General features: G+C 39.3%; 3 protein-coding genes across 3 annotated transcripts; all 3 read right to left on the bottom strand.

Moving 5' to 3' along the window:
* Positions 1 to 17,444: 17,444 nt before the first annotated feature.
* On the bottom strand, positions 17,445 to 19,829 carry msx2b (muscle segment homeobox 2b). The gene is made up of 2 exons (XM_034139762.1): positions 19,336 to 19,829; positions 17,445 to 18,796 (listed from the first exon to the last, which is right to left on the bottom strand). Exons 1-2 carry the CDS (start codon positions 19,727 to 19,729, stop codon positions 18,345 to 18,347), a joined length of 846 nt encoding a protein of 281 aa, XP_033995653.1. The 5' UTR covers positions 19,730 to 19,829; the 3' UTR covers positions 17,445 to 18,344.
* Positions 19,830 to 74,172: 54,343 nt separating this feature from the next.
* Positions 74,173 to 105,226, bottom strand: nsg2 (neuronal vesicle trafficking associated 2). The gene is made up of 5 exons (XM_034140603.1): positions 105,023 to 105,226; positions 104,520 to 104,695; positions 95,842 to 95,952; positions 77,870 to 77,980; positions 74,173 to 75,751 (listed from the first exon to the last, which is right to left on the bottom strand). The coding sequence occupies exons 2-5, from the start codon at positions 104,646 to 104,648 to the stop codon at positions 75,554 to 75,556; spliced, it is 549 nt and encodes a 182-aa protein (XP_033996494.1). The 5' UTR covers positions 104,649 to 104,695; positions 105,023 to 105,226; the 3' UTR covers positions 74,173 to 75,553.
* Positions 105,227 to 110,602: 5,376 nt separating this feature from the next.
* Positions 110,603 to 136,926, bottom strand: cpeb4b (cytoplasmic polyadenylation element binding protein 4b). The gene is made up of 10 exons (XM_034139895.1): positions 136,481 to 136,926; positions 134,444 to 135,684; positions 124,702 to 124,792; positions 120,387 to 120,437; positions 115,971 to 116,141; positions 115,551 to 115,640; positions 114,980 to 115,098; positions 114,677 to 114,791; positions 113,469 to 113,650; positions 110,603 to 111,691 (listed from the first exon to the last, which is right to left on the bottom strand). Exons 2-10 carry the CDS (start codon positions 135,635 to 135,637, stop codon positions 111,464 to 111,466), a joined length of 2,241 nt encoding a protein of 746 aa, XP_033995786.1. The 5' UTR covers positions 135,638 to 135,684; positions 136,481 to 136,926; the 3' UTR covers positions 110,603 to 111,463.
* Positions 136,927 to 144,179: the final 7,253 nt, after the last annotated feature.

The following is a 144,179-nucleotide window of genomic DNA, read 5'->3' as shown; positions in this document are numbered from 1 at the left end:
ATTATCAGCTCTGCTAGAGGAGACAAATGCAAGTCTTTCATCTTTATTAGGTGATAAAAACAACTCGAGCTAAGACCCAGGCACCTTGAACAGTGTAAAGATTCACCTCAATTCTGATGGTCTTACTTCTATACTTCCGAAATGTGTATAACTTGTTAAGGTTGTGATTAGGGGGTGGTGTTGCTGGCCTGATCAGCACTGTGGGGGCAGAGACCATGAAGAGGCTGTAAAGGAGTCATCATTCAGCACTGGCTTACTGTAAAGTTCAGCTATATCCAGCGGAAATAATATACCTCTTCACAAAATGTGTGGGTGTAAAAATGGCATCCATTTTCATTTACTGTAGTTTAAAGTGTGATGGGATCAATAAAAGGCAATGGGAAAAGCTGCAGATCTAAGGAAACTGAGTGCTTTGTGTCTGTATTATTCCTCAAATAAAGCCGGGATGTGTAAACAGAATCATTTCCAGAGGCTATCCAGGTCATGGATTGGAAAACATTTTGTGATGGCGTTCTCTTTTAAACAGACCATTGTATGATAGTAATGCTCACAAACAAATGATCGTTATGTGTTCTGTTCCAGAGAAAGGATGTTTGATTAACTGTGAGCTAGGAGGATGGTCTGAGGAAAAACAAATGCTACTTTTTAATGACATTTTTCTCTTCAGTAAATTGAAGAATCCAAGCGCAATTCTCTCATGTCAAATTGCTTCTGACCTCCGCCGGAGCTGCTTAATACAGGGAGATAGACTTTACTCTCTGCACAGGGATGAAAACCTATTGATATAATACGCGCTGGAGTCATTTAAAGTGGCCATTTAATTAAATACCTCTCTTTTTCCAATTCTCTGGGTATCTTGTGAATCCAGGCAAACATTTGAAACCCAATCTTGGAGACTGAAATGTGTCATTATTTTCTTTCTTACATTCTTTGATCCAATATTCTTGTGAAATGGAAGAATTCAAACTTTCCCTCTGGAAAGTTAATACCAAGCCAGGAACTACTTTTGTTTTATTATTTGCCCTTTCTTTACTTGATTTTTTGTTAATCATGTAGTCTATTTAATTTTGAAAGATCATGAACAAATATAATTCACAATATCTTCAGGTGATGTTTTGAAAATTAGTGTTTTGTCCCAACTACATGTATAGTAAAACATACATGTGAAAAAATTAAAGTAGAAAATTGTCACATTTAAAAGCTTGAACCAGGAAATGCTTCATGTTTTTGCTCCAAAACTGAACTGATTAATCGATTATCAAAGTAGTTGCCATGTTATGTTATTTGTATCAACTATCACTCAATTGACCAATATTTGGATCTACTTCATTTTGGGAGTGGTTGAGATATTGTATAAAATAAAAATAAATGACATTTTCTTTTAATTTTAAAGATCAGCTTGTGTTGACACTTCTGTTGGTAACAAGATCTACAGGGTCTGACTTAAAGCACAGGTTTATGCAACATAGGAGAGGCTATGTGTTAGCTTGGTAGTCTTCTAAACAGGACACTCATCTAAATGTGACTTCATGAAACAAAATGCAACCCATCAAATCCTTTTGAATGCCTCTTATATCCCCACTGCAGACTGGGAAGAGGACCCTTCACATTTGTAGCTAGAATAGGATATCAAAGCACCACGCATTGATATATTTCATCTGAAGAGCGAGGGCAATTATAGCTAATTGCTAGTGAGGACAGCCTCACTAGTGAAAGGAGCATCATCTGGTAAAAACAAGTCATTAGGTATCAGATAATAGAAAGCCGAAAAGCTGAGATAAGAGAGACATAATGTAAGTGTAGGTACCAAAAAAAAAAATGCGCTTTAATATATTAAATATGCATCACTTTTGTTTTTAAAGCAGTATATATGTTAATTAAATTCCCACTTTAAGCTGCATTAACGTTTTGTTGACCTTCTAGAGGTGTAAATTACTGACATCAACAGAACCCTGACATAACATTGGCTTACTGGATATACTGGACTTGGAATTGGAAAAAATCCCATTGGAATTGTCTGCCTGGCCATCTGAATAGTGTCCAGATGGTGAGTTACAACAGCAGGGCAAACTCCAGCTTGGCTGTGGGACTTCAGTGTTTTATGTTGCCATACAAAATAACTTTCAATGATGTATCAAGTAATCTTTCCATCCAAACATTCAGTGGTCCTTGGCGCTAACATCCCACATACTGTACTGTCTTTGCTTGCCATCTTCACACTTTTTCTTTATTTTGCCCAAAACCATAAAAACCCATGACGAGATGGGAATCAATAATTTAGAAACACATTTGAGTGCAGCAGCTGTTGAAAACCAGAGCCGTCTTGATCTATCTTATCAGTCAAGATGTTCAGATCCCATATACAATTAGCATAATAAAGATTATGCACGTCTTTGATTTTTTAAAACATCTGTTGCATCACACAGAAATTAAGTTGGGTGCTTTATTTGCAGCAGAATAACACAAAGTTTGATATACAGTATGTAGGCCAAAAGTGTTGACCCCGGCCTACAGATTTACTAGCACACTAAACACATAAATGAAAAGTTAGGCTAGCTCATTTAAATGCAATTTGAAAAAGCAGGCCAAGCTCAAGAAATAAATCACCTTATAGGTTTATTGAAATAAATAACTCAGGAGGATATCTATCTCAGTTCTCCGCAATTAATCATAACAGAGAAAGGACACGGAAAAAAACAAAATGGTCTGCAACTGAAATCTAAATCTGCATAATACATTTGGAGACACTTATTTTGAAAGTCATTACTCATGATGCTCAAGGAGATAGAAATGGATAAAAAATGAGTTCTCGGAAGGTGACCTGTCCAAGTTCACTGCCAAACCCTTAATAATTTCAGACTAGTTTCTGAGACTAATAGCATTCCCCATATGTCTTAAAGTTATATTACAATTTCCCCAGCCTATGTGCCTGCCTCAGATGTGTCATTGTCTGGATGTAGAGCTCACACAATGAGCGGAGATAAAAAGCTCATTCTACTTCACACATCATTTCTACCTCATTAGCTCTGAACTCATCTATTAGCCGCAGAGCTGTATCAGCAGTCTCATGTACCTGCCGCAATCACTGAGAACTTCTGGATTTGCGTGCGTGTGTGTGATTGCAGGGTTTCACATCAGTCACACAGGCACCTTATATCTGGGGAAATCCAAATGTGTTGCATATTGTGTCAGTTTCAATGTGTTTGTCTGTGTTTGAAGAGAAAGGCAAAGCGAGGCAGGACTGTATGTGTTTAAAGTCTGATGGCATAATATGCAAATTAATCAAACAGAGTTTGGGTCTCTTCACTGGATTCGTTGTCCGTCTCTATTCATGAACTTAATGATTGGCATATGTCTGCAGCCTTCCAGTGTTCTCCATTTGCAATGACAATTAAAGAATAAATTATAATAACCTGCCTCAACTTCTAGCTTTTCCATTTTCTTATGAACAGAAGCAGGCAGTGACGTTATGAGTCCCACAGGTGGTTGTTCTAGTGGGTTCCAGGAAATTGAGTGGGTCCACAATAAATGTGCTTTATTGACAAATTGTAGTGTTAAACTCGTAGTTCATATTATATTGTTTTATTCCTATATGTTGACAATGTATACGAAAACTGAACAATACACAAAGTAAATGTGATATAATGAGTAAGTCAAATTAGTCCGAAATTATGTGAAAACTGTTATCACAAATATGAAACTGGACTAATACAGAGGTAAACCCCTGTGGAATGTTACTATGGTGATACAATTAAATAACGGTATATCTTGCTACAGCGGCATGATATGATGTTAGGGACTGAACCACCTCTCCCCCTTTACACCCCTGTCCAGCATAGTGAATGACAACTTTTCAAAATGCCACGCGCATGCAGCATGTGAAAATGGCCAAGGTGGTCTCTCAGTGTAATCCACATGTTTACATATCACGTGGTTGGGATGGAGCAGTGTAATGTGTGGCCGTAGTGAGAGTCTAGATGAGCGACAGAGAGAGCGTCACTGTGGATGCACTCAGAGCAGATCAGCTGCTGGCGATCGTTGCAGAGACCAAACAAGCCCTTAAGTGGTCTCATGTTATTGAATTTACAGTGTCACACACACACAAACACACTCATACACCCGAAATAAATCTGGCACCTCGTATTTTTTAGTGACTCATTGATGGTGAATTTAGTGGTTCAAAGACAGTATGCGTATCTAATTCACAGAGCAGCTATAATTAATAATGTTTATCATGTTAAAACAATGGGACAGTGTGAATAGGTTGATAGTAATGAACCGACAGTGAATCATCAACCAAATCTGCAGCTTTTTTGGCTTTACGCAGCTTTATCATCAATTTATACTCAATGTTTTGCAGTACTGCCTTATCTTTGCTTCTGTGGTTCAAACTCAATGCTCTCATAGAGTTGTTTTCAGCATCAGTAGCTGCTGTTTTCAGCAAAAACACGGTACAATACCTGCTCAGCAACAAACACAGTTAGCGACACAACCAGGAGAACATAGTCAAACATTTAACAGCTGTTTCTTTTATGGGTTGGTACTCCCAAAACAGATACAAAAGAGAGGGAATATTGGACTTAAATTCACCTGATGGCAAGAACCATGACTTTAATTTGTTCTGTAATTTTAGATGTGTACATGTAACTGCACAACTTTTTGCTAACAAGTTTGCCACATATATTTAAAAGGTGTTGATACATGTATGTTGTGTCACAGGTAGTACTACTCCCAACTAGTGGCCATTGAAAAACTATTACTGAATTAATTTAGTAGACATCTATAAGCACTGCTTTGCCACCCATTATTGCCTTGTCTGAAATAGCATTCAGTCAAGTTTTGTTTTGCACCCTGGTCATTTACTCATGGATAATTAGTTTTTCCTCTCAGTAGTTTTGTCATTTCTCTCCAGTGAGTGACTTCAGTCACTTTGGAGGGAGAGGCTTCTGGGAAAAGATGACAGAGAATAAAGAAGCCCTAGTTTAAGTAATGATCCTTTTCATTTGAATCCTTTTTGATTTAAATAAACATCTGCTTTGCCAGTGTCTGTTGCCAAGAGCAATAACACAACAGGGATTCAACGCTTAGTATAGCTAGTAAATAAAAGCCTTGGACCTCTAAGCATGCAGTGTTTGAGTAGGAGGAAGAAGTGATGTTTTTGTTATCTTCCATGCAGCTTTAACAGCAATTAAATGAAATAAACAGAACAAGATATTGTTATTTAGCCAAAGCCTTTACAGTATGCCAACCATTGCTAACAGTCAAAGAGCGCCACCTAGAGTTACTCAAACTTTACTGACTTAAAACTTAAGCAAAAACACTTTTGCTCACAGATATCATTGTTGAGTTGCCAAATTATATCTTGGAAATAGTTCTCCAGCAGTGACTGCTTATGATGATGACACATACACACAACTCTAACAGAGGCACAGTGCTGGGTGATTTACACCATATATTGCTCTCCACCTGTCTCTTTTCTTTCTTTGCCTCATAAAGATGAGGCATGTTCCCTTCAACCACTCTTTCACCTCTTTCACACCTCCTGTCTTGCCACTTTCTATTAGCATTCCCTGGTCAGGGGGCCGTATGAAAGTCAGGCACACACCTGCCACAGTCAACGTCCCGAGCCTGTCGCCTCACCGCAGCTCAGCTCGTTGCGCTCTAGCAGGCTCGATACTTGTTTACTGGGCTAGCTTCCTTTTTTGGATTGATGGATTACTGATTGGCTGTCTAGTTCTCCGCCCAGTTTGCCAGCTGGTTATGTAAATCCATGCTGGCTGGCTGAATAAGATGCCTCCAGGGCGAATGTCTCCCCCCGGCTTCTTCCTTTATCATCCTTTCTGTCCCTCTTCCTTCTCTTCTCAGCTCCCTCCTGCCCTCCCCAGCCGAAACTAAACAGCAGCTGCACCAGAGGTAGGAGTGTCAGAAAGTGCCACAACTGTGTTCCTGTCTGTTTTTAGGCAAGTTCCTAGAATAGAACAGCGTTCACAGCGTGTAGAGTGGAAACTAAACCCCAGAGGCTAGCCAGTTCACTGACATCCTCTATTCAGGAGCAGTAGTACTTAAGCAAACCACCACACACACACAAACACACACAAGCTCACTGAGTATTCAAACAAAAAGGAATGAAGATGTGCGTTTGCGTCCATAATTGAGGTACATTCACAGACTTAACATAAATATTCAAACACACACTGTCACACACTTGTATGCATACAGCAACAGATCACCCCAGATGAGATTTCACTCTTCTTCAATATTGAAGAAAACTACCTTTTGAATGATTTATTGATAGCAGCTATTTTAAACTGCAAAAGAAGTACACATTTCCCTACAACTGTTGTATTATTGAAAACCCGCAATAAACCTATTCAACCTAATAACCAAATCTTTCTTTCTTTTAGATTTGGTTGAGTTGGTTGAATAAATTAGGGGCATGTGTTAGTCATGGTCTTCGTGTCACCATGTGCCATCATCTTTTTTTGTAGAGTGGAGTCTGTTTTTGTGGCCTTTCAATTAAATTGAAGATAAATACTTTAGATAAAAACGTCAACCTGTTATTGCTCAAATTGCATAATGGATGCTATTTTAGGATGTAGGCCACCTTCTAAACATTTATCAAAACGTCTGATATATTGGCCTGGATGATTTATAAGCGTAGTTATAATATTAGTGGATGTGTCTTTGGAATGTTATGTGCAGCAGTTATATCTGTATGTGTGTGTCCAGGCATCCATACATGAATACATACTTTTTACCTCATGTTTATATATATTTCCATCCAAGATTCCTTATTCCTCTTTTGCACCAGTTGAGGGGGTGGGGTGGTTGGTGTAAGCTGTGCATACATCCTAGTATTTGACACCCTGCAAAGCAAACTGTTGTATTTATTTTGTGGAAAAGAAAACTGACAGCCAACCATATTAGTTTGCAGAAAATATCTGAGGTAATGGAGTTTGTCATGTAACATGTTAGCCAATGATGCTGTATGTCTACTGCACGCATCAAAATGTAAATGTAAACGTTAGCTGACATGTTTGTATTGCTCATATAATTCCTATCTGTGTTCAAATGGGTTATCTAGTACAGGTGCGATCATTTTTAACACCATATCCACCTCCTGATTTACAGTATATTGACCATTTTATATGGTTTTCCACTGGGAGGGGAGGAGGAGTACTGTAAGCCATGACATCCTCAAATAGGTGAAGGCATGCTGGCCCACATGAACAAGACCTCATAGACAGCAAAGATTACAGCACAGAAAACATGGGGGGAAGCCTGTTTTAAAGATGACAAATGGATAAACTCTAAAACTGTAAGAATGGCCTATATCTTTAGAAACCCCTAGGTGCTCTTCAGATGTTAACAGCTCTTGTCATGTTACATTGCCCTTCGAAAGGTCACACACAGCAAATTGCCCTTGCAATGGTACGAAAATGGCCAAACGGGCTTTGCTAGACTGACAAAGCGGGCAGCCACCACCCTCGGGTCATCTTGCTTCAATGTGACGCAGCAGTGGAGAGTTCTGCTGACTCTTAGGGATGCACAATGTGTGGGATGCTGAGTGACAGGCAGACCCTCCTGCTATATTTGCTACTCAGGCTCCAATGTGGGAGATCTTCCTATGTCATATGCATCCATCCACGCAAGGGCATCTGACCCTATGAGAAGAAATGCGGCTAATGAAATCCCCCAGGTTATTGCACAGATGTAAAAGCCCACAGAAAAGTACTGTAGTATGTGTTTTGCCTCTGTTTTCAGTGTCTTTGTATATCTCCCATAAAATGTTGCCTCTTACAGTAGGTCAATTATACAAATCTAGTAAACAGAGTGATTTAATGCTCCATGTATACCGTTTTTTTATCTCATAGTGATGAGTGTGAGCCATATCTGCAGTCCCTCATAGCTCGACAGAACTGTTGCCTCTTTTGACTCATGCTGTGGTTGCCCACACAGTTTACTCCCCAACACATTTTTCAGCAGCAGCAGAGAGCTCTTTTTTCAGCAAATAGTTCTTAATTATTTGGTTTGCTTTCACTTACCTTGTAGAGTCGTTTCCAGCAGCAGCTGGCAGTTGTTTTCAGGGAAAACTTCTAAAAACCAACCGTATTATACTTGATAAGCAGCAAAGAGCATAGACAGAGTTAGTGACAAGCTCTTGAACACAGTATTAGGTCTATGGTATGCCATGCTGCCCTCAAGTAACCTCAAAAACACATTTAAAGCCCAAATACAATTGTAGTGCTCTTGAATATCAGTTGATGCCATCAATACCCTCTCTATCATGTCACACTAGCAACACAGAGAAAAATAAACAAGACAAATGGGTCAATACATTTTGATCAATTCTTTCTTTTTTAGTTGGCCCGTCTGAGCGAGCCAAGCCACCAAAATGATTAAGTGTCTTCTTGATGGGCCGCTTGGAGCTTTATTCCTGTATCACAAGCTGTTATTACTACAAAACAACAAGCATGAGTAGGTGCCACAAGCCAGTCTACTCTGCACAAAGCAATCTTTCCTATCAAGGTAAAAAGCAAGACCAACTTTAAGTCATTTATCCAGAAGAGCGATGACCCTTGAGGAGATCCCATCCATCATATCCTCGGCCCCAGGAGCATTGATATTTGGGCGCACTTTCAGTATTTCATCTTTTTACCTCGCTTCATTAGTTTGTCCCACCCACCCACAGACACCCAACATACATCCCCACACTATGCTAATATTTCCTTAACAATAAAGCGCTTCATCAGTCCTCTCTACCTATACGTTTTCAGTTATTTTTCTACCTTTTATCCTTATTTTTTCCGGTCTTGGTGGTGTCACTTTATACTGAGCCACTCAATTCCTCATTCACAAAGAAAGAAAAGACCCAACGGCAGAAAAGGTTATCATGAAAAAAAAGTAATCATCATGTATCTTTTCTTGAAAAAATAGGATGGCTGGAAAGTCTAAAAGCAGGTTTTTGTTATGCTCAGATAAAATCTGTCAAGAATAACAGGTGTTTATTAGCATCATTCTCCTGTTAACTGTTACACATTTATTTCAAGTGCTTTGCACCAGCAGATGTTTTCTTGTTTTTGACAAAATAATTGCTCATCTGGAAACGTTCCCTTATTTAAAGGGGACCTATCATGCAAAATGCACTTTTGTACGTATTTTATACATGAATATGTGTCCCCGGTGTTCCAGGGAACTCACCAAGTGTCAGAAAACACAACCCTCTCTATTTTCCTCCATACCCAAATCTCTAAAAAAGGGGCTGCAACGGATCTGATAAAAACTGATCCAGATTTGAACACTGTCCTGACGTCAGGACAGTGGCGCTACGGCTATTGGGCCAACTCTCCACCTATCAGGGGAATGTGGGGTTGGGCCACGGCCGGCCATTGCTGCTCGAAAGTGCTGGAGACGTTGTAGTACATATGCCAGGCCTGTAAGTGGCGCTGTAGTCTGCCACAAAAGCAGCGAAGAAGACTTCCCGTGCATATGGTAACCATGGTTACCCTTCTGTTTATTCTCCGCTGTGGCTTTTTTTCTCCCTCCCCGAGGCAAGCGTTTGCTCCGCTGCTTTAATTCAATGCAATCCTTCCCCGTCGAGGCAAGCACTGTAATTCTCTCCGGTTAGTCCACCAGCAGATGACAAACACCCACCTCTCCGCCTCTTCCAAGGAACGAGGGGACCGCGCGGCAGAGTTTCAGTTTCAGTTTCTTTCGCCGGTCAAGATGTCCGTTAAAGTTTAAATCTTCCGGACAAAATTAGAAAAGTGCCGGTCACAGGTCTTCTTTGTTATTTATTGAGCTTTAAAACAAATGAATAACGACTCTATAGGCCTATAATAGTATAATAAAACCATAGACTGTATATATAAATAAAACACGGAGGACGGAGATCTTTTTTTCTCACCCTCTTGACTTGATCAGAGCACGGCTCCCCTCTCCTGCAGGGGGGCGTGGTCTCACAGAATCAGCCCCGTAGACAGCAAACAGCAAATAGAGCGAAATGAGGCATGGCTAAAATGCATGATCTGTTTGGTATTTTGAAAACAGAAACGTATAAATATACCTTTATATACTGTAGGTATGGCCCTACAATATATCATTTAAATATAGCATGATAGGTCCACTTTAAGCTCTAAGGAAGTCTGCGGAAATGTAGGTGATGGTAAAAGACGTTGTTATCAGTTTACTCCTGTGTATAAAGACTAAATATTCATTATTAGTCTATCTGCTTTCTCTGCTAGCTCGTCGTGTTTGTGTTACCATGCACAGCAATCTACATAACGCATAACGAGCAATCATTTATTTCCCAAAAGCCATTTCCAAATCTTTTTTCTGTATAATTCCACAAAACAGGTTTGAAGGTGATAAAATCCCCTATTGCTTTGCAGACTGGCAGTGCACACACAGCTAAAAATAAATACAGGCATGCGGTTACACAGGGACACAAGCTTAGAAAAGGCATGTATTGAAACACACTCGCTCTCTCGCTGGCATACACAGACACACACTATGTGATAAATTGGCACAATGTTGTCACCCCGGACAGAAAATTGGAACACACTCGTGCAATTTGTTCGACTTGTGGTGACATGAGTCAATAAACAAGTGTCCGTGTGTCCCTGCCACATGTTGATTAAACGTATTTGTGGTTCAGGAAACACATTAGATGGTGATTAAATGTGTCTATTATTAATAACAAAACATATTTAACCTCATATAGCTTTACCTCTTAAAGTGTTTGTTTGGATTTTTGAGGGAGGTATAAATGTAATGTAAAAGTCCTTCATGCAAAAATGGGTAGCTCGCCCACTTGTTGTGCTTCTAGCAATTAATGGTGATGGTTGGGTTTATTGATGCATAGTTATCAGGTATGGTGACAGCTGGCCTCAAATACAGTCACTTGTGCTGTCGGAAAGACACCCTTTAACATCTGAATGAGACACACAGCTTTCAAGTAACTCTATTGTAAACCCATCTGCGTCATTATATCATTTTCAACCACACACTGGGGGGCCAACATACTAACAAAAAGGCTGCCCTGGGCGTCATTATAATAACACTTAAGGACCTCTGCCTGAGTAGGGATGAGAAGCAGGGGAAAGCTAGAAAGTGTACGTCCAAAGTAGAGGATAGAGGATAATATTCAAGGACACTATCAATCACTCTTTGGGGATGACCCCTAATTCAATCTCAGGAACAAATGAGGGATAAGATCCTGAGGACTCCGTTACTGTGACTTAAGAAGAAAGTACAACATCATGAAATTCCATAATAAAATATCTCACTGACTTCAGAAACAGTAGTGATTTGAGGGAAGCCTTTCATTGTTATCGTTATCAATCAATCAAACTTTATTTATATAGCCCAATATCACAAATTTGACATTTGTCTCAGGGGACTTTACACTTTGTACAGAATATGAATACGAATACGACACCGCTTGTCCTTAGACACTCGCATCTGACAAGGAAACACTTCCAAAGAAACCCCACAGTTAATGGGGGGACATTTGAATAAACCTCAGGGAGAGGAACAGAGGAGGGATCCCTCTCCCAGGACGGACAGACGTGCAATAGATGTCGTGTGGAAATACCCATATCGTTTGTATCATAAGCACACAAAATCTTTTGCTCTTTCTTTATACATGGGTAGAACAGAACTGTGATATTAAAGGAGACATGTCATGCTTTTCCGGTTATTACCCGTCCCCTTGTGTGTTATGAAGGGTTTTATGCATGTAAACGGTGTGCAGAGTCAAAACCCTCAAAGTACACCCTATAGCGAGTAAAACTCTAACACAGAAAATACCTCCCCAAAACGCCTCGTTGGAGATACGTCATTGTCCATTTGATTCTTCCGGGTACGGCATGATGTCATGCCGTACCCGGAACGAAATGGACCAATCCGTGGAGCCGTTACGTTACGTCCGTGGAGCCGTTACGTTAAGCCCCCGCTGATTGGTCCAAATTGACCAATCCACGGACTTCCTCACACACACATCTGTGTGCAGGGAGCAGGCAGCTCAGCTGATTTCTCCTCCCTGGCTGCAGGCTGATAACAGACAGTTGGGATCGCGGCGAAATTCTCTCTGCAGACCCATTCTCACAGCGTTTATCAACCTTTTTCTTACTCAATATCAAGCCACACTTATTGTTTTTACTTCGGATGTGAGTTTGTGTGTGCTCAGGATGAGTTTGGCTGTGTTTCGCTATGTATCCTAAACAAGGAAACAACACCTCCACGGAGTTCAGCGCGATTCACAACGTCCCGACCAATCAGAGCACACTGTGCTCACAGGGAGGGTGGGGGCTGGAGCTTTTGGAGCTACAACGAGCCGTTAAAGGCAGAGAGTGAAATTCAGTGAATACACGTAGTTTACAGAGATGCTGTATGAGAAACCAATGTGAGTTTGGAAAAATGCACAATATAAATCTATTTTAGTATACCTCAACAATGGAATTATGATCAGTGGAAATGGCCATGACACCTCTCCTTTAAATCTCATGCATAGTATGAGCAGCTTTTTTTGTCGTACACACACACACATACACACACACACACACACACACACACACACCAACCTGTGCCCCCTCTAATGACCCCTTCTCGTCAGAAGCTGCCGTCCATGTGCATGATCGTTCCAAATGAGAAAAAGAGAGGGAGAAAGCCAGGGAGCAAAAGCATGAAATCATACAAGTGAATCTATGAATAGCGTTTATCCCACAGCTATGTTCTCACACATCATATGGCTTCAACAGCCTGCAAATCACATGGCCTCTAATCTGATTAAAAAGGGACCTGATGGAATGTATTCGACTACCACAAGGTTGCACTACTCCACATTTTGATTTAAGGCTATGTGTTTTATTTCATCTAGGAGGTTGTTTTGTGCATCGTGTGTGTGTGTGTGTGTGTGGTGGAAACATAAAGTGAGAGAAGGCACACTGCCGTGACATATCTGGCTTCCTCTCTCTGTCATTCTCTATCTCTGTGACATTAATTTGTAATGTAGCAATGGTGCTTAGTGTGTAATTGTGGTAGCACATATGGCAAACTCAATCTGTGACAACTCAACTCCCCTGTCTTCTCCAATAAAGAAGTGAAGGTTAAATTGTTGGAGAATGTCAGGATTACAAAGGTAGAATCACCCAAACTAATGCGCTCTCTCCCTGTCTTTCACACCTTAAAGATACTTAAGGATGCAAAAAGCATTGCCCTCAGCCTCCAACATGCACACACACCTTTCCTCAAACACGTGTATGGAGGCATTCTGCTGAGTAAACGGGTGTCAGAACAATATGGGGCTTTAAAAAGATGCTAGCGTGTTTTCCTCTCCATACGCAGCATCATTTGCAATTGTAATCTTAACCTCAACCCACTATTCACATAAATAACTCAAGATAAGCACACTCTTCAGTTCTGAGCAGCTAAGAGAAACCCAAAGGAGACAATCTACTGTTTTTTTGTTTTGTTGTTTTTTTAGGGGGGGGGGGGTGAACAGTGACAAGAAACATTTAATTCAGTCTTCTGAATCCATTTTTTATTTTTCTTGTTCTTCAAAGCAGTATGCTTCTTGGATGGTTTACACTGACTCAATAGTGCCGCCTACTGGATAAAAAGGGGTACTACATTATCACTGTTCATTTGAAACAAGCTTGAAACGTTCACATGTGTCTCAAACTTTTGACATTTCTGCTCACTTATTTTTCTCCAATGCATTTTCCTGTTTTTTGGTTAGACTTACTGTAACTGTATGAAATCTCGCAGCAGCTCGCCATAGTAATTGTGTTGTTTTTGTATTTTACACATCTCTCTTTATTCACCTATAATTATTTTGTTCACTTTACTATTGAGCAATATCTAAAATAGTCCCCCAAAATCTATGGACGTACTGGGATATTTACCGCATTCATTTTTTGTCATAGTTAACCTCCCACTGTTGATTCAGACTGCCACATCACTTTGAAAAATGCTCACTGTCTTCTGATATAAAAGCAAAAACTGAAAACATTTAGCAGATCCAATTAAGAGAGAAAATCTATCGATCAGAAAATAATATTCTATGTTGTAAAACATGTCAACCCCTTTTTTCTTAAAATTATGGAACATATTCTTGTCATGTAGATTTCTCTCTCCAAGGTTTTCAAAGAGAGTTTATGGTCTTCCCTCATGATGGATCATCTCAAACACAGCCATTTTAAATTGTATGTAAGGGCATTCATTTAAAACCAATAAAACCTAAAAATCATCAGTCTCTCAGCTTCCTCACCAACTGCATGAACGATTCCCAGAGAGGCCTCAGTGGTTTCAGATCAGCATGCATCACATTTGTATTAACGGCTTACTCATGACGTCAAAGGAACAGTGTAAGTTATATGGCCATTTAGCAGAGCTTTCAGAAGCTTCTTTGATGTTACAATAGCTAAGAGACTGCTTTAAGCATGACCGTGACGGAGAAGCATTTAAAACACTGTTAAAGTGAAGATCCTTCTTGGTTATGAGCAAATTAGTGTCCGTGTTAATGTTCTCTGCGTAAACAATGTTGAATATGTAATTTCTTAACATTTCTGTAGTGACTGCTCCTCAACAGTACAGTACAGTAAACACAAATACCCAGCACAAAGCTCAAATCTCCCAGATACAGACAAAATGCCTAAACTATTAACGTAAGTCTCATTTAATGTGAATATTTGGAGTTAGGGCATGTGCTTTTAGATCACATGCAATGATACAGAACTGTATCAAGGATCAAATTAAATAGTGTACATGTTAGTGTGTTTGTGTGATTTTGGCTGTATTTATGTATGCGTGTGTCTAGAGAGAGGCGTTTGACATCCTAGTCTTCCAATGGCCTGCTCCGGGCAGTTTCCCTTGCATCTGCTACTGTGTGACTCTCGAGGGGATATCGCCAAAGCACGCACACAGACACACACACACAAATACACACACACCACAACAACAGAATTCTTGTGCATCATGTCCTCGTCTGAACATGGAAACTCACAGGGGGTTCACTTTGTTTGTGGGAAGCGCTGCCCAACGCTTCATTAGTATCTGTACACAAGTCTAAAACAGAACAAATCAGCTGAAGCAGAGACTGAATTGCTTATTCAGTGTTTTGAGAAGAAAGTATATTAGGCTAGTGAGATAAACCATCTTATACACTTTCTTGACTCTCGTGGTGACTGTAACCGAGCTGTTATAATCATAAAGTTTGTGTTTGCAAAAGATGAAGAGAGCCTCACTTGAATTTTTCCTTGTGATGTTTTTATATACAGTCTATGGGGTTTTCTCCCGCAGCAGATTTGAGTATCAAATTCCAGTGGGCATATAAAAACCACTGTCCTGAAACGGACATACAGTAGTTTTGCTGGCACAATTATTCCTATTCCTATTTTCCTAATTTATAGTTGAGGCACTCCCTAAGGAGTCGTTGATGTCTACAGTAAATGTGAAAAATAATCAGGTTAAGGCATCAACACAGAAGCTGTAGTACAGACACTTCCCAATCAGGTTAGCAAAGCACCCAAAAAAAGGAGGAAAGCCCCTTAATGCCAAAACATTTTAATATGCGCAATTTGTCCCCAAAAGCAATAACTTACCTTCAGGCAGTGTCTAGGCTTATGCTTATGATGTGTGTTTAAAATTAATAAGAAAAAGGAGGATATGACATTACAGTCACTTCATCAATAATGGCGCCTTCATTTGTTTAACACAACATCAGGCCATGGGACAACATTTAATTTCTTGATGTCGATCAATGTGCTTTAGCCAAAGATGATGAATACAAAAGATTGTGGGATTCTCCACTGAATATAGTTTATATATAAATATACCAGGTACAACCAGATGAAAACATGTAATACATAGACCTTTATGCAGAACTATATAAATGTACATGTATTTCATATTTTGTAGCTGGTGTTCCTTTTTGGACCGGCATTTGAGCATAAATTGAGCAAAGAAAACGTAACCTTTTCTGCCATGAAAAGCTTCTCTTTCATAGTTCTTTTCATCATATTGTGTTTAATTTACCCAGAGTCTGTTATCAGCCTTAAAGCTCAAACCAATGTTACTCACAAGGCACTTCAAAGAACAACAAGGGCAAAAAGCAGGAAGGAAGGTTTGTCCCATGATGCTATATGAGAAACAGCCACCAGAGGAGGCAGGAGACAAGCCAAAGACTAATGGACATTGAGGAACTCAGTCACATGTTGTGTTTAAGTAACATACAAAACCACAAACATGCCCGATCACTGTCAGACGACCAGCAACCGACAATGACAAAAACAGATCCTCGCAGCGCCAGCGTCAACAGACAGACAGTTTACTGAATTATCCAGTGCTGAAATACAACACCCCTTCAATAAGTAGCACAAACTTGATGTTTCACAAGAGACTCGGAGCCGCTCCTGCCAATCTGCACTTCATTAGGCTGATTGCTTGTCTGTGTAAGCTACTCTCTTCGCCTGCCAGTTCCCTCTGCCTTGTTCTGATTAAAGGGGAACCTCATAAATACGCTGCTGCCTATAAACGATTTCCTCGTTACATCAAAGTCACACGGAAGTTGTAAGCTGCTCATATAATTGCAACAAAGTGCAGGCATCTTTTAGCAGCCTCACACGCCACCAAAGTCACCCTGCGGCTCCTCTCTGGAATATGGCTAATTCAAACCTTAGTCCACAGTGGTCAATAATATAAATGTAATGAGGCAGGAAGAACACAATGCTGATGAGGATTAGGGCAGTAATAAAATAGGTTTTTAGTTTGTAAGTAACCTGATATTATATAAGTTTTGTAAATCAACACTTCGGACACAGGCAAACTTAGTCTTATGGATTTTTTCCAGTTAAACGAACAGTAATTGTTGCTGCTAATTACTGGTGAGGTTGAGAAATATAATGATTTGACAAAAGGTACAATTACAGACAATAGTTTTGGGTTGTTAATCCCTAATTGCCAACACATTCACCTATTATAGAGATAAATGCTGTTGTGTGTTCTCACGCTCCTGTTGTGAAACTTGAATAACTCCATAATGGTCATAAATACAGAGTAAATGATTGCCAGAGAGATGACACATGGTATTTCTGTACAAACAAAACATCATTATAAAAGTATATCTACACCAAAGAAAAGCTTGACTGGTGTGGTAAATGAACGCTCAGTAGTTACGGAAACTATCTGTGAAATTTGCGTAGATAACGGCGATGCATTTATGATTTGTCAAACATTGCGTTGAACTGACCACTGTTATAAAGGATGGTTGGGCACAGGATTAAACCAAACAAAGAGAACAACTCTAGCTACAAATAGTTAAGTTCCCTGGTAAACTACTGAAATATGACAATTTTTGAAAGATCCTAAGCGACCGTAGCTGCACATGTCTACATATTGCTGCAACACGTACATTACAGTAAATGTCATTAATTTAAAGGAAACAGTCTTAAAAGCTTTAATTGTTTTGTTCATGTGAATAATAAACATTGGGGGAAAAATATAAATTGCATAGCACAATATATGCCCTTTCAAAGGGAAGAACAATATAAATACATTTTTGGTTAGAACCTTTACCATATTCTCACATATATACACACAACATGAGACATTCATACATTCCAGCTTAATTATAGAAAGAGAATATGTCCACGCTCTCTAAAAGGAAATGATGGAGTTTAGGATTGTTTTTTTATTGCTACAAGAGATGAGAAAAGTTAGTGTAAAGTTTGTATTGTGATCAATAATTATAGGTTTAAACCTTCCTGTCTTAGAAAGCTACCTGAATTAGTACGCTTTCCATGGAGCAGTTTTTCAAGGCAGACACTTTTATAGAATTGAAAGAGTGCTTCAGAGATATGTTTTATTTGGCCTGAGTTGCTGAAACACTCATCATTCACACAAGTGCGCAAATTGTCTTGATATTAAGGCTCTTTTCATCACAAGGCACTGTATCGAATGAAGAGAAAGGCTTGATTAAAAAGTTGTACTTGTATTTGTTGTACTTGTATTTTTGTGTGCAAGTCCTCACCCAGCTCAATTACGGCAGAAGTAAACAAGTGAAGAGTACAAACAGCCGGACAGCAACGCCCCTCTTCTTAAAGACAAGTCATGTAAACAGTCAGTCCAAAGGGGCCAGAGGACATCTAAAGTTTGCTTTTATCCTTGATGTAGGAAAAAATAGATTTCTTATTAGACTTGAAGTGCTCGGAAAGTGGATTCAAACACTCCTTATGCAGTAGATATATTATAAACATTGATTTTTAAAATGTCAGACGTCCTCTGTGTCCATTTTTGGGAATCCACTGAAACACATTTCACCATAGTCAGTTATATTTCCATTTTTATGATAAATGGTACATGCTGTAGCCCAGAGGAGAGGCGTACAGTCCTAAAGGTGAAATGGGCAGTAGGGGTCTGTGGTGATGGTGGTAGGCAGAGTACGACTGTCCATACAGTGACATGCCCAGCGATAGTGGTAACGTAAAGCCAGGGTGTAAACCTCCAGCAGCAGCGGCCGCCACTGCCACCGTCTTAGCGTCTGCAGCCATCTTGTATTTCTCCAGCTCGGCCTCCTGGAGCCTCTTGGCTTTTGCCCTGCGATTCTGAAACCAGATCTTCACCTGGGTCTCTGTCAGGGTCAAGGAGGACGAGAACTCGGCCCGCTCTGCGATGGAAAGGTACTGCTTCTGCCTGAACTTCCTCTCCAGGGCCAAGAGCTGAGATGTGGTGAAGGGAGTGCGAGGCTTTCGGTTGGTCTTGTGTTTCCTCAACGGGCAACCAGGGCCGCCAGGGCCTGCAAGAAAAAACAATAAAGAAAGGTTGAAAGTTGGATTTAGGGTTAGGGTTAGGATCTTTGTTGCATTTAGAAACCCTCTCTCTTTTTCCAGTCCGCCAGTCATTGGAAAATGCCAAACAACATCATCATAACAAAAAGTAGGCTTCATGGAAAATCTTATCCCTTCTCAAAGGCTACTTTTTTTGTAATATGCCACATATTATATGTTGCTATGAAAAGGCCCACTCCTATACACATTAATAGCACTTAAAATCTGAATGATATAGAGCAACTTTTTTGTTTTCTTTAGGCCTTTATTTAAAGAAAATGGTCTAACAAGAGATCTATTTACAGCACATCAGTCTGTTGAGAATTAGAGAGCCTATCAGTGAACTGCAAACAATGCTGAGACATAATGAACTGTATCCTCTTCACCCAATCTGCCGAATATGGGCTATTGCTTCAAGGTAACTCTGATTTAGCAAGCTGTATGTTGGCTTTTTGTCTAACACATCTATTAAAATCCTCCAAGTTTCATAGTGCAAGTCAAAACTCACGAGGCTGTGTGGAAAACGCGCCGTTAGTGACCCAGGGCGTGCAGTCCTCTGACTCGGATGCCTCGGACTTAACCGGCGACGAAGGTACAGCTGTTAAGCTTTTACGGCTTCCTCCGGGAGAACTACACGTCTCTCGACACAGAAACAGGGAATTTAGACCTGTAGGAGACACCGCCACCGAGCCTCCCTCCGGTTTACAGCGGATGGACTCCCCGCTGCGAGTGTTCGTCTTCATGCCGGACATCAGCGCCTCCACGCTGAACGGATGGTGCCGGCGCACCACCGGAGAGGTCTTCTCCTCCTTCCCCTCCGCACGGTTACTGTCCTCCTCGGAAGAGCTGCACCCCAATTCGTTAAAGGTATCCTGAGAAGCCATCTCTCCTCCAGGGTTCATCCGAAAAACAGGTGGCGAAACAGTCGAAGTGAGGCCAGGTGAGAGCCGCTCCGGAGCGTGCTATGTTGTGGAGCTGTCAAGTACTTTGTGGGAGTAAGTAGACGCATCACGTTGACACGGATCAACTTTGACCAATCAGTGCAGCCCGAAATGTTTATGAGTGAGCAGATGCTGCCTTCGTGGACTGTGGGAAATTGAAACCTCTTGGTTTGTTTTGAGAATTGAACACACTTTTATACTAAAGGATGCCTTATTTTAAAAATATGCCACATATGTTGTGGTTGAAGTTGAACCACACATTAACTACCAATTCTGTGTCATTTAGGATAACTGGTTCATTTGAATTTATATATTAATTATTGAATCAATGATTTATGAATAGACGTAGCCTATTGTTATTCTAGCTAGCTACATTCAGTGAGCTGTACCAACTCCAAGATTAAAATAATATTTACAAAATACAAAAACCTACATTTCTGAAGGTTTAGAGGAGTAGTCGACTTTAAAGCAGCCCCTAAAGCCCCATGAAAAAAGAACATATTTAATTCCATCTTTGTTTAATATATTTTAAAACCAAATTCAACTTTGAAAATGATATATTACAATTACTTTTGTCCTCCTATCAGATGATCAGTATAATTTAAGTAAACATGTCCAGATGGGTGTCTTAAATACAGCTTGAGATCTGCAGCTTCATTTTGTTTGTTTAAAATCAAGATTGCTTTGAAAACTTGATGAGAACTTTCACCCTCTTTGGTTTAAAAAGTGAATAAAGGTAGCTGCAAGAAAACAATAGATGTGCCACAGTATTATGACAAGTTAATCCTCTGTAATGGATTAGCTTTAACTGTAACCTGATGAGACTGCATGTGTATCGACACAGTCCCCATGTGCTTAATTATAGAGAATTAAACCCGGGATGGAAAATTGATCTGTTTTTCTTCTGTATCTGTCAGTGTGATTTTTTTTACTGTTCCCTTTATTGGGACTTTCCATTGAGACTCCCAATATTGCTGTGTCATGTTCTATAAATAAGTCACACTCAAGTAACAATGTTAATAAGATCACTTAATTACAGATTTGTTTTTTAAAGTCCAGCTGGTCTCTGAGGTGTGACTAGATAGACAATCTAGACGTGACATCCCCATGTTGCTGATACATTCGTGTTTTTGTCCTATGATTCAGTCCCATTCTCTACTCACATTAGACATGAAGTTGCTCATTGTGATCCTCATGAAGAAGCTCATTGTGATATTTTCATGAACAATTTCACGTTATGTCAGATGAAAGTGCCCTGACTCCTGATTGAGACTGTTACGCTTGTTCCAGCAGATTATCTGAATAAACGGTCCTTTGATGACGGTTGAAATATTTGTAGCTGAAAGGATGTTTCTCTTATCTTAAGATTTTTCCCATGGTCATGCCTGTGTTAGTACTTATACTGTATCTGCCGCCTAATTGCTCATATGTAACACCCGTGCAATTTTTTACATCACAAGGCGTGATCCCTTCTTATATTCCTCAAATATCTCAGTGGTGAGAAAGGAGAATATATGTTTTTGTGTGTGTCCTTCTCGCAAAGCCTTAAGTGCAGAACTATTTCAGCCTCCCACAAGTTGATTTCCAGATAGTTTTCCTTAAAACTCACTGTTTTCAATGCACCCATTCTTTAAAGGACACCCTGCAAACATTTTCCGACATTCCCTCGATGTATACATACAGTGAACACTTCTACTTTTTTCCCAGCATATTTTACATGTAGCCAGCAGGCGTTAGCAGCTTGTGTGTGGAGCAGAGCTCAGTTCCCAGGAGGCCGCCACTGCTGCCTTAATAAAGTGGGGTTATTTCACAGACAATCAGAGGTTTGTGAAGGCGCCAGTGAGCGGCCAGATGAAAGGACTGACTCCTCAGGGGAGAAACTGTTGCCTTTTTTTCAGCTCTGTTCAGGATCCCCACCTCCATCCTCCTCCTCCCCCCCCCTCCACCCCTCTCTCTCTTTCTCTCTGGCTGTGCCCGCACGCCCTGCAGGCACCTTGTCAGTCATTATCCACAAAACTTGTTTGTTGCCGACTGTCATTGGCGTGTTTCCTCCTTTCCACCCTTATCCTTTTTGCACTGTTTTTATGTTTCCTTAGGCAACTTAGTCATTTATTTCTATCTATTTCATCTAACTCTTTCTTTCTTTCTTATTTTCTTTTTTTTGTTTGTTTGTTTGTTTGTTTCTCTCTGAATGTCTTTTTTCTTTCTTTCGTACATGCTTTCTTTCTGTGTTGGTTCCAAGAGTCAATAGAAACATATCTTCTAATATCTAAGATATTATTTGAAAGGTTAGCAAAGGATACACAGCACATGAAAGTAAGTTCTACTAAGAGATAAGATATTCTTGGCATGTGTTCTAATTTATCTTTCAAACCTGTTTCAAGAGGTATCAATCGAAGCAGAAACTGCTTTCGCACATTTAATTATCTTATTTGTCTAACCCATCTGGCACCAACACATGCTGCTGCCTGTACTGACAACACCTCAATGTCATGGCCAGCTTAATTCATATTCAATCTGAGGTGATGTTGTCTGATGTGCACTTTGAACGTGGGAATGCGTGAGTCCTGACATAAATAAACCGCAGATCTAAGACAAAAAAGATTTAGTGAAAAGGAGGAAGGAAGGAAGGAAGGAGGAGGAGGAGAAATGAGAGAGGTGCTCTCCTGGGTGTAGCAAAATTACCCACACATCCCACTTCCTTTTTTCCATGATATCATTTAAGCCTGATAATAGCTAAAGCAATTTGTCTGAGCATGTTTGTGTGTGTGTACAGTGTGGATGTCCGTACAGTACAGTATGTGCGTGTGTATGTGTGTGTGTGACAGAGCAGTCTGTGAAGCCTCTGGTTGTGTGGGTCGGGCACACCTCAGAGCATTGTAATTACAGCAGCCGCTTTGAAGTGGTGGAATGTTTGGTTTGGATAATCAGCAGTCTGTGCCGCACTCACACACTATTTACATTCCCATTAAAACACTCATTCATGCCATCATACCAGCAAATGTTACCATCAAACTCATACCTACTGGGTACAACTTTGGGGAAGTACCATGATAGAATGTAAAGAGTAGAGTACCTTTAGAGCATGTAAATATGTGTCATCCTACCAATATTGTTGTAAGTTCCTCTTGAAGTTCTTCTGCTTTTATTTCCTTCTTCTAATTCTCTTCCTAAGTTTAGAACCTCACTTTCACTGTATAATGATGTTAACAAGAATATATTTCCAATATCATTATAAAGTATATCTGTATATCTGTTTTTTTATTGTATAATCTAATATTAAACAATACAAATGTGGCTGAATGTGCTGCACTCTTTCACTGTTATACTATAAGTTGTATAACATTTTCACAAATGTGAAATCAACTTATTTCACTTTAAAAAATATGAGCTTGGACTATACCATTTGTTACGAATCATGACTTTACCGACATTACATAAACCATTATATTAAACTTGCGTACACACCCATGCATATTACTATTCACAGAATGCAGTTACATTCTTCTCATTGAGACTTGTCAAACTAATGGGACATGTTGTAAATAAGTATGTGACACATTCACACAAGCAGACTCAATGTTATCAAATAGTTTTTACTCACATAAATGATCTAAGTGCTGTCACAAAATCCAACCCTCTCTCTCTCTCACTCTCTGAGCTTCCCAAGCCCTCCGCCTGTAATGCACCTAAATGACTACCTTGAATGCTACAATGGCGCCAGGGCCAATTAGCTCTTAACACTGGAGACAGATCTATTCAGGAGCCAGAGAATGAGGCCTCCTGTAACGTGAAAGATTGATGCCCACTTTGCTAATGACAAGAGAAGCAGGCAATCTCTTGCTCGACTTGCCCTGGGCCGTGTTACAGGAGAGTCAGCTGATGACTGTAAGCCTGCATGGGGTCAGGGTTGAATGTTGGGATGTCGAGACATATACAGATACATGCACATTCCTATAAAAATGTTTGTTAACATATAGCATTGACTGATGATGATGACAGATATTTTGTACTATAAGTCATCCCTTGTAATATATTTATCCTAAGCGACTTTCCTACACTTTCGATACCGTAGAGATGCCTTCGAGAGCAATTTGCGGTTAGGTGTCTTGCCCAGAGACACGTTGACATGCAGGAGCTAGGCATCAAACCCCTGACCCAAGTCAACGCTTACTTACACCCCTGAGCCAGATCCTCCCAGTTGCAATTCAGTTAGAAAAGGAGCTTTATGTTTGAGTAACAAGATTTTGAAACAATATCAGGATTTGTTAAAACAGTCAAAATCCCTGTATCACAAGATTCAATTTTAATTCAATTCATGGGGTCACAATTTTGATTCAAAACTGATTCTCATTTCAAAACAATTAGTGGCATGTTCTCGAAGAATCTGAGACGATAAGAATCTTGAGAAATTAGCTTTGTGCCCAAAGGAGTGTATCGGCTTGTGTCTCTTCACCACAGTGTTAGTGTTCCTTTTTAAGGTGATAATTGCTTGGGTAATCGCCAACTGCAATTATACTTTTGGAACTTTGATGAAGTATGTACTTACCCACTAATGTCGGTTCATAGCTTCACCTCGCCATAACCCATAATTATGAAGCCTTCCTGTCAATTCATGACTGAAGTGTTATACCTCGGAGGGGTTTGGAAAGTTGGGCGCATCTTAGCGACCTCTTAACCTTCCTTGTACCCAATAAAATTGTGCATTCTTTAAGTATGCAGGTAGGCTCTTAAATCATGTGCCTATTTAAAATATGACAACTATCAGTAAATAAAAGGGTTATTCCAGTGTTATTTAAATATAACACTTGATGTGGAAAATAAGTACGATATACATTACAACGTTTTCTCTAAGGACTGGCGATCACAGCAACCTATCCTGATTTTTAAAAGTCTTCTACACCACGCAAGTATTTTTGCAGCCTACTTTGCATTCAGGCTTTGTAAATTAACCATGGACCGCGATCCTGATGAGAGAAAAGGAGCATCATCAGACTTCTATGACTCATTGTGCATCACAGGCCTCATGACTTCAGTTTCCGTGTCAGACTCTCAGCCTCAGCGGAGAGCGAGCGAGACTAGCCAGGGGCCATCTGTTCCTCTCACAGCCATGTAGGTTCTGTTTGACACACTATATCTTAATCAGTTCTGACAGGTCGGATTTATGACGAGGTCGTCGTTTAAATCACAAAGAAGCTTGTTATTAGGCAGAGGCACTGAAATGGTATAATTGTTTTTAAGTGGCGCTCAAAGGGCAAGTGTGCATGTATGTGTGTGTTGCATGTGATCGTGTGAACATGCACAGTATTCTGGGAAGTTTTCCAGAGATTGGGGAAATCCACCTTCCACACAACAAACAACTTAAACCACAAAAACAAATCTCCTTTTAAAATATTTGTTTGTCTCATTACAGCAAATAACATTTTATGGCATAAAAAGCCACAACTTTCCCAGCTGTTATGGCTGTGTTACACGCACCCTTCGGGTTATATGAGAGTTACACACAGGAACAGTGTAAAACCACCATAGTACTGTACAACCAACCTAACACTTGTTTTCAAGACCTCTTTACTTTAAAGTTGAAATGTTGACATAGGTGTCTTAAATGTGTGCATATGTATAAATGTGTCTGTTGATTGTGTGTATAGGTATATACATATTCTTATACATATTTTTATATATCTTTGTTATTGTATTCGGGATTGTGGGAAACGGTATTTCGATCTCTCTGTCTGTACACACAAACTGAAAGATTGACAATAAAGTTGACTTTGACTTATGTTATTATTAAAATGCAACTTTAAAAACTAAATAATGAATATTTGCTGCTTAAGAAAATTAAGTAAATGTTCAATTTGAGCCTTAACATTTGTAGTGTTAGGATACTGGCCTATCCTTCGTTATATATTTAATAAATTGCTCACTATTACTAAATACTTCCCAAGTTGTTGTCCTTCATCCTCTTCTTTAATACATGGCGCCAACTTTTTAAGATGAACAGGAAAAGTCCACTCATCTTTTCCGAGATTCCGGTTCAGTATGTGTTTTGTGTTACCTTGGGGTGAAATCAGTGTCTAGCGAGAGCTTCTTTTATAGAGTCATAAAGAACAAAGCACTTAACTGAATAAACAAATCAGCCCCTCTGCCAAAACAAGGAAAAGAGAACATCAAAGCTGGCTGTAATCGTTTTTAAAGGTCAGCGGCTGGCTCTGTGGTTAGAGGGCTAGTGGGTTTATTGGGGAAGAGAGGTCGTCGCCTGGCTGTGTAGACGACTAAAAACCTCTCAAAGGACAGGATAACTGATCAGCTGATCATTCGGACAGCGTAGACGTGGGATGAGGTGCAAAGAAACGTGTAACCTGACCCATTAGTGGATCTTCATTCATGAAATCCTTCCTGAATGAGTTTATATCTTTCTGTCTGAGTATGTGTGGCAGACTGAGACTCAGACTCACTGCTGTTTGATGAGCGAAAGACGCCAGCCACAGTGGGACCGGGGACATAGCTGGGATGTGATAGAGAGTCTAGAGCACACAAACACACACTCTGATCTTTGCTCTGATCCTGCAGAGTTGGAACTGCCACTAGGGTGACCCTTTCTCCGCCTACGGGGTCAAAGGTTACAAACCTCTGCATGCGTCCTTTGAAACTGAGCAACAGGGGCTTGCTGCCGGACTGATTGGCAGGATGGCAATTACCCACATGCTTGTCCAATTTATCTGCCTCACCTTGTAGCAATGAGGAGGAGAGGAATGCAGAGCAAAGCTTAACAGCAAGTCTAAATTATACATTATGTTTCAGCTTGGTTTTGAAAATCATAAATAATGCTGTTCTTGGCAAAATGTCACTATCTCAAATATGCCACTTTAATGGCTTTCTGAGTGTCTGAAGGTGGTTAGCTTTGATCTTTAACACATGCTTTCGTAAATCTATCCCATAAAGCCACCACTCTTATGTTTCATTCTTGACATGTACACAACATTATTGCATTGTCTTTTTTAAATTTGATTATTTTATTGTTTTGTTATTGTAATTTTCTTTTCACTATAACTTTTAATTTAACTTTCAATTTTATACATATGCTTCTACAGTATTCAAAAAACAATACTAGTGTACTGCCTTTTTAATTCTGCAAATATCAATTCAAACAGTGTAATATAGTTACTGTTGCAAAGACATACCATGATTTATTTTTGCTGAAGTTGATAGTGGCAAGTACATTTGTGTAATCTGAAAATAAAAGTCAGATAGAGACTTGTGAAATTGGTCCAATGAAGTCAACTAGCGACACAGCCATGTGATGATAAGACTGGCTGTAAACAATTCCATAGTAAATAAGATATCTACTCAAAATGATGTGGAAGTGCAAACAATAGGGACTACATCTATGTCTGCACTTCCAAGAAAAGCTGTTTATTTTATAGTTGTTTAACTCCTACTGGCAGAATGTTCACATCAAGCCTGCATGACATGACTGTGCATTTAAATAGGGGCGTTTGTAGTGACAAACCCAAAAACAATTATCACCCAACTCTGCAGTTCTTTTCAGGCTTTCAGCGACTTTTGACAAATGTTGTTGGTGTCTGGCACACAACAACTGTTTTTATTCACTCCAACCCCGCTCATCAGCATTGTTTACAGATGTGGAGCGCAGCTTTTTCGCTAACAAATTCACAATTCAAGTTACTAACCAATTGACCACATGTCTGTATTTTATAAATTATTGTGCAAGTTTAAAATCTGGGGATTGGCACCTTAACAGCTTTATTAGACTATAAGAATATGATTAGAAATGATCTTTATTCCTCTGTTCCTACTGTATGTGGGTTCCCCTCCAAGTTGGGCTGTCTGCTGATCTGTAGATAATTGTTGACTGGCACACTAGCCAGGAAATGGAATGATCAACTCCAGATGACAAGAATGAGCAAGACAGGAAAAAGGAGAGACAGATTTGTGGGGATAAACTGATCTTGCAGTTTTTAGTAAGTGTGACAAGAAGCCTGTGTGTGTGTGCCAAAATCATTAGTAGATTATAGTTCGATGTGCAGCGTGCGTTGTTAATTGCTCTCAATACAAAGGTGTTTGCGTCGCACTCCAGTTGATTCCTTACCTAACTGAAAGGCAATTACTCATGAGTCAATAGGACTTGAGTAGCACTTAAACCCTATTTGCTTGTAATTTCCCCTCTGGCTGTGTCAAAGTACAATGACTACATCTGCCAGCTTGACCCAGAGTTTAGAGAAGTGAGTGACACTGTTTGCCTTTAGAGTAATGGCTGTCATTATGTTGAATTACAACCCTACCCAAACACCCAAACATTCTCTAAAACCACCCCACAGCGCTCTGTCTCTATCTTACTCTCGGTGCTGGTGCCTTGTTACAATCAATTAAGCTGATTACAAGCACTATCTTCACCACTTCAAAGGAGGGCCATTACTGCGGGTCAGACTAACTGTCTCTTTACTGCGCTGCCCTGTTGTTTGTCTCACAGAAAGAAGCTTTAAATATGTTAGGCTTTAACATTTTAGGTGCTGAAATCTGTTAACGCAGAAAAAGGAAAATCTAACAACGCTGAGGCAAACACATTTCATCTTGCTTGATAAAGGGTAGATGACAAGCAATGAGCTGAAGACAATTGGTGTTGTCTGTCCTGTTTCATGTTAAAGGTTGACTCCTCGTCAGGCCAGACAACAGGTCAAATAATAAACAGAGGGACACAGAGAGAGCGAGAGAGACAGAAAGTCTAGACAGCGTATTTAGGGACCCTCCCTGACTGCTTTGTTCTGCGCCATGTCTAAAGGTAATTACCTCAACAAACTACTAGGAGGCCTGTCAAATCTGTGAGAGGAGAACTATGAAGAAGGGAATTTAGTACATTATTATAAATGAATGTGTTCGTGCACAAAATGTGTGTAGGCAGTCATACATGTATGAGTTTCAGGGCGTGAGCATGTGAGAAAAACGTCAACAGCGTGTCACCATGTCAACAAGAAGATATTACCAATGATATAAAAGTGAATACCTTCTGTTCCTTTAAACATTAAATACACATTTTCTCACTTGCCCTCTAGTCTTTCTCTGAAATAGCAAGGGGAAATAGTTGGTAGTTGTGTGTGCAGGTGTCACTCCTTCTATTGTAAATACAGAACATGTACATTGTTAGATAAGATAAAAGTTTAGAGTAATGTATTTATTTCAAAACTTGTCAATGTAGGTTTATAGTGTCCACTTCATCCAGGCTTGTTACCTTAATGGGGGGGGGGGGGGGGGGGGGGTTTGTGTGTTTCGCACAATAAGACAGCATGTTCATTTTTATTCCTGCATATCTCTGTTGGGTTTGCAACTGGGAAGGTTGTTGTGAATGTGCACAACATCAAACATACTATAATGTTTTTTTCTGAGATGTCATCATTAAGTTCTCTCAGCTTACAAGCACTCAATATAATAAAGTTATTATTTGCAAACCCATACCTAACCCCAATTTTGCACAACAATTATACCTGTTACCATAATTATAGTATGGTTTAAAGACTCCTACTTTACTCACGCTACTAACTTTATTTCATTGTGAATTGCACTAATTAAATAGCATTGTATAACTTATTACTATTTCTGTAGCCATTTAATGCAATGCATTTATATCTGTGTATCAGAAGTCTACTTTGACATCTTAATATTCATCAGAGGCGGATTCTTTTATTTTTCTCTTTTTTTCTACATGTTTTTTCTTTTTATATATTTCATCAATTGTCTGATTTGCCAGTTCCCAGCATTGTGAAAATCCAGTTTGCCAATGCATCTGTCATCTGTCATGCAATCTGTTCAAAGTTATCACAGTGTGAAAGCAGATCTTGAAATAACCTTAAATAAATGTCAGGCGCCAGTTGTAGCTTTATCTTAATTGAAAGGGAGACAGCTATGCACTGCCTCATCCTTTTAAAATGGATTCATAATGATGATAATTGTAAGGACTCGAAAATAATGACTTTTTAGATTCTTTAAATACCTGCTTCGGGTATTCGTTCACTTCACAATTAGAGCAAATCAATGATTTAATGATGATGAATACAGAATCAATTATGGAATCTTTTTCATTGTGGTCTGCCAGCATCTGAAGTAAAATCAACAACAACAAAAACCTCTATTATCAAAATTGTAATTGTGGTCAATCGTTTAAAAAGCAGATCTCAGTTTTATGCAAGGATTTGTGCCTCGTTTTTTCAAACTAAGCATGAAGTCATTGGTGTAACACAAGGTGATGATTATGTATTATCAGTTGTTGCTCTTCCGATTATAGAGGGCTTCCACCTAACCTAGCATTTCCTCTGGCAGCTATGAGATCCTCTCCTGGGCATTAAGTATACACTGGCGCCATGAAGGCTTGAGATGCAGCAAAGTCTTTACAACATAAAAAAAATGTAAAGATAAAATTTCCTTTTGTATCTGTCACGTCGTAGAGAACCATACTTAACACAAAGTGATTGTTGCCTTTTCATTATCTTGAAGCCTGGGTATTAGTCTGAAGCATTTCATGAAAGGGGGAAAATCTATTTGAAGTTTTAAGATGTAATCCATTTTCACAGAATTGTTCCCTTCGTAGGGCTTTTGATATGGAGTCCTACTTACTGCAAGCACGTATCACATCACTTGTAAATATCAAGAGATAAATCTGCAGACTTCATTGAAATCAGTGCAGTGCCTGACAATGATTGTGTCTAACATTATTATACTGTTATCATTTGAAGAACATCTCAGTATTTGTATCACAGCATGGAAAGATACTCATTTGGGATTGGCTGTTTAAGGGCTTTTCTGGCAGGGATGTCATTACAGTATGTCGCAGCATCCATTAGCCGTATACAGGTTCAAGAAGCTGACCACACATTGTTAGCCTAATCCTTCAGCTTAAAGGGAAAGTAAGGGAAAGTTGATAAATATGTTTTTCTTCCCTCTGCCTTCAGCAGTGACTGAAGCACCTTCAAGCGGGGCATTTACTCTGAGTATGTGTGGCACTTTTGTCTGTTGCGCTGCTAAAACAGCAAATATTTCCTGCATAAAAAAGGGTTAGCAGTTGTTTTTGTTGAAGAAAAAACAACATTTAAAATCTTGCCCAAACTGTCTGAAGTGGAGCGACACCCTCATTTTCTCCCTTTCATTTGCTTTGCCACCATAAACCCCTTGTCCCGCAAACCCTGGTCCCCACCCCTGCCCTTTCACACACACGCACACTCACTCAGCAATATTGCTTTGTCAGCCGACGTTTAGAAGATTAACCTAGAAATTGCCAAAGGGCATCCCGGCTCCCCTCCACCCTCAGCCACTTCCCCCGCCTCTCTCACTGTTTCCCTCCCTGCAGCTCCCTCTCTGTGAATACTTGCGCAACAAGTGGCGCCGCTGCAGAGCCCCCTGGGTATTAGAGGGTTGAGTGGCGTCCCAGAGAGCCGTAATTACACCACCACTCAGGTGATTTAAAGGGCCGGGAACATGCTGACCCACGCATGGCACCAAAGGTCCCGCATTACACTGACACCTTCCCATGTTCTGCGTGTTAGGGCACATTGTTTATTCTCCCATCGCACATACACCAGCCAACATTTTTATGTGCAAACATGAACAAATCATTATACATGTTTAGACAGAAGTGAGAAGAACTTTTTCACCTCCCTGGCTACATGTTCAGTTCTTTGGAAACAATATTATGCAATGCAAGTTTCTATCTACTGTTGCTCTGTGCATTGAGAATTGAGTGCTTTATCACCTGTTTGCCTTCATTTAAGAACAAACACAGCTTTGTGATCATTTTTACAACTCTATTTGTATTACCATTTCTGCTAAGTGGACATTATTAGAAAGTAAATAACAATCAAATACAAGTTATGATCTTAAGAATGTGGACTTGACATGCTATAATTCAAGAGAAAGGGTTGATAATTGGGTTTGGTTGACTCTCCACCTCCTGCAGACATTGTGGTGACAACAGGGAATGTATCTCTTTGAACAAGGTCAGGGCTAATACTAGTTAATGTGAAGGGGATGTTCCTCTGCCCCTGTTACCTCAGCCCTCACCTCTCTTTAGTCCTCCCTCTTATCTTCTCCCTTTTTTGCTTTTACAAGTTTTTGTGAACGAGTGGTCGCAGTATTAGAAATTCATTGGCGTGTGTCTGCACATTACTGAATGCTACCCCGCGGGAATCGTTAAAGTTGCATCGAATCTCTGCCTCTCTGTGCTCGCTAGTTTTGAGCTGGCACAGAGTTGTGTGCAAACTAGGGCTGTGCGATTATGGCAAAAATCATAATCACGATTATTTTGGTCAATAATTGATATCACGATTATTAAATACGATTATTCATGACTTTGAAAACATCCATTTATTGAACTTTTAAATACAAATAATAATTTGAACAGTATCTTTTTAACTGTTGATTTCCCTGAACGTATAATTCAACTGAAAAACCAATACAAAAATAAATGATACATTTATATCTACATTTAAATAAATAATATCAAAATAATAAATACCAATAAACAAGATCAACAAATATTTTGGAGCGCACTTCAACAAGCTACTAAACATATATAAATATGATAAATACAAATACATTTGATCAAATACGTTGCAGTGCACTGTCACAACCTAGCAAAGCAAAATAATCGTTTTTTTCGATTATGTTGTTTTCGTAATTGTGGCAGGCCAAAATCGTAATTGCGATTAAAATACGATTAATTGCACAGCCCTATTGCAAACCCAGGTTTCTAGGGCAATAGAACAATGAGTGTCATAGGAAAACATGCATGTGCTAATGTTAGTAAAAGTCATGAATCCATTCATCTCTGTTTGAATCCTCCTCTCACAGCTTGGTGCTGTTGGAGCTCCGAGCACCTGTAAGTTAATAATTCATATACATGTGGCATTTCTTAACTGATTTAAAAGAAGAAAAACACATTGGTTAAAGAAGGAGTTAGAGGGAAGATAGGTATTGGAACAAAGGGAGATTATACATTGTTTCCTTTCTCTCAAGGTTTTCTCTGCGTTAGCAAATGAGGTATTCAAGTTTCCTTTCTGTAAAGATTTTGTTTCTGACAGGATAGGTTAAAGAAAGTGTGCCTTTTCAGTTGTAATCCCTGCAATTAAGGCTGAAGGTGCGGCTCCATTACCTCAGCAGGATTAGTAATGACCCAGGACAGAATATAAATGCTTCTTAATTTGAAGTGGTGGAGTGTATGAAATACCTGGGGCTCATCCTGCCATCTCAGCAGTGGATGGTTTCATGGATTACCCTTTTTTTCTTCTTTCTCTTTTCCAAAACAGTGCTTGTGTTTGTTAATGCTGATTGCACATGACACAATCTTTATGAGAGATATGTTACTTTTAATACTGCTTGTAGATGCTTATAATGTGAAAACAATTATAATTCATGTGTATTTATATCAAATATACTATGACTTAATTATACATATTTTGAAACGGTACACATTTTTGAGAAAACTTTGAAATCAGACATGTATATATCATCGGTTTTATTAGCAATTAGCTTTACACATACGACGAATTTGCTTTGGTGTATGTGGTGCATACAAAGACATAGAAAGAAGAATATATAGTGTATAAAATGAATATAAAACAATAATAATAATATTATGAATAGTCCAAAAGAGTTGCAAAATATATTGGATTGGAAAAGTGAAATCATCAATAGATGATTGATTGTATCCATCTAGAATCAATAGATTACTCGTATACAGTATGATGACACCTCAGCACCTCTCTGTTGTGTAAGGATTGCGTGTGAGTAAGATTTGTCTCCATGTGGATGATTGACAGTGTTGTCACAGCGGCCAGCGGGTGAGACTGTCACACCCTTCATCATTTAGACCTGACATCTGTCCAAGCTGACTAACACCGTATAATTACAGGGCCTTTGACCAGCAATAATGGCCTTTTAAAGCCCTGTCTTTTGTCCTCAGTGAGACATTTCCAAACTGTCCATTAGTGACCATTCAGCTCTCGCAACTGACACTTTGCTTCTTAACAACCAACTACACATTATTTTTACTGCCGGGATCTAACATGATTGTCACAAGTTGTATTTACTCAAAACAAGGGGGATAAACATGTTAACCAAGAGCTTAAATAAGTGAGCTTTATTCCCGCTGAAAGAATCTCAAAAATCAGAGTAGCTTTACATTTTGCAGGAAGTCAGAGTCACGACTGGCTTCTTTATTAATATGTGACTTTGTTGGCACTGTGACCACAAGTTCCTCTTCTGCCTTCTATAACATATCTGTTCAAGGAGTGTTTGTTTTATCAAACCGCACTTACTGTAATCACCGCAGTTACTGGCAAATCATCCAGGAAACTTAAGGATCATCACTTTTAGTAACACAGATTTAGTGTTGCTAATTTCTGGTTTGTGTCTTGTAGAAATGTTCAATATATACATACTTGTTTACATGCTCCCATGCTTGTATATTCATGTATTGGTTCATGATCATCTTCTACAGACCGTGTACCATCAAAACACTTAAGAGATAAAATCACAAGGTGTGACATTGATGGAGATGGATTTAGTTTCAGGCCCCTAAACACACATTAGCACTTCTGCATTCAAGAACAACAGAGTCATTTTCCCAGGCCTCATGTGACCTGTATTGTTAGTGTGAGAACAAGGCACCAGCGTTCTGATCGGAGGAGCAGTAGAACAAGAAAAGAGGCTGACAAGCAACAGGATGTCAATTACACGGCAGCAGTGAAATCCACACTTCATGTCGGCTTAAAGCTGTCAACTGTCAATAGAGAGGAATGCCAGACAGCACTGCTGGAGCCTGCTTGGAGAACAGTAATGGAGTGTGTGTGCATGTATGTGTGTGTGCATTGTTGCATGCATGCGTGTGTGTTTGCATGTACACACTTTGTAACTGTAATTGGAAACATTCATTCAACCATGCACAAGTGTGCTTAACAAACAAACTCTCACATATGCACACAGACAACTCCTCTGTCAGACAATTAATAGACAAATAAGGGTGTTCTGAGTTGCCAAAAACAGATGCAATTATCACTCTAGTTATTTTCTGCTTGGGTGTTACCTGTCTTTGGATTGAGGACTGATAAGGATTGTTATGCACCCTACTGTGCTTTCCCCTAGTGTCAAGACAACACAAAGACATTAGCACAGAGTTATTAGGGTGTAAAACTCTGTCTCTGTTGCATTGATTGTCTTGTTTAAATTAGACAACTTAGTTAACATCAATTATAGTCTTTGTCTAATCGAGATGTGATGTAAGATCAATTATTATCTTAAAGAATCTGACATATTGGACATTTGTGGATCCGTACTTATGTAAAGTTTGGCCCGAGGTACGGCCATGTTCTAACCTAAATTAAGCATTCATCATCTCAGACTCATCATTTCTATCTGTCTGAGCTGTAATTTGTCAGCCTCAGGTCTACTTAGGCTCAGATGTGCTCTGAATTGTACAGTGAGTTAATTTTAGCAAGTGCAAACAAGCATGTCCGCATGCTCACCCAACAGAGGGTTTTTTGTAATGCTCTTAACAGGATATTATTTTCCTCCTTTCAAGGATTCTCAAATGAATAAAAGTGGTAAGTTACTGGAAACATTTTTTTAGGGAAATAAATCATTACCCCAGTGACTCAAATGTCATTAAAACAAGGTAAGAACTTGGTCGTGGCTGTTTGCCAGAAAGTCGACATGCAAGTTCCTAATCCCGCCTACATAACTCAGATTGGGAAATTGTTTATCCAACTCTCCGACAGGAAAGCAACCTGCTAATCCTGAATCAGTGTTGACGTTCCCACACATTGGATCAAGGAACAAACGATTTAGCATTTCTGGCATATAGCTACAAAAGCAATACATTATGTCCATGCGTTTCCAATAAACGTATGGAATCATCCCTGAAATTTGTATAATGTTTTCAGCTGTTTCAATGCTTCTAATATAATACATACATAACTGTATTTAACCTGAAAGTGTGCCTCACAAAGATATAACGTTCGTTGTACAGCTGTTGTTCATTGATTTAAAATTCTAAAAATATAAATAAACAATACAGATGGTACCATCATAAAATAACTCACACTGATGGTCACAGTTAATACATTTTCAACCAATCAAGATAAACAAGAAACATATCTCATAATGTAAAGCTAAGGGGGTTTGTTTGACTTTCAGGGAGGCGTGTGGCGCGGTGGATAGAGCCTTGGATAGAGCCTTGGTATGGGGATCAGATGGTCACAGGTTCAAACCCCACTGCAGTCAGCATGTTGTTGTGTCCCTGGGCAAGACACTTCACCCCAAATTGCTCCTGTGGGAATTGCCCACAGTATTGAGTATGTAAGTCGCTTTGGATAAAAGCATCTAACAAATGACATGTAATGTAAAAATGTAATGTAACTCTTATTAATTCCTTTTATTGCAAGTGCTCTGATTAAAAACAATGTAACACTAAAATAAAATACACTTTTTACTGCCCCATGCTTCTCAAAATGCAATTATAATATCATGGAACATTTGGTAAATTAAAGAAGCCTTAATGACTGTTTGATTCTCATTTCAAGTATTTACACGAGTTGATTGCAGGAGATAAATACAGTGGGACTCGAGTGACTGCTGCTTCTCAATCACAATGTCCCGTCCGACCCATCTGCTGCCCGGCAGTGTGTAATCAACCAGAGCCATTTTATTAGCCTCTAAATGGAGAACTGTTTTGATTAATGATGGGGGCCCCCCGGTCTCCACATGCTCTAATTAACTAACCCCAATAGGTTTGTAGGCACAGTCTGAGTGTTAACACCCTAAACAAGCATGAAAGGAGGAATCAATGGGCGTAATGAGCCGTTTTCAGTACATTGAAGTTTAACTTTGATTTAGGTTTAAATTATTTGTTTAGACAATCACAACCTGAATGCTCATGTCTGTACAACCTTTGGTAAAATATCCTGAAACTGGACTCCAGAGCAAACAAGGACACATAAACCGTTATTTAGACAGGAAATAACTCGGGCTCGATGGGAAGCTGCTAGTGACCCCCAGTGTGTGTATGCGTGCCCTCGTGTGTGTGTTTCCACTAAATTAAGAACTTATTAGGACTTAAAAACCCTATCCTATTTCACGTGGGGAACCTCTGGGGGGAACCGGGGATTACTCTTCAAAGCCTGCGGCCTGGCTCTTTTTATGTTGTAACACTTAATATTTCATGTCGATGTGAGGGTCGGAGCATTTAGAGAGGCCATATGTCAAAAGTTGGATGTTAATGCTGCATGCATGGTCCTTGCCAGTAGCTAATTATATGTTTAAGGGAGTTGATAGTCCTAACAAACAAGAAATAAATTACTTCCAATGAGCCATGCTGGAAAATGTTTTTGATGTCTTCATTTGACACAAATACACAATTTGTTTGGGCTTGCAGTAACAAGATTTCTTCCTTTCTTCAGTTGTTACTTTGAAATTATATTGCATAATCTGACAGATTTTGATAAATGACACTTAAATGTAATAAGAATTTAGGATTAGGAGTGTTAAATGTAAACTTAAAGGGGACCTATCATGCAAAATGCACTTTTGTACGTCTTTTATACATGAATATGTGTCCCCGGTGTGTCAGGGAACTCACCAAGTGTCAGAAAACACAACCCTCTCTCTTTTCCTCCATACCCAAATCTCTAAAAACGGGGCTGCAACGGAGCTGATTATTATTTGAATTTTTCTGACGTCAGAAAAGGGGTGCTCCGCTTATATGGGCAACTCTCCACCTATCAGGGGAATGAGAGACCGCTCGAAAGCGCTGGAGACGCTGTAGTACATATGCCAGGCCTATAAGTGGCGCTGTAGTCTGCCACAAAAGCAGAATCCTTGCAAAAACAGGGCTGGAAAAGAGCAAATAGAGCGAAATGAGGCATGGCTAAAATGCATGATCTGTTTGGTATTTTGCAAGAAAAACTTCACAGACATGTTTTATATAGGTATGGCCCTACAATATATGTTTCAAATATAGTATGATAGGTCCACTAAATAATTAATAACAACAAGTCCTCAGGGCAGTGTTGATGTTTACTTATCTTTTAGCCAAGTAGTCTAGAAAAATCTAGAAAAAATAGTACCAACTACTGTAAGAGGTGTTTATACATAAAAACTGGTATTTTGACAGCATCAAATCAGAGCTGCACAATAGTTATTCTCTGTTCTTACAGCAAGGAAGTTTTCAAACAGCTTTAAATGTAGCATCAAATTGATAGCATTGTTGTTTTTCAAAAGACCCCAACCAGGGCCCCTGTGCCCATCTATCTTCATATAAACAGGCACATAGGATAAATGTAGTTCTGTTACAGGGTGGTGTGAAGCCACAGAGACACCACAATTAGAAAAGGCTCATCATGACTTCAGGTTTGTTATAAAAGACCACAGTCATGATTAAAAAAGGCTTTTAGTACTTTAGTCACTGCCAGTATTAAAAGTGTTTACACAGAATCAGACTTTGTTGCCTGTAGTTAGTGAGTCATTCCACTACAAAGACTGCTGTCAGATAAATATACATCTGTGTAATTGTTGGCTGACCTATTAGGAAGACAATTAAAGTTCAAAGTAATGTATGTAAAGCAAAAATAGAAGAAAGGTAAATGAGTTGATGAAAGCTGTGCTGATGGAAACAGATAATTATGTATGAATCGTTATGTTTTGCGCTCTTGTCACGTCATGTTTTATTCAATGGGCTCTTTTATTAGAAGCAAACCTCTGTGGAAATGTCTCTCCACCTTGTTCTATCTGTCATCATATTGCATTAGTTTTCTGAGCTAAACGCACGGAGGGAGGATATCAGATTTCTCGCAGCGAGGAGACAGAGATGGATTGTGAATCAAAAAGACAGACAGGTTGCTGGTGGAGACAGTCCTCATGTTCCTCTTCACAGCTGCTGCCAACAGCAGGATGGTTTGGGCTCATTGTGTTATTTAGAGTCTCTGACACAACAAGGAAACTCTATCCGCCTCCATTATGATGAATTCACTCATAAATGTCATGGCTCGGTTTCAAACAGGGGAACCTGTTTTGTGATTTTGTAAGGCTGTCACTTAACCTGCTTACTACTCATCCCCATTAAAACTGTCTCCGGAGATATCACTGGGGAGGTCGTGTGTGTGTGTGTATGGCTCTGTGTGGCGTGTGGTAGGGTTACAGGAATGGAAACCAACTGTTTTCTACATATTTTTTTAACTGTATTTCCCGCTGTTGTTTGTTTTCTCTATTCAGACACAAACAGTTTAGTGTCTTCCCTCAAATTATGCAAAATCAAATGTTTGTTGTTGTGGGTTGACATTTGTAAATGTCCTCACTGATTCTGTGGCAGAGGGACATTGGCTTGTAGGAAGTGTAGACAAAAGTATTTTAATGTTCAATGTTCTGGAACTGTTCAGTACATGTCGAGAAAAAGCTTCTTCTACAGCGGGACTTTTCTGTGCTCGCTTGACCTCCAAAGACATCTATTGATATGATGTCCTATTTATTTCTCTCCAGCCGTTTACTGTCGATCCTTGACTGCTCTCAGTCTGGCGTTCACAGACAGCTGATGTTGTCTGCTTAACGATTTTCATTCCGTTTCTTATCCAGGGTCAGCATTGCCAGATGGGACATTTTAAATTGTACAGATGCTTAAAATTATCTTATTTTGTGGAAAACCATTGCGAAAACAAATGCGATTTTTTTTTACACAAATTGTATTAAAATAAGTTTTTGATACATGTAATGGAAATGTCGTTGTTCCAATATCCTATATCCTTTTTGCCATTACTTTCACAGGAGAATGAGTGATCCAGACGCAGTAACAAACAGATGATTTCCAGTCTTAAGTACAGTTTAGAATGATGTTTATTGATCGTTTATATTACCATAGTTTAATTATTCCGTTCAGTCAATGGTTGTGGTATCAGAGCATCTGCCGGGCTGTTTGAATCTGTGTGCTCTTCCTCCTGTGTCCCCTTCCTGTCACCTATGACCCCTTTTATACACCCAGCTAACCCCCACCACCAAGTGTTCAAAATAATATTGCACTATACTGTACATATAAATAAAGTAAACTGACACGCCAACAACACCCATAAAATGGCTCCTACAATACATCTACATCTAAGCATGATTGGCTGGATGGAGGTTATGTTAAAAGGAATTTGTAGACAGCAAAAGACTAAAACCAACTTCTAATGAAAGCTTCACAAAGTGGTCAAATTGGTGTATATTATGGGACTTATTGGCAGTATTGATCATACATCTTACAGTGGGTACAATTATTCTACAGATACAATTTCTTAACATCTTGCAATGCTGTCCAGTATGCTTATCTTTGCCTGAATAAAGTTAGAGCTCAAGTTCAATTATTCTTCTTCTTCCAAGACTCACTCTTATCAGTTTCTTGCAATTTTCATATAACTGTTTCACAAACCGGCCTTTACGACAAGTTTGACATTTCCTCACAAACCAGTGACCTGAAACGCTCCAAATGTGTACATTTCATTTTTAACTAAATGTTATTTACCACTATTATTGATATGAAAACTTTATTCATTTGGAGGGATCAGTAGGTTTGGTTAAGTTTGAATTTGAGCCTCTACCATTTGAAGTGGCAGAAGCTGGATGTTTCAACTCTTTGTCCAATATTTTTTTTAAGCTATTTCGACTCTGCTCTACTAGTTCTCAGGTCATATCGCTGAATACAGTAACTGCAGTACCTGCAGTACAAGTACAGTAAGTGTTAAGGTGAATTACATTTCCAATGTAGTCATTCTGTTGTTCTTTGTAGTTTTGTTATTTTGACAATAAATGGACCAAACATCAACAATGTATAGTACTCTTTTGTCCAAATAGTTCTACAGAAGTACTCCGTTGAGTACTTACACCCCCGATTTTGAAAACACTGATCCATTGGGTCTTTTTCTATATTCATTATAATCAATATGTTGTTGTCAGTCAATTATCTTGCACAATAGCCCCCCCTTGTGAGAAGATCAGACTCTCACAGCACCATGATCCTAAAGTTCCCAAAGGAGGTTAGGGTTAAATGAGGGTACTTTTTTTTATCATATGCAGTCTCTGACAGCATTCAGCAAAACATGCAAAGCAAACATCTTATATAGCCCAGTGTTACTTTTATTTGTCCTTATCTCCAAGTCTCAGAATTAAAATAAAAGTGTGGAGTAATAAGAAAATTGAAGAAAGAGTCGAAAGGAAGTGGGCAGATATAATGCAAAGGCAGCAGGAATAAAATGATAAAGATTTCAATCAAAGAAGGCAAGATGCAGCCATCGTGTATCTAACTTTACATTTTATTTACCCTTTATTCTTCCAGGAATATTCCCTTTGAGATTCAGGGCAAAACTAACAGCCAGAATAAGTTGCAACAAACAGTGTAGAACCTTTCCACAAAAACTTGACACCCGAATCCAGAGTTACCTTTTAAATCCTAAATCCTAAATCCTTTGTAAAAGCCCAAAAAAAATGTGTCCATCAAATGTATAGGCCAACTCATTTAGTCAATTTCTTACTCTCTTTCTCTACTTGAAGACAAGATTGTCTGCCAAAGTTAGAGCAGTTTAACATGTTTCCTTCTCACTGGTTTGAATAATGCGTGACACATGAACCCACCAATCAGATGTGACCAACATTTTAATGATATTCTTATGGCAGTTTGTGGGTTGTCACTTTCACTGTTCATCCAACATGATCAAATCACAACCACACAATCCCGATTGAGCATGCGTTTGTATACCTGATTTTTCCTAATTCACTCCTAAAATATATAGTTGGAGTTTAAAAAGGCATGTTAGTGCAGAAGGATACAGCTTATGAATTTTTCAGTGTTCTTAATGAATTGATTGTCTGTAGATATTGTCCCCTAAAAACCCCTGTTGATATCTGTAAGTGAACAATGAAAGTGGATATGTCCGAACCATTATTAATAACTCCTTTCCAACATTAAAATTAAATAGGCTTTTATCCATAAAACCTTGATTTCTGAATAAATATAAAGAGCCAGCAGATGTCACTATGCTTCCTCTGAATGTGATGAGAGGAGTTCTCACTAACATTGTTAACAGTCACAGATACTTTATTCATGAGGGACAGAACAGAAGCAACATTACCCATCGACCCCATACAAATATTGATTTTCTTTTCCTTTTATAAAGGAAATTCTAGCATAATTTGGGAAACTAGTATAAAATTAACCCAAACAATACTGTATGTATTTGTTAAAAATAAAAGGTTTGTAAACAGACCAACACATTTTTCAGTTGTTTTTTCTCACTTTTGTGTTCAAGGGTTTAGATAAAAAAAAAATTGTTGTAAAAGAATGAAGTTTGTTATGATATAATATAAAGTTTAGTACATCAGGTTTACATCATACCAAATTGCAGTATTTGGGATATTTATTGTGTATTATTGGGTGCATCAGGATTGAGCTCGGTGGACCTAGTTTTCATAGTTTCACAATTGATATCATTTTATGTATGTGATTTATGCTCAAATATGGACATCTTTAGAATTCCACATTCAGATGGAAGTGTACGTTTATCAGAAATGACGTAAAAAAAAGGCTTGAATGGTATTTGTATGTTGGATTTAAGGCGATGTCCGACAAATGTGTCATCAGAGAGTTGTCATGTTATCGTTCTCCAGCTCCTAGTTGTTGTGTCTCTTTCTCTGTTGCAGAGGTTGTCGACCACACTGCACCAGAGCCTGTACAGTCCAGTGGTTATTCAAACCCCGACCACGTACTTCAGAGTTTGTGTGTGTGTGTGTGTGTGTGTGTGTGTGTGTGTGTGTGTGTGTGTGTGTGTGTGTGTGTGTGTGTGTGTGTGTGTGTGTGTGTGTGTGTGTGTGTGTGTGTGTGTGTGTGTGTGTGTGTGTGTGTGTGTGTGTGTGTGTGTGTGTGTGTGTGTGTGTGTGTGTGTGTGTGTGTGTGTGTGTGTGTGGTGTGTGTGTGTGTGTGTGTGTGTGTGTGTGTGTGTGTGTGTGTGTGTGTGTGTGTGTGTGTGTGTGTGTGTGTGTGTGTGTGTGTGTGTGTGTGTGTGTGTGTGTGTGTGTGTGTGTGTGTGTGTGTGTGTGTGTGTGTGTGTGTGTGTGTGTTGCAGATACAGGACAGACACATAAGAGGACATGCGGCTGTGTGGGGATGTACACAAACCTACATGAGTACTAAATGATTAATCACTGTGTGGAATAGACTCTCCCCTGCTGCGGAATAGTATCCATGGCATATACACACACACACACACAGTCATACAAATCATGTTTCTATCTAACACTACGATCATCCTCATTCTCCCTTAAAGAATGATTGTCGATTAGAGAGGGAAGAATGAACCAGTAAAATAGACGGTGGCTTTAAGTGTTATTGGACTGACACCAAACAAAGCAACTATTGATTTCACTCCCTCTTGTTTTAACTTTTTATTCTGATTGCCTCTGAACGTTATTAAGTGTTATTCAATGGAGACACCAAACAACTGACCTATTGAGCGGGACCCTCGTAAATAAATTGGGGAGGATTATAAAGTGTTCTGTTTTTGATCGTTAAAATTAGGAAACGATCATAGAAGATGCAGCTAAGAAATTAAGATCTTTTAATGATAGTTAATGTTGTACTAATTTAGTCAAGGCTTTCATTAATTTCCCCATGCAGCAAACAGCAGTTTTACAATGTCCTGTTTAAGGTGTATTTGCAAGGTCAAACAAATGCACAGGAACATATTAGCATTTAAATGGAGGATCAGAGTCCTTGTTGTTCTTGTAAATGCATAACAAGTCACCTGCAGGGTTTGAAGTCGTATTTGTAAGTATTGGCATACCGTCCTTTGCTGTTTAATATATCTAATACCACTGTACATTTAACTGATGAAACTGCTGTGTATTTACCCCATTGTGCACATCTTCTACTTGCTGAATTGACCTACAGTATTCAGCTAAAAAATAAATTGATATGTGTAGTGAAGTGTGCATGTCCAACACCAAGGATTTTCAAGGGAAATGCCGAGTTGCTTGTCTATCAGGGCTGAAGTTGTGATGCACCGTAATGCATGTCAAAACTGTCAGATCCTGTTTGGGAAAGCGCCTTCAACATGCACACTGCAGATGTTTCTTAACCAATTTGATAACGTCCAGCTAATTGGCAGCTTGTTAAAGGTCCAGATGTCCTGTGGTGTTTAATCACCCTTTGCATCACTGGCAGCAAGTAAGTACTGACATCAAGAAACCCTAATAGTTGCTTGTTTTTCCCCTCATTTGTACACTTTAAACTGATGTGTTCTAAATAGGATTCATACTAAATTAAAGACAACAAGGCTTCTATGCAATTATGTGTTAGTCTCTTTTCCACAGCAGACATTTGACTAGTCATATTAGGAGTAGCACAGGTGTAACAATAATATTAACAATGGCTCCGTTCAATTCAAGTGTCCCACTGAGCTACGACACTGAAGCGTAACGCAAAAGCAGCTAAATGATCCATAGTTTTTCTGAGATTGTTGTCGGCTGTGTCCAAAATTACTTCATATTCTTCTATATATTGCATTATAATTACTGTCTACCATCTGTGTTAGTATTCAAGTATGTAAATACATCCTTTACAATGCCCTCAAGAAATGCACAATGCATGCTGTGCATTTTAAATGTTAAAAAAAATGACGGTTTAGCAACTGCAAACGTAATTAAAGTGTCCAAAATAATTGAATGCTCACTATTAAATAAACGATTTAGTTTATTTTACATTAGTAATGATTGCATGAACAAAGGAGTGATTTCTATGTCAAAATGTCCTCTGATGATAAGCTCTTCCACTTTATAGTTTCCTTAATGACAGACTTGTCATTGAACTCCCAGTGAGCAATGCTCCAACAATGCTGTCTCCCTTTTGTGGGTCAGTCAGCTTAGTTTAATAGTTCTCAAATTTACTGGAATTTCTATGTACACTCAACTGTAATATGACCCGAATCAGGGACAAGCTAGCAGCACAGGGACAATAAAACCACTTGTTATGGAGTAATTATTGCAGTTCTAAAGTCCTGATGACAATCAAAAATATAGCTTAAAGTTACTTTTCTGGCTAGAGCTATATAGAGAGGAACAGAGTATTAAAACGTAATTTAAACGTTGGATGCTCTTTAAAGCCAATTTTACACCCTGTTTAGAACGTATGCAACAAGACTTTGAACGCTGGTCACTGCTCCCTTTAAATTTGGCCGCGAGGATCAACTCAGTAAAAATGAATACTCTCCCTAAATTTGCCTATCTGTTTCAGTGTATACCTATTTTTCTTCCTCAAGCGTTTTTTCGGAAAATTGATAGCTCAATTTTGGAGTTTAATTGGAACAAAAAGAAACCTAGACTTCGTAAAGACTTTCTACAAAGGCCAAAGCCTCTTGGAGGAATGGCCTTGCCAACCTTTAGATTTTACTATTGGGCTTCCAACCTAAGAATCTTACAGTATTTGCTTAATACACTTCATCCTCACCCCGCTTGGCTGGCTATGGAGTCTTTTTCCTCTGAGCCTGTGTCACTGACATCACTTGTACACTCCCCCATCAACAGCCCCGTTTCCCTCTATGCTTAAAATATAGTTGTTAAAACCTCCTTAAGGATTTGGATTCAGTTTAAACGTCACTTTGGTCTGCAAGCTTTTTCTACCTCGGCTCCACTAGCTGCAAATCATGTTTTCCCCCCCCCCCATATCAGATGGTGCATTTTCTATATGGTCAAACCTTGGTATTAAAACATTTAAAGATTTATATATTGAGAACACTTTTGCATCTTTTCAACAGCTCTCAGAATTGTTCTCTCTCCCTAAACATCATTTTTTTAGATACCTGCAAATTCTGAGTTTTGCTCGCAATAGATATGCTCAGTTTCCTAACCTGCCTGATGACACGCCTCTAGATGCTTTTCTCACTCAGGTCCCTGTGATGACGGACTAGAGACCTCCAGCACGAGTCCCTAACAGTGGCACTCTGTTTATTTCACACTTCCAGGAGAGACAACGGGAAAATCACCTCTCTTTGCGGAATTATCTTGTGTATTTACAATCAAATCCAAACCCTATCTTCAACCTCTCTAAACTCTGTGAAAGCTGTTTTGGGAGGAGGATTTGGGGCAGGAGATCTCAGAGGATCTTTGGGGCAATATTCATAAGCGTGTGCATACTTCATCCGTCTGCACAAGACATGGTTTGATTCAGTGTAAAGTTGTTTACCGCAACCATTGGACTAAAGTCAGGCTGTTCAAAGTGTTTGACAATATAGATCCTTCTTGTGAAAAATGTCACCAAACACCTGCAAACCATTTGCATATGTTTTGGTCATGTACGTCTCTGCACAACTACTGGACTTCAATTTTCAGTACTTTGTCAGAGGTAACTGGGACGCTTATAGAGCCTAATGCCATTACTGCAGTATTTGGCATCCCAAACCTGCCTTGGCCTAGGCTCAAAGCAGACCTTATAGCCTTTGCAACATTACTAGCAAGACGTCTTATTCTAACGAGATGGAAATCACCAACACCACCTTCCCACACTATGTGGATAAGGGACATTTTTAATAATTTGCAGCTTGAAAAAATCCGTTACACATTGAGAGGCTCCTCCGGGAAGTTCTGAAGTGTCTGGGGGCCTTTCTTTGCCTATGCAGGGAGGATGACCTTCCCGGATATTCCGGAATAAGATCCGAATATGTATGTGTGTATATGTATATATCTTTTTTTTTTTTATTTGTACTCTTACCTGAAGAGAATGAGGTTATGTGTTTGTTTGTATTTTGTTGTGTGACCAAGCCGACTGTTTTTTTTGGGGTTTTTTGTCTTGTTGTAATGTTTCATATGTTATGTGATCTGCACAACTGTAATGTGACACTGTCAATCACAACCGCTCTGTCATCTCTGTTTAATTTGTGTATGAAAATCAATAAACAAAGTTTATAAAAAAAAAAAAAAAACGTTGGATGCAGATGTATCCCAGAAGTCGCTAAACAATTAAGAAAAATGCTGTTTTGATATTTAGAGAACGGTGACTTGGCGGGGTTTTGATTGCCTTCTAGTTGTTTCTGCTGTCAAACTGTTTAACCTGAGATTGATGAGATTTAAGAGTTTTTCTGAAAACCCATACCTCCCCATTAATGAAGAATACATTTCCACCTGGGTTTCTTTGTTTGTTTTTCTCTTGTGTTTTTACATTATCTTTACTTTGTCAGAGAGGCATGGCAAGTGACACATCAGATGATCTATAAATGATGTGTAAGGTTTATTATGTGGGGCTAATACAAAGAACATTTCTGCTGCTACTGATCCAGTGGAGTTTGTTACCTTGTGAAATAAAAGCAATTAGTCTAGAGAGCTCATTTATAGATTGAAGAGCAACATTTTAAGGGAACCAGATCTCATAAAGCAAGATGAATTCGGTATCAGTGACAATAGGGCTGAACTAATAATAATAATTTCAGTTCTGAGCATAACATTTTATAAACTGGACATTTAATTGGTTGATACATTTTGACCGATTTTGCTTTTTGCTTTATAAAAAAAGTCTATACTTGAGTTGCAATTTGTTAATTTTTAAGACCTATTAACCAAGGTTCTTTAAATGTAGATTTCCCTTATATAGAAATACATGTGAATCAGGAAAAGAAACATTGTTGGAATGTCTCTGCTACAGTGAGAGCATCTTAGTTGAGCCTAATAACTCAAATGTCTATGAGATTAGTAGCAGCTCTGATCAAAGCAGCTTCCTCTACTTCCCCTCTTCACACACTCTGAATTCATTAATCTGTACACCCCTTTCCGTTTCGAGCCTCCATTCACATACTCAATCCCTGCCTTCCAGACTTACGCCATGATCCAGAGATGTTCTGCCCCACATCCTGAGCCCGCCGTCAGGCTGCAGGAGGCTGTACGGCTCTGTCGTACTGAGCCAGAGAGCCAGGCAGGACAATGTGAACAAACAGACTCCTGTATATGAGGTATGGAGTTATTGTATCACGTATACAGCCATGTCACAAACTAGTCCTTTGATAACAATTCTTGTAATTTACAGTATATTAATTTCATGTGAAGTTGTGCCTAAAGATCTTCTATTTGCAGAGGGGGGAAAAACCCCAAGGCAGGTTAGCAACAACACTTCATCATAAGGCTAAAGGTCAGGTCTCTGCAGACACAAAGGGCACACAGTACCAACAGGCCAAATGCATGCCATGAATCTCAAAGATATTCACACTCGGTACACAAATATGATGCAGAGATAACAAACAGAAACATGTCAAAATAGTGCCCACTTATCTCAGTAAGATGTCTGCTCATGTTTCTCTGGTGTGTTATTCTGATACAAAAGATTCAAGATTCAAAGGTTTAATGTCATATCATATTAACAACTACGGTGTATGTCATGAATGGAAAACTTGGGTCACAGGTTACTCAACAATGCAATGAAAAGACATACAAAAAATAACAACAATAAAAATGGTGCTGTCTTTTTTAAATCAGCATAACTCTCCACTTTGAATATAATATTTAGTATTGTCATATTTTATTACATTTTACTGCACTCAGTTTCCTACATAACTATATTTTGTGTAAATATTGTCTTTATTTTTCATTTGTTGCAATAGTCTTAGCTTTTATAATTGTAAACATCACCACTTATACCAAAGCACATTCCTCGTATGTGTAAACTTACTTGGTAATAAAACTGTGATTCTCCCTACCTCTGAAAAGACAGAGGATACTCCCAGTTTTGCGTTTGTTTTTTTTTGTTTGTTTTTTATCACCTTGCTTAGCATGGCTTTTTATGAATCACGGTTGAACAATTAGTGTTATTGATCATATCAGAGTTATCACCATTAAATGAAATATGTAATCTTGTATGAGTTGAATTTGCTACGTATAATCCATCTGCTGCATATATTAGTTTTTTGAGTTCATTTATCAATTCAATTCAAATATCTATTTATTTAGCCCTTTTGTGGGTGGGAATAACTCTGTTCCCTTTTGTGTAAGTTCCACTGAACAAAAAGTGAGAAAATTATATATTTCCTCTCCCCGCATTCAGACATAGCTACTGAAATGGAAAGCAAAGGCAATCCTGTAGGCAACGAACAACAACAACAACAGCCCTCTATTGACTGGGCAAAAGGTCACATCGTCTTGTAGAGGCAAAATAAAACAAAACTGCGTTGATTAGTTTTCGTCTGCTTTGGGTCAGTCAAATTTCAACTGGGTGGGAATTTATTATACCAGCCATCCGACATTCATAACATGAGTACTACCGGTCGAGGCATCTCTTATGAGTCAGCCATTTGTTTGGTTTTTATTGTGGCATTTCACAGCCACACAATGTAGCCTCCACAGTCATCGCTGTGTTTGCTTTCCTTGGCAGGTTACTCACAGCATCATCCGGTTCTCTCTGATTTGTAACTTGTAGATGAGGCAGTTCTTGGCCAGCAAATTATTGCCATTTTCTTTCTTGTTGTTACCATGGTGATTACAATAAGAACTGGCAGCCTGGGATTTTTTTTAACTCATCATTCCCTTGCCCTTTCTTCCTTTCTTACCGTTTCCTCTCTCCGTATATATCTTTTGGGATGAAAGGCCGGGTATCAGCCTCTCTTCTCCAAAGCCAGCCAGTTGCAGACCCAAGCAGTGAGAGGGATTATCCCTCTATTTCTATTAGTCACACACTCATAAGCCATGTATCACTCTGAAGCTTTGTGTCAGCAACTCCACACCCAGAGAGGAGAGTCTTCTCATTATTGGCGGATTGAGAGGTTTTAGCTTACGCACGGAGTGCAATATTCTGAAAGTCAAGTCGTGTTTGAAGCCAGGCAAATGCATTTCACAGAGTACGACATGGTGTAATATGTTTTAACTTTAATTGCTGCTATGACTCCGTAATTGGCATATTAGTTCAACTGTGCAGCATATTAGGAATGTTCTTTAATTACGCACATTTGTAAGGAAATGTTATAAATATCTTTAAAGGGTTACAGTACAAAGTGTCTGTGTATGAGTGTATGACATATTTGGGCTTTTTTTATCTATTTGTTACAGTTTTGTAAGGAAAGACTTTACCTCATGCATACATTCAGCAGGTCTGACAAAGTTCTTAAAGGCAAGGGTTTGATCATTACCTCCTCGAGTAGCCATTTGCCCCGACAGTCTACTTACAACTATTACCGCCCCCTTCCTCTTCTTCAAACATCGCCATGCTGCCCTTCTCTTGCATTTTGTATTCATCACACTGTGAGGGAAGAGGCAGCTTGACCTTCAGAAAGATTGCATCTCCCTTTCTTTGCATTACATTTTACAGCACTTAATTCAGGCAACAAGTGCATTTAACCATGAAAACACAACTCAAAAAAGCAAGAATCCTGTAATAGCTTTTCATAGGCCAAACCATTGTACTGTAAGTGCTACTGCATTTAAATAAGTACTTTGATCTCACACTCCTATGGGAGCCAGGCAGAGTCAGTGTTGTAGGTATTCAAAGGGATGTAACGATCAATAGGTTTGGATCAATGTATCAATTATTTGATTAACTATCCAATATTATCGATTCAAAGTAAAAAACATACTGCTTTTAGAAATGCTAGCGCCCGAAGCAAGCAGTGAATAACATTGCATTGTGCGGTATAAAGAGAGTAGCATTGGCTGACCCTTTTTAATTATTTTCATTAAAAACAATAGATTTGATACGTTTATAATTCCATAGAAACTTAAAGATACCTGTAATAAAATATCATATCGTTGTCCAAAGAATGAATATATTGTATCATGATTATAGTCTAGATTTACACCTCTAGGTATTCAGTTAGTAAAATATGTGCTGATAAAGTGTGTGTAAATCAATACAAACATAATATATTGAAATACATTTAAAAAACGTACCAGTCTCACCCTAGAGATTTGATGAAATAATCATTAACCACCACCTGGGGAAGTGTGTCTGTGTGCAGGAATACATCTTAATTCTCCTCATGTCACTTGTAAAAGTGGGAAGACAACTGTGTGATATATTTTCTTGCACATTCATCTTCAGGCACAGGAAACTGTTGATGACTGCTGAGTCGTTGTGCATTCAAATGTGAAAGAAGCTCCAAGGCTTAAGCTGAGAATAGTTTTATACAGGAAGTCAATGTACCATGAAAAATCTTTTGGACAATGCTGCAGGCGGAAATAAACATTGTATGGATCATTCACAAGTTTTTTTTCCAAAGGCGCTAAAAAAACTGAAGTCAATACAGTAAATCATTCTATTCTGAACAAGTTATAACAGCTGTCATACGCATTCAGCTCCACGTTTGCTCTTTGCTATGTTCTCATTGTTTGTGAACAGGTTTAATTTTCTTCATGCCATGGCTAATATCAAATTAGTTCAGTCTATGATCCGGGTTAACCTTGACAGTGAGCTAGCATGCATGATACCAGGACTGAAGCCGCCCATTATACATGATAATGTATCACAAAATGATAGAAAAGTAGACATGGCGCACATTTTTTGACAATGTAGACAAGATGTGACTCTGAATGAAAGCACTTGCTTTCAGTTTCACTTAGTAATGTAAGGACACTGACATCAGCCTGGGAGAGAGAAGATGGTGCAGCTCGCCTCATTTCTGATTCCCCTCACATCTTTCTTTAATTACAGGGATCAATATTGTTTCCTGTTCTCCAGTGAGTGTGCAGTTTTGGAATTCTTTGCTTTCTGTCACTTGATGTCAATGTCAGTCTCTTTCCCGCTAATTAAGTCATCCTCAGTTTACAATCCATCTATCTCACTCTGCATATGAATATATTTTAAGACAGGTTGAAGTCAAAACCACAATTTAACTTTATGACTTAAAATGTACTTCTGTTAGCCCTGGAGCCTTTTAAACTTGCCCAGACACATTTATTGTGAATTAGCCCTTCAATCACCTTACAAATGATTCCCACTCCATAAAGTATAGTGTGCATTTTTAACATGTGCAAATAATGGACATAAAATGGTTGTAAGCATGCTAAATTGGTTCAGGGTATGTTTGCGTTTGCTCACATGAAACAGGCAGGATGTGTCTCGGTGTGTTGACAACTCGACTTTCTCATTTCTCACCTCTTTAAATGGAGCTCACGTGAATACCAAGCTGAAACGTGGTCATATCGTACAGGAACATCCGCACCTGAGAAAATAATAAGAATCCGGATCAGCTATAAGTGATTTGTTTTATTGTATTCATCCAGCACTAAAACACCCACTCTCCTCTATCTATGATTATATATCGAAAAACATAACACTAGTGGAATTATTATATTTTGTATGTGCTGAGGAATCTGAAAGCACAGTCATTATCTCTGAGTCTCTGGGTCAGACTGAATCTGTGAGGAAGGATATGATACACAGAAAAACAGTTTGAGATAGAAACCTGCTGTGTGTGTGTGTGCATGTGAGTGTGTGTGTGTGTGTGTGTGTGTGTGTGTGTGTGTGTGTGTGTGTGTGTGTGTGTGTGTGTGTGTGTGTGTGTGTGTGTGTGTGTGTGTACGATGTGTGCACGATGTGTGTGTGGGCGCACAGTGTCTGTGCCAGCTGGGTTGATGATAGAGTGGATGACACATGTGAAATAGAGGTCACTTCTTCATCTAAAACACTGAAGGGAAGCCTTCACCTTCAATGCTAGCGCTCCTGAAAGTGAAATATTTAAATATTTCGCACTTCGGGTGAGTGTGTGCGTCTGGCTCAGGATCAAAGCAGGTTTGCTCATTTGGATTCCCTGTGAGTCTGTCTACAGAGAATCAGTGAATGCCTTTTACTATTATATCAGAAAATAAACAGTGTATAAACTGCAATTATTTAGAATTGAACATCAACTACTGAAATACAGACTGTAACTCAATTGGAATAAATTGGTATATTCATTATGTATGTATTATCCGGGTGTGGTTGCAGCATTTTTGAGTAAACACGTGCAGAAAGATATAATAATAATAATAATAATAAATGAGATTTTGATAGCGCTTTTCCTAATGCTCAAAGACGCTTATATAGATGTACTATATGCCCTGTACATTGGTTTGGTTTAATTCTGTACAGCTATATTGCATTTACCACACCTCCATTTTTGTGTTTGTTGTAGCTATGGCAATTATACTGTAGATCCACAAACGATGCATCATTTAGGAGACTAGACTTTAGAGGAGTATAGTACATCAGCCCCCTTCAGAAATGTGACATTGTGCATCACCTGAATCTAAAATGCCTCACTTATCCCAACACCCCTCCCACAGCACACACTATGAATAATCCTGATCACCTGCCCTGTCCCCTCCAGGCTGGCAGAGTCTCAGCGCTGAGTGTGGAAACCCTGGAGGCGCTGGCACCGGGGCGGATGATTCATTTATCTTGGATAAAGCCTCCCACCTTCTCTTCTATGAGCTGATGCAGGTACAGTACAAAGGAGTGCTTCCAGTGTTCGTTTGTACCAACTGCCATCCAGCTTCACAAAGCTTTCTGTCACAGTCCCTATCTACTCTGTCTCTATTTTGACTGTCTCTCTCTGTTCTTACTGTAGCCGCAAGCCAACTATATCAGATACAGTTGACATGAAATCTGTATGTTAGCTGAATACTGTGATTATCTCTGCCAGACGTAAAGCTGGGGGTGTGCATGCGTTAGTGTCTCTCTGTCTAATCTCAATTTTCCACAACACTATTTTTTTAACTTATTTTTAATCAGTATCCACTGCTGACTCCACATTACTGGCTTTAAGGGTTGGGAGTGATTAACAGCTGCTTCAGAAGCAAAGGCATTTTCAGCACTCAGCTATGCTAAAAACCTAAGCCTTACTCTGTTGTATGCAACATTTTAGCCTTTCTTATGGCTAAAAAAACTCACAATATTATGATGAATAAATCCCCAATATAGTTATCTTTGCCACCATTTTGACTGTAAGCCTATACACAAAAAACAAAGGTTATCCTTGAATCAATGAATAGCATTATTTGTAGTTTTTCCCTAAATTCTTGCCCTGTCATCAATATTCTGTGCAGCTGCAATGACCCCTTATCCCCCGGACTCATTAAAGTTTCATCCCCTTATCTAGTCCTTTAATGATTTGGATTAAATGCAAGCAGGAGTTAACCTTAGTGGGCATTAGCTGATAGAAATCAAAGGGCAAGACTAAGGCCCCGTCCACACGGAGACGAATACAAAAACGAACCGAGGTCGATATCAAAAAGATCTTCCGTCCACACGGAATCGGCACAAGAAACGTGTCCGTCCACACGAGACCGCTCCACCCGCTGGAGATGCTGTAGTACATATGCCGGGCCTGTAAGTGACTGTACTTCCGCCACAAAATACACCAAAAGCACCGAATAAGACCCCCCGATCATAGTTGCCTGGTTGCCCTTCACTAAATCCACCGTGGAGAACTACATTTTAGCAACATGTAATTCATGTAGTTCTCCATGTCCACTTGTTGCTGATGGTTGTGGTAGACGAGCTGTAGATTTTGCAGTAACATCTGTAGCATGGTCAGTAGCGTCTGGAGCACGAACGCAACCCTGTGATCCGCCATTGTTGTTGTTGTTGTTGGCTAAACGCATCAGCAATGACGCGAGGTGGGGAGAGGCGGGGCTATGATCGTTTAGGGCATACACACGGTGCCGCAAGCGTTACGTTACCAGACCTTCCCACTTTGGGATGCGTTATCGTTTGAGGGCTCCGTTTCCGCGGTTCTGTTACGGCCTCATGTGGACGAACCGTCCATACGATAAAGAACTATAGCGGATAACACCCGTTCCGTCTCTGTGTGGACGGGGCCTAAGACGCCAACATTAGATCTGGGTGTTTTACTCCTTACAAAGAAGTGAGAGAATGTCCTTCACTTGTACATTTTCTGAATTCATTCATGTTTGTTTTGTCGTTTGGCTGATCCCTACAGCACCAAGGTGAAGATAAGCTGGCTCCAGTAGAGAGGTAATTACAGAGCAAGTAGAGACAGAAACATTTGGAAGACACATGGAGGGAGAGGAGGGTGAGGTAAGCATAGAGTGAAAGGTGGGCGTTGTGGAAGGTTTTTATTATGTGTCTTCAGTGTGAAACAGCAGGAATGTAACAGGCCATTTAAAGCTGTTTTCCATGTTCAATAGCAGCCTTTGTTCGACAGCTTATAATTAGCTCACCCACACTTAAGAAATAAAGGCACACAGTGTCACTGAGGGGGACTTCTGGATGAATCACTGCATATGTACCACAATATGTTTACTGAAACCACATAGACGCTATATCAGCTATGAATAATTGTCCGTCAAAATGTTATATGACCGCTTCAATTTGATATATGTATATAAGGAGCACATCCCATCAGCCGCTCATGCACTGTTGTCCAAAAATGTAGTTTCTGCTCCAGTGACCAACATGGTGTCAGAGAAGTTATTCATCTTTCTCTGCAGTCCAATTGTATTTAAAGAAGCAAAAGTAAAATAACTGATTCTGCACCATAGCTAATTTCATATTAATATATATATATTATATATTTATCTACCTATTTATGTTTTGTTTATTTAATTGAATTGTTGCTGCTTCAGCCTTTTAGGGAATGCAGGGATAGTTGTTATTGTTCCTTCAATAATCTGTATCAAAAGGTAAAATAGCGTACTTGGAGGTCTACAGTATATTATTTAAAACTATGCAGGTTGAAGAACATAATACAATCAAATGTAACTTAACCACAGCACAATTAAAAATTAAATACAGCAATAAAAATGCTCAACCAGGTAGGATCATTTAATTTCATTTATTTGTCTGTCATTTAGTTAATCAGTCATATTGAGGTTGAAAACTCCTGTAGGGACTTGGCTAAGATCTCAATTTTAAAATGTACCCAGTTTTTTCTTTTCAATGTATTGCATACCTGTTATGGCCAAATGCATTCCTTATTAATTGGCAACTGATCGTATGTATCACATGTTATAAACTAATGCCAGTAGTATAATCATGCAGCTATGGTGCTGATAGGAGAGGGGGAGAGAGTGCTGTGTCGCTCTCTGCTTCAGAGGCACAGTGAGAGTGAAAGCTGGTACATCATGTGGGCAAGTAGCAGCTGAGTCAGGGGCAGAGCATGGTTCAGGGATTATAATTAGCTACAAATAGCCTAATGCACACATTCCTTTTAGTGTAGGCAGCTTTGGAAAACACAATCTAGTTAACACAGGAGCAAAGTGCAAAACAAACTAAGGCTGCATACACCTGTTGTACTATAGTTGTGAATATTGCTCCCAGCTGTGACACTAGGATGACTCATATTGCAGGGATTAATCTGGAGTGTGTTGTTCAAGACGTTTAACATCCTGAGAGCAAGTCTTTCTCAGTTAAATATATTGTGTAGACGACAATCTCAATCAGTGATCTTTAGTTGTTCAAGCTCTTTCTTTCGGCACTCTGGTAGTTGCAACTTCATTGTTTAATTAACTTTGATTCAATACATTTAATTATCTATAAAGAGCTGAATGTTTGAAGCCTGTAATGTTACAGAACCTTGAAATGCACAGCTTTCATTTTCAGGTATTCACACAGCACAGAGATTTCACAAAAAACGGCTAAGCGCCAGAGAGGATGTGATGGCCAGCGCCAGTAATTATGATTTCTTATCATCAGATGTTTTCCATCGGTGTGTGTGTGTGTGTGTGTGTGTGTGTAAGAGAGAGAGATAATAAAAAGAGAGAGATCAAATAATCAGACTCAAACTACAGGCCAGAAGGTCTTCAACACTTCACCCTAATTACCATTTACCACTGAGGCTTTAGATAATAACGCTGATTTCATCTATTGATGATCTATTGAAACAGAACCAGAGATTTCTTCGTCTAATGACCTTGACCTAACTCAGTGAACCACAGACGATACTCCAAGGGTTGAAAATAAACTTTGAACTTTTATTATTTCACAAGTTTTATCGGATCAGCCTTTGTAAATTGTGTAAGCTTAACATATATCTGTATTGGTTAAGTATTGTGTAGTTCAAATTGTCAAATCTTTCAGCTAACCAGTTAAAAGTTGAAAAATATATTACAAAAAGCTTCGTAATCGGTTGTCAGATCACAGTTAAAGGCATAACACATTTTTCAGTGTTGTGGTGGGAAATACAATCGTTTTGAAGGTATATGGGTTATCTGATGGCTAGATAAACCATCAAATTGAATATCTGTACCAAATGTTCTGGTATGGATGACAAAAGTTGTTGAGACTACTGTAGCTTGTGGTGTCGCTAAAGGAAAAGACTGATTATCATTTTAGTGTTAAGATACATCACCATGATTGTTCGCACACATGTTAATAGCAATCCATCTAATATGACAGCCTGGACCAAAAGTGTATCAACCAATAGACTTTTGCTGCTGGCAAAAAATGGGCAAATGTTGAGTGTTTCTTGGTTATTGACATCTGAACTGCCAGCTGCCTGACGTTCAGTATCCAGGCTTCAAACACTACTTTGATCAATTGCTCGCTGATGAAATGCTGTCAGACTTAATTATGGAAAGTTCTCTAAATGCCTGTTATAGTCTACGCTGGAGCCATGAAGTAGACTCTGCTGCTCTTCATAGACTAGACATTTGTTATCCAGATTTTATAGCCATCTGCCTCCGTCTGTTGCGTGTTCTGCTTGTAATACACATGGAATTCAATTCAAAAACATCGAAAGCAGCCTGCCAGTTCTCCATCTTTCAATTAGTATTTACCATTTTCTACCGTGGTCTCAAATATATTTTTGGGATATGTTTTGTATATATATATGTTCTTCCTATTGGGGCTCAGCTATGCAAGGATTACAATTAGTTTTCATTTGCTGCAACTCTTGCTTTTGCTTTGCTGATTGATGATTATTTTAACTTCAAGGTTTTTTTTCTTAATTTTTAAGCCAATCACATCCAGGATTAACTTTTGTTAAGCAGTTGATGCATAGTAGAATATACATTAAAATATTGACTGTTTTCTCAATCATCACACAATATCAGATGGAATTGTGCACCCTGACAGGACTTCATATGTTTATATTGAGTGTTTTTAACACTTGCAATATGGGGAGCAGGTGGGCTCTAAAAGCAAAGGAAACATAACACTTGACATTAGGTGCAATTTACATACAGTAAATGAAGACTTTAATCATACCATTGGCAGCTTTAACCATCAAAATTCTGCATACTTTTTGAAAGATGTACTAATGTTTTGAGCCAAAATAGTTGTTGTTTTTTGTTGGTACATTTTCCTTAAAACATTTGATGCTACAGTAAACGAATCATTAAACTAATGCATCTCATTATAGGTGAAAGTTATTATTTCTGCAGAATATGAGAATATCACTTTCCACTGAACCTCAAATAAGAAGCTATTTGGTGATTCAGTGTGCTTAATACAAGACATGACATCAGTAATAGAAGTTGAGGAACATATTTCTCCACACCTTTGAATGCGTATTTCCACCTGGATGTGAGTGTGGTGTGAAATGTTAAACAGCATCTATTGCTGGTAGAATGACTTGAAAATAACTCCAGCAATTTTAGGCCTTTCAGTGATCTTCTTTAGAGCTGATAACTGGAATTTGATCCTTGCTTTACCGTTGGTGTAATGAAACTGTTATAGCAGAATGTTTAATACAGCGTAATTCTAGTATATTCATTTAATGTCACATGTTAAGCCATATGATGTGTGTTACGGAGTTGGGTCACACAGAGTTAGAGAGACAATGGTCATTCTGAATTATCAATAGATGTATTCATTTTAAGTGAGCTGACATTGAGGTTGGAGGAAGTTCAGAGAAGGCCTTAGGTTATAAAAACAGTTCACCTTTGTTAGTTGACTACTCCTAAAGGATGTCATGAGATAAGTAAACTTTCAACATCTGGAACATACAAGTATAGCATTCAGAGGCAGAACATGTGATATCGTGTGTTAGCTAATGTAAGGAAATGTGTGTGCGTCATGTCAGGAGTCCTATATATGTTTCTGTAAAGTTCTACTGCTTGAGAGCAGAGGTAATGTTTTCCTCGTTATTATTGATTGTTGTACAACGAAATAATAATTGATCAACTATATTTGTGTTTGTGTTTTATTGATTCCTCTCTGTTTTATTCTTTCCTGTTGTGAGTGCTAAATTGCCACAACAAAACCATCTTGGGTTAGATATTTATTATAGTTCTATTATAAAACGGACACGTCAAATCAAGCAATCTGATTGGTTCTTAGCCGTGATATACTGAGCGTATACCACGGGTAGAATTGTAAGTTACTTTTCACAACAAGTCAGTATCCCTCCGCGTCTGAGAAAAACAATATACAGTTGGGCTGAAAAGCAAACTGCTTGCAGTTTGCTTTTCAAACTGGAACAAGAAAGCAGCGGAGAAGTAACGGGGCAGAAACCCTCCTTTTTACGCAGCGGTCCAGACATAGACATCAAACGGCAAAAACATATTCAGTGTGCAGTTCCTTTGGCATTAGGGCAGGGATATTTAGATACTTTCCAAGGTTTGACATAATTAATTGTGCTACTTTTAAAGCAAGCAACGATGTTTTCAAATCTGTAATCAAAAAGGTCCGCAAAAACATTTAAGATGAACTTCGACCTCCGGGGGGGGGGGGGGTCTTACTATGGAGGAGTGGATTGAGGAGTGCCTATCTCCAGAACAAAAAGCACCTAAACGACGACATGTAGAGCTACGTGAAGAGCAGGTAGTAGACCAACTGGAAAAGTATCACCATTCAAAAGCTTTCTGATGCGGGTCTTGAAACAAAGCAGAGAAATGATGACCGTTAGTGGCCACAGGTGCGAAAGCTCTCTCCAGAGCTACTGGAAGCCGAATCTCGGGGACCGGAGAAAGTGGAGCAATATTCTCTCCACGCCAAGCAACAGCCTAGAACAACCTCAGCCTATACAAGTAACCACGTAAGCCATGCTACTGATGCTGGACAGTTTTTCAGTGGGTGCACAGCTTCGCGTCGGGCCGAACCACGCCCCTTAACTGTGATATAATGGCCATATACCACGGCCTGTCGTGAGCTATTGCTTAATTATACTATAAGGTATTTTGAATCATTGAGGATGTTTAAAATGTTTCTATGAAATGGTGTGAGTCTCTAGAATATTCCACTTTGACTTGTCACATATATTTAGTTATTTTTTGTGAAACACTGTTTACACTTGACTTTGCTTCAACTTCATTCATGCTTTCCTTGTATTATTCTCTACACTTTGTATTGTCAAACCTTTCTTTCTGAGTAATGTTTGTTGCAAAAAGAACCAGTTTATAGGGAATTCAAAATGTGATCAAATGTGTGTGAAAAAGCTGGTAAAGCCTCACACATTTGTCACATCACTGAGCCTCGTACAAACATTGTATGTGGACATGTGTTTACCCAAACTGTGTTTTCTTTATTCCTATTCCTGTGGTGGCATGTGTTGCTGTTTGGTGCACATGTTTTGCTGTGTGGGTAATCAGCTGTGAGCTTAGTCATATTGATCATAATGATCAACAACAGATTTCAGGGAGGTCGAAACAACAGCAGAACAGGATGTCAGTCATGCTCCAACTCATTCTACATGCTGTTAAAGTGTCTGCGAGTAAGTAAAATGATTCATAACATAACTGGAAACGTTAAATCCCAGACTGAAATCATGAATCCCACATGCACAGCTTTCTGTACGACAATAATCTTCTCTTCCTCTCTCTCTCAGAGTCCAGTTCTTGCTTCCTTTATCCGTTGTTGTTGTGGGCTAGTCCCAGAGGTGTTCTCGCACTGTTGTAGAGTCAAACAAAGACTGCAGCCGAGTGGTGTTATTGAACGGTTTATCTTTCTCCCATCTCCAACTCTCTTGTTACTCGCACTTCTAGTCCTTCCCTTATTCGAAACCTTTCTGTATCTCTCTCTGCCCTTCATATTTTCCTCATGAGTCTATTTTCTCTCTTTGTGTAAATGTATATGTGTCCTTCTTCAGTATTTGTTTGTATTAGTCCCTGTATACGGTTTTCAGTACAGTTTGCGGAAACCACTTATTTCTCAGAAACGTGCTTTCATATGATAATTCAAAAGGCATTATTCAGTGCTATTGTTCATGTTGTTTTGATGTATGGAAGGGCGCATGAAGAGCAGACATGACAGCGAGAATGAAGTACAAACAGGAGAAGCCCACACAGGAAGCATTGATTGAAGATATAAATAATAGGCACACAGTATATGGAGACGGTCAAAAGCATTTCATTGTATCTTGAGGATCAGATGCCTCCTGAACAGGCTGTTCTATGCAATTTGAATTTCATAGCTAATGATTACGCCTGCATTGAGCTTCATGCTGTGCCGGTGAACAGCTACTGACACTGATGCAAAACTCCACTTTTTTCATTTACTCTTAAAACTAAATTGGAAACATTTTAAATTACCTTCCTTTGGTGTTCCCTTATGGCGTTTTTAAGGACTCCACATATGCTAGACACAGATATGAGTTTTTAAGTAATTAAAATGAAAATTGTAATGCATTTGTATCTCATTTATAAATATAACCCTTAACTTATTAACCTTAACCTCATTTGATATTTGCTTCAAACCACTGAAAACATTATCTTCATTTCCAGACTACAGTCAAATGTGTCTCATAGACAAATTAACAAAGACTTTATGTTCATCTACCACAATCCATGGCCTCAAACGCAATTCTTCAGATATTTCATTTGGTTGTTCAAGGGAGATTAGGTTTATCAGCAGAGCAATTAGCATTTCTAAAAAGAGCCTGTGGTCGTGTTAAACACAAGGATGATTTGAGGTAATTCTTCTGATACCACATTTCCTTCTCTGAATGTTACTCTAACAGAGCGGTAAACAGATTAGGGGGATTATAAAAAGCTCTCCTTCGCTCCTCTGTGCCCAAACGCAGACTGACATAATAATCATACTCTAATGTATAGTCTGGAAATGTGCCTGAATTTGTCATTCATTTCCGTAGTGATTAACTAAAACCCTGAAAGGCGCACAGTGACTGCAGAGCTGCAGCCACAGCGGGTGTGGATCGGTACGGCACAATGGGTGAGTATTAGATATACAAATAAATGGGAAAAAGGTACGCCTATACAGTATGATACATAGGAGGAATATTTATCCTTTTGACTTGATGAATCACTGAATTTATATTCCAAGGGAGTGTGCATATTCTATTCATCGTTGACACCACCAAGGGCTTTTGCATGAAGGCATACACACGGCTCTTTTCAAATGAAAGAGATAGTTTACAACTTGTTTAAACTTTTTATTCAAATAAGAATTGCATGTTATGAACATAGGTTTAAACTGTGTAGTTGTTATGAACATCAATTAGCTGAGAAACACGTAGGATGATGCATACAAAATATGACTTTCCTTAATAATTAGCTAACAAAAACAATGATATTTTCACAAAACTATGAATTATTTTACAGTAAACACATCTGCAATAATGACAAGGCAAACTAAAAACCCTTTATTATGTCGTGTTCATTTTCAGCAAGGCAGATAAACTGAAATGTTCATCAATCGTATCTATTATTTTTTGCTTACTCTTTTCTATTTATTTGAAAAGAAATGCATTTCTTTACCACACATAATATAAGACAGTAAGGTACCTCATTCTTCCATCCGTCCAGCGGGGTGCAACAACATTCCCAAAGCACCTGCTTCGAGGGGTCATCAACTGTTCTTACGCCAAATAGTGTATGTGAATCCTCTCCAAAGAGTGAACAAACCACACTAGATTCCTGACTCAACTAAATGTTATCACAGAGAAAGAGCAACGTGTTATACCAACAGTCTCACTCCATCACATAGACAGAGAACCTTATCTCAGTCACATACTTTTAGTGTCATCATCCAAATATTGGGATTGCAGATGAGTTTATGATTGCAGATTGGCTTGGAAATTGAGATATTTACTTTTTAGCTCCGTCTTTACCAAAACACCCCAGACCTCAATCCTACAGTCCTGCAGCCTCACTTTCATTGAAGTCTGTTTTTTTTTTATTATTCAATTTGACGTCATATTTTTGCAGTTAACACTTCCACTTAAACTTGGAGGTGCTAACTGTCACTCCCGAAAACATCTGCGATCTCAAGTTCACACCGGAGTTCACAGGAATAAAATAATGTATCAACAAACAAGACACTCTTTAGACTCCCGTTTCCTTTGAGGGAATATCACACAAGTATTAGTCAACATTCGAAGAGTCTAAAGCCCACTTCAGATGTGGCGTGAGGCAGATGATGCAACACACTTAAAGAGTTCAGGGAACAATGATCAATGCAGCACTGAATAATTGATTTAACCACTTCAGCTCAATCGCTGAGACTTCTGTGTTTCAAGGCGAATGTACTTTACTTCTTTGAACTGAAAGTATAATGCAATAGATCACATTTAAAGGTGTATTCCCTCTCCGTACCTGCGGTACAGCAGGGTCAAGCTGCAGCTGTAAGCTAGTGTGAACTTGTAAGGGAGATGCGCGATGCTTCCTCTTTGTTTCTTACCTCACCCTTGTGTGTTTTCACTTCAGTCAAACTTTAAGGTTTAACATATTTGTGCTTCTTCACCATCGCCACCTGAGGTTTAGAATGTTGTGCTTCAAAGACCTAGGAGAATAGTGTTGAACTAATACCTGCATGAAAGCACAACTGGATTTCGAAAATAATTCAAACAGGCAAACAGTGACAGCCGTTTAGTAGCAAACACATTTTCATTGATAAACATGAAGCAGGATTTATCTCTGTACAAACAACAAGCTGACAACCCTGGAGATGGGTCATTTACTGAGCATGTTTCATGTGTCAAGGGAAGGTCATAAAGTAACATATTACACACATATGAGGCTAATTATTCCATTAACAGCAGATATGTGTTGTGTGCTATCAAATTACATTTAAAAAAAAGAAAGAAGTAAGGGGCTGGTGCAATGAACGACGAACAGATGAGTCATTTCGTCCTGAGTAATTATTGCTTTTGTCTGCAGCAGATGGGCTCAATCATAACAAGGAGCTTTAATTATGCAGACTCATTTACTGTGTCTAAGAGAGCTACCAGACGGTTTTATTTGAGTGGTATAAGGCGGATTGTTTGACACATTAATGCATGCATGGTTGGATGAACACTGTGAATTGACTCCAAGAGTAGAGTACATCGACAGAATAAATAATGCAAAGGATGGATGACTGGAAGGTGGTTTCTCTAGTATCCCTCTCTCGGCATCAGACATGTCAGCGGAGGTCTGTTTGCTGAGCAGTTTCTCCTTGGATGCACCCATCCAGATGCCAGCTCTGTCAGCCTCAGGATGTCATGCAGACACCAAAGTCTACTGTGTGTGTCCGTGTGTGTGTTTTGAATCAGGACAAACCCCTCAGTGTATGACTTTTAAGATGCATGTTGGCAGTCAGTGAATGCAACATGCTGAGTAAATGTTGGGCATATAAAGGTGGAAAGACACTAATGGCGCGTTTCCACTACACGGCCTCGCTCGGCCCCGCTCGGCCTCCTTTGGCCGCGCCCGGCCTCGTTAGGACCAGCTCACTTTATGGCGCATTGCCATTACAGTTTAGGAACTGGGGTAGTATCTATAGTAACGCAGTGTAGGCGGAGCCGTGACGTCATCTTCAATGAGAACCCCAGAAAAACAACACAGCCGTTAGCTGTTAGCACTCAGAGCTCACAGCTCCTCATATATGTTCAGAAACTAGACAAAAGTTAAACAAGTACAAACCACAGACTGCCTGTGTCATGGCGAATACAGTCGCTGCTTTATTTATGTCTGTATAGGCCGTTGTTGTGAGTGTGGACGGTCGGAGCATACTGTATACTGCGTTAGCTTAGCCAATCTCCATTTAGAAAACACGCATTTTAAAAGGTTTTTCGCCTGCCGTCTGTCTGCAGACTTGACAAAGCATTAATTCATGGTTTTTACTAACCGGTATCAGTATGTTGTTACTTCGGCATCATTTTGAAACGTGTATTACAATTAAATCACGGTCAAATATGTCCATCTTGTTGTAGTTGTAGCCCACTTGCCAGCGATGCTCTCTCTAGTTTAGCATACTCAGCCCGACTCAGCCTCGTTGTCTCTGGCCCTAGACCCACGATTTTATGAGGCCAGAAAAACTGTGAATTAGGACCCGCCGGCCGGTACTAGGCCAAGTGGAAACGCAACCAAAGACGGGCCGCTGACGTCACAGCCCTCTTAAACCGTGCTCCACGCTGTAGTGGAAACGCGCCATAATAGGCCCAAAAAAGGGACACCTTCGCGAAACCTTCAGGCTCTATTTAAACACTGTTAACACTTGCTGTACTACAAGTGGCCTCGGGGGTTGGAGCGTGGCTAAGCATTTCCTCTATTTGTTTGACATTTTCAGAGAAATTAGAAGAGATTTACTCCATGCAAGGAGAAGTTATATGAAGTGGTTTAAAAATATATATATATTGACCTCTGTGAGATTGTGTGTCCTCGATTTCGTGACATGTCAAGCAACACAACTCATTTGTTAAGGATATGGTGAACTTTTGCATGAGAGTCTGAATGGGCACGTGTGGCCTGTCACATCAGGGTTCGTAAGTAAAAGAGTAGGAAGTACAGATGGAACAGTTTCTTTTGCTCTTTTTCTCCTGCTTTATTTATTTCTAAAGGGAATACAAAACAGCACAATGCACCTTATTTGTCAGTAAGTGCTAAATAATTCCTAACTTACAATTTGACTGATTGAAAAATGGTTAGAAAATAAGTTAAGTTTTCCTTTGGATGCAGCCATCCAGCCAGTCACGTCAGCCTCGGGACACACAACATGATCAAATCAGAAAAAATCTGTATCCTCTGCATGTTACTGTGGCTGTCAGAGTAGGATCTTGATTTGTTGGAGTGAACCTGTCATGCAACAGCGGTATGAAATCAGATACAGTAGATGGGTCAAGAAGAGAGAAGAATTAGAGACTGGATGTATATATCATGTGCCATTTCTCATGTGGCCTGCTGGTTGATGCATTACAGTAGATCGTACTGAATCATCACTTATGGTTTATGTTTCTGTGTCAGCTGTTGCTCAATATGTGCTATGTGAACATATTGTGGGAATTTACCGCCAATCCATATGAGTAACACCTTCACCATATGGGACATGACACACAACCGCAGTAATAATTTACATTCTGTGTGTGTGTGTGTGTGTGTGTGTGTGTGTGTGTGTGTGTGTGTGTGTGTGTGTGTGTGTGTGTGTGTGTGTGTGTGTGTGTGTGTGTGTGTGTGTGTGTGTGTGTGTGTGTGTGTGTGTGTGTGTGTGTGTGTGTGTGTGTGTGTGTGTGTGTGGTGTGTGTGTGTGTGTGTGTTGTGTGTGTGTGTGTGTGTGTGTGTGTGTGTGTGTGTGTGTGTGTGTGTGTGGTGTGTGTGTGTGTGTGTGTGTGTGTGTGTGTGTGTGTGTGTGTGTGTCTGTCTGTTCAGCTGAGTTAAATAAGGCTTTCTGAACAGATTAAGCAAGTGGACCAAGAAAAAGAAAGTGCAGAACCCCTCGAGGCAGAAAAAGATTAAATGTCACAAATTATTTGATATACTTAGTGACACTCGAACAACAGCATTATCAGAAATGTCAGCTCTGTTTAAAGTGCAGTGAATGTAGAAATGCGTTAATCAACTGTTGCGTTATTTATGGGAGTTCCAATCTGGAAGGAAATGTTTTCACAATGAGAAAGACATTGTTAAAGTCTGGCATTTTAAGTGGCTTATGTTTAGTTTATTACATCTGTAGAGGCCTCGTGTAGGGGAAATAATAATGCTACAAGTGAAAGGAGTCACTAGCTCACTCCATATAGTTGCTATGTGAATGCAAATGTTTTCTGTCTTTATTTTGAACATATTGATAGCCAGCGCCACAGGTTTTTTCATATTTTTTTCACAGTTAATTTGTCTTTGATGAAATAGCTTTATTATTTTTGCTACACAATGAAAGCATCTTCATTGTTTGCCCTGAATCGAGAACCATTATTTTGGTGATTTCAAGACATCATTTTTTGGTCTGCACAGCGTGTGTTAATAATAATCGTTGTTTATTCTGAAAGAGGTGATCAAGTGTCTTTTTATGATCAGAAATGTGTTAACCATTAGCAACAATATAGATTGGTCTTCAAACACTGTTTTACAAACACTGTGAATGTATAGCAGAAGTATTTGTGCAATGATGTTGACATCAAATACATAAATGACTTGTCTACTTGAAGGCAGTACTATACCAGCTTTACTTTGCCTATATTCTCAAAAATGTACAATGTATTTATGCAAATGTGTTCCTGTGCATCTGCAGTATCCAGACAGCGAAGGTGGCAGCAGTGGGAGCTCTGATATACTTTATTTTATCTTTGGTTTTTCCATATTTTATTCCATCCTGCACCTGTGGGAGTCACCTTTGTCAAATCTCAGTGGGATATTTGAAAATAGCTGCTGCCGACTTCAGGAGGATTCTGTGGTTTCCCCTCAGGCAGTCGCAGTGTCTCTCAAAAAATGACTTTAACATGCCATTTATTTGCCCTTTTCCCCTCCTTGCAAAAACACTGGAAAATAATGTATGACTTTAGATTTTATTTTGGGATGAAAATACATTAACATTTTCTATGCCACCCATGTCTTTAATTCATCATAAACATATTTACTACGCATTATAATCTGTTAAGTACACTTTTAAATCATAGTTATAAGCGCTCATAAATATTCATAATGCTTTATTTAGGACATACAACATACTTTTATAAACACAGTATATGGTAGTGGGTTATTTAAGTATTGTATATCTGCCTATAGGTAAGGATAACGCGTTATTAAAATATAATATTGTTGATTTTTATCCTTTTTTTTCAATGTGAGTCCGGCAATGTTACAGCAGTAGCTTTTTATGATTACTCTTTTAGGCACACTCAAATACCTTCATGCATAGAGTATATGTACACACACACACACACACACACACACACACACACACACACACACACACACACACACACACACACACACACACACACACACACACACACACACACACATATCAGGAAACAGATTAACATTGAAGGAGAAAACCTTTCCTCATCAACAAGTGATCTCATCGACCTTTCCTTTCTGCTTTTCTTTGGCTTTGAGTAGATTGCTTCTTACTCTGTAATTATCTTGCTTCCTCTGTGGGTACTTCTTGTATTTGTATGACTCACCCCACCCTGCTTTTGCCCTCTTTTGCTCCACATGTTTTATTCTCCAAATTCCTCCTGGCATTTGCTTTCCACTGAATACCTTCTGGTTTCTGTAATTGTAGGAGAAAGGTTGAGTGGAAAATGTTGTCCCTGTTTCAAATGCAGAATCCAAGTATGAAGATGTATTTTCTTTCCAATTAGTTGATGGCTTATGTTTTTATTAAAGTTTAGCAGCAAATCAGTAGGGAAGAGAGATCACACTTGGCTATTTGTGTATGTCTCTTTCACTTCTATCAGGTTTCATTTCAAGGTGACGGTGTGATGAGACAGATATATGCGGATGAGTAAAGGACCAATTACAGGCTAATTAGAGGGAAGTGGAGGGAAAAGAGGGCCATAGATGACAGGGGATAGGTGAACAAATCAATGAATATTAACTCAAAATGAACACCGCTCTTTCCTTTAATGAGAACAAAGACCCGAGCACGAGTCATCATTATTTCACCTGAATATGCAGGGTTATTAAAATCTCAAGAAAACAGCTTTCTTGAGAGCTCTTCATATGATTTAGATTTGATATGGTTGTTGAGTGATCCTTAAACTGAATGATCTAAGGTGCAGTCAGTGATTATAATCCAATGTTTTTTACAGCCAATATCTCCTCATAGTCTGTCCTGTGTGCTGAAAACAAATCTTGCATTAACAATGTCTCCTGTATAATACAGTCCATATCTGAAGCCTAGAATAATTACTGCTTCTAGTTTTGTTTAAACTATGTAAACCATTTAACACAATTATTAAGACTATTGTTGATGGAGGAGTGTTGTGTTCCAATCACTGGAGCAAAGTGCTTGGGTGTCACCATGTCATGACTACAATTAAACAGTGCTCATGTTGGCAGGTCCAGCCTCTTCAGAAAAAAACATGAGTCATACAATGAACACACTTGTAGCCAGCAAGTGCACATGAAATGCAGCCAGGCTGGTATTTAACGCCTTCTCTTAGTAATCCCCGCTCTCACAGAGCACAGTTTGCTGCCTGCAGCACACAGAGTCTTGGCACCCATTCCTAAATATGACTGACATCTGACCACGGATTATCCCATTGCCCCAGTTTCACAGAGAGTGCTGTGTCGCAATAATATCCACAGACTACACAAAATTCAATGTGTGGTTCCCTTTATATATATATGTGTGTGTGTGTGTATAAGTGTGTGTACACAAGAGATCAAGCATGAAGGTGTACACATCTGTGTGTGCATATGTTTATCTGCTAAGGAGCATATTCCAATGTCTGCTTTCAGTTATTGAGTGTGTCGCTGTGTGTTCCTGCAGATTAGGGTAGTTAAGAGAAAGAAAGTAGGCATGACACATTTATTTGCAGACCTATGACCTGTGAAGTTTGCTTTAAAAAAATTATATAAATAATAAAAACCTAGCACTATGTTGAGGCACTTTTCCTGTTTATTACAATGACAAATACTGCAGGCATCCCAATGATTATGCTCTGAAGCTGTTTCCTGAGAGAGAGGCAGGACATGACCCAGACATCTTTCTAAATAATTGATCTGTGTTCAGTATTTTTTATATTAAATGTACAAAACTCAGCAGGATTGCCCCAGTAACAGCAAGTTTGTGAACTTCACAGACATCCCCCTAAATGGATGGTGGAAACTAGGCCAAAAAAAAGCAGAATACACACTCACTCGGACACACACACATTAACATTTAAACATATTTATGCTGATGCATTAAAACAAAGTACACTTTAATTATAGCAGATTAAAATGCAATGCTGGAAATACCGTATCCATCCATTTGGAAAATGATGAGTACTCATTTCAAAGTATGTAAACACTCATTATTTACAGACACACACTAGCACATCACCTGTTATGTTAATGTAGATGAACCCTACATATTTAATGCAAATGTATTTAAGATGTTATGCTCTTTTTAAGTAGTCTATATTGTGGCTGGTTCACTAACCTCAGCACACTAGTAGACTGTGGGGTAAAGAGTCGTGGTGAAGCAACACTCAGCATGCCTGATGGTGATGTTTCATGTCTTTTTAACGGTTACTAAATTATTATTTACTTAATTCTGTTGTATGGTAATGTTTCTTAGTCGACGGTGGTTGTCTTTGTCGTGGATCCGATATCTTTACATTCAGCACATTAGAATAAAACCCAATTGAAACGCAGACACACTGGTGATTGAACTTAAGGTTTTATATTGGGTACAGCACTATGAAAGACCACATTTCCTCCTTCTGTACTGTTCCCTATAGTAAATGCAGTAAAACATCCTAATAGATTAAGACAGCCTACCATACAGTTCTCAAATTTGAGTGTCCACATTTTGGAGGAGGTCATAGCGTCCACAACAAATATGAGATAAAAAAGAAAATCTCCTCCACATGGATAAAGTCAGCAGTTACACGCTAACAACTGTTATATATATGTTAAACACAACCTATAATTATCCTTCCTTTTCTTGTGATCATGGCATTTAGTGCTCTCAGTGACTATAGTGGTGGTAACATGAAGTTATTTAGCTGCAAAGCGTCCTAGGAAGCAATCTGGGGTGGAGTGCTGGAGCAAATAAAGTGCCTGACTTTGATTAAGCCTGTAGTTCACATCCTGTCTCCTAACAGTTCACTTGACCATAATCACATGTTATACCAATGCGTCACACAGGCCATGTTTTGAATCCTTATTATCCCATGAAAGTGGCAGATCAGAAAATGTTGGGATGTAGGTTATTTTCGAGGGTCGTGACAAACAATCTATATTTGTCATTAAAGTATTAGGTGTTGTTACAGGATGATGATGCTGCAAAGGTTCTCTGAAAACAACATTTTGTGTTTTAAAGTGTATGAAATCCATAGAGCCTACAGTAAATCTGTCTTCTTGATGGAAGATGATAGATTTTCTCTTAATGGAAAGTACTTCAAAATGGTTTTTGTTTTATAGTTATATAATAAAGACACATCTTACTAGTTGAGGGAAAGACAATATTTCATGTTTTGTTTTTTCTCCCCATTTATAGCTTAAAATCCACTTTAATGTTAACACACCCATCATTTCCAGAATGTAGCCGCCATGAAAAGAGTATCTTTAAGACCCCTATCAGTGAAACAAAATGCATTTGTCCTTACAGCTCATATCAAATGTTATCATACATTGACAGGAACAACTAAACCCATAAGGGACAAATCAAACTAAATACAAAAGTGTCTGCATCTGTCAGTATGCATGTCTGTCTAGTGCAGCTTTGATGAAACTCCTGATGGCTTCATGACTCTTCTCTTCCTGTATGACTTCTTATTCCCTGCGGCTCCGTTCCTCTCCAATGTCATTTCTCTCCTTCTCTTCTTTCTGTTTTTTTCTCCTCCACACCTCCCAGGGCCGACTGCTGAGGAGCAGCCTTTCTCTGACAGCAGGGAAGAGATGGAGGTGTAGTGCACATATCACACAGATGGCTGTATGTGTGTATTTTGTGGATGTATACAAATAGAGAGACTCGATGGAAGATGGGGAAACACACGGCCACACTTTTCCTTTAGTAATTACATTTTGGTTTAATTTGATTAAACATCCGTAGAGCACATTTAAAAACAACAAATGTTTTGCAGATCAGATTGTTTTTTTATATAGATAAATAAATGATTGAAGGATTAAACCACACTACTATCATAGGTTTATGATGCTACTATGATTTGTTCATAGCTAGTGAGCAAAACACCAGGCCTCTTGGAATTGCTGGACAAATTGGCAAACAGGCAAGCATTAATACCGTTGCACGGGAAAAAACTGTAAGTTGGAAAATAACTGGAACAAACTCACACATTGTTTTATTTCATCCCAGTCAGATCCAGTTTTGTTTTTTTCATTGTAGCTCCCAACAAATCTTTCACTTCAGTAGTTTCAGTTGTTTCAGATGTGAGAAAACTTTTTGCTGTTTATTTAAATATATACCAAGACAATAACTAACATATTTGCCTTGATAGTAAATCTTGTCTCCACTGAGTCAAAACACTACAACACTGCTGCCCATCTTCACCAGCTGAGAGCAAAGTGAGGTGAGGAGTGACAGCTGAAGTGGGTTGAAATAGAGAGTGTGTTGAAAGAAAGACACAGACAGACAGGTTGATGTGTAATGAGGAGGGCAAAATGTGAGCAAAAATGTAGTTGCATTATGCCTGGGAAAGAGCAAGTCTGAATATAGAAGTCAAAAAGAAATATGGTCCAAACCGAGAAGCAGCTGTTACCATCGTGTAGGGAACACAACTTTAAGATCATCATCAGAGTTTCAAGCCCTTCAGATCCTTATCTGTGTTTTCTCCACAAATCATTCATTCATTCAAAAATGTTTTACCTCTTTTAAATGTTCACTTGGTTTTCCCCCATCTACATTGACATGGAAATGGCTATTCATTTCCACATGTCAGGGATCATTTCCCTCCGTGTTAATCAACACAAAGCCTTTTGTCTTTCTCTCTCTCTCTCTCTACCCCTCTACTTTTACTTTTTCCCTGTTCTTCCTCCAACATCCCTCTCCACTTTGAAAACATCCCACCAATGACAGGTCTGCAACAATCAGTCCTTCTTCACATCAATATCTAATATTCTGCACTGGCAAGAATTTAGCATGAATTATACCACTGCAAGCTATTTGCAATTATAATTAGAGAGCCAGAGAGGATTAATCCACAGTTCATCCCATATCTGATTGCCAATTGTCCCTCGTAAGTAATCAGGGCCAAAAGGTCTTTTAAATGAATGGTCTATTAAGCCTGCTGAGGGTTGTATGCTTCCGCAGAAATTAATCTTAACTTACGCAGTTCTGCTAAAATCAGTGAGCTTTTAAAAAACATACACGTTATTATTGTCTTTTAAGGGTGTCTTTTTAAAATGAGCAACTGCATTTTTTCCCTTTATCTTTACATACACTGATTTATTCCCAGTTCGGTCAGTCGTCTTGTTGTTGTTGCCCTTTGTTGGCCTGTCAAAGATTGACAGCTACCCTTTCTGGCCCATATGAAGTCACCAGCTGCTTCTGTTCACCTGACCCTTCCTTTCACAACATGTCAGCGTTGTGCTAGCATTTTGTAAGCATATGCAACCATCTGTCCAATAAGGGTGGACTCTGAGTTAGTTCCGTTGTGTATCCATGTGGGAGAAAAGAAAGCAGCAAGCATAAGGAAACTTGTCTTTTATGAGCAGTTGCAGTATGCATTGCAACTGAACGACTTAACAGTGAGGCTTTCTTATTTTATGGAGCTATTATGGGCTCATTAGGGATAAACATGTTCATGAGCAAAGACCATCAAATGGAGTGGCCCAATTTCAAAGAATAAAAATAGTTGGCCTCCAAACCCCTGCCAAAGTAGGATCCGTTTATTAAATAGAACTGCAATAGTAGTAAGATTATAGAAGAAAATAAACAAAGCTTTATGCTATTGCTGCCTCTTTGTCTTTGAGATATCAATTACATATATTTTGAAACCCTCAAAACTTGAATATTGCTTTTATCTGTTGGATTCTGCTTAACATGCAGGAGGGTGTGCGCTTACTGTACAAATTGCCACTTCCTAGACATTTAAATGTGAAATTAAATGTACATGTGTTTATATTTTTGAGTGACAAACCCTATATTTCTTTCATGTTGAGTTTTCTGTTTTGTTTAGTCGGCAGGCGATTTAGTCCTCAGTGATAAAAAACAGACAGCTGACGGATTCATTAAAATACAAGCCTCTAATTAGAAAAGCTAGCTCTTCTTGTCACTCACTGAAGACTCTGTTGTTAGTGCTGCTCGTACGAAAAACTGAGGCCTTATCTGCCATTCACAGAGGACTCTGTAGACAGATAATATATCCAGTAGCTATTGCAGATACATGTATTCTTCTGGTACCTTATTTGCTGTCAATCACAGCTGCTCATCATTACAGCCGACAAATCTGTCTGCAGCCCTGAACATTTCTGTACACGGGGGGCAGAATACATATCTAATGTTGTTTGGATTTTTGTAGGAGTATGACAATCTGAATAATACAACCCGTAGGAAAAACCATCACTGTCATTCACACTGCACTATCTCCGGTCTGGATTAACCTTTGTGTGTGTGCTAGGCAGACACAGCAGTAAGTTGGACAGACAGACACACTCAGCACAGGTCACAGCTTGTTTTATTTTGAATTCAAACCAAGAGAAGAGGGGACAGGGATGCACACTGATAAATTACACCAGGTATCGCTACATATCAACTAACAACATCACAATATCTCGTAAAAGCGCTCTTGACAACAGATCCAACATTACAAAATGAAAAATAACAGAACAGGAAGAAAACCTGGCCGCAGATAAAGCCCATCCATAAACAGAACAAAAACACAGCGGTAATAACAGTGTGGCAGGAGACCGGGATATGCACTGTATTTATTTTCCCGTCTGCAACATTTTGTTAAATGAACCTACAAGACTGAAGCAATAGGCTATGTAAGTAACTTGCAGAAACCAACTGTAGGTCTGTAAAAAACCAAAAGGAAAAACCTCCTAATAAAAGCTACTACAAGGCATACACACAAAAACTAGCCTGAGCGCTCAGTTTTATTTACAGAGATTTCAGGATATAGCACAGCACATTGAAATGTTACTGTATAAGAGCCACCAAACAGCCATGATGGGGAAACAAATGTTATTCAATCAACACACAATGTGTTGCGGTTGTTGAAATTGCCGTTAAACCTTAGACAATACAGCGGAAATGTTGAAAAATGTGTTACAGAAATACAAGACCATACTGACATTTTTTTATTTCGAATATGGAGTTATCTGTGTGTGTGATGTGTTTGTCAAATGTGCCTGAGGTTACGCAGTTTGGATAAGAAAGGCAGGAAAGAACAAGGGCTGTGAATGAATATACAATAACTACAGTATACACACTTAACGAAAAAAAAAAAGGACTCAGCGAGCGTGAAATTCCATATTGACTTGTTCCTATGTACAAAGATAATCACATACAAATCATCCATACATTACAGTAGAAAATAAATATATCAAGACAATCAATCAATAAATAATAAGTTGGAGAGAGGGACTAAAAACATGGTAACAAGGTGTGTGTGTGTGTGTGTGTGTGTGTGTGTGTGTGTGTGTGTGTGTGTGTGTGTGTGTGTGTGTGTGTGTGTGTGTGTGTGTGTGTGTGTGTGTGTGTGTGTGTGTGTGTGTGTGTGTGTGTGTGTGTGTGTGTGTGTGTGTGTGTGTGTGTGTGTGTGTGTGTGTGTGTGTCAGCAGACAATGATAATCCCAATATAGCAAAGGTTTAATGGGAAACAAAGAGAATCAGAATATGACCTAGCATGTGCTCATGGTTTTTTAATGTCTGCATGCATGTTGTCACCCTATATATTCGCTATATATGTAGCTGTTATGGATGTGTACGTCTCTATATTTTTAACTTGTCACCTACATGTTTGTGTGTGTGTTTCTGTGTCTACATCTTCCGGTGTTTCTTCATGTCTGCATGAACACCCTCAAATGACGGCTAACTTAGTGGCCCTCGCTGCCTGGGGGCTTTGGGTCGGGCTGCTGCCCTGCGGCCCCTCCAGGCAGCCAGGGGGAGACAGAGTGTGAGGTCGTCTGCTTGGCCATGCTGTAGTGGCTGATCACTGTGTAGAAACGGCCCCTCGAGTTGGCATCCTGGGCGGCGTAGTACGCCTCCAGAGAGGCTGGGATACACCGCTTGTGCTGTGAGGGAGAAACAGTGAGGTTCAGAACATTTATCAATTACTTTTTGTTCAAGTGCTACATGTAGTTATCAAGGTGGGACAATATACTGTAACCAAAGTCTGTTGTCAAAAAAAATGTTTTTACCAAGTATATTTACATGAATGGAATCAGATCAAATATAACAGTTCTTACTTGTTATTGAGGTATCCTCTACTCCAGGGGTGTCAAACTCAATTTCATCGCGGGCCACATTAGCATTATGGTTGCACTCAAAGGGCCGGTTGTAACTATATAAATATACATATATAAATAAAATAATGTATTATATTACATTATTGCCTCTGAATTGGATTATTATCGGATAGGGTAATAACTAACTACGTGTGAAAGCAGAAGTCCAGGGCAAATAATTGCAAGTCTCTTCAGTGCGCATGTCAGAAAACGAGATGCATTGTGGGACATGTAGTTTATGGGCAACCTGCTTCTGTAAAGTGGCATGTAACCGTATTATAAACGTATTATATTCTTTGCAAGCTCTTGCGGGCCACATAAAATGAAGTCGCGGGCCGGATTTGACCCCCGGGCCTTGAGTTTGACACCCCTGCTCTACTCAGTCAGAGAACATTCTAACTCTCAGTGAAATGCCTCACTTTTTTATGGAAAAATGTACACTTACATTTATAGAAATATAAAATGAGTGCTATACTTGGCATTACTCAGTAATGTTAAAATATAATGATATGATCTTTATAAAAAAAAAACATGCCTCAAAAAGCTAATATCTATGTCTAAACAACTCTTGTTTATACCTAGCTTACAAAATATACTGTGTGGTTCCCAGTAGGCCAAAACTAAACAAAAATGTCTCACGAGAATTTTTTATGAGGAAAATTAATATATATGTTTTTGAGGGAATAGGGAAGAGAGAGAAGAAACCATTACATTAACATAACTGAATTCATTAGCACCCTGTATATGTTGAGGGGATACACAGGCCATTCAACTGTAATGTAGTGTGTAAATTATTGTATTTTGAGTCTGTAGAGAATTGTAAGTTGCTACACGCATGTGACACTGCTAATAATACCTCAGCAGACTGCAGGCAGAGCCCCTGCAGGGACAGTAACTAGATTTATTCTACCTTAAGATTTGTCCAGAGATGCATACAGTACTTCCAAGGTGACCTCTCACAAAGTACAGAGACACTTGTGTTTTAGGTGCAGTGCAGGAGAAAGAGGAGAGGAAACAAGAGGAGAGTTAAACCTTTCTAGACTAATACTATGCATATCTAGACAGCAGATTGTTGGATAAGGATGGCTGTATAAGCCGTTATCTTTTACGGCCCCAGCCATATCAATTGGGGGTTGGTGACCATAATGTGGTAATTATTGTCAAATAGGCAGTTCCCCTAAAATGGACATGGCTAATTACATTTGGCTTCTGAATGAAAGCAGTAAAGCCTAAAATAACATGAGATTTTACTTGTCATAAAAAAAACACTGATACCATTGATTGAATGATTGAGTGCCTGTATGGTGAGCCGGTTAGCATTTTCATGTTACTGTACATGACCTCAAAAATGAGCAAAAATAGGGCTGTACGGTTTTTTTCAGCTTTATTTTTGAACTTGTTTTGAAAAATAAAAACATTTCAATTTCTTCGAGGCCATTTTAAGAAATACCCTTTACTCATTTTGAGGACCTTGATATAACCCTCAAAGGATGTGTTGCTACTACCGCCAGGCTGAAAAACATCAACAAAGCAGAAATTGATCCTGGCTTTCTCCAAAGGTAACAACATCTGCTTAAGCACTTCTAAAGCTCACTAGTAACCACTTTATATCTAGTTGTCCTTTTTTGGATTTTTGGAAAAAACAGTTATCTGATGATGTTCCCTTGGAGTGTTGGACATTTTGAAGGACATTTCTAGCTATTGAGGATTTTTGTATGGAGTAATCATATCAATCATCTGATTTAAAAAATGTATTAAAATAGTGATTATTTGCAGCTTTACTTATCTCATCCTGTGGAAGCTACTTTACTACCCAGCTGCCCTGTTAACAACCGGTCTGTCTCTGGGCTGTGAATAGATGTGTTGTAAAGCTGTAATGAAATGTGTGCCACTTATGGTTCTTACCTTGTAAATGAATCCATCTGGGCAGGCGTGGTCATAAGTGAAGGCTTTATAAACCACCAGGAACACGATGCAGGCGAGGAAGGCCAGGGCCAGGATGATCAGAATCGTCACCTGAGGGCAGGACAAAATCCGGTCAGTGTGTGTGCCAGAGCCATAAAGCAGGGTTGTGAGTGTGTGGTTTATATATGTGGGGCAGGGTTAGTACTAGACAGTGAGAAAGATGGAGTATCTGCACCAGTGTGTGTGATTGTGTGTGTGTGTGTGTAGCCATAATAAATGGCACAGTAGGACACTGCTGAGTGAAGTGAATGGCTCCTCAAGGCAAGGTGTTCCTGTTGAGCTTCGTGATGGATGGGTCAGGTTGTGACACTGTACCAGGACCTGTGCCTTTTAGCATTGCCAATTTGTCACAGGCAAGGCAAAGCAGGCTTATTTATATAGAACAGTTTAACAACATGGCAATTCAGAGTGCTTTATAGGAAGCATTAAAAGCATCAGGAAAAATGTGCGAAAGAAACACATTTTAAATTACAATTCAAAACAGTCACTAAAGAGCCAAGAGAAATTAAAACAAGCTTGTATACAGTATATTAAGACAGGTGTAAATACAAGAATACATGTTTAAGAAAGGCATAATTGTTTGTTTGATTGAATGAAAGGCAGAGGCAAATGGCAAGGTTATTGGCTATAATGAGACTTGCAGCAGACATTTTCTCTGGGAGTTTGTTCCAGATATATAGATATATATAGGACATTTACTCTGGGGACAGAAAGCAGACCTGTTCTGAATTTATAATATAATATAGAAGATACTTTGACTACCAAACCATTCAGTGCTTTATCAACCACTAGTAGTATTATGCAGTATTATTACATGAAGCCAGGGAAGTAACATCAGAACTAAAGTGATGTGATCCACTTTTTAATGTTTTCATTATTCGAAAAGCAATGGTGTGACTTACAAAATGACCAATGTCTGTTCTGCAGCACACCATGACTGAATCAGCATGCACAACACCAGCCTGAAACTAGAGCAGATCCACAGGATTCAGCCATCTTCAAGTCCATTATTTAGTCTTGCTCTGTTCCTACTGTGACATGTTCAAATGTATTCAGTGAAACAGGCCTATTGCAAATATGAACTTATAATTAGGTTTCTTGAATAAATAATGGTTTAATTAATATGCAAGAAAAGTTCTCATAAGTTCCCTCCTCATTAAATTACAAATGTTCTGCAAAAGTGAAAGATCAAAGCGCACTAAAGCTACATGTATAGGAGAGTTGTCTCAGCTTACACTAAATCTTCCTGTAATCCTAAAAGATATCACCTCCTGTTATGCAGATGGTGACGTTTTTTTCACATGATGTGAGCTTAACATAAAGGACTTCATTATGACAAGATGTCTAATATAGAGTCCTATTAAACTAGGACTAGGACATAATTCATTTGTGCTTCAAGTTTGACTAATATCACTTGCAACCTTAAGGTACTATGATTAGGATTTGTCTGATGTAAAGCAACCAAACATTCAAAAACTGAAATTTGCCCTGCCTTTCGTCTTGCTATATTTGCATTTTGTTGGCGCCGTTTCCTTTTCCGTAGCTCTTTCTTGGATGTGTTTATACGATCTATATCTGGTAACTGCATTTTTATCTCAAGTTGAAGCCCAAAAACGTCCAGAAAATATCCGAACATACAGGCAGGGGATGATGTCTCTACAAAAACATACTGATAGATTTAGTGGGTCAGAAGAGATGGTTATTTTTGTATTAGTCCATACACAATTTTTAGGGAAATCATATTTATTGTGCCTTTTTTAAATGTTTTGCATATACAAACAGGATATAAAGAGCAATTTGCCATTTTGTTCAAGGACTTCATCATTATTATTGAGTTTTATTCGAAGCAAATTGCTAATAAAAACCACCAAATGTATACAAACACTTTAACGTGAGGGTTTGCTCTCATGAAAGGCACAACGCCATTGCATCAAACATCAACATGATTATACTTATTTTGATTGGCATTATCTTTTTTTCAAGGTTATTCAATATAGTATATAGATGTTAATTCAGCCCAGCCCTCGATGACAACCCACATTGACTTTGGTGTTAATGATTGTGAGGGAGAAAAATGTATTGATTTTCAGTTGTTGTGTATCTTTTTTTAATTAGCATCCTTCCTCCCATAAAACCTTTGCCGAGATAAATCTTTCAACTTCCAGCTGAACACGGTGAGAAGCATAAAACGTTATTGTCCTGTAAATACGTTGAAGAAACTGTATTTGTTAAACCACAGGAAGCTATGAGGTGTAAAATCTGGAACAAAATTACATTTTCTGGTCCATCTTGACAGCAATGAACAAAAATATTATTAGCACTCGCTTAGACAGAGTCAAAATAGTGTGAGAAATGCTTAATAGCAACTCAAAAAGCAGAGCTAATTTAAAGTGAATCAAATGAAATTACACATTTGTCTTTCTGCCTACTGATGCAAATACAAAATGCCTCTCTGTAATGTTAGGTGTAAAACATTCATTTCCCTGGCAGGCTAGACAATGTCGAAGTAAAGCAGATTAACATATAAAAGGATTTATTTCCTCCTACTTTCTACTTGACATCCTGATTGGGTGCTTCTGAGCGAGCACTTAATTAGAATTATGCAAATCAAGAGCATTGCATAGCTATGTTTAAAAATTATATTTTCCGCCATGTCACAAATTTCAAATGTGTGGTCCATGCATATGCTTTTGTCGGCATTTGTCTGCATTCCCTGCATGTCCAAGATAAATAGCTGCCTTTAAAAAGTCAGACTTATCCCAGTGAGTGAGTCGACAATATAATACAAGCTTCCATTATGGTCGGATGCCCCTAATTTCCTGTGTCCATTTTGAAACTGGCGTTAAGCCATTCTCGATGTTCTGCTCTCTATGTGATCTGTCACTGTGATATGTCAGAGCAATTACACATGGGTGTGATCATTAGTCTCCATCAGCGTTATGGGGGTGGACAGGGACACGCTAACTAAGTGGCTGTTTACTTGGTGTCAACGGGGGGACAAGACTCTGAGGCTTCATGCTACTGATACTCCTTTTAAATTACATCTCACATCACACACTGAGGAACATTTAAAGGACGCATTTAAAGTCATGGTGACCTGCCTTTGAGAGCAGAAACAGACGTGGAATGACTGATTAAGACCCACCCTGACCCCTTTTTTTGATGCACTTGAAAACAGCTTATTAAGGAGAGGGATTACTTTAAAGCTCCTCATATCACACAGCAAGCAATCAGCGCTTTATGCATGTGGAGACCCAACTTTGTGTAGACACTTTAAAAAATGAAAAGAAGACTTGTGTTTCTAAAGACAGAACATACTTTCTCTTTCGCACCACTGAAACTAAGGAAATTACAAATGCATGATTTTGAATTATTAGTCTGTGCTGCCCACCCATCTGAAACATACAGCTGATTATTTATTGAATCAAACCGCTTCCTGCAGAATATATGATCTGACACTCTTAAATTATGCTTGAAATCAAACCAGATACATGAAACAGATTAGTGGTATCAACTCTTGCATAGCTTATGTTAAAGTTTGCTGACACTTTTATTGTAGATTCAACACAGAAGTCGGAGCAACAGTTCAGTCAATAACCCCGCCCTTTGTAATAGAAACAATCGCTACAGTGTCTCTGTTGATGCAGCTGCAGCCATGTGGTGTATGAATCCATTAAAAATATATCCTGACCTTTCTCCATTATTCATAATCTGGCTGAACTCTGCAGTAAACCTCAGGAGGTCGTCAGGGTAACGCTACAGCTCAGGGATGAAGACTGCCCCCGTGAATGAAGTGGATTCATACATTTATCGGACTGGACTGATGCAATATTCCTCCATGATAAGATAATGCTTTTATACTTCTGATAACGGCTGAATCTGGGCCAAGGGTGCGGCCACATTACTATTGAATAGGAGAGAACAAAATACAGTAGAATCAAATGCCAAAGAAAATCCTTCTTTTGGTCAATACACCATTATGATATATCCCAGCAGCTTCTCCCAACCACATCAACATCATCCTGTTTTCTGTTGAACGCAGTAGACAGGGCTGTTTTGTCATTAGCGCTCCAGTATATGACATCGTAGAAACACTATCACCACCAACACACGCATCATCCTGTTTGCTGTGCCACACAGATAACAGAGAGACATTTGTTTCTCTTGGATGCAAGTGGAAACAAAGCATGCTGTTATAGTTTGGACTGAATTGGCTGCATCAGTAAAGATAGGATTGACTGCATGGCATGTGACTGGGCCCACTGGGCTTTAGTTGTTTAACCTCATCCACCCAGGGCCGTTGGAAAGATGATCATGTTTATATTCAAATATTAATTTGACCAGCTTCCTAGTACTCCTGTTAATTCACACTGTTTGCCCCATGATACTGGATATGGTACATCAACACTTCAGACCAAAATGAACACTAGACACCCAAATAAAGAAAGTGTAATCAAACTATTCCTGTTGCGTTTTGCTTCTTATTTGGATTTTCTATCTAGGAAAGTCAAACTTGAATAGTGACACCATTTTCATATGAAAAGCATAACAACAAGTTACAGTCAAAATAAAAAAGATCCCTTTAAAATTAGTGATCACTATTTGGGTTAAGCCAAAAAAGCACCAAAAGAAATCCTTAAGACCCAATTTCTTTCTTACATATAGTCAAAACACTAAAAATGTTTAATTAAAGTATGCAAACTTCCTATACATTGAAACTCAGAAGTCAAATTGGCAGTAATATTATACTAAATATCCTTGATGAAATAAAAAGTAGCTAATCTTGTCAATTAACTGGCAGACAATTGGTATCATTGCTTCAAAACAAACATTCAAATGTCAACATTTTTATATTTTTCTGTCATTATACTTTATCATCACACATTTTCATGCACGTATTCTCCCATTCCTTTGTTATGCATCAGAGTGTTCAGCTGTAGACGATTGCGTATTATGGAAAAAGACAAACACTCAAACCAGATTAGAAAAGATCCAGTAGGATTGTTTCCCTCATCAGAAGATTAAGCATTGTTTATGTTTACCCACATCTTTCATAACACACGCCACCTGTTTAGATTTCTAACAATACACCCCTCTGGATTGTAGAAAAGAAGTGATTTATAAATGATATCTTCCACGAAATAAACTTATATTTATGGCTGCACAGTGCATCCTAGGTTCAAAGGCAGTTTCTTTGAAGGTAATGCTTCTTCACATTCTATTTCATCTCCATTCGACATGATTTCTTTCCTTTTTTTAACACCACGCCATGTTAGAATGCAACACACCACCCACACTGCAGGAACTTGACAGGCCATATGGGGGGAACAGACACCTCTTCACATTCGCCCGAGGAGAAGAGGTGAATATGTAAGTGTGTGTCTGAGCGAGAGAAAGGGGGAGTGTGACAGGAGGGGGGTGGGAGAGAAAAATGACGCTGATAAAAACAGATAGCAGAGTGGCAGAAGGAGCAAAGTGAGATATAAAGGAGAATACGACGGAGACAATAAAGCGGCGTGTGAAAGGCAGACAGAGATGGAGATCCAGAAGCAGATGGAGAAGCTCCTTCCCACTCGTGGTAGCAGGTGGCAGAGTCAGACAGAGAGGCAGGCGGGCAGCAAACACAATGGGATATCAGTTCATGCACCAATCAATACATCACTGATGGAAGCATAAACAACAATTCAGTCATCTTCCTATTACCCCCTAACCTTCTTTACTGCAGCACAAACGCACCTCAATATCCCATGTTTGAAATGGTTTATTTTACTGCGACTTTTCAGTGAAGCCTTGTGCAAGACATGCCTAGAAACATGCATTAAAAAGAGCTATTAATATCGAATGAGAAAAAGTTATAATATTAAATCCATGTAATAACCTCTGATGCCTGAAGGGAAATTTGATGATTATGAAATTAATTAACTCGACAACAGGGTGAGCTAGTGCCGGGAGAAGGCCTCCTCTATAAAGATACATTAAATAAGAAAAGCTTAAAGGTCACCGGTCAAAAGGAAGCAGAAGTCAGTAGACAATATATTTCCACAGGATTCGGCTTTGTTAACAGGCTGTAGTTGTTCCTTAAGGGAGATATTCTTTATCCTCTGGAACCAGACCAAAAATGTAGCTTTAAGATCCAGCAAAGCGCAGATTGAAATGAGTCCTGCTGAAGTCTGTAATGGGGACACTAAGCCCTCACCTGCTCATCACATGTAGAAGCGCTTAGGTCAGGGATCAGCGAGCTACATAAAATGTAAATGAAAGACTTTCTTATCCTCTTAGGGCAGTTTTGTAATGATGACTTTAATGAAGTGTGTAACAGCATGCCTGCTAGGGCAACTGGTTGGTATCTTTAACCGATAACTGAAAGGTCACAGGTTTGATCCTGTGTGTCCTTGAGCATTACACAGAGCCCCCAGCTACTCTGTCATTGCACATATGATATCAATGTGCAGGTGGTGGATAAGAGCATTAGGTAACTGATGCCCCTGGTAAACCTGGTTCTTCAGTAATGGAAGAGGTATTCCCTTTCTTTATATAAAAGTACCCCTTACCACAGTATAACATGATGTATATTGCTTTATACCCTACTAATACTTACAATTACTTGTGCATAAAAAGTGCTTCTTTCTTAAATGGGGTTCAAACTAAAATTGTTATGGTTTAATCCTTAAGATTATATAGTTTGTTTAAGCTACTAATGTTTTACATTTTAGTTGAAAGAGTAACTATTAATCATAGCCGAACATGCACTATTTCACTCTGAAAAGCTGTATAAAGTAAAAGAAGCACATACTGTACTACTTCAGTACAGTACTCGTATATATCGCTGTAGTTCTTAACTTATGTTCTGATACCAGATTGATGCCACACTTCAAAAGAAAAAACACTTGTTTTATCTCAATCAATATTTCGGTTGACTTTTTTCATTGATTTTCTTCCAGGACATCTTCGCAGAGGTGACTTCTAATCTCTTTGCTCCTTAAGCAAAATCATCATAGTCAGTGAAACAAGGAAAGCTCTCAAAGCAGGAGCCTCTGAGGAGCAAACGTCAGAGCGGGGATCTGAGAGGGGGCGGAGGGACGTCGAGGAGGCCGTGTACGGGGACCGGGGCTCTGGAGGACTGGATATCCGGTTGAGGCGAGCACAGTTACAGTAGTGTGTGTGTGGCAACAAAGAACAAACACTCCACTGTTGAGATGGATCGCATCTCTGATGGAAACAAAAACTGTTAAAATGCCAACCTGAGAAAACACAATTTTCCTCTGAACTGAGGTCAGCCATGGTCGGTTTGCCTCAGGTCTCATCTATTGAGTTCAACAAGCGTCACAGTTTATCATTTTCCAGAAACAAGGAAAATGGGTTTGGAAGAAGGTCCATGCAGTGCTCATGCTATCTTTCTTTTTGAGTCAGGGGATTCACCGTTTCTTAGAGGGTAGTGGTATAAATAAAGAAAACAGTTAATCCAGTAGAGCTACAGCAAAGTGTAAAGGTTGATGAACGGCATCTTGGACCACAGAATCAAAGAAGTAAATGCAGGAAAAATGCAGAACTGCACAATGTGAAAGCTGCTTTTCTGTCTGGTATAAACAAATATAATCTCCCTCTCTGGGATTACACACCCAGAGGTGACCTACAGTATAAACACTTTTTACTTGAACGTCCTCTGCAGCCTCCTTCATAAAAATGCAGTCAGAGGTGTTGTATTTTCTTTAACCAGACGTGGTGGTTGGCTATTGTGTTCAAATGATTAGGAAAATACCAGAAACATTTGAAATGCTTAGCAACCTTGAAAAGTATAATCATTAGACATTTGACAACTGAAAGAGACGGTGTGTAGGATTTGGCAGAAATTAAAGCAACAACTTGAATGCATAAGAAACATTTGGGGGTAAATGAGGCTACATTTACAAAAAGGGCGTTTGACTGTTTTCTAGTTTTTGTATCAACCGTTTTGTTTGTCGTTAAAGAACATCAAAAGTCTTTCTCCCGCATGTATGCAGTATGAAGGAGTACAGTGCATGTTAAGCAGGAGATAGATGCTAGTTATGCTAATGCATCGCAATTAAGAAAGGTCTCTATGGAGACAAAACTTCAAAGGTTTTGTCTGAGCATGCTGTTGTATTGGTTAGAGGAGAATGTGCTCTTAGGGTATAGACTTTCATTCAAATAGCAGGTGGGCTTAAAATGACGGAAAACGTAACGGGGTAAAAGAGACAAAGAACAACAGCATTAACAAGAGCATAATGAATAAACATGTCTCCCTTTTACAGAGACATAATGATGCTCAGTTGCTCCTAAAATATGATCTGAAACCTTCTGTGCTCCAACACCTAGACAACATGTGCACTGAGGAAATAGACAGTACTAATCGATAACGACAATATATCCAAATGCATCCTCAATAATGTGAACATAACAGTTGCACACACGAACACACAAACACACACTAATTATGAATCATTCATATGTCTCTAGAGGAGTCACCAAACATCTGGATTAGATTTGCTAATCAGCTCCTACTCTGCTGGATGAAGACGTAGCAAGAGAAGACATATTATTAATGATAGGACTTCCTTTGCATACACACACGCAAAGAACACAAACACACACAGGACACTTAGCGCACCTGAAATGTTGTTTACATCACCAGACACAGTTCATTACTCTAATGTTTCCCGAGCTCTCTGTCTCATGGGTATTTTTTATGTTCCTGCATATGTTCAACATTCAGACAGCTGTGTGTGTTTGTGTGTGCCTGTGTGTGTGCCTGTGTGCGTGCATGTTTGTTGGTTAATGTGCAGGGCTGCTACTTTGGCAACTTTCATTTGTGCAAGTTCAAATCATGTTGGAATTGAAATCTTCTTACATTTTATATGCAAGAGACATTTTCTTTCATTTTAACTATCAACCAATCATTACATTTTATTTGTCATATCTTATCACAATCATAAAAGAATGGTGTTGAAAGAAGAACTTAAAATATATAGGAAGGCTTGTTGTAGAGTGGTGAGATTTAGGGGAGGAATAGGAATGCAGTTGGGAGTACGAGAATTGAAGAGCAAAGCTTTAGGGGTAAAACAGATGATGGGGAGAAGCTGTAAGCTGCTTTCCACCCTTCATAAATCATTTCTACCATTCCACAGTCAGTAGAAAGTAATGAGAGCATTTCAGCTAACACACTTTACAGTTCAAAATGATGTTCAGAATATGTGGTTTATCAGCATTAAATTATAGATGGGGAACCAAAGGCACATGAATAATAATTATGGTAATAGAACAGAACGAGGACTAATGATACTAATAATAAATGAAGACGGTGAATATGGGATGTCTGGACTGAGTACAGAATGATTAACATAATATATGGTAGAGAGGCGGATCGATAGAGAGGACAGACGTGAGAGGAAACAACGGAGGAGTGAGGAGTGGAGGGTCGGAGCACTCATCCGCGCTCTGTCTGTCTCCTAATTGCTCCCATGGCTCAGCTTGTCAGAACAGCGGCAGCGAGGTGAAGGACTCTGGCTGAGGACGGGTGCACAATGACCGCTCGCCTTCTTTCTCCGCTTTATCTAGATGGAAAATATCAAAGCCTGAGTTTTTCTTTGGCTCACGTCTCTATTTTTATTGAATGAACAGATTTTGCCATACACAGAGCATGCTCCGTTGAGCAGCAGGAATGTGTTCTTTGAGTCTTATCAGGCAAAAATGCATCATATCTGCACAGGGCTTCAATGAAAAGTTAACATTTTATTCCTACACATGGAAGAAACTAAAGGTATCTCCGAAATTAAAGCAACAGAAAACATAATTCGCAAAATAAAAAAATAGGGGACAGACTAGAAGTAATCAGACCTATATTTTGTCCACTTATACTAACCCTATACTATTACTATACTATTACTTTTAGTTTAGTTTTGAAAGCACTAAGAGATGAAAAAACACTGCCTTGGCGACAACAATCCGCTCATAGGACACGTTTTGTTTCATTTAAGTCACTGCAATGGTTCAGGAAGGAAAAAATATTTTTTAAATTGTCCTATTTCGCAATTTTAAGACATCCTTTGAATATTGCTAGATCAGCATCAGGCACTAATTACTTTTTTCCTCCGGCAATGGCCTAATTTTCCACCAAAATGTTTTGAAATACACTCACAAGTTTGAGAGATATCCCAGCTAGCTATTCAAATAAAATGCAGGAGTAATAATTATGTCCGCAGGCCGTTTAAAACCAGCCACTTTAAGAAACTTCATTTGATCGCTTCACTATGAATCTGGGGACGCTGCATTAAATAGATTGTGCTGTTACCATTCCTATCTTGAGCTGACTGATACAGAGCACTTAAACAAATCCAACTGCATATGAATATGTGTGCCAAGAGGTTTAATGCTGTCCGACTGCGTGTGCTTGTTGGCCATCGATCAGGCTCAGAAATCCTTTTAGCCTTGGCAACCCCTGAGTTATTATTATAAGTCGTACAATGGAGGGTGGATGCAGCCGCTGTCCTGTCCTTGTATAAAAACAATACTGGATGGTCAATCTTAAATGGATTTCAGTTCCTTTTTTTCTGTAATCATAAATCTGATTCTCTCTTCGACCTTTGAGATCAAATAGAATTTGCGAAATGTCAGTGCATTGTTTATTGAACGGATAAAAGAGATGATATATTTGTATATGTATTCACATCTGCTGATTTTGATAGGCAGACGGTGATTAGAGTCTGCTATCATTTCAGGTGCTGCTTGATATGGGATCTGAAACAAGATGTAGAACCATTTGGACTAATACATCGTCCCAAATATCACTCACACAGCAGCGATGGCTTCCTCTGTTGTTGTCTGTCTCTCTGGCCGTTTCTCAATGTCGAGTATACCTGCTGCAGAGCCACAATTTCAGGTATACTACGTCATCGAGTGGCGCCGAATGCTGGACATTTAATATGCATTTAAACAGTCCTTCGGCGCCACTCGATGACGTAGTATACTTGAAATAGTGGCTCTGCAGCAGCTCTACTCGACATTGAGAAATGGCCTCTGCCTTTCCATCTGGCCCTGGAGATTGCGAGTTGTCAGTCCTCGCGGCCTTTCTAAGTGTCTGTCAGCTGACACGGCGGACCTCTTTGCAGTTACAAATGACTCAGACTTGTTTTGGCTCTGGTAGGGCAGGCTGACCTAACCTGCACTCTGTTTGTGGTTCAGTGGAGTGTGAAGAAGCACGTATGGCACCATCCGGCTGTACTGTATGCTGGATGGTGATTTGATTGATTTACAAAGTTTAATAATTCCCAGCATGTTAAAACAGCATCCTCTTCCTCTCTGTTTTACACTGATAACTGATGTTCTTGCTCACATGAAGCCAACACAACCATCATATTGAGCTGAGGCCGTCGAATACACAACCAAATTATAGTTAAACAATGCCGTTCAGCAAATTCACTTCAAGTGTGTGTGGGCAAGCCAAGGCTCTAAGATCTTCCAATCACATCTGGCTCGTTCAATTTTTCAGGAGCCAATATTTAACATTAAGAAGACTGTGAATATCTGCCAATAGGAGCTGGCAAGGTTATAAAAGAAAACTGTGTGTGTTAGAAATGTTGAAAAATGCTTCCCAGTACTGAATTTGATGAGAAAGCATGAGCTTATGACAGGATGAAAAGGAAGAGGAAGATGGTGGAAGGACACAGAACAGAGATCAACTGGACAGATGGTGAGAGAGAGGAGAAGTGAAGGAGGAGAAGAGTTAAAGAGATGAGAAGAGAAGAAGATTAGTCGAACAACGATAGCCTTTAAGGTTAGCAGGTTACCAAACAAACCCTCACTTCTGGTACCATTTGCTTACATTATAAGCTCTGAATTTAAACAAACAACAGCCGCTTCAGCTCAGTACTTGTTAAACATTAGTTCCATTGTGCAATAACTAGATCGCTCTAAAGTCTAAGGTTGTCTTAATGTAGTCACCTATTCATTTTCTTCGGCGTTACTGAAGGATCTGCAAAGATATACAGTACAGCACTAGCTACAGCATACTAAGGTTACATAAAGTTCTTTCGGGCATAGAGTAGTTGTTTTGCTTCTGATGAAAATGTACACAATATTTCTGCATCACATATCGGATTTAAATATCTGTATGAATATAACCCCCAACAGAGAGGCAGACATTCTATATTTTGTATTTATTTAAAACGGCTGCCACGACTGATGGTACAGATATCCTTTCAGGTCTCCTCACGAAGAAATATATTAACTGTGGTGATCCCTTAACCTCATATAAGTGAAGTTGATGTGTATTTTCCCAATTGTCCAGTAGTCCTCTATTGTTTTTTTTTTTTTATGTAAACATGGGAATCTTATACATACTATAAGATATCATGTTTGCATTTCTATTGTGAACAAGGAAGAATCTGGGAATATGAAAGTCGATATTATACTGTGTAATAAATTAACAAATGCAAATCAGTTTTTTCCAAATGACATCTCCATCTCTTCATTTGATATGACTAGAACCATATTCATACCTTGCCTTGTCACAAGAGTACCTTGATTTGAGTAAACTGTCATCATCATTGTCTTCATGCAGCATCCATTCTTGCAAGCAAAACTTTTTGGAAACAACTCAAACAATTAAAAAAGAAATATAGAGTGGTTTTAAATGTATAGCTAAAAATATGACCATAGTGGGAGGCTAATGCTCACATGAAAACACATTATGATCTCCCTTTTCAGAGAACTTGCTGTAGAGTGCAGCAGAGGAGTTTTCACACTGTTGCTCCCACACCAGAAAACACAAAGCATCCGCCCTCTTCTCCCTTCAACAGCACACAGGCTCCAGAGTACACACGAATGCTGAAGGTAAATCAATTACTTACTCAAATGCATGTGTTTTTGCGCATGTGTGATAATGTGGGTGTTTAACTGAGAGCAGATAGCCTTGAACACTCGCTATAATGAGCATGCTTTTAGTTGTCAATACAAGGAAGAACAATGTGTGGAATAGGAGGCTGTGCGAGGTTTTGAACAACAGCAGTAATTACCTGAAACCTGACAAACAGTGGAGGCCTTCTGTGGAGGCGGCAGAATGCAGCGAGGCTCTTATCAGAAGGCGAGGTGGAGGTAATAATGGGATAATTGTTTTGGACCTAGCTACCTCTCCCGTTGCTACCTGCTAACTTCTGCTGGCACCGACAGGTTCAACTTGGCAGTATGGAGCTGTCATGTGGTCCTCTGTCTGTGTGTGTTTTAGGAGGTTTGTGTTGGAGTGTCAGACCTACGAGTGTGTTTGTTTGGCGAAGGTTGGCAAATTATACCATGTTGTCTGGATAGCGAGAGAGCCAGAAAGCAAGCAGGACACAAATTAAATCCCCCTTTCATCAATCTCCACACCTGCATCTCTCAATCCCTGCCAGAATCATCTCTTGCTCTCTTTCAGGTTATCATTTTCAAGGATGCTCTTCACGGCATTCAGAAAGGCAGCAGTTGATTGTGGTGCAAGAAAGAGAAAGTGGATAGACATTTTGCAGAAAAGGTCATGAGCTGAATATAAATCGTAAAACACTGCAAACACCACCATGCAGCACCTTTCCTCTTTCCTTAATGTCATCCTTGTTAATGGATCCCAAAGAATATTACATTTCCGTGCTCAATGCAATATCAATATTTGAAAGCGCATTTTTATTTAAATTGAAAATCTGGACATTTTGACAAGAAAACCTATTGAAAAATGTGCTTTGCAGTAAATCACACTTACTATTCTTATATATTTGCTAGTACGAAAACAGTTTTATTCTGTCTCCTAGAAATTGCTTGTATAAAATGTCATTTAGCAACCACACAGGATAAAAATTATTATTATGACCTGGCAAGTCACACAAGTATGTAGATAGTGAACTTCTCAGGAAAAATGTTATCACAATATCTGATCTTGCATCTGCTTGTATGATTACAGCATTATAAAACCTTTATTTTGATTTGTTTACCAACCTTTGACAGCATTTCAATTCCTTAGGGTTAAACCTGGTTTTAACCACTGCCAAGAAGGTTATGTTTTCTTATCGTCAAATAACTTCAGTATTCAGGATAACTCTAGTATTTAACTTAGATATGTATTCATCATTCATTTACAGGTATAATTTTTGAATTCTTTATGTGACACAGGCTTAAGGAGAGGTGTTGCAAACAGTATACAGTATATGTCCACACACTGAACATCGTCTCACTCTCCAGGTTCAGTTTGCTCAACATGCTGGGAAATTCAGGAGCTTGTCGTTCAGTTTTATTTCACGTAGTTAATGAGAAGGGAAGACATGCCCTACCCGGTTCGTTCAAGGACCAAAACAACTACAGAGGATACGCTCTATCTCAGGTCTGCTGGGAGTAATGAGGGAGACAGGGGGATAGAGAGAGGAAGGGAGGGAGGGAGGGAAGACGGTAAGTGATGACACATGAACTTGGTCTAAAGGGAGGAATCTTATGGAAACAGAAAGGGAAGAAGGGAGGAAGAGATAAATGAGAGGCCAGCAGAAAGGATGGAGCAGTTGTGAGAAGTCATCATTTGATATCTGCCCTACTTCCACCAGATCATCACTGTGCTGTATTTTCATGCTTTTTTCTTTCTGCATTAATGCATTTTGGATATGATGGTGTCTGTCACTCATATTTCTGTCTGCTTCCCTTGCAGGACGATCACTTTGTGCTCACACTATGGCCATGGTTGTCACGGTGGATTAAAAGCTGCAACTACACACCTGTCTGTTTTTAAAAACAAGCGGCACTGTATTTCAAAATAAAGCAGTTTCGATCAAAAAGGAAAAATAATTGCAGTAAGTACAAACATGGGAGAAAGAAAGCAGGGAGAGAGGAGAGCAGAGGAGAAAAGGGTGAGGGAGAGGGGTAAGTAGGAGTGAGGCGGTGAGGGAGGGCAGATTAGAGAGCATTTTACACTCTGAGCTCGTCATCCATCAACACAATCTGCAAAGCTTTGAAGAGAGAAGAGATGTGCAAGCTTTTCATACAGAAATGTTTGCTCTGCACTGTGTGTGTGTGTGTGTGTGTGTGTGTGTGTGTGTGTGTGTGTGTGTGTGTGTGTGTGTGTGTGTGTGTGTGTGTGTGTGTGTGTGTGTGTGTGTGTGTGTGTGTGTGTGTGTGTGTGTGTGTGTGTGTGTGTGTGTGTGTGTGTGTGTGTGTGTGTGTGTGTGTGTGTGTGTGTGTGTGTGTGGACATGCCTGTGTGCCTGCAGAATCAGCTCTGTCAGTCAAGCAAAGCGCGCCTTTCAGATGAGCGCCCCAGACGAAGCGACATTGCTCAAAATCACACAGACTGCAATGCCTTTCTGCCTAACAAAAGCTGATATGGTGTGGCAAGACGGAGATGACAGTTAAGTCTGCCGCAACATTTTGGAGCAACTCTGATGAGCAACAATTTCTAACAAGTTGGCTCAGCATTGCTCCATTGCAATGTGTGCATTTTTAAAACTGTCCAGGTTTGCTCCCCCCTAAGGCAACACTACAACAACACAGGTCTCCAAAACACCTATCTAGTAGAGTACGATCCCTACTGTGTTACATTGTCAGACAATTCCATATCAGATCAAAATCTATGCAGCAAATATGTTATTATTCCAATATATTTCTTCCTTGTCAAACCTGGTGCCTACAAGGACCACAATGCAACTGCATGACTTTGCAGCTTGGTCAGAGGTTTGTGTACGTTTTGCTTCTAACCCCTAATGTAGCCTTGACTTTTTAGCATAATAAAAATTTGACAAAAATGAAACACCATATTTGTGTCAAATGCATACTTCTTGTAAGTGGTAATAGCTGTAGAAAGTTGGGCAGTTATGAAAACATACAGCATGAGATGATAGACAATAATCAAATACCAGACATCTCTTTCATATTTCTGATTGAATAAAGCCTTTGTGTGCAACATTAATCTTTAAAAAAGTATCTTGGGTTTTTAAGTATTATAATGAATTATATTGGTCAAACAAAGATATTCCTATCTAAGTATTGCATGCATAAAAACATATGTATATTGTATGTCTTATGATACTGTATATATCAATATAAAATGATGTTACATTCTTTGGCAAAAGAGTTCATCCATATCACCCACTCGACCTATCTGATGTCAAACAAGCTGATAGAAGGCTGGAGACCTTTTATGATCCTTATATGTTTGTATGATATCAATAAATGAATGCAAGACTTCATGGAAGAACAAGCCTTGTCAGGATTCCTGACTTTGTCCACCAGTGCTTCCATTTCCCAAACACTGAGCTCATTGCCTCGTTTGCAGGACTGTAGAGGCTCAAGTGGTGCAGTTTTTCCCTTAACCTTGCCTGCGTGCTCTGAAAGTGTAGCAATGTGTGTATATAGCTTGTGTGTGTGCACTTTAACACAGTGACTAATCCGGACAGATTCCACAGCCTCTTTTGGTGCCATTCTGCTCTCCTCTGCTTTGAAGGACCTTTCAGGCCAGTGTTGCACCTCTCTTACACCAACACACACACACACACACACACACACACACACACACACACACACACACACACACACACACACACACACACACACACACACACACACACACTTGTATTTGCACTCCTCTGCTTGAGCACTTCTCTCCTCTCTCTCTCTCTCACTCACTCTCAGTCAGGGTTGCCATGGAGGGAGGTTATCTTTGCTGCCATGACAACGTGAGTTCTCTTTGGTCTCCCCTAACGACAGTGGAATTGAACACACAGCGCTGGGTGATGTGATGTCTTCGGACCGGAGGCTCAGAGATTCACACACAGCGCAGGAGTCACCTGAACTACTCTGTGCCAGAGAAGAGGAGTGGTAGAAGAAGAACTCAACTTCTTTTTCTACTAACTAAAAGTAGCAAAACTATTATGTAAAAATACTGCCAGTAAAAGTCTTTGTTTAAAGTCCTACTTCAGCACCATTGCGTATACTGCTGAGAGAGTGATTAGCAACAATCTGTCGTCCCTCGAGGACCTTGAGGCTGGTAGGAACGATTTTAGATCCCTAACACTCAGGACACACACTTTTTGAATCATTCTGTTGAACAGTATATCCCACATGATCATTACTATGAACATTTTCACATCCTCTATCTATACCGTTTTGCAAAACCTGCACTAAACCTACATATTGTACACATTAATTATAGTACTTTTATCTTTTTCAGATTTGTATTTTGTTATTTTTTGCTTTATATTTATGTTCTTGACATTTCCACCACTTTGACAGATCTTATATGTCCTCCTAATATGGAAATGTTTTGCACTAAAAACCATAAAAGGCAGATTTCCTGTAAGTGAAAATGTAATACCAATAAACCTCATTCTGATATAAAAGTACTACTTCCTCTACATGAGATTATCATACCCTTACCAATTCTTCCATGTTTGTCTACAGTTTTGCTTGCATCTCTACCCCCTGCATATTTTAATAGAGAACTGATTTGATTGCAGATGTTTTTCCAAACCAAATCGGTAGTTCAACCTTTTTGCACTGATTTTATTCTGGGAAATCGAGTGGGGGAAATGTCAGTTGAAAAAAAGTCTAATTAGAGCCAAAACAAATGTCTAATTAGAGCCAAAAGTCATAATAAAAACTGCACACAGGAAATGTTCGACTGAAGCCCATTATACTTTTGAGCAACGTGCTAATTACAGCATGTCATCATCAGGAAAGCACCCACCAAACTCTTTCTCTTCGGAAACTGAGCTCAGGATTACATCCAATAATACCAGTGCTGAATTAATGCAACTGATTTTAATATTGACATTGACCAAGAAACTGCCATTAAAGCCTGACTCCATCCCGGTAAAAAGTTCAAGATCAAGGCATATCCATATCCCACATTTCAAATAATTTAACCCAAAACAAGTTTATAAACTCATTCCTTCTTACCTTGAGTCTCTCAGACACCCCGTCAGTGAAGCTGATGGTGAACTCCTCCACCTTGGGAACCTTCAGCCTCTTCTTCTCTGTCTGGTACTCCGTCCGAGTTTTCACCACCACCTGCAGGATGGAGAGAAAGCAGTTTAATACTCAGAGATGCTTAAGGTAATATATGGGAGATGCATGGTATCGTAGCTGGAAATGGTCGAGTCATATTTGTAAAAGTCAAGGCAAAGGTCTAACTGTAACGCACTGAACTGTAGACAAAATGACAAGGTGCAAGGAGGCAGAACAAAATCAGATGTGTGTTTTTTAGAGTTTATAGAGGCAAAGTCTGCATGTCTTCTGAGGGATTGGGCTATACATCTTGGAGATATAGACTTATTAGATGCATTAGTTTTTATATTACCAGTATCCCATTGTGTACTGTTTATATATTAAATAAAAATGGGTTTACTGCTTCCTCTATAAACTGGATGTGCATAAGGGAACAACATGATAGATATGATAGTGAAAAGCACATCAGGAGGTTAGACATCCCTCCACAGTGTATACTCTGATGAAGCTGAAATGACTTTAAAAAAGTAATTTGAAAAACAGAGGTTGAGATGAGTTCACAGCTCAATACACAGAGGTGTAAGTTAGGATTGAAGGGGTGGATGAAAGCGTAGGCTGATAGATCTGGAAACACATTAAAGAATACACAAAAACAACACATCTAATATACAATATCGGTGTAGGATATTTGAATAGCAGTGAGTGTTTTTATTTTGGCGTAGGATCAAACCCAACACAGCTAGAAAGCACACAGCGAACACACAGGCATGCCAGGCATCTGTTGGAGCACTGCTGGATGTTAATGAGGTCTGGTGCCCAGAATTTAAGACCCTGATAATCCAAAGGGAAAACATTGTGCTTTTTGCATGCAGCTACATGTAAAAAAAAAAGAGTTAGGGCAGCACAACCCTGCCCCAATACTGTCAGTCTAAAAACTCCTCAAGCAAACCTGTTCAGAGGGAAGAGAGGGGCACGGGGAAAAGAGACGGAGAGAGCTCAGAAACTTTCAGATTTGTCTACTTTTATTTTTGTGAAAGGTATTTGTACAAAATCAGTGGGTGCAGTGAAAATGGATGGGACTTTTCTAGCATTCTTGTTTTTTGCCTAAAACCTTAGTTCCTTTCCAAGTGACAAAGTGTTCTTTTGCCGATAGAATTAGGACTATGTGGATAGTTAGGTCGACAAAACTTTTTTATTTTACCACAGGAGATCACTGTGTGTTCCCCCATTTCAACAGGGAGTTTAGGTTATGATTCATTGTTGTATTGTCTTTATCAGCAATTAACTTGATTTGTAATTGTGATCATTAACAATGGGAATAATGTTCAAATCTATTTAGTTATGATAAACCTGGGTCTTATTTGTTGGCCATCAGTCCAAGACATAAGGTGGACACTATATGCATGCATTCATATCATTTCACCTGAATAATGTATTTAAGTATTTGCTTGAGCGCTTTTTCCTCAAATGTTTTTTTTCTAATTCTGAACAAATCAGTAAAATGTGTATAAACCTAAAACTATGCATCATTTGTAGTTTTGTGGTTTTAAGTCCTACTGTACATGAACCTAGAAAGTACCTAGAAAGCATTACACACCACAATCATTCACTCACTTCAACAAAAAAGTGAATAAATAATATTCCCTTCAACTTTGACTTATAGAAATCCAAATTTCTATTTCATAAGGGCTTTGTCTCCTCAGCTTTAGCATTGTATCCTCTTTTGCGGCGCTGACTTCATTGAACAAAATAATCGCTTTTAGCAGGTTGCGCCTCATCACTGTACTTTTTAAGAAGGGAAAGTGCCCCTACTGTGTTATGCATTCACTGTTTATTAATGTGCGCACGTGGACTTGGCAGATAGGGAGAAGGTGAACAAATGACGACGCGGGGGAGAGGTGGAGGAAGGGATGGAGGACAATGTGTCGGTGTCCTTCTGGCTAATTGCGCAGCTTCTGAGCGGCTCCTTCACTTTGAGGCAGCGCCAGAAACGGCTGTGCTCACATACTGGCTCCACTATCTGAATAACAAAGCTGTCAGTTGGCCGTAGGAAGCCCTTATCGAAGAGTTGAAGGCCGCAGGAGGGGCACTGAAAACATCGCATTTGATTGGACCCCTGAGGCTCCGCAGCCGTGTGGCCTTCAGTGCATCAACACCAGACGTCACTGTCCTAACTAATGTCTCAATTTTTCCTCAACTTTGTCTTTCTTTCCTACTCATCTCACAATAACATGTTCAGAGCCCCAAGGTTCAAACACAGCGGGGCTTCATGTTGCTTCATTCATCTCGCTCCCCCTGTACCTCTCGCTCCTTTATTTCACATTACCGAATGACGTGCCTATAAATCACGGTTGCCTCATTTACACAGACCTTTAGCAATCAGCTGCAGCTAGAAAATATACTGAACAAAGTGTCACCTTCTCTGATTAGACAGGTGGAAAAACATTCATTTATGAGCTATTAAATATTGTTAAACAAAGCTTGATGTAAAAAAAAAAACGATGCAGTCAGGAAAATCTAATTACAACTTGCTCACTTATTATTCCATGGAGGTAGCAGCTCATATTTCACTTGTGATTTCTCTTGAGAATTTGACCATTTGCTTTCCCCTAGTCATGTGTTGTTAATTTTTTAGCAAGTGGTTTTATGGACGGAAATGTTGGTCAGTCGGATGAACTATCTTATTACGTTTTCGGTGGATTATCATGAAATGTTGTACAGACATTCCCACGAGATTCTCGAGGAACCATATTTAGTGATCCCCTTGCTATAATAATGATGTATTCATAGCACTTTTGTGTTAGGGCGAGCTTATTTAATATCTGCCATGAGAAAAGAGCAAAGGCATTTTCTTTTATTGTGTTTGATCCCTCACTATAAAGAACTGTACCTGCTGGAAGTCTAATTGCCGATGCAGAGGTATAACAACTAGCTGCTCTCCATAAACAAGTACCTCATTATTCTAAGAAGTGTACCCATTTCCTTCAACCTTGTTAGCCCAAAATAAATTGCTCTACCAAAGTGTCTGTGTGTGTCCCTGTTGGCAAATGTTCAAGTGATTTTCCCAAAGGGGCTTTGAAATACAACATAATTTAATGAATGTCAGGGTTGTTTACAACATTGTACCCTAACAGTTTGGTTCCCCTGTACTAAGAGTATCATTTATTTCTCCTTCCCCTTAAAATGCCTAAGTTTCAACCCCTTGTTCACTATTTGTTCTGATATACCTACATTTAATTGCTGATATAAACCAGTTAGTCATTTTCTGCTACCTGATTGATACAACAAAATTAACCTGCAGTCTGTATTACCATCAATTGTATGAACTTTAGCGATCACCTGACTTTCATCTCAACTTTTATCCTTCTTACACTTTCTTTTTTTCTTTAGAGGAAGCCTAAAAGCCTCACCATATGTATCAAAGCTCTAGACTCACTGTGCATTTTAATTATGTTGATAGCCCTGACAGGAAGGTAAATGAATCCAGCACAGTAGAGAAGCACAGCCTCTGCTTTGAGATTCTTTGAAAATCTATTGACAGATATTCAATTAGTCATGTATATTAAATGTCTTGATTCACTGTGACTTTGTTATATCTCCGTGACAGACATGAAGTCACTTTTAGATCTAAAGGCTGTAAGATTTCCAATTCATGTCTGTTTGTTGAAATAACTTGTGCCACACAGGATGTTTCTCAAGCCAACAGAACTTAATGTTTATTTAAAAAAGCACTTCAGGGCTTTTAAAGTTTTCCTTTTTTCATATCCGAGTGAATAATCGGGAGAGTAAATAAGACATGAATACAGAGGGAGAAGAAGATTTCAGAAAAGGCAGTTTTAACTTTTTTAACTTAGCCAGCTCTCTCTTTCTCTCTCCAATCATAAGTCTTTTAGATTTATATTCCCTCTGGTAGAGCTGTCGAAACCTATCTTTTCTCCCTGTCTTCCCAAGTATGTTATTCTTCAGATTTGTTATCGCTATGATTGCCGCTTTATTTTATATTCCCCAAGGACTAAGCTGCAGAAGAGATGGCAAAGTTGTGATGTTAAAGGCTACCTACTAACTAACTACTTTTAAATCCAGGCTGAAGACTTTTCTTTTTGCCGCTGCTTTTAATTGAACTATTCACATCTTAAACTGCACTGTAACTTTTAACTTTTATCCATGTATTTTTTATTTTAATGTTTATTTTATTATCTTTTCTTTTAATGACTGATTTTAAATGCCATTTTCATAATGTCTTCCATTTTTGTAAAGCACTTTGAATTGCCTTGTGTTGAAAGGTGCTATATAAATCAACTTGCCTTGCCTTGCCTTGCCTTGCCTAAAGGCGGCAGACATTTTCTTTAAGGTGTTTGATTCTAGTTTATCTTTGTGAATAAAACAGTGAATGACATTCATACAGAAAGCAGGAGGGAGTTACCCTTCTTGGGGTAAACCATTAGCTCTGACAGGATGTAAGTGATAATATAATCAAAGGTGAGACATGTTCAATCAACTCCTCTTTTAGAGTTTGGATTTAAATAAGACACCCCTACAGTCACAAAAGTGATTCTGAAATAAGATATGCACACTTTGGAATCCTGTTCTTACATTGTTACGTTTTTCCAAACACCTTTACTTACACAAACAATTTCAGAGGATGTCATTTCCTCTTTTTCCAATAACATAGAGTTAATCATACCTGATACACTCTGTCAACATGCTATATCCTTTTTTAAGGCTGAGATAAGTGTTTCTTACCACTCAGGCACATCACAAACAAGCGTTTAAGACAAATTTGACATCCTTAAAAATGATAGCAAACGCATTAGGCGCCAATTTACACATCCAGAGGATACAGAACGGAGCAATTAGCTGGCAGATGCTAAAAGGCTCAGTAGAGCTAAGGAGAACTGCTGAGATACTAACTACAAGCATCGCTTTCCACATATATGCAGGGATTTGGGGCTGATTGAAGCTTTCATCTTCGGTCAAGGATATTTTGATGTATAGTTTCAACTTTTTCCAGACATTTCCTAGACCAATTAATTGGCAGCTGATGATTTCATTTGGGTTTAATCAGAGCTATAGGGTATATTATATAGTGTAATGTAGGTAATGGTTACAATCCAAACGTTTATGCATCTAAAAGCTGAAGCTAAGTGGCTCTTGTTGAGTCATTATACATGTTATTACCTTCACAGCTACTCTCACAGCCTGTGCACAGCCAGCAAGATACATTTCAAAATAGGCTTTGTATAATTTGTGATAATTGTTCAAATAAACTTGGATGCTAGTAACAAGGCTTCACGTCATAACACATAAAAAAGCAATTTATTACTGACCTATCGCTGGGTATTCCTGCTCTAAGGTATTCCTCTCTAATTCACGAAGCTTAGATAAACACAGTCGCACAGAATAAATGAGACTTAAAAGCTCCTCCAAAATAATCAAGGAGAGGAGGATGTTATGTAAAGGGGACATTTTGGACAAGAAAAAGAGAATGATTATAACGTCTGTCATATGCTTTGAAGCAGATACCTGAGCTTTGTTCTCAGAGGAACAACATACTGAAAGGAAAGATGTTTTTCAGTGTGTGAGTCTCTCCCCCCGCCTCTGGTTGTTTTTCCTTTTCTTTTCAAACAAGCAATCCAATCAAGATATTGGTGACCCAGCGATGGCTGTGAGAGGTCCCTGCCCAGATTGAATCAAATCGAATGCCTCCCTAATGCCTCAGTCTCTGCAGGGCCACAGCAGCATTGTTATGTCTGGATGTGTGTGTCCATACGTGTATGAACTTTGCTGTGACTGCCCCCCCTCCCCCGCCCCCGCCCCTGCAAATATCCGCTAGTACCCTAGTCTGAAAGGTCACGCAGTCATCAGGCAAGATCAGGGTGAAAACAGCTGGGGTCGTATTTATAAAGCTGCTGATCTGGGGTTCTTGTTAGGTCACATGACCCAATACATCTCGCTATAGCTTTTAAGGACAGCGGGAACAAAACTGGCCACAGATCAGATTCTGAAAGGCTGATAAAAGCTGATTAACAATGAACTCCTTCTTGGCTGGGTGGTTGGCAAAAACAACAACCTTAAATTCAGTGAGATTAAAGAGATTTCAAAGACATTACTGGTGCACCATATTTTTAGGTTTAGAGATAAAAAAGCACACAAAGCCTACAGCGCTGCCATTGTCCTTAAAGCGGCTATAATCCATATTGTATTAAAATAAACAATGTGTGAAAGGAGTTGCTCGTAATGTTGAACATACAGATAATTATCAAACAAACAAAAGTCTTCCCTTAGCTCTATGGAGCTTTCGAGTGAGTTAAAGCTCATTGTTTAGCCGTCTGAACCAGACCTAGACTACGTTGGTGCACTTTCACAGCATAGCATCTATTTCACTTGAAAAAGGCAAGTGTTTCTTTCCTGGGAACCAGCAAATCTGCAGTTTTATTTTTGCTCTGGCTGATGTGTCTTGTCCCCCTACGCTTTGGACAGATAACCAGCAGTGTTTGAAAAGGGAGACCATGAAAAGGAGCACAGTTTAGGCATTTTCCAAAACATCCAAGAATGCGCTGTTGGATACATTCAAAAGCAGTTATACAAGTTTAAGGATTTAACCCTGCAATCAGAATCAGAAACACTGCTATGTTGTATTTTAAAAGCAGAGAAGAGTGTGCTCATACACATACACAGTGACAAAGTACAGAGAGCCGAATACTAATTAAATGAACTGTGATAGCCATCATCAACACCTCCCACGCTCTGAGGTCTAATTACAGTTTCCATTATATATTCTTTTGGCCTCTGTAGCGTTCATGCATCACTTGTCAGGAAGACAAATTATTACACTTACAGCTGGAGAGAAATTCTGAGATTTAACAGCAAATTGACCCTTACTTCTGCAACAGCATATTGTGTAAACATGGATCGACCCATCTGCCCTTTCATAATGTTTTATAAAAAGGAACGAACATTTATTTTGCTTGTACAGTAATAGTTGGCAACTTAAACTAGGAGCAGCTGAACTGACAATTTCTTAGTCAATTTTCTGTCAGCGACGTGTATCCAGGAGCAACAAGCAACAGTAATCTTTGTGTCTGCGTCTCTGAGGGATGTAACAACAAGCTTTCTTCCCTGACCTCTTTTCCTTTCATATGTCACTGGCAATAACTCGCTGGTATATCCCAGGAGCGGATCCTCCACCCAGCTTATTAACTCTATGTCTCTACCTGTTCAGGAAATCACTCAAATACATTCAGTCACACGTACAGTAACATGAAAATGTGTGTGTGCGCATGTTTTCAAGTCTAGTGAGGCTGATTTAATCAGTGCAAAGTGTCTGACAGCTCTGTGGCTGTCATGTCGCAGACTGCTGGCTGCTGACAGAAACAACTTGTCACTCACACAGTCACATGTCACATGAATGTAGTGTACACAAAGAAGAAGGCAAGCGTGTATGTGTGTGCATGCATATGTGTGTGTGCAAATGTGTGTGTGTGTGAATGTGTGTATGTGTTTAAGGGAATGCAGTGAATGACAAGTTAATTAGCATGTCTATGAAATTGAAAGAGATTTTCCCTGCCTCAGAAGAATACACAATTAAGGTTCAGGCTGTACCATATTTGGGGGATTAGGATCATTTCTGTATATAAATGTAAAAAGACAAGAAAGCTCCTCCAGCACCCTGAGCTTATACACTAAGGAGGGTGGTAAGGGACTAATGAACATCAGGGACACTACCCAGGATGAAACATCACAGATCCAGGGTTACATCAGGAAGATGGCCACACGTAATGATATGAATCATCAAACAAGCCCCTGCAATGCATGTACCACAAAGTACAAAAAGAAGAAGTGGCTCATATCGAGAAATGAAAGGGCTAACCAAGTGGAAGTAAATAAAGTAGCTAATTACTGTTTAAAACGGTTGGCCTGTCATACCCCAGTCCGAAGCTCTGTATTGATTTGAATGATGGTGTATGTAAATAATCCTTCTGATACCTAATAAGGTGCGTCAACTGTTGCAATGATAATATGATAAATTGTGTAATTTCACCTTGAAGCTCTACAATAAGTAATTGATTGGCGGTTTAGAAAGATGGATTCATACAGCTGTGAAATAAAATCATCACCCCGTAACGGATCCAAACACTGTCACACAATGGATGCATAATAAACCTCTCATAAGAGATCTGCTGATGTCTAATACCATTCATTTTCATAATGTGCATAATCAGTGCAGCTCTCTGTCCTGACCCGTAGAAACACCAATCAGGCTCTCCACGTTGCACTGCCACCATGGTAACTGGATTAAGAAGCTGCGGTGCAGTTACTCTGGGATGTCGAGATGATAAATGACAGTCTGTCTGGCACTGAATCTGTCTCCTAATCTCAGCTGGAAAACAAAGGACACTGCTGGGACGGCTGAGATGAATGAATTTGGGAATGAATGAAAGTGTGTTTGTGTGTGTGTGTGTGTGTGTGTGTGTGTGTGTGTGTGCAGGTGGGGGTATTAAGTTAAGAGGGTTTAAGGACAGTGTAGGTCAACAGCATTGAGTTAAAAGAAACTGATGCAAAAACAAGCAGACCAACACACACACACACACACACACACACACACACACAGTTGGGCTGGTGTCTCTCACCTTGTCAGGTGCTTGGCTCTGGAGGCTGCCCACGTCCAGAGGAGTGATGAGGGGCACATTTTGGAAGCCGTCCTCCACGCTCACAGGTTTGGCCCCTTTGTCTTGAAGATTACTCCCCAGTTTCACCATCTTTCACTGCCCTTAGTATATTCCCTTTATTTCCCTGAAGACAGCTCCTGAATAAGAGGTGGTGAGAAAGGATGGTTTTACCTCACATCCTCTCAGGTCAATGGCAGAAACAGGCTATATGATGGAGAAGACTCTAATACCTTAAATTACACAGTACGAATAAGTTAATGTTGTCAAGTGAGTTGAGAGGAATCGAAATACGATCAATGATGAGAGCAGCAAAACACCACAATAAAGAGCATGTTTTGTTTGCAATGAAAACGGACTATTTTACCATGACCCATAAGGGAAAGAAACCACCACCTATAGCACATTTTCGTTACCCGAACACGAAAACACAACAAAACTGTACACCCCAAAAAAGCATTACTCACAGCTGATCGTCCTTGTCCGTGCGTCTCCTCGGTGCTGCGGCAGTGTCTGGACAGAGGCGGAGGGAGGAAGAGGAGCAGGTGAATCTGGAGGCTGCGCTGCGGTGTCTCTGCTGCTGCGGGAAAACAACGCTGCGCCGCCGGATGAGAGACTGGATGTCTGGCGGCAGGTTTCCGAGCAGCAGGCAGCCCAACCCCCTAATCCAAACTCAGCCTCCTCTTCACCGAGCTGCTGCACCCAGCGCCGGAGCTGCCACTAGGGGGATCTTTCACCCTGTCAGGGGTCTCGTTTGTTTGATAAAGTGGAAGTCAAATGAATGCTGCATCTCAGGGTTTATCGCCAGAGCTGAGAAAGTGGATTTATATTTGCATAACACTTAAATATTTCGATAAAGGGGATTTTTCTTGACAACATATAAGATCCGTTGGAAATGTTATTTTGTTGTATATTGTTTATACATTGATTAGACCGGTTTGATTTTGCACGCCCAGCTCGTAATTTGATCTAAAAGAGCAGCTTACTCCCTCAAAAAAACATTCATAAATGATGTTTTGTTTTCACACAATAAGGTTAGTCATTCTAAATGTGCCTCTCTTAACATCACTGAATTATGTCTCATGAATTATATGTAAAACCAACATTCTCACCTGTCAATTTTAAGGGAGAAATAACAAAATAAAAAAGTTATTTTCCACAGTACCTAAAGGCAGCAGAAAACATTTTCCACTGAACCATTTTGGTCCTATGGCGCCATCTGCTGGTTACATGAGTGACACACAGACGTGAGGAGCTGTTAAAAAAAACGACATTAATAATCTGACTAACAATGAGTGAAATGCTTTAAAAGGTAGATGCTGGGATGTGTTTGTAATTGTATGGTCAACAGATCTTCTTAAATCTTAAACAATGGTATAAATTCAACAAGGCAATTAAATGTAGAAATTGTGTTTTCTTTTATATAATAATTAACCAAGCAAGAATAATTTCATTTGTTTCATAAAAATATATTTTAATAGTCACAGTATGTATGTGATACATATGTAATACAAACATATAGTCATACTATAGGCTTCTATGTCAATGTTCTTAATAATAGTGTAGAAAAAGTAATAAAAAGTCATACAACATTTTTTTTCCTAATATGTGTAACATAAGAAAGTTTAAAGAAATATGAGTCAAAATATATTAAACCATCAAATGTTTAATAATGTAGTATAGTGATACAAATGGCATAAAGAAACGTCATAGTCCAGTATGTCATTACATCATAACCAGGGTTATAGCTTGTTTGCCATTTTTGAAAAAACCTTTTTCTCAGTGGACCATTAATACATTTTTTATTATTTTTGAGTGATAAATGATACATTTTGATATATTTTTATGGAATTTGAGATGCTATTCTAACGTTGAGGATCTTTTGATTTAATCCTGAATTGGGAAGGAATGTTGTTCGGCTCTGAGTGCTTTGAATTAATAACCTGTTAAACAAACATTTCATTTAAGAAATGTTTTACCTATATTAAATCAGAGAGATTAGAATGCCATGAAACATAACATTCAAAAAGCCATAGTTTTGTATGTCCTCAAAATGACATTAAGAAGTCATAGTATAGTATGCAATTAAAATATAATTAAGAAACTCATAGTATAGTATATAATACCTCAGAAAAAAGGCATTAATTGTCCTTGTGGACGCAAAGCAATATCACAAGCTGAACATCAAATTTGTTTTTGAAGTTATGGAGACAGTAGTTGTCACTACTAATTTAAGGACAACTACTGTCTTCATATTGCTGCAGTTATGAAGAAGAGCACTCCAGGGTGGGGTCAGTACACATAAACCTGACTGCTGGGTGTGGTCGGAGGAACGAGGCAGTGGAGCTCCACCTTTCAGTCGGTTTAAGAGTCACTAACTGCTCATGCAAACAATAATAATACAACAGTGCAAACCGTCCCTAAACAGAGAGATCGCACCAAATATAGATAGCAGTTAGTGAGACTGTCCAATAACAGCTTTAAATGTCCAGACTTAACGTAAAAAAGAACACCAAGCAAATCTTTTCATCACAGTTAAGATTTATTTCATTCAACATTTCACATTACAAATATTTAAAAATTATGCATACTGTTATAAATAGTTGGCTGCAAACAATTAAATAACATTAGATTTTTCTTTTTCGTTTCACTAGCACTTCTACAGACCAACTCCTAGAAATATGGACATATCCGTATTACATAACTTAATTAGAAAGGAAAATACAAAAATAGGAACTTATAAAGTGAAATGACAATAAAAATTAAGGTGATATCTTAAGTAAAAAATGCTATTAATAAATACAACAACCTTCCCATACACAGTTAAAAACTATTGAAATCTTGCCATTAAGTAACATCATTAACAGACAAATATTTAAATATTTATTTTCCTTCAGAAAATGTGAACCATATATTGTGGAGCACAATATAGCAATTAGTAAAAACTAGACACTTTAACATATTAAAAGCTTCACCTCAAAAATATAACAAAAATCTGATCAAAATTATAAAAATCAATTATACATTCCAATTAAAAATATACCAATAAACAGCTAAATACATTGTTGACCTAATAATTACAATGCAATCAATCACAGTAGCTTAAAATAAACAAAATAAGCAAATGAGCACAAAACCTTTAATGTTTTAAAAATAACTTCAATTATTTATATTAGTACAAATAGTTTGATTTCTTTTCTTTTTTACAAACACCAGCATGAAAAGGATTACAATAACAGTAGAAAATGACTGTGAAAAACATATTAACATCTTCTTTAATTAAATGTCTGCAATTAAAAATGGCATTAAAGAATTACATTGCAAAGAGTCTTTATCTGGAAAAAGGTTCAAAAGAAGTATTGCACATAACAACTTGAAGTTAACTTGCAACATTTACCACATTCAAGTCTTTAAGCTCCCCTTCCTCCAGATAGGTCTATATAATCACCTCGACAGACAGCGGGGATGAGTTCTCAAGTCTTTTTAAAACAGTGTTGTAAAAGGATGCTAAAGTCCTGCACTGCCAAATCGATTTATAGTTAAGTTTCTGTCTTGTTTCTCGTCTTTTCTCTCTGTCGTGTGCATCCTGCAGAGGTCTGCGAATGGGGAAGCGAGGAGATCAACACGTGGGGGGAGGGGAGAGGGGGACGGGGGGGGGGGTGAGGTGAGTGGGTTTGGGGTGTCCTTAACAACTTAATAGTTGAGAAACATTTGGTGCACACCACAACAGTTAATTTTTAATAACTAATTCATGTACTTGTCATTTTCTCTTTTTTTTGTCATGCATGCTAAGGATTACAATAGGTGCTAGTTGGCAAGTTCAAGAATATATATATACTTTTTTTGAAATATTAAAATATCTAAACACCAAACATCCATTCTTGTGATACGAGATTCAGCGTTACGCCTGAACCAAATTTTGCATTCTCCTTATATTAAGTTATAGTCCATCTATGGAGAGGAAACCAAGACAGAAGTTACCATTGTCCAACTAGTATAGCCATGTTTAGAGACATTAACATCAATTTCAAATTACAACTTGTTTTTTTTGTTTTTTTTTGTTATTCTCGCCATGCTGTTATTGACCAGATTGACTGGAAACATCTAATGTACGAAAAGCTAAGACCAAGAGAGCAATACACTTTGGTCTCTCCTCTGCAGATGTGAAGTCGCATCAACACAAGTGCGCACTTAGTTGTAAAGTTTCCTCAGCACTGAAATGTATAAAAAGCATAATTGAAAATAATATATATTGAAATCACTCAACTTTTTTTCTTAAAATGAACATTTCCATATATGCAGATCTCTCAGTAACAAAAGTACAAAAGCTACCTTTCACAATGTGAAAAATTGAGGTATTGCAAAAAGGAGTTTCCCCATTTGTGAAAAATGTGCCTAAAATGACTGTTGGAAAAAGAAAAAATATTTAGAAAAGTAGTGCATAATAAATGTTTATATGTGCATGACAAAATAATTTAGCTAGAAAACACTGTACCAAAAATCAGCAGGCCATGTATAAAATAATCTTTTTTTTTCATCTCATTTAACAGCAAATTCTTCACAAAGTGTTTTAACTTCTAAAATGCTCACCCACCACACCCACAAAACAAATGACTAGGGTGCAAAACTGGTGCGACGACACCACGCCCATATGAGGAAAGGTTTCTCACTAGTGTATAATCAAGTTTCTGTACTAACTCCCTGACATATTTAAATGCTCGGCTAGCAGGTTACTGAGTGACTTAAAACGTCAAGCAAAGGTGAGGATTAGTTTGACTTTTGCTGTGTGAATGTGCACTTAATGTTAAACGTTCCGCGGACCTATTTGAGATAAAAAGAACTACCAGCGTGCACCTCCATTTTGAGCTATGGAGAACTTGTGTGTGTGTGTGTGTGTGTGTGTGTGTGTGTGTGTGTGTCTGCAAGCCCTGTTGTTTTTCCACTGGTGTTCTAATGGGTTTTGACTGCACTGTCAAATATATATATATAAATATATCATGTTCAAGGCCAATCTTTGGTTTGCTGGGCTTGACAGTTAAGCAAAACTGGGTAGAAGTGACAGAATAATAAAAAAAAAAGATATATGAAAAAAAACTTCCTTGAAGTAATGAGAAGGAACATAAGAATAAAAAAAACCAAATAAGAAATGAGCTACAGTATGACCCACTACTGCACAGCCATCTTTGGTTCCCAAAAAGCCACTGGGTACAACCGACTGTTATCAAGAGCAAACTGCATGTGGGTCATAAGTGTGTAGTAGTAGAGCACACTGCAGAGACTATCTTCATTTATGCTTCAAAAACACTGGATGCTGAGTTGGATTAGCTTGGCAGGAGAAAGGACAGAGGGTTCGCCAAAAGGGCAGATCCCTCCATGACTCAAATGTGTGCTGACGATTGGGAAATCCGATAAACTTGAATTGCTTCTTGCATTAAATGTAGCTGACTCTCGGATGCGAAGTAGAACTTTTTCATTAAAGACTTGGGAGAATTGCACAAATTCATCGAAAAAAGACTAACAAAGGACAGGCATTTTCCATTTGGTGGTAGCCCCGTAGAAACTGCAATAAAATGGTGGACTACTAGACCACCCTTCTCTCGAGGAGACACCTTAACCTCAGTCCTGAATGATCTGGATCCAAACCCCCGCGGTGTTCGGACACAGAAAACAGGTTTTGATCCACGAACGAGGCCCTACACTCTGTTAGCTGCTAGCTTAGCAGGCAGACAGAGGGGGGGGGGGGGGGGGGCTGGGGGGGGGGGGGGCTGGGCTTATCTCTTTAAGCCGTTCTGTCTCTCCTGTAGCCTCCCTCCGCCTTACATTCCCCAAATACACTGTATACTGTACGATGCTCCGCTCTGTCCCTAGCACAACCCTGGCTTTGAATAAAAAAATAAGGAGGCGATGAAGCAAGTGAGTACAAAACTGTGCCTGTCACATCACACTCTGCCTGTTGCATCACTTCCCTTTGATTATAGTTCTAAGGAAAGGAGAACACGAGCGGGTGATAATGTTTTCTTTCTTGCTTTTTTTTTCCTTTCTTCTTAACTGTATCGGCACATTAGCAGCTGAGTTTGAGGTATTAGTTTTTGCATGTCAAAATGGAGATCAAAACCCAAATATGCGTTGCTAAAATTTTCGTTGCGATTTTCAAGTAACATCAAAATATTTGTGTGAAGTTGGAAATCATAAAAAGAGAGAGGTTCAAACATTTTGATATGGGAGGGAAAAGAATCCATTTCATTCTGCAGTGGGCCCTCTCTGTTCTTCTAAGTTAATTCAATATTGAGCTTTGGTTGACTACTAAGGGTCTCGTATACTGTGTCTGCGCTCTTTCAAATTGGAAATAAGTGCACTCTTCTTTAGCAACACCTTTTCAATTCACATTTGCTCTGGAGCCTCTTGTAATCGACAGAGAACTTAAATCACACCTAAGAAATAAATAGCCAATCATATGCTGTTACAACAGCACTTGCAAAACAAGTCAATCAAAAGTCAAATTAAGTGTCTTGTTTTGGGGACAGTTCTTAAAAAATTAAATAAAATACATTGTTTAGAAAAAAATAAAAAGGCCAATTGAATAGAAGAGTACCATATCACACTTCAAACGTTCCTATATATATGTTGTTGTTTTTTAGAACTAATACAAATATTTCAAAAATCAAACGCATAAATAAATTTATGTTACACATCTTTTTTCCTTGCTGGACATATTTGGATATAATTCCAGTTTTTTTTCTATCTTCAAAATATAGATATATATTAACTTAAAAAAATGAAAAAAGGTTCAGTGAAATTAGAGCGAAAAGGAACCAGCAACAGAAAAGTGCATTTATTTGTACAATGATTTGCGACTCCTGCACTACCTGCCCTCTGCTCCCTGTTGCCTCTCCCTCTCTGTCCCCCGCTCAGTTCCAGCGGAAGGAGATGTGGCGGGGGCGGTCCCCCCCCTCCTTCACCAGGGGTTTGTGAAACTCCCGTCCGGCGCGGGAGTGGATGGCCGCCCAGCAGTACTCGCAGTAGTACTGCAGACAGGTGACGTTGGCGCAGAAGAACGGCGCAAACTTCCCGCCGCAGCGAGTTCCCTGGCACTCATCGCACAGCTGGTCGTCCAGCACGTATGGCTTCACTTCCACCTGGGGGGGGAATCAGTAGACATTAGCCGTGTTGTTTCCTTTACAAACGTGTGTCTGCATGCTGCTTTATCAATCCTGGTTCTACCATATGTTGCTCAAACTTGCAGGAAATGAAACCGATGGCACCTGGAAGGTAGAAAGTTTATCTGAAAGCGTATATTTTTTTATACTATGTAATAAATATACTAAAGAAATCCTATTAACTCAGTTTTGTTGTGTAATATTTATTTAATATTATGTTTTTGTGTGGCTGGCATTGTCATCTCGTCATACTGTCGTGTCCTTCGTCTGCATGTGTTGCCTGTACTGCAGAAAATAAAGAATTATAAATGTGCATTAGATTAAAAAAATATATATTTTATTACTGCACATATTTTATTCCAATTTCATTTCCACGATTTCAATCATATTCAATGTTAATATTGGTATATTTTACTGTATTTTTTTAATGTTATTATAGTGTTCTTAAAATGGTGTTCTATCTGTGTTTTTAATTCTCGTTTTATTTGTATGTATTTTTATGCACGCACCATAACACCAAGTCAAATTCCTCGTATGTGTTAACCTACTTGGTAATCAACCTGATTCTGATCAAACCTTTTACAGTGTATGTTTGTAAGGAACAGCCGCTCCAGCCCATGTATTGACCTTCTTTAAATATCAGCTTTCATCATGAGGGGCGGAGTCAGCAGGATTAAGACTTGTTTTATTTATCACAGGGAGTAAGAGAACAAGAGGGAACAGCCACAGTGAGCTCTCAGATGAAACATTGCATGTGACAGGCTCAACATGTTGTTATTTGTGAATTCTCCCTTTCCCTTTGCATACTGTTCACTATTCATTTGCTTTTTCCAACCAGTCAGGGATGAGGGATTGTGCTATTAGCAAGTGAATGTCAATAAGAAGGTCTACAAAATGTGAACAGTAATTATGCAAATGAGAAAGCAGCGTACTATTATTCCTGTAGTTCATATCACCATGTAACCTCTTCACTAAATATTTCTGTTGGATTTCAGCTCATGTTCTTTTTTTCACTCCCCTCTATTGTGTAAATGTGAATAATATGAAGCAACTACAGAGCTCTGTAATCTCTACGGCTGTAATTCATTGGCTGCTGACAACAGTGTGTAAATCACTGATGGCCTTACTGCCAAAGTGTAAATGTATCACACAACTGTACACTGTTTAAATGTATGTATGTAATATTAATGCAGTTTTATCATGGAATAATTTGCGATGACACGTAATGCTCTTTAACTCTACCTGTTACTGTTTTAATTTAAACGGTACATTGTTATACTGTTCTTGTTATTTCACTTATACTCTTTGTACAATGTAACAACGCATTGCTATGAATTAGTATGTATGCTAATCATCTGTAGTATAGAAATATAGGTTAAATAAGAAGTTACAGACCTTTATTATCATGGATTTCATCTAAATGTAATAACGGCCTTTTGATACTGTTCTGTGCGCTCACTTCATGGCAGCTGTTTTGGTCAAATTCAATTTGATTTTGTCAAAAGAAACTCCCCTCATAGCTTGGATTCAGAACATATTGCTTCTTGCCCTGATCTTCTAAAATGAATCAACAATTCTGCCAGATGTGCTTCTCTACACTTTCTGCACTGTAATCCAATATAGCAAACTCATTCTGTATCATACTGCATTTTTTACTTCTCAACAGACTGTTTGACAGAAAGAGAACAGGAAGTGAGTTGTGGGGAGACGAAGGAGGACTTAAAAAAACACTGAGCTCTCTTTTCTCTCCACTCACCCGTTTATCGATTTCTCCATGCTGCAGCTGCACAAAGCGAGCGCTGATAGCAGCAATGTAGCTCTGCTGATTAGAGAAGGCGACCCGCCCTGCTCCCTTGGGGTACTTCAGCTCAGGGTCTGTGTCGATGCCAGCGTAGCACACCCCTCCATACAGGCGGTCCATGATCATGGCCAGCTCCACTGCAGGGGGGGGAAGACACATTGAAGAAGCTGAACAAAATATTTACAAAACTAAAAACATGAACACAATGTTAACATTCTGGCTAAAATCCAGCGACTATTCCACACACACAGGAACATACATGAGCCCATGCCCATGTACCAACACAAGCACGACAAGTTGATGAGGGTTGTTTATCTGAGGGCTTAAAGCCGTCAACACAGATGGATTCAAGATCAAAAGCGTTTGATGGAGCAAATATGAGCGTAGCTACTAAAATGGCTACTATAAATCCCAACACTTTAATTTGCAGTCTTTATTGGGTTTTTCTAAAAAGCTGGCAGAGATAACCTTGTGAATTAACAAGGCAAATTAACTTGTTAAAACAGCAAAAAGGCAAATAGCTTTTCTTTTAATATGTCAAGTTAATACGTGTGAATGTAGACCCATGTTACACAAGGTTATTAGATATGTGATGCGCCACAGGGCTATGTGACCTCAACTAGAGTCTAGAACACTGTTACCAGCAGTGCAGAAAACATGAGCACTCAGCGCACACAACATTGTTATCCGGATAAAAGGGAATTTAATATTCTGCACAGCACAGCGTGCCACTGAGGGAACTTCCTGACGCTCCAGTGTAGGTCAAAGCCAGTCTCAGCGGCACAGTGCCTCTTTTAGCTCTACCCTCTAGCAGGTCGTATGTTTATTATGAACACAAGCTGATCACATTGCAGGGTTTCACAGAAAGGAGAATTGTGTTTAGAGCTGACATTTCAAAGATTAGGAGGAAATAAAGAAGGGGAAGTCAAGGATGGCTTCTTATTTGTGTAAAACAGTGTAAATGTACACAGCAAAAGGTACAGATTGATTAATGTATTAAAGCATTTTGATAAAGAAATAGGGGAATGAGACAATACCAAACACATGGGATTCAACCTGTGTGTATACAACACACTTCAAAAAGGTAAGTGTTGTCATCATAAAGACTCATATGTTGTGGTTTCACATGGTTGGAAAAAGAGTCAAATAAGAATGAAGAGTACCTGCACGGAGCGGACGAGGGACCCCTCCCACAAAGATGGTTTTCCTCGGGTCCAGAGGCTGAGATCCGTCCATCACAAAGTCGCTGTCATTCAGGTTCCACGGGCGAATTTGGACCTGAACACACACGACATGAGGTTTCAAAGTCAAGTAGAAGTCATACGTTTCCTTGAGTTCAGTGGAAACTAATGATGTGAGCAGATGGATGGGGGTGTGTGTGTGTGTGTGTGTATGTATGTGTATGTGTATGTGTATGTGTATGTGTATGTGTATGTGTATGTGTGTGTGTGTGTGTTCCCACTGACCGGCTTGTCTTTGATGGTGGGGCTGGACACGCAGAGGTAAAGCTTGCCGTCCTCTTCAATGCAGGCATCGATCAAAGCCTGCACGGAGCTCTCATCCTGGAACAGCAGGAAGGCGTAGCCTGCACGTAACACAGCAGAGTTATTCATGCTGCTGGGGACACCACGTATTGACAAAGACTCATGTTGGATTGAAGCGCAATGATAACTGTGGCTGAATACAGCTTTCTGCGTGCACAGCGGGAAGGAATAAGCTTTAACAAATAGACAGAGAAACGGACAAACAGTCCACACATGGCTACTAAGTGCTTCACACAAAACTGTAAATAAAAAACAGACCGCACACATATGAATAGTGGTAGTACACAGATACAAGGCTGACATTTCTCTACTGAATACAGAAATAGATTCCATTCAAATACATATCTGACTCACAAGGAAACACAAAGACACTGAAGCAGTAACAGGAATCTATATTTTTGAAGATACATTGGAATCAGAAAATACTACTGAAAAATGTACCCAGCTAGAAAACTCTAAACAATTGTGAGACATAATAAATAATTCAACAAACCTTTGGGTGGAAAATAGGATTTGCTCTCTGCTTTGTGAGGCCAGTCCACAAACAGGTGTCCAAAACGCCGGAAACTAGCAGTTATCTCGTCTGAAGTCAGAATGAATTATTGTTGAGAATTTGGAGATAAAACAAAAAAACAATTACACTGATAATTTATAGAGAAAGTCCTGCCTGACTATCTAAAAAAAAATACATATAAATTGCAGGAACATTTGAACAAATTCCATAGTTTTTATCTAAAGAAATGTGTAGTGTAATATCTCATGGTCTAATTTACAGTCAGAGTGATAATGTTTGTCAAGTCAATCAAATTAAATGCCTAAGATTTGACTTTGTTGGATTATGTTTTAAATTGCCCTCTCAAGTCTCCATCTTGTAAGTGTCAATCTTTTTAACTGTAAAATGATGAATCTGTACCTTCGTCTATGTCAGGGGGCAGTCCTCCCACAAAGACCTTGCGTGAGTAGCGTTCAACACGCTCTCCGTTCTGGTGAGGGAAACAGTGAGGGGAGCCCAGGCCTGCAAGACCCTGATCACCACGGTCATCGTCAGGGAAACCATCCTCCATGGGGAAGAGAGAGGAGTGGCCTGAGAGAGAGAGAGAGAGAGAGAGGAAGAGGAGGAGGAAGGGTTTATTTCCTGAGGAGTGATCCTGGGAGTTGTTGTCATAACAACACTACCCCTAAGGCAGTAATGATAACCGTACATACAACTTTTCATTCTATGTTGACTGCATTAATATTCTGGGTGGAAGGGGCAATCTGATCTGACATCACTTACAACATAATAAAGGCAAGTGAGTAGCATGCAAGGCACATCACTAGGGATTCATTAAAACATTTATATTACATTGTGTAACCTTTAATTAAAGCATGATGTCGCAGTTAGTTTCTAAACCCCTTAAACAACAGCAACTATATACAAAAACCTTAGAATACTATTAGAAAAACGTTCTGAAGGTAAAACAAAGAAGAAGAGTAAAGGGTAACATATAACACAATGGTTAGTAGGGTGGAATGTAACAAAATAAAAACATAGCTAAAAATAAAAGTGGTTTGAGTTCATTCCAGTCATGTAAAATAAAGAAAAAACAGTTTGAAAGTACACATAAAACAATACAAATACAATGAATGCAGAATGAGACGTGGTTTCTTTCTTGCATGGCCAGCAAATGTATTTTCCATGAAGTACTGAACATGCACGCAGCTTTTCTCTAACAAACGCAGCAATTCTCTGGTTAATACTTTCACAGTGGACTGTGCATGTTTGTGTTGTAGCGACTAAGCTCTCTCCGGCCTATTCCTGCTCCTATACAACCTGCCCTGAGCTGCTTTATAGAGATTTATGCAACAGAGTTAGCCTCAGCTTACAGTTTGTGCTGGTGTCAGTGGGGAGTGTGTGTGTGCGCGCGTGTGTGTGTCCGGGTGTCCAGCCATGTGCCTGGCCATGTGTCTATTCTTCTGTTCTCCGAGTGTGTAAATCAAATGCTACACTTTGTGTGTCTCCTCTCCTGATAACTTTCAGCCAAATGTGACAATAACATCTATTGTCTGAGCTAACAATCTTGCAAAATGTGTGTGTAAATGAGAAAAAAGAAAGCATAATGAGATAAACGCACAATTAAAGATGAAAGATGCATAAGATCACTTCTCAAGCTGTTGGCAAGATGCGACACTGAAGACAATCATGCAGACAAACATGTCACTTCACTGTACAAAGCGCTGAGTCATTCCAAAACCATTTACGAGCATTCATTAAACAACCAACGCACTGTAACGTAAAAAAAAATCATAACAGAACGGCTTCACATCACAAAGTCAGACAGTTTATTGAGACCAAGAGAGCTGGATTTGAGCCATGATTTTATTTTACCTCGTCTCCTGCTATAATTCCTGGCTGCATGTGGAATAAGGACAAATCCAAGAAGAGGGTATTTGTAAAAGGTGCATTATACACTATACCAATAAATGTGCCAGGTGCTTCATGACAATGGAGTCATTTTCCATTGTCTGTCCATCCCTCTGCCCTGTTTTCTATCAGTCAGCTGTGAATTATAATTAGCCACCATACCACTGTATCAACACTGCAGCATGGAAAGTATAAGTCCGTAGTTCAGAGATGTACAATGACGTGTAAGTTGATTCAACAATCATTTTCACCTGGCTGTTTATACAGTAGTTAAAAAAATTAAGATGCAAAGGAATTTAATATCATACGAGATAAAAGACACAGTTTCAATACCAACACCAACATTTTTCTTCTTCTCTCTAAAAATCCAACTGATTTAATCAACAAACTAAAAAAAGGGTTCACAACTTTGTTCTAAATAAACTTCACACAAAAAAACGAAATGTCCTACAAATGTGTCAATAACCCAACATTTACTAAATCGTGACATGCACACCAAGTCTCTCAAATATATGAAACAAATAGAAAACCAATAAAACAATTCACATTTGAATTCCAACTTATATGCTCCTATTATTTAACAAAAAAGCAGAGACAAGCCATTCATTTTGAGACTCCGACAGGCACGATAATCTAAGTGTTCCCAGTGGCAGCGGCTTTGTTCGAGTCTGTTGCTGAGGGACCACTATTGTGACTCACTTCCACAAAAAACGAATGAAACTGCCAGAAGTAATAACAGAACAGTTTCCGTCAAGTGTTTCTGGATATGGCCAGCCATTTCACAATATGTAATTTACCTTCTTAGAGTTACATTTAAGACTGTAAACAAAAAGCCTCATCGACATCGCATGATAACCATTTCAAACTCCATTATTGACTAAATAAAATCAATAGCAGCTCTGCGGCCAAGGAAGGTAACAGGGGACCAAGCAGAGAGGGCGGCGGCCATTTTAACATACATGTACTTTAATATGCCTCTGTCGCGAGGTTTAACACTTAGATAATTTTGTTGAGATGAATACAGTACTGTCTCACAGGCAACCATTTCTGTTTAATCTATGCTGTAGAAATCCAATTCTTTTTCTGCCTTGTCTAAAATCCATCTAACAAGTCCATCAGTCCACAATGCGGTTCGGCGTCATATGTGTACTAAAGAACATGCTCTATTTTCCCGTTCAATTTAATACGCGCCTTGGGACATAATGTTTCTTTGCACAGAGCTGAAGTGAAACTAATTAAAATTGTGGACACTGGAGAGATTGAAGCAGCGACCCCTCTAAAACTGTAAGGACACGGAGAGGATGAAGAAGTGGCCAGAATGCGCAAGCAATAATCCTCCGCTCCCTCGGTGGACTTTCCAACCCAGATGGACATTAGCTCTGGGGGGGGGGGGGGGGGGGGGGGGTGTGAGGTCAATGAGCGATAGAAAGAGAGAGGACAGAGAAAACAGGAAAGCAGATTGAAACAGAGAGGAGCGTGCTATAAAAAGATGTGTGTGTGTGTGTGAGCGAGAGAAATAGATTGGAAGAGATGGAGGAACAAGCTGATAAAACACTATGTGGGGGTGAGAGAAAATGAGAGCGAGAGATCAAGAGAATGAGGAATGCAATCTGTATACGCTTATGAGACAAAAAAGAGGGAGAGAAAGAGAGAGAGAGAGAGAGAGAGAGAGAGGGTGTGCAACCTCTGAATCCTGCCTATCCGCTGGCACCATCTGTCTCAGGGCTTCATGACAGCTCCTGACCATGTGATCTCACCATGTGACCCGGCGATCTTGTGAACAAACCACCGACCTCTCGTGTTTTACATCCTGGCCCAAGACCAGAAGGCAAAGGCTGCTTCAACAACACAATTACACAATGATAAGGGGAATGAGAGGTGGCTAAATATTTAACTGCTGTTGTGGAAACTGTGCCATGTCAAGAGGATTGGCCAGACGGGTTATTCATATACTGTTAGAAAAGCAATGTTGTTCTTCTCTAGGGGAGGACCATATGGTGAAACTGGGGCAGCTAGAACATAACTATTAATCTGCAAGGGAGGTTTTCAGAAACATAATGATGGGATATATTTTGGAGTAAAATATGTATAGATAAACTACAAACAGCCTCCCATTTTGCATCAAAATCCCCAAAAAAGGTACATCATAGAGTCCTACTGCTATCCTACCACAGAACATAACGTAACATAACACCCCTAATTTGCGTCCAGCAAGGGGATTTTGCAGTATGTGAAACACCGAAAATCAAATCTGCAAACATGAAACCCTGCAGTCAGAAAGAGGGATGCTATTTAAAGGACAAGAATGTCTTGGTCCTCACGTTAAGATAACACGCATATAGGCGGTCCCTTACTGTTGCTATTCTATCTCTAAATGACCCACCTATTAATCTCCTTTCATTCCCCCTTTATCGTACTACATATTTGGGGATTTAGTAAGGGGAAAGGAAAATGTTCCAACCAAAGGTCAGAAGTAGGTGAAAGGTCGTCAACACAAATTATTGTTGGTTACCTTAACCAACAGGAGGCAAGTTGGTGCATTTGATTTTATTCTAAAAATGTATAAGCAGACGGGCAGGACTTTTTGACTGCCTTGAATCGTTGGCAAGCAAGGGCACACAAGGCTTTTCAAATCTTAAACCCTCAAGGTTATTTCACAGCGGCCGGACACACAGTTTCAAGACAAAGTGAAAGACACAAAAGTCACTGAAGTTGGGTGAGGCAAACTTTATAAATAGCGCTTAAATGGGTAAAAGCTGACATGATTTACCTGAGAGAGCATATTTTAGTACAGGAAGCATAATGATCTTGTATGTTTTTTAACCTTTCATATAGACTGCCAGGTGGGTTCCTATTTTTAGATTAATGAGCAATTTAATATGGAATCAAGGACAACAACCTTGAAAACCTGGTTGCCATACGTACCATTGAGGGGCAGGGGGTTGTCTCCTCCTGGATGGGGGAAACCAAGACGACCTAAGCAAGGAGACACAGAACAGAAATATTTAACATGTTGGTACCTACATATTACTTCATTTGAAACACAAAGTTATGTTTTGAATCATGATTGATTGTATACTTTACAGTTAATATCCCGTTATTATATGCAGTCCCATTTTGAGATTTAACAGAACATGTCTATAAAAAAAAAAAAGAGTAAAAACAAAATGGCAGCCATAAAATTATAAACCCACAATCTGAGGAATCCATTATCAGTTAAGCAATTAATAATTTGGCAAAAGGCTGAGACCGTGATAAAGCTCTTGATTAATGCTGCATGCTCAGAGAAGAATATATTTAAACAATTCTGCACAAAACGTAGGACAAATCCCAAATACACGGGCACGGATTTGGTTTGAAAAAGCTGAATTGCACAGCAGAACATATTGAACACTGGGTGTTTTTGACAGTTCATTAGGAGTGCCCAGACAGAATATGCAGTGGCGATAACAGATATGAGAACACTGAGTGTTGCTTTCACATCAATCTCATTAGAGACTACATCTGTGGGACACCAACCATCTCTCTGCGTCTCATCGACCTCCATTTCCCTGTGTGTGCCTCTCCCTCTCTCTCTCTCTGAGCCTCATATCATACATTTTACATTGAGCCACTTGCAAGGCCCGCAAACACACGCCTGCACCCACACAAATACATGTTATGATGCCAAACAAGCTTCAAAGTTATGCAAGGCCTGCTTGCTGCAGAGGGATAATGAGACGAAAGCGCTGAAATAGTACAACCATTGTTGTATGGCTACGGACCGCCCTGTGATTGGTGCATTCCGACGCCTCGGTCACATGGAAATCTGATGGCCCCTCCCCCACACCTCGCCTATTCATCCACACAGTACTTGGTAGATGTGGTGCATAAAACAAATCAAACACAGAAACCAGGACGTGTCACCCCATGGTTGTGGAAGCTACTATACTGTACTATACGATAGTATACTAAATATTCCAATACATTCTATCACAATCTGGGCATTAACAGGTTAGTTTACGTATCATTAAATAATTACATTTCAGTCAAAATAAATGTAAAGGTGCCAACCAAAACCAGTTTGTAGACGTGCTAGATTTCTCTACACTGCAAGGCAAGATTCAACAGTTTATCTCCCTCTGTAATTTAGCTCAGTGATATAGTGTTTGAGCTGATATGTGCGCCTCCCAAAATCAAAGTCCATCCCAGCTCAACCCTTCATATTGGATTTAAAGAGCCTTTAATAGCCTCTGAGGAGCAAATGTGCAGGCACGTAAGCCCACCACATCCCTGTGTGTCTGCAGGGTGCTGCGTGCCCGCTCTGTGAACCTCATTTGCAAGCTGCTGGCTGAGTACATGTTCAGTGCAGTAACAGTTTTAGCACATGCATGCACAAGCACATACACAACAGGGCGGTGTGTGAGTGTGTGAGTGTGTGTCTGTGTAGTGGCTGAACAGAGGGATCCTTTCTGTCAGTCAGGACAATGCTGGAAGCGATTCAAAGCCACTTCTAGAGACATTTTGTCTCGCCTCTTCGCTTGCTTCATAGCACTCTCTAAGTTCAATATGTTCTGCTGGAATGAGAAATGTGTGTGCATCTAAACGTGCTTGTGTATGCACTCTGTCTGGGTTTATTAGAGTCGGGTGGGCATATTTGTGTAGGCATGCCTGTACGTATGTGACAGAGAGCAGGAGAGAGCAAGGGCCAGTTGGCCTGGAGAAGAGTCAGCACTCAAAGAAAATGTGCTGTAATTATGTTTCTCTTTTGACTTTGCTGTGAGGGAAAAGAGGAGTCACATAAGTTACTGCCACCCTTGGTACAGCAGTGTATAAGCCTGGACTATAATTATGGAAACAAGGAATAAACAAAGTAGAATTTTGAAGCAGACCAAGGGCTAAAAAAAAATCATGTGAAAGCAGTAAAGATTGGGGCACTGTATGAGAACACATCTGAAGAGGATGACTGAAGAAAGATCAGGTCAAAGGACATAAGAAGAATAAATAACCTAGAATGAATTTAACAAAATGGACAAATAATTCACATTCAACTTCTATAGGAAGTTCAAGTTAAAAATACTTCATAATGTCCAAACCCTACATAGTTTGATTCTTTCTGAAGCAGAAGCGTGTGGGTTTTCAATTTCCAAGGAAACTTGTTTTGTATTCAGATGCCCGGCTCTTGGATCCAACAGTCGCAGGAATCTGTGCCAGCATGGCTGGAGCTAAGACACCAGCACTAGCTAATGAGCTAACCTTCTAGTCTTCCTCTCTTAATATAGAGGGGAGATTTACTAAAGTTTGACAGCAGAACATTACATCACAGCTGGAAGTGGCTGAGCACAGTGGGTGTGAGGCTGAAATAAATACGAAGTGAAATTGAAGAGTCTGGAGCTGAGAGTTTTCACTCATCTTGTCATTCTGGTGGTGGAACTGTTTGAACCTTTCTTTGTAGGTCATGCACAGTAACGGTATTTAAATGTTAAAAAATAAGACATTCTAACATAAATTCTGGAAAAGGAAAACTTCTTGATACTGGCTTTTTGAGATCTTTTGTCTACCAGTTTCTGGGACTAAGCCCATTAGACCACAACCAAAACAAAAGATGGTTATCTTGTTTTAAAGTAACTACTCAAATATGTGTTAACAACTTAAAATCTACACCCGAGTCTTTAATACTCCAAAGGTGTTTCCCTTCAAATGACGATCATTACCAGAACTACTCCTTTAGCTCCTCCCTTCCCACCAACAGCTAACATTGGCCACAGTATTCCTTGTTAGCTAAGCACTCTATCTATAGTAACTGTCAGTTACACCCTCTTAAACAATAAACAACACTGGCTACCTGCTGCATTCAATAACCTATTCTCTGGGTTACCATTGACCAACGTTGCCTAACAACATTCAGCCAATAACAGATGTTGCCTAGTCTCTATCAATCAATAATCCAGGTCAGTTGGAGTCCAATTTCCAATGCAGGATTATTTGTTCTGTCAGCCCGTACTTTAGAATAAATTCCATTTAGAATACCAGTTTAGAGTTTCAGTTAGGTGTACCTATTTCTATCATTTTGTCTAATGAGGGGCTACTGTAAATATCAGCAACACGAATCAGTATATCCGAGTAAAGTTCAACAGCAAACCAACAAAAACACAAATTAATGACGATTGGAATTTAATTCTATACGTTTTACACTACATTGGTTTAAGCAAGATGTACCAAATAAACTGGCAACTGAGTGTATGCACAACCGTAATCATCAAATCCATATAAAGCAGAGAGCTTCAAAGAGTAGGAATACAGGGATTTACACTGACCCAGAAATCCAATGGACTAATCTCTTTAAAAGGTACAAAGGTACAGCATCAGCCTACACCAGTTTCTAAGCACTGTTTCCTAACTAGAGAAAGGTTTCATGTTCTCACTTTTTACTGGCATTATCTGGAGAATATGTTTGTTCTGATTGTACACTGAAAGATTAACATCCTCACACTTCAGGTAACAGATGTGTGTCTTTCAAACATGTGCCAGACTTTTTGTACAGAAACAACTGTGCACCATTGTTTTTATAAGATTGTTATTATCCTTCGTAACAGGAGGCTGTGCAGCTGTGATCGTTAGAAACTGATGATGGCCAACAACTTTAGTTCAGATCAGTGGGAGTCCTTCCATCTATTTCACAAATCCCCTCTTAAATACAAAGCCTAAGCTTCCATCCGCCTTGTATTCTCGCTGTGCCTCCTTCTCAAAATGAAAGAGAAAAGGAGGTCAGACTCATTGCATTGAATTTTCCAAGTGAGAAAACATTTAGCTGTTTTGAATTCAGAGTGGGAAGGAGAGAAAAGGAAGAGGAACACAAAGGTGTGACTTGAACTCTCGTGTTATTGTTGATCACAACAAGAAGAAGACAATGTCTAGACATCTGATCTGTGGAGGAAGTGAAACGTTGCTGCTAAGAATTAGTTAAATCGTGAGTAAGAGTGTATTAGGTATGATCAGCTCTACCTTCAAGTGTAACACGTAAAAATCAAGCCACACTTGTCCACACCTATAGAAGAACAGCTAAAGTGCGAGAATACACCAGGTACAAACTCATGTTTTTAGTTTAGTTTGTGTATGGATTATCAGTGACTGAAATCCAAACATTGATGTATTGAGTCATTATTTTGTCTTCTAGGCACTACGTACGTGCGGTCAACAGAGCGTACAATCGTTACTGGATGTTATATAAGTGTTTAATGTTCGTGAATTCAATCCTCACCTTTCAGGGTGTCCTGCTCGGCCCTCATGATGTCGATCAGGGAGCTCTCCAGCGTGTTCATGTTGAAGCTGTCAAATGACCTGGTGCGCTCCTACAGAAAGAAGAGAAAGACAGTAAACATTAATTACTTTTTCTTTCCCTGCTTCAAAGACATGACAAATAAATACATTGTGTGGCAGCCAACAGGCTTTCAAGTTGAAGATTCAGCTGGTCCATGGAAGCAACTTGAGCAATTAGATTTATCTGAATCTTTTTATGTAACGTTGCCTCAGTTAATTCAAGCTGATCAGAGAGAAAAAACAAGACAAGACAGCATACAAATACATTTAGAAAAATGAAAAAGACATAATAGCACTTCACATTTCTTTCTACCATCCCACGAATACATGCAATACCAAGATACTGCAAGGATTCCACTTCATGATGGACGCTGTTTTTATGCTTCTCACAGTTTTTGGCATTGGCCTATATAGCAGAAGTGACAAACAACACAAATTAGGAGTGAGCCCTAGTTTCACATGAGTGGAATCTCAAGTGATTCACTAATATATTCTGCAGACTTATGTAAAAACTGAGATAAAAGTTTTCTTTTTTGCCTGCTTAACTGATTTTTATTCTGCTCTAAAGATGTCGCCGTCCTGTTTTGTTTTTATAGCCCCCAAACCGAAGCTAAAAAGACAAAAATAGACGACTATGGGACAGGTATTTATGTTGGCATAATTAAATGTATCTATGTCTTATTGTATACTTAGATTATATTGTATTTAAAAAAACAACTGAACACTATTTTCGTTATCGTGTGGTTATTATGTGTTCTTAATATCACAACCTAACTGAGCTATAAATGCATCGTAATGGAAGTCAACAGTAAAACCAGCAGTAGAACGAAACAGGAGCCGAGCCAATTCTTGGGCAACAGCTTTGTCACCTACAAACAGGGGAACCTTGGCATACCATCCATACTGCAAATATTTATGTGTACGCACACATATGTGTAAGAGAAATCACAACCATGAATGTGTACACAAAATATATGCAGGCATCAAAAACATGGGCCCATAAACAAACACATTCTCCAAGTGCCATGCTGATAAGGCTTCTGTTTTGACTCCACCTCAGCCAAACAGAAAGAGAGCAGCTTTTGACAACAACATGATAACAAACTGATGAACTATTGTGGCTTCCTTGTATCCAAAACAACCACAGTGAAGACTATAGTATTGTATGTATATTCTCCTTGTTTATGTTTACAGTCAGCGCTAAATGTCCCCACAACATCACATGAATGATTGCTCATTCCTTCCTCTGTCTATCCCCAATGTTCCAGTTATTCTCCGATGCCACCCTAAAAGCAGAAATACCTTTAAAGTTGTGTATTCCTCATTTATGCGTCAGAGCGCTCACACCGCACAGAGCCAATGACTCTTCTGGCTAATGTTGTTTCCAATAAACTCTACATGGTGACTAAAATATTCATGGTTATTTATTTCCTAACTGTCTGGTCACGACTGAAATACATTTGTTTTCCTTTCTGCATCATACCCATTGTATCAAACATGTAGTGATAAAATACTTTAAAACTATTTGCCTTGCAAAATAATAACCTAAACCAGGCATTAGCCTTTTATGTAAAATATAGTGATGTAAATGCAGTATTTGTAAAACACACACATGAGCAATTTAACACTGGAGTACAAATATTTAACACAGGGAGAAGTAGAGCCTGCTGGACTTTAAAGAACCATGCTTTTAAAATAGCCGTGCCAATACATGAGAACATTTTTTGCTATTAGATTTAAGTCTGGAAAACATCCGCTTAGATTTGATTGAGTCTGGCAAGATGCTGACAGACCAAATAATGAAATGTGAGTTTTTTGATGATGCCATGTCTTGAAACTTGTGAACAGTGAGGTGTTATAGATAATAAAGCTTCACGCTGCAGCAACATGGCCTATATTTTTTCAGTCTTTTTTAACAAAGAAACTTCATTTGGTGTATAGTTTAAGAGAAATGTAACATTCCAAAAACAGCAATTATGTGCTCCAGTTTGAGAATAATAAGCAGGTGTAGAAGCAGTTCACATCAAGGTGTGATTGAGGTCTATTGTGCAGCCTACTTGAGATCTCACGTATGTATGTATGAAGAAAACAAAAAGGTGACAACTGTGGGCTGATGTTAACAATAACACAATACGAATAAAGTGTGACAATACTTGAACGCCTGTAAATTAAAATCTTCAAGTAGAAGTCAAAAGAAAATCTACAATCCTGACAAAATAATAGTACATCATTAAATGTGCAGCTCGATGTCAGTCTGAAAATATACTGACACAAACACTGTGTGATCAGCTCTGCCTTCGACCTGACTGATAAAGGACAGGCCTTGCACAACAAGAGTTACCCAACATGTCTGTCAACTTAAAAGTAACCTATCTGTATGTTCAATCCCTCTACATTCCCCACTTTGTTTTTCCAACAAATACATCTATGCATAACCTCTCCATCACACACTCAGTTATCCAGAAACCAGTTCATACAAACATTAGGCCAACGTCTGTTGAGAAAAGTCTGAGAGCAGAACCACCTTGGGAAGAAAGGCTCACAGCAAACCTTGTTGCTCAATGAACTCCACAGGGGTCAAATGCTAAAGGGTTCAGAAAAACAGAACTACGTCATATGACCAAGGGTCGGGGCAGGCAGGCAGCTTATTTTTTCATCTACTGTCTGGTGCCTGCACCCGAAATCCAATAGCTTTACTATCTGATCAACCAAAGACCAATTGTTGAAAGTCTGGCACACACTACTCGCCGATGAAACAGCCAAAAATCCACAGCCGTAGCCAACATTTCACCAGCGATTTCTCACACTGACTGAGGAACCATGCTAACAGAGAGATGACATGGGTAGAAGTACACACTCTCCCTCTAAACAAATATCAATACAGGGATATAGGCCAGACTAGGTTGACTATTTTCTCATATCCGCCTCAGTATCTTATGTGGACTTAGGCGATTGCTTTAGGTCAAATAAACCAAAAACTCAAAGACAGGAGAAGAAGAAACAAGAGAAGGACTGCTTAGTGGGGGGAAGCATACAACCCACCACTGGCGAGTACATCTAAAGCAAGCTCTTGAGCACATTACCCAGGACAAATACAGGGCATTAAAGTGCAATATGGCTCTTAGTTATGGTATTTCTGTAGTAAACTATTAAAACTGAGCCGGACGCAGGAGCCTTTCCTGCTTCTTTTTTTGACAGCTTCAATAACTGATTCTTATCTGTCATTATACTCTATTGTACCATCTCCTTGGTACAATTACAGATGTATCTTGGCTGATGTAGCACTGCAAGGTAATCCGATGATATTGCTTCAGGAGAAAAGGAATTCATTTTGTGGCTGAGATGGGCTCAGTATGGCGGACATGAGGTCTGGCTTGTGCTCTGCAGTTGCTAAGCATTAGCCTGGAGAGGTGCAGAGGATGATTAATCATCAGATTCGTACATCCTTCTCTCTCTCTCAACAACTGGCCAGCTGACCAGCAAAGTACTCATCCCTGACAGATTGCAGGGCTTGCACAAATACACACACACACAGTCACGCTCACTCGTTACATCCAGAGACACACACACACACACAAAAACAGATTAGCTGTGGGCAAGACACACAGGATTTACAGTGCAATCCACATCAGATCTATCTATAAAAGCTTGCCCATTCTAACCCAAGGCCATAGGTATAAAGATAGAGGACATGGCAGTACATGGTGTATTATTTGGTGGCTTCAGTCAAATATAGCCCGGTATACATGGGGAGGCAGAACGGATTTAATAACCATGAACCAATCTAGTTAAAGTTAATGGAATAGAAAGGCGAAAAACATCATTTTTTTTTTTACAGTGACCCTGAATAATGATGGATCGATGTGCATTAACCAGCACAGCAAAGTGCCTCTACCATCCTGACACCATTTTTTAACGTTTGACCCTGGATCAACAAATGTGTACTGACCTGATCTAAAAGCATTGGGTTTAAACAAGTTGAGAGTGAATCATCTCATTTGATTTAATCAATTTGAAAAGCAGCAGCGTGGGCTCAGTGGATCAGAGAATGTGCACAAAAACTATAAACCTGTGTGGGCATTGTGGGAGGAATGAAACATGACCTGTGGGTTCATTTATTAGTGTCAATATAAAGTCATTACATTTAGACTGCATGAAAAAGTGCATTCCTAATCCTATACTAGGAATTACCTTATAAACAGCTCATCTGAGAGACCTAACAAAATAGTACTGTGAACATTTTGGACAATGCAACTTAGCCAATGCTTCCTGGGCTCTGCAGGATACTAGAGCTGCCTTGAACCATTGTTGATGAATCTGTTAAGTTATTTCAAGCTAAAATGACAAACTTTTCATGGTTCCAGCTTTCCAAAATTCGACTATTTGCTGAATATATTCCTCCTTAGATTAGTTTAAAAACGAATATCTTTGGGCTTGGGCACATCAAAATCTGTTTTGATGTTCTACTTGTGTAGAATAATTGTGTCATATCATACAATCTGATGTATCTAGACCAAGCCACAAATAGACCAAGCCTCAACCCCAACAGATCTCACACAGCAATGATAGAGAATCTTGATTTAAAAAAAAACATCCTGAAAGCTAATAAAATGAAACATCTTAAATCTTTATTTGTTTAAAAATGTTAAATAACAGAGTAAATCAAATGACCTGCAAAGTAACAGAGCTCTTCATGCATGTTTTAATGTTAACCACCACATAACAGGGAGGGCAACCTCGAACATATTTTGATGACATATAGGAAAATAAAAATGATTAAATACAGCATGCTGGGGGTGATTAACTCCAACATTAATCTTCCATGTCACCTGCCTGTTAATGAAAAATGGAAGTAGAGGGAGGGTGGAAGAGTGGAGGAAGTCACAGGGTAAAGGACATAAGAAAATATATTTGGGTGCAGTATGATTTTTAGGTTTTGAGAGACGCCCAACTATTTAAAATTCACCTTGGATTCATTCGAGAGAAGGCTGATGTTTTTACCTTATTTTGTATCTATCTTATCATATCCCCGAGACAAAAGGGAGAGAGAGGAAACCCAAAGCAAAGAAGTGAAGGGGGAAATGGCAGATGAAAGAAAGGGGCTGACCGAGAGAGGCAAAGCTAGTGGCGAGTTATGGCAAAAGTCAAAAGAGAAGAAAGGAAGGCAGGAAATGGAAGCAGGTTGAGCTTTTGATGCTTTCGATTATGCTTCTTCCTGGTCAAAGAATTTCAAAGGCCTGCTATGACATTAAAAAGCCCCAACTGTCAAAAACGACCTATTACCCAGTGTCGGCTGAATGGAGTGTGTGTCTGTGCGTGTGTTTGTTCGTGTACTTTTAGTGGAAAATGAGTGATCGAGGCAGGGAATTAGACTGAACTGACACCTTTGTTGTGTTTACTGAGCTGGGCTGAATACAATACGACACTTCCTGCATAAATTCTGCTTCGTCTTCTTCTTTTGTTAAGACACATGGCAGAAGACATAGGCCAGGCACTAATTAGGGCTTATGCACTCATGGGCATGTGCAGATTCATACACACACACACAAGCTCTCTTATTTCCCGTTTCTGAGTGTCTTTCGAGGCTGTGAGAATGGCACAATGAGGCTGTATGAGCAGCAGAGTTATGTGCTTGCCAGAAAAGCTTAGGCCACTCATTAGTGTAAAAAAACATTTCTCTCATTTAACACCAATGGCAGAGGTAATGGCTGAGACCTGGGGCCTCTAGAGCCTAAAGGCTAGGAGTGTTTGTTAGTTGACATGCACGCAAGAGAATTTGCATGCACACTTCACGAATAACCGAAGGAAGGCTACCTGAAAAAAAGGAAGCTTCTTGCTTTAAAATAAAGCCTCAACATTATCAGGTACTTCACACGTCATAAATGGGTAAAGAAAATCACTGGATGATATCTGATACTTGCCTAAAGACCTGTCACATTGATTAGACAGCCTTTAAAAGAATAAGAAATGTCAAAAGGAAACAGAACGATCAAATCGGACAACAGGTGTTTCCACTGCAGGCACGGGGAGGTAGTTTAATAAAGTACGTTCATACAACAGCACTGTAAAAGGCTGCAGTATATCTAAGCTACACAAACAGAGAGGAGGGAGCTGTAACCAACAGTTACCCAGGCAGCTTACGGAGACAATATCCTGTCCTGGCTTAGATCCAGGCCTCTGACCTTGAAATTCACAGGTGAGGAATTAGTGAGCAAGGAAAGAAAGACAATTTGCGTGGGAGCTTATGTTGACTCCTACAATCAAAAAGGTTAGTTTTATTGGTGACTCCAAAAGAGCCCATAGGTTTAAATGTGAGCTTAAATGGTTGCCTAACATGCCAGCCCTGTGGTTGACTAGATACAGGTCCTGGGTGTACACCGCCTCTCGCCCAGTGTCGGCTGAGATTGGCTCACTGCCCCCTCAAGTATAAGCAGGTATAGCGAATGAATGGATAGAAAGGAAAAAAGCAAGAAAAGAAAAGATTTGCTGGCATTTAAAAATTACAAATCTCTTGCCTGAGGCTAGTTACTAGCTGACCAGTGTATTAGCAGTTAGCAGCAGTGTGCCTGGCCTGGAGCCCATCCCAAATACTAAAGCTGCTCTAATACAGCAGTGGCCCAGCCTTCTGCAGCAACAGCCACAGTCCTGGAACATTTTCTCCCTCTTTGTGCCATGGTGCTGGACACCATTTTGGATAAAATATCCACCAAATGGCGTATGGCCTGGTTCTCAAGTTACATCTACATATTGATCATATACACAAAAAGTAATGTCCTAGCCTTAGGCAATTCTAAGAAGGTGCCAAAGTGGGCAAAGAAAGGGATCTCAACTGTAGCAGTTACCTGTTTTATCATACCTCACCAATGATGTATTGTTGTTTTAATGGTGTGTTTGACTAGCATCTTACTGCAAATGTTACAAATATGATACTTTTTGGGGGGGAACTATCTACTTTGTCTATGTGAGCCATATGTTACAACCATATCTAGTCCAAAAGTGTACAAAGAAATAGATCAAATGGAAATTCCAAAGCAAAAGCCACTAATCCTTCATCTTTTGTCAGAGCTAAAATGGAGACGCTAGGAGAGGACTTAGAGTGAAACAGTGTGACAGTTCCTCATGGGTTCTGTTTAGTTCATGTTCACGGGAGCTGCTGTTTCAGTTACCAAACGTGGGGTTGCCTTGTGTGAGGCAACATGTGTCATGAGTCATCTGAGCTGTGCATGATCTCGACAAGACAAGACAAGAACTATTTTGAGTACAGTACAGCTCAGCAAATCTATTGATATAACATATCTGTCTTTTGCAATTTGTCAGCAAAGGCAATAAAATGTTAATGAAAATAAAATGGACAGCAGATCTTAAAGACTGAACTGCACTGAGGAGGCCTGTGACAAGATAAACCTGACACTTGGTGGCTTGTGTAATAATTGAACAGTGTTTCCTACTGTGACAGCTTCAACGCTGAAACATGATCTATATATCACACCGAAATGACACCTTTATCCTATTCAATTACAGGGAGTGGGAGAATACCATGTGTTAACATTTCAGAAAAACACCTGATATATGGTTCATAAAATGATACTTACAATATTATTTTACAACATGTCACAAAGAGAGAAGTTGCTTGTTGTTACAGCATCTAGTATGTCTGCTGTGAGTCTCAAAATATTATTCAGACATTAAAATTATAAATCCTAAATGGTTAAGTGTCAACGTATATCTTCAATTCTCAACAGTACATATTTATTTCTAATTTCCCAAAGCTATACTAGCAATCCCTTTATAAATTGGTTACACCTGCATAATCAGTCATTAACAAGCACACACACACACAAGCACACACACAAGCACATGAACACGCCATTCTTTGCCCATCCTCCACCTGTCCTTGCCGTATCAAGAGGGCAGAAGGACAATGCTACTTTAGCTGATCTGATTCAACGTGATGACATACTGCAGCTACAGTCATGCAAGCTTTAACTTAAATCTGACAACATGGGGACTACCAGGAGGGGCTCTCCATTCCTCAAAATGGATATAGATTCACACTTAGGACGGAAAAACAATTTGCTCATCTGTAGCCTTTAATATACAGCATTTACAACCATTTACTGTTCCTAGGTACAGTGTCAATTTGAATGCTGCTTGAAATAGTCAATTTTAGCATAATATAACTCAAACATTAACAAGGATTAGGCCCTAATGATTTGGAAAAAGCCAAATATAAACCTGACCCCATGACTACCTTCAGCAATTAGGGTGTTAGCTAATGGTAAATAGCTGCTCGCAAGGTAAGCTTTGCCACTTATTCAACAATATGCCTAAGACATGCCAAGACATGTCAGCACAGCGTCCTTACCGTTTGGCCTGTGGTGCTCTGTGAGTCATTAATTGCAAGTCGAGATAAGAAAACTCCTTGAAAGGTCACAGCAGGCATCACTTTCTAAAGTATAAACTGAGGCAATTTGCTATTTTGTTGGAAATTGCTTACTTGGCTTGCCCAATGGGTGGGCATGGCCAGGAAATTAAGTATTTCCTTACTTGTGGTCTAAAACCAATTAGTAATGCTGTTAGGCTATTGTCCGACAGCTGAAACCACACAGGCAAGCATTCAGACAATTTAATACTGTCGTCTACATCCAAGATAAAAAACAAAATGGGGAAACTGATGGCAATCCGGTAACTATGACTGACCAGAAGTTAATTTGACAAAGCACAAGGAAAACTGCCCAGAGGTCAGGAGGCAAAGGATATGTAAAGCACTTACAGAAGCCTTTTATCAGGGAATCAGGTCTAACTGGGCCTGTTGGAAACCTACTCTCTCCTCCCCCGCCTCCTTGAAACGACCGACAAAATCAATCATCAGCTAGATCAATAAAATTAATTTATCTCTGTGCTCCCTTTACCTCCTTTCATCAATTGTATTTGCTGTTTTCTAAATGTGATAATACAATTATTCACGCCATCTTCATTGTGAATGGACCCGGCTATCAAAATTAAACCATGAATAGGCTGGCATTTTGAAAAGGAGTTGCAAGGCTATGGCAGCATGACCAGGTGATACATTAAGCGATAATCCTGAAAACTCATTGGGCATTAGGCTCGGGCTATAAATCTACAGAATTACCTTGCTTCTGGCCAGAATAATAGAAATCCTATGATTATGTCTACATTTTTCTTTACATCACAGTCTCTGTCATCCTTGGTCGTCCATCCACACTCTCCTGCTTCCCATATTTCTAACTCCCTCTACCATTTCCGCATCCCTTTCCACGCCTTTTCCCTTCATCCATGATGCCTCCCCTACTCCTCACTACAACCCCCCAGCTCGTGTGCGTGGCACACACCACTGCAGTGCCACATTATTCATCATCAGGGACATACAGCTGTGGAAGTACAGAGTCCAAGGACTGATTTCTAAGCTAACACGGTAACAAATGCATCATGTAAATCCATACCCTCCCCCCATGTCTAAAAATAGCAGCTATACCAGATACTTTAATAAAATCAACAGCTAGCAAATGACACAGTGATCTTTAATCATTCTGGTAGCAAGTGGAACTGCTAAAAAATATTCACACACAAAACAAACATGCTTAGGTACAAAATCATCACAGGAAAAAATGTAATAGTCTCTTTGTATGAACACCATTGCATACTATCACAAGTAAACTGACCTGAAATGGGAAGATGTTGTCACTGCGGCCGACTCCTTCATCCATCCAGGACTTGGGGTTGAAGCCTGCGGGACTGTTGCGAGGGTACTTCTGGGATGCCACATGGTTGTTTGGGAAGGTCTTCTTCAGTGGAGAGATAGAGTTGATGGGGGTCATCCCGCCATTCAGCCCTCTGCGATAATCTCTGCCCTGAGATCCTCCCCAGCCACCGCCACCACTCCCATAGCCTCCTCCGGGACTCCAGGAGGTGGAGGAGCCGGGGGAGGGAGAGGGGCTCTGGTAGCTGGCTGGACCCCAAGGGGACGGGGGCTTGTTCAGGCTGTTGGACAAATGCGGCAACTGGCTGAAAGCCGGATTCCTGTGCGGAAAGGGCGGAGGAGGGTGTGGAGAGGCCGGGGAGCGTCGATGCTGCTGGTGTTGGTTATGAGGGTGTTGGAAGTGGGGGTGTGGTGGGGGAGCTGGGTGGTGCTGGGACAAGGCCGCCGCTGGTCCAATTTGAGGGGAGAAGTTCCCACCAAACCCTGGACTGACATGGTGTGAGAAGTTCTGGAACAGCAGGGGCCCGTTGTTGGCAGAGGCCGCGTTGAAGAAGCTGACGTCTTCATTGATGATGGTTGATGGCGCCGGTGGAATGGCAGCTGACCAATTATTGAAGCTGGTAAGTGATGAGGAGGTTGTACTGGACAGGACCTGGCCATTTCCCCCAAGACCAGACGTCTCCTGGTAATCAAAGCCTGTCAAGACAGGTGACTCAAGACGCAGCTGCTTCTCCTTTCCGTTACTTCCTTCAGATGTGCCGTTGTCAGTCTTGGCATCCTCTGACCGGGCTTTTTCCAGTTCTGAAATGATCCCACCACCATTTCCAACCTCCTGGTGACTCCCAGGGGACAACTGCTGCTGCTGCTTTTCTTGCGTTTCTTGCATTTCCTGTTGCTGCTGTGCTTTGGGCTTCTCTTGGCCCCCCAGGATTTCGTCTTGCACGCTGTTGTGGGTGGCAGAGGCAGGGAAGAGCCAGGGAGAGCCTCCTGTGGTGCCATTCCCTGCGGCTGTGGTGCTGTTTATGAAGGCAGCAGGGCTCTGCGACACATTTTGGTGGTGGTGTGGGGGCTGCAGATGCGGGTGGATTCGGACCGGGAATGCAGACTTGTTGCCAGTGTTGTTTTGAACTAGGACACCAAACCCGTAATCCCCCATTTGTTTTCTCCCCCCACACACAAATGCTATCCCGTGATCGTTTGGTCCTATTGAGAGAAGAGCACACAGGATGGCAGGCAATGAGTTAGCAGTCAGCCTTTCTCATTGCACTATAGATCAAGGGATTTAGAAACAACTAGGTGATGGCCATAGACATTTTCTAGTGACATAAAATATATATATATTTTTCTGTTGGGACTTTAAATCTCCCTTTGTGAATGCCTAGACATATGATAATCATACAACACTGTCATGAATGAGCTCATTTTAGCACTGAACAATATGCCCTTATTACTCTGGTCAGTTTAAAAATGCCAACCAGTTAACATTACATCTTTAGCTAATTATAACCCCGTGACGTTGCCAGCTTGTAAGTCTTCAGCTGAGCTGCTGGCAGCCACTAATATAGCTTGAAACACTGCTGTGTCGAGTCGACACAATCTCCATTTGGAAAGACCAACTGACAGATTATGAATTACCCACAATGCAACCTTTAACAGATCGCCGCTGTAAAAAATATCAATGAACGTTTATAGAATTAACAATCAACCGTTATAACGTTAAGAGCAAAATTACTCGACCTTGTTTGACAGCTGTCACCAGAGACCAACCCCAAAATGTATCAGATATAAGCAATTCCATGAATAGTGTCAGTTGTTCATATTACATTTTTACACGTCAGGTAAAAGCCGACAATCAAGTGGTTAAAATATACTAGACAAATTAGCTTGCCGGCTAACATTTCCATCCGTTGCTAATGTTAGCTAGCAAGCTATCAACCGTTAGCATAAATGCTAGTTAGCTGGACAGGCTGAATACAGGAGAATAAAAATGTCTTTTCACCTTCTGATCACCAGCTTCGACCTCGGCGATGTCTTTCGAGATCCTTTCTTCGGTTCGAAAGCGAAAGGTGGTGTCCTTGAAAAATGAGTGCGTCAGGCAGATCTTTTCAGAGACGATTTGATAGCTGACTCGTACAGTGCAGTCGGTCAGCTTTTTTTCTCCCTTCTCCTGACGTGTCCTGCCTGCTCAATGACACAGCTCTCTATCTTCTAATCTGGACTGTGTGATCAAAGAGCTTTATTAACGTGTCACTGAGTGAGATATACCCTGCCGCAGATGTTTCACAAGCCTTAAACGATCGGTTTCATTGTTCGCTTAATTTGCTGTATATTTTTCTCGCTAACTGTCTTTCTTACGGAGCAAGCCTGATTCCTGTATGCTTCTTTGGGCTGCCCCTCTCTCCTGAAACCGACCGTGGCCGAATGACAGCGAGAGATCAGCCGAGACTCACTTCCGCTTCTAGCCCCGCCCCTCTGCACCGTGATCACTCCCTCGCAGAGCCACACCTCGGTATCTGATTGGCTGGACGAGCCGGCAGCCTCGCCTTATTCCTACAACATTTAAAGGCCATGCACCAATAATACAACCATGCCATCCGTAAGTACTGCCTACTGAGGTCAGATATGATAAAAAAGAAAAAGAAAAAGGAAGATCCTCCCAGCAAGCACGGTGCTGTCCTTTCACGATTCAGCCGGTATCAGGTCGTGAGAAAACTGAGATACCCAACCCCCCCTCGAAAGGATGGCAATGCCTCAGAGAAGGAGCATTCGTTGGTTCAGCTTTTTGATCTCATGGTCCTTCATGGTAAATGTGGAAATGAAACAGAAAGCTGTGAAACCATTTCTAGCTGTTTCTGTTATAATCCTATTTGCTCCTATGCATTCGGTTATATTCCTATTTATTTATGTATATGTTCTATGTGCCATTCATTATTTTAGGATTCCTCTATACGGTTTTTGTTGACACTGTCATAGAGGTTTTGATTTATTTATAGTTTTTAGTACTGAGGTCACATTTAGTGCTCGTTGTGTTGTACAGGGCTGCCTTATATTACGATGTGTTTCTGCATCATGTCAGTAAATGTGAAGGTCAAAAGGTTAGACACTCCTCTCAATATAATGTATTCAGCAACACCACCTTTTACTATGAACACAATAATAACCATGTTTACATGATTCCAGCAATGTCAACATACACTTGACATATGAGCTTGGTAAAGATGCAGGTTATGGCAGGACTGTTTTATTGGATTGCATTCAATTGTACAGCCAGTTAGTCGCTTAGTGTAGGTGGTATTGCACATATGCTATGGTATATAAGATTAACTGTATACACAATAGCTTTATTCAAATCCTTTTTATAAAATGTCATCTCCCTGAAGACAGTTTTTCATTTATCATGGATAATAAAGGACATATACATGTGAACAATTAAAGGTGGGGTAGGTAATTTTGGAGAAACCAGCTCGAGTGCGCAAGAATTTGAAAGTAAACAACCGGAAAAAATCTGCCACTTCCTTCAGACTTCCTTACAGAGCCCCTCCTCCAACACACACGAACGCGCACATGACCAATGAGGGCACGAGATAAGTTTGTGCACGAGATGGAAGGCTGACAGGCAGGTAGGCCATCCAGTTATTTTAGCCGGGCCGGCTCAGATGATTGGTCGTGCTTTTTACAGCGCCACGGCTTCCACAGATGACATTTGTTTATGTATTTATTGTCAAAGCATTTAATATATTCATTGCTATCGGGATGTTAAGAGCATTCCATGGAATATAACAAAAAGTGTTTCTGAAATAAATGACATACCCCACCTTTAATAGTATCACATTTTGTTCTATGCCACATTTGATACATTTATAAAATATGTTTCTTATAAGACACTACATATGCATTTACTATATATTTTTATATATGTACTGTTTGTGTTAGCTTACTATAGAGCAGAGGTGTCAAACTCAAATACACAGTGGCCCAAAATAAAAAAATCGGTACTAGTCGAGGGCCGGACTGGGTCAATGTTTATTGCAAAAATTATTGAAATGAACTCATTGCACATATTAAACCTGGAACTAACTAAACTTAAATTATTGCCAATAAAAACATTTAAAAAAAAAGTCATTTCTTATGATTACATTTTTCCACAGGCCAACAACAGCTTCATAAAAACAATTTCCCTCAAAGAAAAAAACAAACATGTCCTGTTGTCACAAGAAAAAAAGTGCAGAAGGAAACATCCATTGAAACTCAGTGTGCTGCTCTGTGATGCTAGTTCAAGCCAGATACTTGGCATCTCATCTTGGGTGCAAGTTCATCAATGTTTGGGGTCAGGCTCTGAGCAAATCCTCAGGATTGAGTGAAGGTTTGCGTGCAATATACCGGCGGGCCAGATCTAATAGTAATTAGACATTATCCTGCGGGCCGAAATTAAATCCCCCGGGCCTTGAGTTTGACACATGTGCTATAGAGCCTAGAAGCAGGATAAAACAGCTAGCCCGGCTCTAAATATGCTGCACAAGTTCTTGGACGACTTCCTGGAGAAAGAAAACACCAAACGTATTGCCCAATATGTGTCTGACCATCCAGCCATTTTTTTCCCCATCACCCGCCCACACCATTTCCCCTGTCTCTGTATCTCCCTCTTTATCTCCCTCTGTGTCCTCCTCTGTGTCCTTCTCTCATGTACGGTCATTATCACCTCGAGGTCATCAAACAGCTTTGACTCTGTCAGTCTCGCCGACCCTCAACTGGCAGAGTTACATACAGCCACAAATGGCTATCTAATAAATCTGTCACTTCAAGTCCAGCTGCTAGAGAGTGATAAATTAGGGAATCCGTTGTGGACTGCATTATTAAATGTGTACAGAAAGGATGAGCATGCTATGGAAGGTGGGTGATGGCAGGTATTGGCAGGGTTAGGGAGTGGCCGGCTTTTAGTAATCCGACTAAAAAAAGAAAATAGATTACAGATGTCTGATAGTAACACTATTTACATTTAGCTTGCAAGCGGTGAAAATATCCAATGCAATATATGTTAGAGGCCCTAAAGTGATTTCTTTCTAACAGTACAACGGGTATAATTTGATGCTGGAAATGATAAAATGCAAGCTCTCCATGCGCTTAAAAGAGCAGACAAATGACAAACTCTACTTACTTTAAATGTTTGCTGAGACCAAGTCCTTTACAACTGCAACATTTTCAGATTTTCGAAAAGCTTTTACCCTACTAGGGAACACAGCTTTTTTTTTTATTGTCATTAAATACAATTTTAGAAAGGAGTAGCATGCCAAAACTGCATGATTTCGAGATAAAACTCTCAAGCTCACTTTGTTAAATTGTAGTTGTCAGTTCCATTTAAATATCATGTAAGGCGTTTTTCGTAATCAGAAAATGTTGAGTCTAGCGTGCAGGATATTCCAACAACTTTGTCTTCTTCAAAATTATATAGTTAGTTCATTGTGTGAGGATGATAATATAATAATTCAGCAGCTATCTTTGAGAAATAATTATTATCCCTGCATTGCTTTTTAATCAATGTAATAGGTCCAACACTATGCAGTACGGCAGCTAACGCTTGTCTCATGAATTTCTTTTATATTTTGTCATTTCCATCTGCGACCTCCATTCCATTTGCTCATTTTCTAATCTGCATTTTTATCCACAAACCAAATGTTCAAGTGAAATCTTAATCGTGTGCTTGAGGGCAAGATCAGCAGGAGGAAGGAGTCATGTTTGACAGTCCTAAATGTGCTCCAGCTTCACAGTATCTCTTGTAGGGCGGAGTATTCCTCTCACAGAGGGGTGGTTGTTTAGGCAGAGAGCTCAGCACAGTTAAAGGGTTTCAAGGACGGAGTAACCGGTCTTACAGGCCTCACGGAGACAACACCCTCTCCTTATTATTTCCCTTTCTCTGTCTCTCTTTTACTCTCTGTCACATTCTCCATGTCCTAAACCAACAAAAACATATATACTTGTGAAAATAGTTGTGTAACCTATACATCTACGGTTTGAATCCAAAATGCTACTGTGCTAGATGTGTAATTCAGCCTCTGTATTAAATAGCTAATAGCAATTTTTTCTGGCAATGGTTTTGTGTGTTTTCTGCCATATCCAAGACTGGATAGGTGCTATGAATAAAACATGGAATCCATTAAAGAATTAATCGCCTTTTACCTTAGGCATAATTATGGTGTATTCCTCCCAGAGTGCATGTGTGTGCACGATCATTGGTATGTGTGCACAGAGGTGTCTGAGTGCAAATGTGCACATGCTCATGTCATAACTCGAATGTTGGCGATTTATAACTTAAAATATTTCAATTCCAATCTGAAACAATGTCATGGTATTCTGATGTTAGAGATAATCCTGCAGTATTTTCACCGGGGCTTGGGAAGGTGAAATAAAGAAATGCATTATGATCCATCTAAAAACATGACTGTTTTCCAAGTTGACATTTGGGACAAATACATGGTTTTGACCTGTCAGCAATTGTATTTGTGTAAATTATGTATATCATTTCAAGATAGATGGTTTCTAGACAATGTAAGGACGCCTCATGATGTGCTGTTGTGTGTCTTATGAAATATTCAGGGAGTGTATGTGTTGCTAACAAAACGGTGTGGACACACTCCTGGGTGGCTTTGGGACACAACAAGGACCTCTGGGCACAGAGTGGAGTGGTGGGGGTGAATTCGATGATGCAAAAAGCAAATATGAGGGAGATGGATAAAAAAAATATAACAAATAAGGATCAGGGATGAGTGTGAAAACAAATATACACGAGTGTAGAAGCTAGAAGCTCCTATCTGACAGCTCTCCAATAAAACGTATTAAGAAACACTAAAACATGATGACCTAGTTTCCGTTTAAAATGTCTCTCACAAGGATTTTGAATTTAATTGCATTAATTTTAAACATATTACTTATATCTATGATCTTATTATTATAATCTTCACACACAAAGAAGACATGATAAATGTGGCAAAGCCTCAGTCAGCTTCCCAATATGTCTAGTCATATTGATAGATTTCTATTAATAATTCATTATTATTGATAACATAATTTAATATATTGAAAAGTAAACATCGGTGTCCCTATTTTTATATACACACATCTCCTCAGTGTTGTATTATTTTTTCTGAAAGCCATCTCACAACCTTCATCTGTCGAGTGTATTTTGCCACGTTGTATTTTCCAATGGGACTCTATACTAATTAAGCCAAAGAGGTCTCTGCCGGGGCCGCGACGACTGTGAAAATACACTTGGACTGAGTGTGTGTGTATGTGTGTGTGTGTGTGTGTATGTGTGTGTGTGTGTGTGTGTGTGTGTGTGTGTGTGTGTGTGTGTGTGTGTGTGTGTGTGTGTGTGTGTGTGTGTGTGTGTGTGTGTGTGTGTGTGTGTGAGTGTGAGTGTGTGTTGCAAAGGTCAGGCTGATTTCATGACTCCACTGGGTACATAAGGGATAATAAATTACAACAGAGCAGCAGCTGGGGGTCTGTGATGTGAGTGTCAATGTGTGTTTGTGTGCCTTAGTGTAGACTACTAGTTTGAGCAAATGTGTTTCTTAGGGAGTTAACACATATTTCGGAATTCAATATTTTTCCACTGTTACAAAACTGGAAAAGCTGCAGTTTCACTCATTGTTCAACTCAATAAAGGAATGACAGGTGATGTGAAAAAACATTGCCAGTCTTAAAATGAAATGTGCCAAACAATTTATGAACTGGGAAAAAAAGTAATAAATTCAATTTGGAGGGGCACCAACTTCAGGGAGAAAATTGGCAACATTTGCATAATTACTATAACTGGCATAGAAAATTAGTACTGGTAGATTACTAATTTTCACCCTTGTGGTAGTCACGAGAATCAGATGAGAATTGAGCACATTAATGCCAAAAGGTTTCACAAAGAACTGGCTCTAAACACTGTGTCTTGGTTTAGCCCAAATACTATTGAACCTTCTGATGTGGAAATTGGGTCAACGACGTACAGAAAGAAGTATCATTATGTTTGTCCATCTTTATATCTTTAAGTACATTCCTCTATCTTTTGTGATCTCTTGTACTCTATATGAGGCAGTCTGCAATGTGTGAATTTGTTGTTGCCATGGCAATGTCAAATTTGAGCTACTTGTTCATTCATTCACTGTTGGTGACACATTAAAGAGATTCAGATTTGGCTCATTTTCATTCATTTTCATCTTTATTTTATATGTCTTATATATTAACACGAGAAGAAACCTTTTGAAACAAGTATTGATCCGTCAAAGAGCCTTGTGTGTGTGAGAAAGTGTTTGAGTGTAATTAAAGAATGTGCACAGATGTGTGTGAAATCAATTGAGGAACCGTGGCGCTAAAGCAGGAGTGGTTTCATTTACCTTCTGGGCACTTCTCCATGGCTGATGAGTCTGGCTGGGTGACAGCATGAAAGTAGCCAGGACAACAGATGCTGGATGGCTGTAGTGGCCAGCCTCAAGCAATAAAACAAAAAAACATAATTTTGGTCATCTTCAACTGTTTTCTTTGTAATCAGATGTTCAAGTCACAGATCCAGTCAAGCTAAATTAGTCATTTTCGCAGGAATTATTGTAATTTGGAAACATGGAATGTTGAGAGCAACTGTTTCCAACCATTAACTGGTGGAGTTTTAGCTGTGTTATTAAAAGACACACATTTTGTTCTAACAACTTATACTGTTCTTACAATATTATGGTTTAACCATGGTTGTGTCATCCTGGTCTCTTAAGTTAGCGATTTATTTGTATAGCGTGGCTCTATGGATGGCAATGTTGTTGATCAGTCTGTCTGTCTGTTGGTTGATTCAACACTTTAGTCCAAACTGAAATATATCAACAGATTTAAGATGGATTTCCATGGACTTTGGTTAACACACTTATGTCTCCCTTTGGAGTGTAACATGGATTTTAAAACCAAGAGTTGTTTTGTTTATAGCTAGGATGGGGATCCCCTAAAAGCCAGCACTATTATTACGTCAACATTTCAAGACTGTGTGAGCAATACACTGATATTAGACCAAATACCTGCCAAGTAATGACATTCCCATCCGTCTCAGTGCTTTGTGCTAATTAACTAATGTTAGCATGCTCACATGATGAACTATGATTGTAAACTTGGTAAACATTATAACCGCTTAACATCAGCATGTTATCATTATCATTGCGCGCATTTTAGCATAATGACGTTATGTGGTAGTGTTTTACAAATTAGTGTGTAGCTGATTCAACATGTATTTTTTTTAAACTTTGGTTTCTTTTTTATAAGCTGAATAAATTGTAGCTCGCTGCTAGCTACCTTTTTTTTTCAATTTTGTTGGTGAAAAATGTTGTCAGTTTGCTGTTCTTTGCTTCTGAGCAGCTAGACCAAACCTCATGTTTGCTACTATTGTTTATTTAATTTCCATCCAAGCCCCTGAAAATAGTTTTTGACCTACAGAAGAGGTTACAAAGTCTGTTTGTTGTCAGCTGACCTGTCAGCTGTACACCGACTTGGGCTGTGCCTCTTGTAAGGTCTAGCTGTCTGCATGGGGTTCAACGTCTGTTTGTCTTTCTCTTGTTTTCTCTTTCCTGTGTCTGTACATACACACACACACACACACACACACACACACACACACACACACACACACACACACACACACACACACACACACACACACACACACATACACACACACACAC

Source organism: Trematomus bernacchii, unplaced genomic scaffold (assembly GCF_902827165.1).
Source record: "Trematomus bernacchii unplaced genomic scaffold, fTreBer1.1, whole genome shotgun sequence".
NCBI classification, from domain to species: domain Eukaryota; kingdom Metazoa; phylum Chordata; class Actinopteri; order Perciformes; family Nototheniidae; genus Trematomus; species Trematomus bernacchii.
Note: the sequence above shows the minus strand (reverse complement) of the source record. Positions and strands in the feature narration are given on the sequence as shown.

Bases quoted from the DNA above. Each gene is read 5' to 3' on its own strand.
- cpeb4b (XM_034139895.1), bottom strand. From the start codon at position 135,637: ATGGGGGATTACGGGTTTGGTGTCCTAGTTCAAAACAACACTGGCAAC. The intron at 124,793-134,443 runs GTCAGTTTACTT...TTCTTTCTGTAG, and splicing joins ACAACATCTTCCCATTTCAG to GAGCGCACCAGGTCATTTGA. The intron at 113,651-114,676 runs GTACTCTTCATT...CCCCCCCTGCAG, and splicing joins CCCTCGTCCGCTCCGTGCAG to TGGAGCTGGCCATGATCATG.
- msx2b (XM_034139762.1), bottom strand. From the start codon at position 19,729: ATGAACCCTGGAGGAGAGATGGCTTCTCAGGATACCTTTAACGAATTG. The intron at 18,797-19,335 runs GTGAGTTTTGAC...TTTTTCTTGCAG, and splicing joins CGCGTTTTCCACACAGCCTC to GCCCTGGCGGCCCTGGTTGC.
- nsg2 (XM_034140603.1), bottom strand. From the start codon at position 104,648: ATGGTGAAACTGGGGAGTAATCTTCAAGACAAAGGGGCCAAACCTGTG. The intron at 77,981-95,841 runs GTAAGAAGGAAT...TCCTGCCCTCAG, and splicing joins GGGTGTCTGAGAGACTCAAG to GTGACGATTCTGATCATCCT. The intron at 75,752-77,869 runs GTAAGAACCATA...TCTCCCTCACAG, and splicing joins CAGATGGATTCATTTACAAG to CACAAGCGGTGTATCCCAGC.